The following is a 121896-nucleotide window of genomic DNA, read 5'->3' on the forward strand; positions in this document are numbered from 1 at the left end:
TATCGATGACGGCACTTGCAACTCGGAAACGATTTGCGCGATTGTTAGACCGGTGGGGGCGAGAGACGGTGCGGATCAAGTTGTTCCTACTGCGGCAGTCGTTCTTGATCGCCTTAAAGTGCTGCTCGAAGTTGAGGGACCGGTCAACAAGTACCCCCAGAATACGGACCGTCTTCTTCAGTGGTATGGGCTGGCTTTGAACTTTGATAGGTAGCCCGCTGACACGGTGCCAGGATGGACACACGTGGCACCTGACGCTTTTGGTGGCCGAAAGCTGGAAACCTACCGCGCTGGCCCACCTGGCTACAGCGGAGACTGCTGCCTGGGCCTTGATCCTGTTACGTGCTGCTGTTGGGGTAGTTACGATAAGTACATCGTCAGCAGACACGAAAATGTAGACATTTTTCGGCAGTCCTCCGAAAACCCCGTTCATGGCCACAAGGAAGAGGGTAATGGCGATAACTGAACCGTGTGGGACGCCCGTCTCTTCTCTGAAAAGCGACTGCGACTCTGAAAGAACGATCGGTCAGGAAATTTTTGATTAAGTGGACCATGGGTCCACACAGCCCCCAGTTGACAAGCTGCTCTAAGACGCGGGGCGTCCACGTCCTGTTGAAAGCCTTCGATATATCCAGCGAGACGATCTCGGTGTGGAGACCGCTCTCGTTGGCACTCTTGAGGACCTCCCCTAATGTCGCGAAATAAGTTGACGTTCCGTACCCTTGACGGAAGGCGTGCTGTCGATGATCTAGCAGGTTTTCGTCTTCAAAGAAAATGCTTTAGCCTCCTGTTGACCATTCGCTCCAGGACCTTGGCCGTACAGCATGTCAAGGCTATTGTTAAGAACTTGCGAACTTCACGGGTTGTTTCATTGGTTTTTGGGATAGGAATGACTAAGCTTTCCTTCCACGACGCTGTATACGAGTTGATGAGCCAGAGCTTGTTGAAAAGCTCCAGCAACCATAGCTGGCCTGGCGTTGCTAAGTGATACCAGATTTCGTCGGGACCCGCCAACTTTCCGTTGCTGCAGCGGAGGGCATGCTCAATTCCTGCCAGGAGAATGCCTGGTTGATGTCCGAGTTGCCAGTGTCAGAAGAAACAGTGAAACTTGCGATGGATGACGTCGAAGGCTTAGCTTTCCGCTTGAATTAGTCTTCGTCCGCTACAATTGCAGGGTCAGAAACCGCTTCACCTTCGATATCATGCGCCGTTTCCCACTGAGGGCGTTGACTTGCCTCCATAAGTCGGCCGAAGACTGTGACGAATTCATTCCTTCTAAAAAAGTCCATCGAGCTGATTCGTTTGGCGACGCGGATTTCTTGCCGGCATTGATTGTGCGACTCACGGTAGTGACGGAGAGCGTCCTCGCGGTCGGGATTTCCGATAGGAAAACGCTTTACACGGCGAAGTGCTTTACGCTGGGCTTTAACGGCTTTCCGCGTATCTTCATTCCACCAGCGTAGCGCTTTTCGCCCCGGAACGCTGCTGGTCTTTGGGATGGTTGCTGTTGCCGTCTTCAATGCTGTTCGGATTACGCTGTAGTAACAAGGACTGAAAAGCTTCACCATAGCTATCCCAGTCCACTTGTTCATAGCACCATCGGGGCCTCCGTCTTGCCATCGGGAAGGTGGCGGTCGAAATTGAACTTTGATGGGGTAGTGGTCACTACCATAGAGATCCGTGTTTGTACTCCACTGAGTTTTATCGGCAAAGCAGCGGCTGACAGCAAAGACGCCGATGGCAGAAGTGTGCCGCCCGTTAAAGTACGTGGGCACACCGTCATTCAGAATCACCATGTCTTCCTTCTCGAAAATATCGACCAGGGTAACACCTCGAGGGTCGGAGCGGGGGCAGCCCCAGCTTGGGTGGTGCAGGTTAAGATCCCCAACCAGGATGCGCGGTTCCGATAGTTTAGCTATGACTTCGCTAAGTTGATCGTGCAGGTTTGGCAGCCGTCCGCATGGCAGGTATGCGCATGTGACGGAGATGTTCGCCGGTGCCGCCAGTTGGACACCAAGTATGGGAAGCTCGTCTTCAAAACCCCGATGGCCACGGATCTGACAGTTATGTTTTATTTTGAAGAAACAAAACAACAAGCAGGGGAACCCTATCCCAGATCCTAACTGTCGTGACTCTCGGGTCGTTGCTCCTAAATTCTCTCAGAAAAGAACTACCCTGAAACTAATAAGCAACGGCCCCGGCCACCAAATCGAAGCTTCGAGCGAGAACGTTCTCCGGGGGAGGCACTTCCAATTTCCGACAGGACATTAACTTCTACTGGATTGGAATATGATGAGGACTCGGATGAACCACAGGTGATGGTGGTAAGTAGACAAGGCGAGCGTGCATCAACAGAGGAACCTGGTCCAGATACTCTTCAGATTCTGATGAACGCTTCCGGGAGGAGTTTCTCTCGAAAGACATCGATCTAGTCAAAGATGCGTCACCAGCGTTCTAGTGGGAGTTTCAACCGGAATCAGACTTCGCTGGTGGAGGTGGGGTTTAATATGGCCACACGGTCAGACAGTTCAACGATCGGACAAATGGAGAGAAGTATGATGTCTCTGGCGAAAAGCAGTGCCGACCAGAGAACACCTGTAAAAGCTGGAGGGCTGTCGATGGTAGGAAAGCAAACACCGGGGAAGATTCTACCTCCGAAAATGGTCCGAGTGATCATCGAAAGCGAATTCATCGATGTCAGTTACGATGAGGAACCAATCAAGGAAGTGAATGTCCTTTGGCTGATCAACGAAGTGGTGAAGCGTTACGGAATCAAACATGGTAAACGAACATGGTATGGACACCGATCCCCTTACGACCTTCTGTGCGGCTTGGATTGCATAATCAATTCGTATCTCATAGAGTTCAAAAAGCTGCGTTCGGATCAGGTCTACGAGGATTATTGCAAACATCGCGACGTTGAAATGCTTACCGACTGGGTGTATCCTATGGCTTTTCTTCCCTACTAACATAATTCATAAATTCCCGAGACATTTATGAGGATTCGTAGAGTTCTCTGCATCTCTCTTAAATAAATGTTGGACTAGCATACCTTTCCTATCCCGACCTGTTGCAAGGACGTGGCCAGGACAATCCTTAGCTGTTGGAGAGGGATATTTCTTTATCTGGAACATAGTAATTATTTCCTTCTTACTATCTGTCCAGTAATAGATATGCGTCTTGCTCTTAATAGTTTTGAATTCGTACCACAAGATATTGTGCAACTTGTTCGATGCTAATGCTAACGCTAATGCTAATCTATAACTGACAAAGTTACAAGCGTTCAAAACCTAATACTATTTCGCCACACTTTTTTTCATATTTGCACCCCAATATCGTCCACAAAGACGTAGCTCAACGTCAAAAAGGTTGCCGACTGCGACTTGAACCACGAACGTAGCGATTATCAGACCTGTGCTTTCTCCACTGCTCTCTGCATGCTCCGGAACGTGGATAGGCTAAAAGCGAATAAGAGAATTGGAGAGAATCGAGGCAAGTGTATGCGTCGTTCTACAATGTCATAAATAAAACGAATAACAAATGCTTGCTTGAATACTCGACAGCGTAGGCATTCGCTGCTGAGGATGATAGGAAATGCAACTAACATTCAATGTAATACATTTTTAGTTTGCGTGTAGTAAACAAAAGTTATGGCGTTTTAATGTGCATGCGAAAAACCGTAAAATGATGATTTTTTACGAAATTATAACCTTTTTGCTCATGGGAAGGTGGCATCATGCTACTGACAGCTGACAGTTGTGAGATTGGTGATTCCTCTAATATTTCGTTTTTTTTTTTAACTTCGTGATCTTGGCTGTGTTTCTGAAATAGTCATAGACTTATCACAAATTTATAGAGTTTTCGAAATAAATTCCGGTCCAAATTCTTGGCTCTAGGCTTTTTTCAACGACCAGTATTTTGAAAAATATTTGTAGTCCAGTAGCTTTACTATTCGTCCCAGCCTCGAGGAAAAATTCATGTCGCAAAATCTTGAATTTATTACTTAGTCCATTCAATTGTATTGTATTTTTTGCGGACTTGTACTCCGGTATCAAAAATTTTCTAGGACTATGAAGGCACATTCTATATGTTTAAAATATTCCAGGCCGCACAATTTTCTGAATTAGTTTGTCTTAGAGATCTTGAATTAGTGAGTCACTGCATGGTCTTGAGTCTCTAAAATTTATCTTTGAATTTTACTTTTCATCAATATCGAAATATGAAATCCTAGTTGAGAAACTTTACACTACAAAGGGAATAAATCTGGATCATAGCTCGTCATACTGGCCACAGCTCTCTGTTGATCTCTACCAGTTCCATACAGCATAATGGTTAAAAGGCAAGAGTTAGTTCGACGGATACCGGCAAGCGCTATTAGAGTAACGTAACCCGGTCATTCTGATAAGAATGAGACTGATGAAGAAATTGATCAAAATTGACTCTCGACCCTCGAAATTTACCCAGGTCACCCCGAAATGAAATATTTGCTTCTGGAGACATTCTGGAAATCATCAAATCTTCTGATAGATTTCGAAGATATTCTTTGGAAAATTTAAATAAATTAAGTTCATGTTCAAAATAAAGTGAAAACAGACCCTACTCCCAGAGATTCTACTCAAACTTCGGTTTACCTTATAAACACTAAATTTAAAAATGTTAAGCGAATTATCTAACGTTATTATCATTTCGATAAACAACAATTTTCGTCATTCGCTTTGACCGTGGATCAGGGCAAGCTTCAAGTGATGCTTCGTCTTTGCCGTTGATGATTTCCCGGCAACTTCATCCATACGATGATTTCTCTCGATGAACACGGTCAAATACCCGTTTGCGAAAATGTCTGCATTTAAAATTCCATTACCATCAATTAGCGAGCCCAAATCGCTCATGAAAATTCATCGTCTCTCTCTACGCTCGACTGACCAACTCCAACTATCCCACATCAGCAACGAACGGTCGTCAGAACGACGTCGCGAAGTGGGACCTCACCGAACTGGACCGCTACTCATTTGCCATTCCGAGTGCAGCAGTCACAGACCCGTCTGGGTCTAATTTGCCACAAATCCCGCTCTTCCAACTCGCAGCTCACGCATCCTCCCATCCGGCCCTAATCCATTATTCATCCACTCATGTGCGGCGCAAACCTGGGTCAATTTGTTCAATTTTATTTGCTCAGAAACCTGTCATCGTCGTCGTCGAAGCGCCTGCCTCTCTACTGGGAGTTCGTCTCGCATGCAAATTGGACATTTCTTCGTCACCTTCTGCCGTTCCCAGCACTGAACGGTAGGTTCGGATCATGGAAATTTTTCCCAGTTCTCATTTTCATTGTGCTTTGTTGTACCAGCAGCAGCAGCAGCAGCAGCACGGTTGCAGTTTGTGCAGCTGCACCCTCCACTCGCACAACCGCATCGAAGCATGATGAATTGCTAACGATCGCAATCTCGTTGAATATGAAAAATGACCGCCGTCGACTCGGTCTCCACGGGGTAATGAATAATGAAGACCGAACTTCCTCCCAGGAGTTGCGCGCATTGCCCTTTAGGGAGATTTAATGGTTATTTTCACTTTCGATACGGCAATTTATATTTCTGGCATTGGCGGTGGCTTTTCGGTTTTATCGGATAGGTTGAACTACCGCTCTGGTGCTGGCACAGGAAAGGTTAGGTAAACACCCAATTTGTGCGCAGTTTGAACTTCGTGGCACAACCTGCTAATTTTGAATCATTTCGCCCTGTGAATGGCAGAAAATTATGATGGATGGATTTGGGAAAATAGTTACAATGATGTCGAGAGTCAAACCATGAACTTCGATGGATTCCTGGTGTGGTGATTTTAACCCACAATCACAGACATGGTTTTCTCGGATCACTGATCTGATCGGTAGATTCGAGTCAACTTTATGTAGCCGTGCTGATAAAAATCATTTATTCTACCCTCAACTTAGCTGAAAATGAAGACAACCTTAACAGATTGACCAACTACCTGCATGAATTTGAATTTTGACGTAAAAACATTCTCTTGATCAAGGCAACCTCTGAGTATCGAAATCAACCTTTATTTTTCTTCATTCGTGGCTCGTGTTCATTTTCGCCTGTGTTGTTGTCAATATTAATATTCGCCTTCATCTTGGTGGGAATGATTTTGAGAATCAAATGCAGAAAGATTATTTTCATTTTACACTAATATAGCGCTGAAGAATGTGTCGTCTGGGTTTTTATACGTGGATCGATGGAAAATGATTTCCTCGTGCTGAATTGATGAACATATCGAAGTTTTTAGGTTCTGGGGACGACAATATTCAAAATAATCAGTTTGCCCAAAATTAATTTGATTATTTTGCTTTTGAGGATTGCTTCTGATTTTGACAATTTTGGGATGAATAATCAAGAACTGGTGAATATCAAGAAATGCGTATTCGTTTTTGTATAATGAACTCATTTGTTCTTTTCGCTCGTACGTGACAGGGAAGATTTTCAAAACAAACGCAATTCATCTACACTGGGTTGAAGCGCAAGGCCACGGTCTTGACTTCCCTGGACATGGAGCATCATTGTGTTTAAAGTCTGGTCCACTAAGAATCAGGATACTTTATTCATTCTATAGCAAGTAGTTGGATTTGGAACCTTTTGACAGCGATTTGTTTTGAAAGTATACGTGTTTCAGTGGTGAAAGTTTCGTTTCGATTCGTGCAGTATTAAACAAGATGTCCTAGATGGAAGACGAGAAAAGGAACATGATCCTGCACCTTCACGTCGAAAACCCGACGTGTTCAATTCGAAATTTCGCGAAAAAATTGAAAATTGCCTGCAGGTTCCCGGAGAAAAGTTTTATCTGGCCACGTTTGCTGATGTGTAGAAAACATGGTAAAGCAAAGTTGCAATAGTGTCCAAGATTTGTACTCTAGAAAATTTGAAGTGATTGTGCCATGTGTAGACTCTGTATCGCATCAGTGGAAAAACAGGTCTGACGAAAATAAAACCCCTTGCTTCGGAAGTTCTCTAAACTTCTTTTGACGTAGGATTACGTCTATCGGGGTTTGCGATTTCAAAAAAGCGAAATCGACCGCATTACGAAAAGTGGTCAGGTTTTGAACACATAGAAATCTGTCAATAGTGGATGGATTTTAATTCTAAACAAGCCAATCGACTGGAAACTTTTCTACAAATCTGTTAAAATGGACACTTTATCAATTTTCAATGGGTCACTATTGAAAATTAGACAAATGTCCAACTATTGCAATGGTGATCAAAATTATCACCGATTGCCTGCAAAAAGTGTTTTCCCAAATACAGATTTCAAAATCAAATTCCCTTCGGTCTCACCGAACGGCTCTTATTCAAACACCGTGTGTGGCGGTGTCCAGTCGATCGTCCTCATCATCGGCGCGTGGCGTTGAACATTATTTTCCAGTACACAACGAAAGGCTGCCCGCAAGCCAGCCCACATGACCGTCCATTCGCCGAAGGAGGAAGAAGTCGCACCGCAATCAGTAGCTCTTCGTGAGTCGCTGTTGTTCATCTATGCCAAGCGCGTCACCCTCGTTCCAAACAACATACAGTTCGCCAGCCTCATCCTCACACCGATACCGTAATAGTTCACAAAATGACAAAAATACTGTTCATTTGACAGAATCTCAATCATCTCTATACGGCGGATAAACACTGCTTCCATCTTCTCCAAGAACATAAATTGAGGACTACTATGCCATCATTCTTCACTAAACTGTTCACCGATAGATCCAGGTACAACTATCATCTCCAAGAACATCGAGGAAAAAAAAATCCTCAACATTTGTCTAAACTGGCTTCCAAGCTTCCAACCCATCGGTCTTTTTCAGGACCACAAATGACTGATAAAAGAGTTAACTAAAGAGTTCAAGTAAGAGCTTGTATCCAAGACATATCGTCCGACAGAGCACCTCAAAAACAGAACTCTCAAATTGCTTCTGAATTTCAACTTATCGTACTTCTTCACTGATAACGAGTGAAGAAATCAATTTAATATTTACTATACTTTTGCTGTGACATCAAAACTACCTTTCGTAATCCTACGTCAAATCTTGGATACAACCTCTTACTTTTTCGTTGAAATTTCTTTGATCTTCTCGTTGGAAGTTCAAGGAACATCTCCTTGACAGTTCTGTGAATTCGTCGGAAGTTCTCTAAATTTTTCGACGGAAGTTCTCTGATCCTCTCCTCGAGAGTTCTCAAAGTTTCTCCTCGAAATTTTTCGGAACTTCTCTCTGGAGGATCTCTGAAATTCTAGTAAGAAGTGCTCTGAACTTCTTGTCGGAAGTTATCTGAAATTCTCATAGAAAATTCTTTGAACTTTGAACTTCTGACGAGTTCACGGAAGCTTTTCGAACTTCTCGTTGGAAGTTATCTGAATGTCTCGTCCGAAGTTATCTGAACATCTCGTAATTTCTCTGAACTTTTCATCGGAATTTTTATGAACTTCTCGTTGAAAGTTCACTGAACCTCTTCTTTACAGTTCTCTGAATTCATCGGAAGTTGTCCGAATTTTTCGACGGAAGTTCTCCGATTCTCTCCCTAAAGTTCTGTGATTCTCTCCTCGGAAGTTCTCTGAGTTTCTCCTCGGAAGTTCTCGGAACTTCTTGACGGAAGTTATTTGAACTGCTAGCCGGAAGTTTTCTGAACTTCTCCTCGGAAATTCTTTGCACTTCTCTTCGGAATTTTTCACCCGAAATTCTCCAAACTGCTAGTTGGAAATTCTCTGAATTTCTCGTCAAAAAATTTCTCAACCTACCCTCAGAAGTTTTCTGAACATCTCGTTGGTCTCTGATGTTCTTGACGGAAGTTCTATGATAATGGGATGTTCTCTGAACTTCTCGTCAGAAGTTCTCTGATCTTCAGTAAATTCAGCAACTTCCCACAAGTTCACGGAACTTCGGATAAGTTCACGGAACTTCCGACATGTTCCTACGATAAGTTCACAGAACTTCTGACGAAAAGTTCAAAGAATTTCCAAGAATAGCCCAACAAACATTGTAAGCGGAATAAGAGCTTATTATGGCAAAAATATGCTTCTTCAGGTAAAAATAGCTTATTCAGCTCCTAATCAGCACAAATTGTTTGTTGGGAGGTTCAGAGAACGTTCAACACCTTTTCTGAGATTCTCTTCGGAAGTTCTCTGAATTTTGCTCTCGGATCTTCTCCTCGGCAGTCGTCTGAACTTCTTCTCGGAATTTCTGTGAACTTCTTTTCCGAAGTTGTCTGAAATTCTCTTTGGAAGTTCTTACTAGAAGATCGTTGGACTTCTAATGAGAAGCTCTCCGAACTTCTTGTCGGAAGTTATCTGAACTTCTAGTCATAACTTCTCTGAACGTATCCTCGGGAATTCTTTGAACTTCTCTTCCGACAAGTTCGCGGAACTTCTCGACGGAAGCTATCTGAACTGTTATCTAAACTTTTCATCACATGTTCTCTGAACTTTTCGCCGGAATTTTTTTTTTGAACTTCTCGTTGGAACTTCACTGAAGTTCACCCTGACCGTTTTCTGAATTCATCGGAAGTTGTCTGAATTTGTCGACGGAAGCTCTCTGATCCTCTCCTTGTGAAAACTCTGTAATCCTTTCTTTTGAATTTCTAGTCATACCTTCTCGGAACTTCTGCTCGGAATATCTTTAAACTTCTAGTAAGAAGCTCTCTGAACTTCTTCTCGGAAGTTATCTGAACTTTTAGTCAGAACTTATCCTCGGAAATTCTTTGAACTTCTCATCTGACAAGTTCGCGGAACATCTCGATGGAAGCTATCTGAACTGTTTTCTGAACTTTTCGCCGCAAGTTCTCTGATCATTCGATCGATTTTTTTTTATTTTGTTCTCTGAATTCGTCGGAAGCTGCCTGAAATTCTCGACGGAAATCCTCTCCTCGAAAGTTCTGTAATCCTCTCCTTGGAAGTTCTCTGAAGATCTAGTAAGAAGTTCTCTGAACTTCTTGTCGGAAGTTATCTGAACTTCACATCGGAAAATCTTTGAACTTGTCTTCTGACAAGTTCACGGAAGCTTTTTGAACTTTGCGTTGTAAGTTTCCTGAATTTCTCGTCGGAAATTATATGATCTTCTCACCGAAAATTCTTTGAACTTCTCGTCGTAGTTTTTCTGAACTTTTCGACGGAATTTGTTTGAACTTCTCCAGAAGATCTCTGAACTTCTCCTCGGCAGTCGTCTGAGCTTCTACTCGGAATTTCTTTGAACTTCTCTTGCGAAGTTTTCTGAGATTCTCCTTGGAAGTTATCTGAACTTCTAGTCATAACTTCTCTGAACTTATCCTCGAGAATTCTTTGAACTTATCTTCTGACAAGTTCGCGGAACTTCTCGACGGAAGCTATCTGAACTATCTGAACTTTTCGCCGCAAGTTCTCTGAACTTTTCGTCGGATTTTTTTTTTGAACTTCTCGAAACCTTGACAGCAAGGTTGCAAAGACTCATTTCAGCTGAAACAATGTTTTTCTAAATTATGAAATAATTAGATGCCATGATCAAATTTTGAATTGGTAGGATACAAGAAAAGGTTGCAAAGAATGTGTTTGACATATTAAACCTGTTTATTTCACTTCATGAGAGTCACAATCAGCGATTTTTCACAAACTCACTCACTCACTCACTCACTCACTCAGCGATCAGCAAATCGCTGATTGTGACTCATAGAAAGCAAAATTTACAGGTTTTATGTTTCCAACGCATACTTTGTAACCTCTTCTTGTAAGTTACAAGTAAAACATGCCACCATACCATCTTTTGGTTTTATTATTCCGAAAAACATTATTTTAGCTGAAATGAGTCTTTGCAACCTTGCTTGACAGTTCTCTGAATTCGTCAGAAGTTGTCTGAATTTGTCGACGGAAGCTCTCTGATCCTCTCCTTGTGAAAATTCTGTAATCCTTTCTTTGGAATTTCTCTGAGTTTCTCCTCGGAAGTTCTCGGAACTTCTCCTCGGAATATCTTTGAACTTCTAGTAAGAAGCTCTCTGAACTTCGTGTCGGAAGTTATCTGAACTTCTAGTCAGAACTTATCCTCGGAAATTCTTTGAACTTCTCATCTGACAAGTTCGCGGAACTTCTCGATGGAAGCTATCTGAACTTTTCGCCGCAAGTTCTCTGACCATTCGTCGGATGTGTTTTTTTTTTATTTTGTTCTCTGAATTCGTCGGAAGCTGTCTGAAATTCTCGACGGAAATCCTCTCCTCGAAAGTTCTGTAATCCTCTCCTTGGAAGTTCTCTGAAGATCTAGTAAGAAGTTCTCTGAAATTCTTGTCGGAAGTTATCTGAACTTCACATCGGAAATTCTTTGAACTTGTCTTCTGACAAGTTCACGGAAGCTTTTTGAACTTTGCGTTGTAAGTTCTCTGAATTTCTCGTCGGAAATTATCTGATCTTCTCACCGGAAATTCTTTGAACTTCTCCTCGGCAGTCGTCTGAACTTCTACTCGGAATTTCTCTGAACTTCTCTTCCGAAGTTTTCTGAGATTCTCCTTGGAAGCTATCTGAACTTCTAGTCATAACTTCTCTGAACTTATCCTCGAGAATTCTTTGAACTTATCTTCTGACAAGTTCGCGGAACTTCTCGATGGAAGCTATCTGAACTTTTCGCCGCAAGTTCTCTGAACTTTTCGTCGGATTTTTTTTTTGAACTTCTCGAAACCTTGACAGTTTTCTGAATTCGTCAGAAGTTGTCTGAATTTGTCGACGGAAGCTCTCTGATCCTCTCCATGTGAAAATTCTGTAATCCTTTCTTTGGAATTTCTCTGAGTTTCTCCTCGGAAGTTCTCGGAACTTCTCCTCGGAATATCTTTGAACTTCTAGTAAGAAGCTCTCTGAACTTCTTGTCGGAAGTTATCTGAACTTCTAGTCAGAACTTATCCTCGGAAATTCTTTGAACTTCTCTTCCGACAAGTTCGCGGAACTTCTCGACGGAAGCTATCTGAACTGTTTTCTAAACTTTTCGCCGCAAGTTCTCTGATCTTTCGGCCGGATTTTTTTTTTGAACTTCTCGTTGAAACTTTACTGAACCTTACCTTGACAGTTCTCTGAAGTCGTCGGAAGTTGTGTGAAATTCTCGACGGAAGATCCTCTCCTCGAAAGTTCTGTAATCCTCTCCTTGGAAGTTCTCTGAGTTTCTCTTCAGAAGTTCTGTGAACTTCTTGCTGGAAGTTATCTGAGCTTCACATCGAAAATTCTTTGAACTTGTCTTCTGACATGTTCACGGAAGCTTTTTGAACTTTACGTTGTAAGTTCTCTGAATTTCTCGTCGGAAATTATCTGATCTTCTCATCGGAAATTCTCTGAACTTCTCGTTGTAGTTTTTCTGAACTTTTCGTCGGAATTTCTTGGAACTTCTCGTTGGAAGTTCACTGAACCTTTTCTGTACAGTTCTCTGAACTCGACGGAATTTTTGGACGGAAGTTCTTCGGTCCTGTCCTCGAAAGTTCTGTGATCATCTCCCGAGAAGTTTTCTGAATTTCTCCTCGGAAGTTCTGGGAACTTCTCCCTGAACTTCTAGTCGGAAATTCGGAATGTGTTGTCCAAAGTATCTGAACGTATCTTTGGAAGTTCTCTAAACTTTTCGCCGGTAATTAAATTTTTTCCGAAATTCTTAAAACTTCTAGTCAGAAGTTCTCTGAATTTCTCGTCGGAAAATTTTTGAACCTTTCCTCAGAAGTTCTCTCATCGGTCTCAGCAATTATTGACGGAAGTTCGCTGAACGTCTTGTCGGAAGTTCTATGATTTTATAGAGGGATATTTTCCCAGCTTCTCCTCAGAAGTTCTCTGAGCTTCAGGTAACTTCAGCGAAGTTCACGAAATTTCTGACAAGTACACGGAACTTGGACAAGTTCACGAGAAGTTCAGAGACCTTCCGACGAAAACTTCAAAAAATTTCCAAGAAGAGGCTTAGAGAACTTCCGACAAAATGTTCAGAGACCTTCTCTTCGGAAATTATTTGAACTTTCTCTCGGAACTTCACTTTTTAATATTCAATGAACTTCTTCTTGGAAGATCTCTGAACTTCTCGTCAGAAGTTGTCTGAACCTGTCCTTGGACATTATTTGTACCTTTCGTTGGAAGTTCTCTGAATTGCCTTCCGGAAGTTCTTAGAATTTCTTGCCGGAAGCTCTATGAACTTCTCCTCGGAATTTCTCTGAACTTCCCTCCAGAAGTTCTCTGAGATTCTCCTCGGAAGTTCTTGTCGGCAGTTCTCTGAACGTTTCGTCAGTAATTCACTATGAACACTCTGAATACCTCTCATTGAAATTATCATAACTTATCATCGGAAGTCTTCTGAACTTCACGTCACACTAGCTATATGTTATCTTGATTTTCAAAAGAAGTGCTAATGATGTAGAGAAGAAAAAACATTTGTCAGTTTTTTTTATCTAGTTCGTTTATTTGTAAAGCTCAATCGCGTTAGCTTTACGGAGCCGATAAATCATTGTTCATTGTTTGTACAAAATTAACTACTATGTATAGTAGGAGTTTGCCCGAATACTCGCGGCTTACCCGAGATTAGAAGGGTACATTGTTGAAGGAGAGGATTAGGAGAGGTATCAGGTACATTGCCAAACTGCGTGATTAGTGTCATCGTTACCGTTTCCACACCGACAGATGTTGTTGTCAACGAGGCTTATTCTATGAAGATGCGCATCTCGCTAGAGTAGTGGTTGGACATAAGTCTACTCATCACCCGAATGAAGTCACGACCTAAGCCCAAGCCTTTAAATTCGCTCTCGAAGAAACATTGTAAGAATTGAATGTAACCACCGTCCAAGATTTCGACTGTCTCATCGGTTTGCCAACTCAAAAGGGTACTCTGACACATTTGAGAGTTGGGCACCCATTTTGACTTGTTTATCCATTTCGACCTTTTGTTCATTTGGACCTTTCATCCATTCGAGCTTTTTTTCATTAAAACCATATGTCCATTTCGACCTTTTGTCCACGGCCTATTGTAAATTCGACCTTTTATGCATCAAATTTCAATTCAGCCTTTTGTCCTTCCACCTCATGTTCCATTTCCATTTGTCCAGTTGTCCTTTTGTCCCTCTAAGTTCAATTAAACCTTTTGTTTATTTCGGCTTTTTGTACATTCGACTATTTGTCCATTAAGATCTTTTGTCCATTCGACCTTTTGTCTATTTCAACCTTTAGACCATTCGAAAAATTTCCATTTTGACCTTTTGTCCATGTTGACCTTTTGTACATTTCAACCTTTTATCCACTTCGGCCTTTTGTCCATCAATGATCAATTTGAAGTCTTGTCCCTTCGCCCTTATGGCCATTTTGACCATTTGTACATTCGACCATTTGTCCCTCTATGTTCAATTCGACGTTTCGTCCATTCGACCTTTTGTCCCTTCAGTGAAACTTCTCTGCTTAATTATGGTGGAAAATTAAGGTCAGTTCCAAGAATATCAAATTGGTTGCGGGAGCCTTAGGAAAGCTCCAGGGGGTGCAAAGTAGCTCCTGTACTCCCATTTCCGACCCCAATGTGTTCAATTCATAAGACATTCACTCACCAACCTACTTCGGTTTGCAGGAAATTTTGCATAATTGTCTTTCACATTTTTGCTAAGATTCGGCCGTTTTGAATCTAGCATTTTTTTTTCAATATGGCGTATCCGATTTTTTTAATAAATCGTAGCACGAAAACGTTACTTCTAATCGCAATGCAATCTGAGACAAAGTTGTACACGCTATCTTGAAACTACCCATCAATGAGAAAAAAATAAGTATTTTTAAGAAAAGTGGCTTAACTCATTAATGAGTAAATTTTTTTACCCATTAATCAGTTTTGGTTATAGTTTCTATTTGATTTTCTACTCGAATTTCTATTAAACAAATGAACCGTGTAAATTTTTCCCAGAAAGGCTTTATTTTTCCCTGCAAATTTGTCCCAAGTGTCATTTTGATTTGAATTGATGTTTCCGTGCAACGATTTATTAAAAAATGAAAACGCCATTTTCAAAACATTTAAATGACCCAAAATGGCCTAGTTTTAACTCAAATGAGAATGGTTGCCTATAACAAACAATTATGCAATGTTTCATGCAAACGGGGGAAGGCCGAGTCTCATCGATTCGTAATTTGGCATGGAATTGCTCATATTCCTTAAAACGACATATTGAATTGTTATTCTTCTTCGTGGTTGTTACACTCCAAAGTGCGCGACTCAGTGACACCTGAGGTTGGTGTCACCTCTTAACTGTCAACCATGTTTGTTCACTGCAAAAAAGGTTACTTATCATTTAAACGATGGTATTTAAACACTCTATGCCATTTATCAATACATTAGGAACACATACTCTCTCCTAACAATCACAAAATTGAAATTGCTGAATCATAATTTCCATGAATGTTCAGTTGCGATAAATATACCACAATTATTACATTACATTTAACGATAAATTATCTACATTTTGACGTAGGACTACGTCTGTGATTTCTATATGACGGTACACTTTGTGGAAACCGAAAATGGAACATTTAACAAAATTATGAAAGATTTTGAACGTTAATAACTCAGCTGCCCCTGAACAAATTTCAATAATTTTATCACCAATCGATCAGAAATATTTCTACGCATCTTTTAAATTAAAGACTTAATCATTTTTCAAAATGTCACTATTGAAAATTGCACGAATGTGCAATTGTTGCTATGATAATTAAAATTATCACCGATTGCCTGCGAAAAGCGATTTCCCTAACACAGATTTCAAAGTTGATTTCCATCCGGTCTCTTTAAACGGTGTTTATTCAATCACCGCGTAGTGAGTGGTGTTCTCCAGTACACAACGAAAGGCTGCCTGCAAGCAGCAAGCTGAAGCCCACATGAGTATCCATAGAAGGAGGAAGAAGCCGCAGCCGTGAGTCGCTGTGGGCCATCTATGTCAAGCGCGTCATACTAAAGAGTATAAACAGAGAGAACCCCACTTAAATTCCTATTCCTACACAAAACACAAGCTCCTGCTGCAGTTAACAAATAAGATTTATTATGTAAGACCACGTAGTCCTTCATTGCGTACAACCCCATAGGGCTGTCATTTCATTTCATAGTGTTCATTTAGTTATGCAGGCTTATGAAACTTATAAACGAATGGTTCAAATCCTATAGCATCGATTCAAAGGCAATTTTAGGCATCCATTTAATCTCGAACTGGTTAAACAAATTCTTCGAATCATTTTATATATTGTCATATGTCTCTTCCCGTTCATAAATTACAAATCTAAAATTTCCCTTGTGCAAGACTTAAGGTATTTCTTACAGTTTGAAATTTTTAAAGTCTTCAAAGGCTCAGATTTTTTAAATTAGTTTTGAATCACAAAATCATACAAATCTTAAAATGTGTGGTGTCTAATGGCGAAGACTACAAGTCAAGAAGACTGGCAACTGTTCCCTTCTCCCATACAAATGTCAAACATCACTGATAACAGTGCCTCTGTCAATCAAAGGGGCACGCTATTTCAAAACTACCCAAATTTGGGTAGAATCCACCAAGATCGGTCAAAACTGAACCTACCCAAAAATGAGTAAACTGTGTTTAGAGTGACAAGTTGACAAATGAACACCGTCGATCGAATTCATGTCGATGTTCTTCATTTGTCAACTTGTCACTTCATACACAGTTTACGGATTTTTGGGTAGGTTCAGTTTTGACCGATCTGGGTGTATTCTACCCAAATTTGAGTAGTTTTGAAATGGCGTGTGGAACTTTGAAGCACAAGTTTAGTGAGACTGCTCATTTACAGTGACTGTGTGTGTGATCTAATGTCACCGAAACGAATAATCGGTTCTCGTTTTTGTTTTTGTTTTGCTCTACAAAATTTCACGGCAATTTGAATCCTAATCCCAGCAAGCCGGTGGTTTTCCAACTCCAAACCGAAAAACTTGCCATGGTGGATCAAGTAGAGGATTGAAACTCGGATCGATACCTAGTGAAAGTAACTTTTGCTTGTGAACGAGGAACCGAAATATTGTTTAAATTGCCTGTTGGAAGCAATCAATAATAAGGAATTGGCAGCTACCATCACCATAAAGTAAATTACCGTCATTCGGAAGCTGCTGAAAATTCAAGGATTCAAACAGAAGAAAGATCCGGTACCTACATCACAATCCAACGGAAGGCGTAGCAGGATCTAATGTTGGAAAAAAATGAAAATGAAAAGTTGAAGGACTACAATCCCAAACGGTACGTATTGCTCCAATTTCCTTTTAGATGTTGTAAGAACATGAAACCACCGGATAGTGATCCTCTGTATGCTTTAAAAATTCTTGAAATCAACCGACCCCATCCAGAGAATGATAACAACAGTGTCGGATTGGCCAGTGGCATTCAAATGGTCAGCGAGTACTGTGCCAAGTTGCCGAGCGTCACAACTTAACTCCCCCCGCTGTGGCCAGGTGCCAAAGCCATGCGGAACGGGAATGTATTTTACTAATGCACCATACGAATGCCCATAAATGCATCACTAAAGGGCTTAGGAAAAATGGAAGATAATTCTGAGATAGCAAATTTATGACCGAGTAAGGTTCCACCATCATTGTGAATCGCATCATTTCCATTGTTTTAATTTTCAAAACAAATTTACTTACGCATCTGTTCAATTTCAGCTGGAATTTTACTCGTTGTCAGCATAAAGCAAAGAAAGAAACGTTGCACTTTTTACGACAATCATAACAAAACCAATTATTGACAGCTATTTATTTCCACCCATGTGTGTGAATTCACTCGTGAATTAACACACACCATCATACACAGGTTCCACGTTTGCTCAGAAGAGGCGTTGCTGTTGCTGTCTCCTGACATTTGACAGAGTTGCCAGTCTTCTTGATTTGTAGTTTTCGGTTGAAGCTAATCCCGGTCTTTCGATCCGAGATGTGGCCACAAAGTACAACGACAACTTTCAAACGGTGTGGAACATCCTTGCCAGCGAAGGATACAAGTCGTACAAAGTCTGTAAACATCCGAACAGACACATGAAGCAGAATTCCTTGGCCAAAAAGCGTGCAAGGCTCTTGTACGACCGTGTTTTGCCGAACACAAGGGCTGCATTTTAATCTATGACAAAACATACGTCAAACTCAAGTTAAGCAGCTTCCCGGTCAAAAGTTTTACATCGTGGCTGGGCGTGGGGATGGGCCGGGAAGATTCAAGTTCGTGTTTTCCGATAAGCTCGCGAAGAAGGCCATGATTTGGCAAGCGATTTGCAGTTGTGGCCTGAAAACGGAGCCATTCGTCACATCCTCGACGATGACATCCCAAGTTTACATCGAAGAATGCCTGAAAAAGCGTGTATTGCCGTTCATCCGCAAGCATAGGGGCAAAGTCATCTTTTGGCCGGATTTGATCAGCTGTCACTACTCTAAGGTGGTTCTGGAGTGGTATGCTGCCAACAAGATCGATTTTTTCGCCAAGCGAAATTGCCCGGAATTTCGACCAATCGAAAAATACTGGGCAATTTCAAAGCAGCGACTTCGACGAAGCGGCGGGGCAGTCAAGGACATCCAGCAAGTGCGGGCAAAATGGAAGAAATGCGCTGATTCCGTGTCCGTTTCCACTGTCCGGGCGCTGATGGGCTCCATCAAGAGGAAGGTTCGAGATTTCGTTCGAACTGGAGAAATTTAACCATAAATGCTGCAACTTTGAAGTTATAATAAAAGTACTGTAAAGCAATCATTAATGGACTTTTTAAACTTATTGAATCACGAACTACAGGTCTTTTTGTGCGTCCTAATTTACTAAAATTGATGAAAAATCATAAATAATGGGATGAATCAAAAAATTTATAATTTTTGTCGATAGGAAAATGAATGCTTTTGTTAAATTTCTTTCTCATTTTGAGCTACTAAATTTATTGCTTGGATGGCGGTCTTACCCCGTCTTTCCCTACAGACAAAGATGGAGCAGGTAATCCAGCCCATTGCATTTCAATTAGTTTGAAATAGATTCACATCAGAGAGTTCTCGGCATTCTAAGCTTGTTCACTTTGTTAGCATCATATTTACTTAAATGTACTCATAATGTAATGTTGGCTTTGCTTTCTAAATTTCGCTAAACGTCAATTCTTTGTCTCACTCCTTTCAGGCGCAGCAGTCCCACGATTGAACGATGCGGTTGACACGGTTATTCTACACGACGTTACTAATTGGCATATTGCAGGTGAGTTGTATTTCTCTTTTATCGATCAGCCCAGCTCCCCACACGATCCGACCGATTCACGCAAATCCACCATAATAACGGCGCATAAGCGAAACAGCATAACACAGCATGCAACGGGCGATGTCATCAGAAAAACGCCACACCACACGACACGTGCAAACGACCAAATCGATTAGCGCGCGCAACCGACTCGCAGCCCCCACAAACCGTTGTCGTCGTCGTCGTTGGTCGGTCGGACGGGGTGTGTATATGTAACATGCATGTTTACTGTTCATATCATCCCGAACACGGGATGATGACGACGGATGATCGAGTGGTACAAATTGCGAGACAAATTGATCATTGCCGCCATTGCCGTTGTCTTGTCATCGTCGCCTGACTGTCTGGCGCGCGTTTCCTACGGAGGAACCCACCTCGGATTTTTTTCCCTTGGTGTTCCGATTTCCTTCGCTTTGATCGTTGCGTACCAGGGGAGAATTAAATTGTCATCAGTTATTAGATAAGCTGGTGGAAGTTTATTTGCGAATTGAACAAATGTACATTTCGTAAACATCAGTCAAAACGCTACAATTGTAATCGGCATGTTTTGTCATCTGATGTGAATGCTAACTCAGCACACAATCTTTTCTCTTAGCAGACCACCCGCAAAACACAATTCCTCCGGTGAGAATGTGACATTTCGCATGCTAACAAAAGCCATTATTATTCATTGACAGTTCCGCCAAAAACTGTAAAGATTTCCCGTCTTACGATACGACTTCATCTACACGTATGCAAACACACTTTCAATTAAATTTGCTCGAAGCTCGAGACACAAAACGAGAGAAATTTTCACACCAATTTTCAATCCGTGTGCGGTGACAGTCATGACGACGGCGACAAGCGGCGATAATGACACATGCGACATACTTAGGTTTTGTCACGCCTATCGGATGATATCCTCAACCACAGCGTGGAGATGACAGTCAGCCTACTACGTCCGGGTGTTGGTGGAAAGGTCTCAGCTGGCGTCATTTTTCCGTTTATTTATAGCGTTTATTAGGAGAGATTCCGCCAACATTCGTGACAGGTGGAGGTTTCTTTTACAATGAGAAATCTAAAGAAAAACCCTAGGGAATTTGCCATGTTTCATTATCAAATAGGAAGTGTAAGGAGCGGTGCGTTTGTCGGTTGAACGTGTCAATAGGATGGTTGCTATCCCTTAAGACTTGGAAAGTGTGAAATGGATTGGATACAAGATTGAAGGTTGCTGTTTTCGGTTAGCGTGCGAAATGTTTGGAAATCGTACTAATTTCAACGTGAAATCTGAGCAGTTAGGGCATCTTTAGCGGTGGTCTGATCTAGATCCAAATTTATGTCACATTTGAACCAGCTAAAATGAAAAAGATCAAGCCAAAATAGATCAAATTGTGTGCGTATATTTTTGGCCGTTCTATTTCAAACGTCAAAACCCGAGTCAAAACCAACTCACACCCTGATTTCGTGGTCAAACATTTTTTAATCTCGTGCGCATTCGTACACGGTTTTTATCCGGTAAATACCGTGAAATTGACCTCCGATGGCTGTCTCCGGGATTGATATGCGGCTTTAACAAAAAGCCTTGAACTGCTCGGCCTCCTGCTCCTCGTGCTTCCCAGTGAAATAATAATAAAAAACCTGTATTTATTGAAATTTGTCTGGTATGTTGTTGCGTGTTGGGTTTTGGCTCAAGTCAGAGACTGGACAATTCTCTGGGGGGTTGCCCGGAACATACCAGAATGTGGCCAATGTGGATCTAAGCACTATATTTGACTTAAACTGATCTTGTTTTTCAATGTCTGTGATATTGTATGTGTTAAATCACAGGGTTTGGACCATATCAGAAACTAGTCACTTCCCTAGGGGTTCCTGAAAGATGCCTGGAAGTAAGAAAGGTGGTCCTGGCCACATAATTTGACTTCGATTGATCTTGGTTTTGAAATCGAATGTGATGTGCTATGTGGCGCATGATGGGTTTTGGATTAAATCAGAAACTGGCCATTTCCTTGGAGGTGCCCGGAACATATCCGATAGGGGTCAACATGATTCTGTGCACTATATTTGACTACCATTGATATTGCTTTTGAAATCTAATGTGATTTGATGAGTTTTGGACCAAATTAGAAATTGGCCACTTCCCTGGGAGTTTCCAGAACATGCCCGGAAGTGGCCAAGGTGGTCCTGGGTACTTAATTTAATTACCAATGATTTTGTTTTTGAATTCGCATGTGATTTGATGTGCCGCATGATAGGTTTGCAATCTCCAGAACCGGTAAACGGAATCCAAAAGTATTCAATAGCGTTCAATGGGACAACAGTACCTTTCATTTGGCGCTAGTTGTGTCCCATTCGGTGCAGCGGTTTCTGAGAAGCATGAGCGTATTCTGTTCGTTACTCACATGAACACACACATACATTTTCCGATGTCGTTGAGCTGAGTCGATTGGTATGAAAAACTCGGCCCTCCGAGCCTCGGATCGAAAGTTGGTTTCCCAAGCGGTATATATATACCCTTCAAAAAAGAAAATCGAGGAACTAAATCGGTTTGTTTTGCAGAAAAAACCCCAACAACACAAAATCTCGAGTGCGACAGCTGTCAAACTAGTTTGGAACAGTGCTTGCCAGGGTTGCCAAAAGAAAATCTTTGTTTTTGTTCAAAAAAATCTTTTCATCTTAGTTTTTGTCCGGAAAATCTGTGATGATATCTGTGTTGATAATTTATTAATTGAATCCTTAAAAAATGTCATTTGAAAAGTGATTGAGCAATTTTTCTGACAGAGACAAAAAAATAGATAAAAATATATGTATCATAAATTGGCAAAAAAGAATACCTCTGACAGTTCTCATTCCCCGTTTGCATTCCGCAAAAAAGCATGCATATATATATGTAAAAGTTTGTGATGATAAAACTACACTGAACTGAAAATAATGTGTTGTTATTAAATATCTCAAGTTTAATTTATTAAATGTTTGATCATATTTTAAAAATTCTGTGAAATCTGTTAAAATCATAGAAATCTGTAATCTGTGAACACAGAATCTTGCTTTTAAGAACTCTGAAAAATCTGTAGAAATACAGATTTATCTGTAGTTTTGGTAACCCTGGTGCTTGCCTTGATCCAAATGCAGTTCAAAATAGATCGAGAATTATACTGGTATAAAAAAAATACATTTTAGAACTGGTCTAAAACAAAATGTAGACCACTAGTGCAAGGGCTCGGTCCAAAATTTTAGACCAAACCAACCAATTGGATCGCCGCTACAGATACCCTTTTGCGCCAGTGCAATGTGGGTTGTTTTGATGGTCGGACATTAGGGCGGGTCAACTTTATATGGCAGATCACAACCACTGGCTCCCCACAGCTCTTCCGATTCGTCTTGGGATCCTCAGCAACTGTGCCAAATTGGAATGAATTCGGTTACGATCTGGATTTACAGGAGAGCTTTATAATTTGTATGGGAAAATGTATGGGAAACATTTTGCCTTCTGTGGCCTTTAAATTAGCAAAATAAGCCGATTTTCATACAAACTAGCCAACTTTGGCATGTTGTAACTATGTTTAGTTATGATCGATTGAGCTGAAAATTTGACACAGAACTACAAATATGCTGAATTTTGCGTGTACATTATAACAAATTATTAGAAGCGCTTGCCGGTAATTGACGGGCTGGTTGAAAATGACCAACTAATTAGCACATTCATAGTTCGAAGTATCCGAAGTGTTATAGTTTTAAAATTTCCAACCATATTGCGAATAAACGACAGCATGCTTAAGAATGTTATTTGCGATATGGTCAAAAATTTCCGAAATAATAGAATTTCGAATTAAAATGTGGTAATCAGTTGGCCATTTTCAACCAGCCCGTCAATTACCGACAAACGCTTCCAATAATTTGCTATTTAGCACAATTTAGCATGTTTGTAGTTCTGTGTCAAAATTTCAGCTCAATTGATCATAACAAAACATAGTTGCAACATGCCAAAGTTGGCTAGTTTGTACGAAAATCGGCCTATTGTGCTAATTTAAAGGCCAATGTTGCTTTAAAAGTACATAGTACACATGTTACATTCAAACTTATAGGAACTGACATCCGATTGATGACCTTGACAAGTATCGCGTAACTTTTGAAAAAGACCAGTCTACATTGATCGATTCTCTTCATCGACCCTTTTTTTTCGTTGATAGCTCGGGAAAATTTGTCTACATGGTCTACAATTTTCTAGAATTTGTTCAATGCAGAGTTGTAACAGGTTGTATTGGCTATCAAAAGCAACAGCAAACGCACCGAGAAACGATAATTCTATCGAGTTATTAACACTCCGAATACGGTGGGTAAAAAACTTTACGCCGACTACGAAGCCTCCGAAAAACGTGTAACGGCAAGTTTGCAATGGCACAACTTAGCCATTTCTTAATGAATTTCAAAAATTGTGGTACCTTTAGAATTCCTAGGGTTTCTAGATGATTTTGATTGCAAAAACTTTGAAAATAGAGTCGTCTACTTTTATAAAAAGCGAAAAGTGTTCTTACACGTTTTTTTGAAAGGTGTGTTTGTAGGGTTTTGCAAGTGGCGCAAGATCTGTAATTTAGATTTATGAGCACAAATGTTCACAATTAGCCAGAATACAGTCATGGTTCCTATATATGGATCCTGGAGACAACGGAACGGTCCTCGAAAGATCCGGAACATTCGTAAAAATGGTCAATCCATGATCCTGATCCTAGAGCTCTGCGGTTTTTTTGAAAACATTAGGAACTGTGATATTTATAAACAAATATTTGGGGTCGTGACATAAACATGTACCTGGATGGCCTTGGGACCGTCCTCCGGAAGATCCGGAACATCCGTAAAAGTGATCAATCCATGAAACTGATCCTAGAGCTACGCGTTTTTTTTAACATTAGGATCTGTGATATAAGAATGAATTTGAGTCATGGACCTTGATGGCCATGAGACCGTCCTCCGGAAGATCCGGAACATCCGTAAACGTGGTAAATCCACGATTCTGATCCTAGAGCTCCGCGTTTTTTTAAACATTAGGAACTGTGATGATAGAAATAATTTGGGGTTGTGACATAAACATGAACCTGAACGTCCATAGGACCATCCTCCGGACGATCCGGAACATCCGTGAAAGTGGTCAAGCAATGAAAATAATCCTAGAGCTCCGCAGTTTTTGAAAAAAACACTAAGAACTGAGATGATAGAATGAATTTAAGGGCCGTGACATAAACTTGGACCTTGATGGGTATGGGACCGTCCTCCGAAAGATCCAGAAGATCCGTGAAAGTGGAAAATTCACGAAACTGATCCGAGAGCTCCGTGGTTTTCGTGAAAACGTTAGGACCTGCGATATTAGAATGAATTTGGGATCGTGACATAAACATGGACCCAGATGGCCATTGGAACAAGAAGAAGAGGTGCGCATCGGGCAAGGTGGATCGACCAAGTAGAAGGTGACCTGCGGACCCTTCGCAGACTACGAGGCTGGCAAAGTCTGGCCATGGATCGAGTAGAGTGGACACGACTTCTTCGGACAGCAGAGGACAACAAGGCCTTAGCCCGATTGCAAGCCATAAAATTGATACAAGAACGAAAAACCGTGGAACTGTGATATTAAAATGAATTTGGAGTCTTAACATAAACATGGAACGGAATGACCATGGGACAGTCCTCCGGAAGATCCGTAAAAATAAACCTGGATGGCCATTGGAACGTCCTCCAGAAGATCCTGATCATTTACGGATGGATCATCGATGAAACTGTGAAAAAGCCGTGTTTTTTTTTCTCCAAAACTCTTGGAACTGCGTTTTAAGATAGAATTTAGGGTCGTGACATAAACATGGATCCGGATGGCCATGAGACTGTCCTCCAAAAGATTCGGAACATCCGTAAATTTATCATACTGTGGACGGTCCTATGGCCATCCTGGTCCGTGTTTTTTATCTTTATTAAGGAGACTTTCAGCCCTGGGCTGGTTCGTCTCCGGTACGTGTTTATGTCATGACCCCAAAATATTTCTTATATCGCAGTTCCACATGCTTTCGAAAAAACCTTAGAACTCTAGGATCAGTTTCGAGGGTTGACCATTTTTAAAGATGTTCTAGATCTTGCGGAGGACGGTCCCATGGCCTTCTGGGTACATGTTTATGTCACGACTGCAAATTAATTTATATATGACAGTTCCAAGTGTTTTCGAAAAAAAACCGTGGAGCTCTAGGATCAGTTCCATACATTGACCACTTTTACGGATTTTTCGGATCTTCCGGAAGACGTACCGATGACTATCTGGGTCCATGTTTATGTCACGATCCCAAATTCATTCTAATATCACAGTTCCTAACGTTTTCAAGAACCGTGGTCAGTTCGATCGGATCGGATCAGTTTCGAGAATTTTCCACTTTCACGGATGTTCCGGATCTTCCAGAGGACGGTCTCATGGCCATCAAGGTCCATGTTTAGATCAAGACCCCAAATTCATTCTATCATCTCAGTTCTTAGTGTTTTTTTTTTTCAAAAACTGCGGAATTTTTCGGATCTTCCGGAGGACGTTCCGATGGTCATCTGGGTCCATGTTTATGTCACGATCCCAAAATCATTCTAATATCACAGTTCCTAACGTTTTCAAGAAAACCACGGAGCTCTACGATCAGTTTCGTTAATTTTCCCCTTTCACGAATGTTCCGGATCTTTCGGAGGACGGTCCCATGGACATCCAGGTTCATGTTTATGTCACAAGCCTAAATTCTTTCTATCATCACAGTTCTTAATGTTTTCAAGAAAACCACGGAGCTCTAGGATCAGGATCGTAGATTTACCACTTTTACAGATGTTCCGGGTCTTCCGGAGGACGGTCCTATGGACATCCAGGTTCATGTTTATGTCACAAGCACAAATTCTTTCTATCATCACAGTTCCTAATGTTTATAAAAAAAACGCGGAGCTCTAGGATCAGTTTCATGGATTGTCCACTTTTACGGATGTTCCGGATCTTCCGGAGGACGGTACTATGGACATCTAGGTTCATGTTTATGTCACAAGCCCAAATTCTTTCTATCATCACAGTTCCTAATGTTTTCAAGAAAACAACGGAGCTCTAGGATCAGGATCGTGGATTTACTACTTTTACGGATGTTCCGGATCTCCCGCTGGCCGTCCTATGGCCATCTTGGTCTATGACCCAAATTCATTCTTATATCACAGATCCTAATGTTAATAAAAACGCGTAGCTCTAGGATCTGTTTCATGGATTGATCACTTTTACGGATGTTCCGGATCTTCCAGAGGACGGTCCTATGGACATCCAGGTTCATGTTTATGTCACAAGCCCAAATTCTTTCTATCATTACAGTTCCTAATGTTTATAAAAAAACGCGGAGCTCTAGGATCAGGATCGTGGATTTACTACTTTTACGGATGTTCAGGATCTTCCGGAGGACGGTCCCATGGCCATCTGGGTCCATGACCCAAATTCATTCTTATATCACAGATCCTAATGTTAAAAAAAAACGCGGAGCTCTAGGAGCAGATTCATGGATTGTCCACTTTTACGGATGTTCCGGATCTTCCCGAGGACGGTCCCATGGCCATCCAGGTACATGTTTATGTCACGACCCCAAATATTTGTTTATATCACAGTTCCTAATGTTTTCAAAAAAACCGCAGAGCTCTAGGATCAGGATCATGGATTGACCATTTTTACGGATGTTCCGGATCTTTCGAGGACCGTTCCGTTGTCTCCAGGATCCATATATAGGAACCATGACTGTATTCTGGCTAATTGTGAACATTTGTGCTCATTAATCTAAATTACAGATCTTGCGCCACTTGCAAAACCCTACAAACACACCTTTCAAAAAAAACGTGTAACAACTCTTTTCGCTTTTTAAAAAAGTAGACGACTCTATTTTCAAGGTTTTTGCAATCAAAATCATCTAGAAACCCTAGGAATTCTAAAGGTACCACAATTTTTGAAATTCATTAAGAAATGGCTAAGTTGTGCCATTGCAAACTTGCCGTTACACGTTTTTCGGAGGCATCGTATTCGGAGTGTTAACAAACGAGAAAATCGACGAATAGAATCGATCATCGCGTTTACGCCCTTATGTACATATGCTCACTGTCGAATTGAGGCATTTTTGAGTCATTCAAAACAAGTATTGGGTACCATCACGGAAGAATAAACGTGCTGACTGAGCTACTGACTGAGTGCTCGGCTGTCAGCGACTCGTTTACCTCTCAATCATTCAGACTCTCACGAGGCAGTGAATGATGAGGCAGATGGCAGTTCATATTCATATGAAATCGGCAAAATGACAATCGGGTTGCGATTTCGAGCCAGTTTGCTGTCAAATCCGAGCCAATTGCTGATTGGCAGATTTGACAGTAGCAATCATGGAATAAAAACGGACAGAGAGATCACATCACTCTGGCTGGCAGTGATGAAGGAATCAATGATGACGTCAATGGCGTTGTTAATTGTTTATATTTGCGAAATTAAAGTTGGAAAATAGGGTCCACAGCGTGCTTTAAGCGATGGATATTCTTGTTTGTTAATGGTTGTTTTTATTGTGTTAAGCAAAAATGATGTACAAGGTGCTTAACTGTGGTAGAAACTCAGAATCAAATTAAAATTAAAATGGAAGAATCATCCTGCAATACACTAATTTTCGACGGTGTTTTACACAGATAAGGCTGGCGAGTTGTATAATGTTTGGAAAGGTGACGCGCTTGGCATAGATGGTCCACAGTGGGTCACGACGAGCAACTGTAATCCGATCAGTAGCTGTGCAACTTCTTCCTCCTTCTTCGGTGATTGGACCACTCAGTGGGCTGCAGCTCGCGCTTACGGGCAGCCTTTCTTCGTGTACTGTAGAACAATCTACAACGCCACATACCGAAAGCACTGCTGCTGCTGCTGCTGCTGGTGATGATGACCGTTGATTGAATAAACACCGTTCGGTGAGACCGGAGTAAATTCGATTTTGAAATCTGTGTTAGGGAAAGCGCTTTTCTCAGTCAATCGGTATTAATATTCAATATTATAGCAAAAGTTGCACATTCGTACAAGTTTCAATAGTGACCTTTTGAAAATTGATAAAGTGTAAAATTTAGCAGATTCGTAGATGACATTCCAATCGATTGACTTGTTTAGAATTAATATCCATCTGCTATTGACAGAGTTACAAGTGGTCAAATCCTGAACCCTTTTCGTAACGCGGTCGATTTTGGTTTTTTTTTTAATTGCACCCCCAATATGTTGCCGAAAGACGTAATCCTACGTAAAACATTATTACTTTTTGCACAGAAGTCGAATCGATTTGCGGTTTTGCACGAAGTTGTTTTGTATAGTTTTCTCAATCTAAGACCTAGGTTTGGTTAAAATTGAACAATATTTTAAAAGTTTTGACAAGCAATTGAACGAGTTTGGACCATTTCTCATACATTTTCCCATACAAATTATAAAGCTCTCCCGCATTTCCAGATCGTAACCAGAAAATATACCTTACTACCATACCTATTTTCTCTGAAATGAAGGGGGAGCTTTTCCGCCGATGATCCGTCGAAACCGCTCATAGAAACTACATCCGAATTGGGTTCTTTAGGGGTATTGAGGTAAATACCATATTCGTAATCTGCATTTCAAATGGAACCGAAATCCAAAATTTCACCAATTTTGGAACTATTTTAAATAAGTGTGATTACATTGGATAACAAACCATCATCTTAGTGCCGCTCGGCGGTACTTTGTATGGGAGCGAGCTGTCAATTTGTTCGTTTTGTGTCAAACAGTGAAGTGATTATTTTGCTTTAAATCTTGATTTAAAAATCGAGATGGAAGTAAATGGGATCGAAAATCATATAGTTTTGTTCAGAAAACGCCGTGCTTCCATAATAACGGATGCATTTTCCAAAACTAAAGAACCCAATTCAAATCGCTGTCCAGAGATTGTTCCTGGATTGCGTAGACTATCGATGAAATTCTTGTAACTTTCCTGGTGTTCTTAGAACTTCTTTGAAGTTCGCGAAACGTCTTTGAATTTGGTAAATTTTTCCTGAAATTTGCAGATATTTCTCCAAGTTCACAATACCTTCTTAACTTTAATGGGAACTTCAAGGATGTACCAAGAACTTTAATAAATAACCAAAATGGTCAGAGGATTATCAAAAAACTTCAAGGGAGTTCCTTGGACTACAGCAAAGACCAGAACTTGGGGGAAGTTCAATGAACTTTAAGCATAAATTCCGAACCCTTGAGGGCAGTTCCATAAATTCCAAGAAAATGTTGTGAACTTGATAAAGTTTAGATAACTTCATGACAGTTCCATTAACTTCAAGAATACTTCACGAACTTAACAAGAACTTCGAGAAAACTTCTGGCAAGCTTAGAGATCTTTGGAAAAGGTCAAAGAGGCCGTTCGATTAACTAAAAAACCAGGAACATTACAAATGTTTCAAGAACACCGTCCATAAACTTCGGGGATTTGAAAACTTTGTTAGCTGCATTAATATTAAGAAAACTGCGGGAACCGTCGACAAGTTCTGAGAATTTCCTGTAAATTAAAAAAATATCGAAAACTTCAGGGTAGTTGCTGAGAACATCAAGGATTACGTCTAGAAATACGGGGAAGCTTTAACGGGAAGCTTACCAGCTGATTTAAAAAAATCTGAGCTTCTTTAAAAAAAATTCCAAATTTTTGCCATGATGAGATAATTTTTTTTTTAGAATTGGAGAAAAATTATTTATTTATAATTTTCTGATCTTTCGGAAAATAATATTGTCAGAACAGGAGAATCACGAAAGACATTCGAAAAAGACCAAAAATTACGAACATTTTTAAAATTCATCATTCAAACCGCTACATCTCGAGAACGGTGTGACTTAGTAAAATGATACTCAGTGAGATAGTACGTTTCGTACGTCATATAATTCCTTGCTGATGGCATACCTAAACTCAGGTGTCGATGGCTACTTCTCATAGTAGCTACACTGCCGCTCATCGCAAGTTGGTCCCAATTGCGTTTATGTTAAAACTGAGTTTTCCAATGGAAATAGTAGCTAATCACCTATATTTTCAGAATACTGGGTGAACTCAACAACTTCTGGAACAGATGAAAAAAAAAACACCTAAACAAGTTGTCTCATTGCATAAGAAGCAATGTTACTAAGTAACACTAAAAAACGGGTTTCTCGGCTTGTTGATATTTATGCTATGGGACGGACTGGCCATCAGGGGCAGTACAATCATAGAGGTAACTCTAAGACCAGAAGGTCCCGAAATAACGTGCTCAACTTTTTGGCTCAGCTCTGGTACTCTCTTCGGTCCCAAGCTTATCGATTCACCCCTCGAAAGATAGGAAAAACCAATAACCCCTCATTTTATCTGTCAAACTTTCATAGCAAATCAAAACAAACATTGTGTAGTACTAGAATTTCGACTAGAATGGGATACGTTAATCGTTTGCTTGGGACCAATAGGCTAGTCAAGTAGTGAGCCAATTTAAAATCGTTAGTTTCGTATTGATTGTTGGTACAATAGTACGGGGGATAGGGTAATGGATGTATTTTAGCCCACAGTCATATTTTGGCCCACCTGGCTATATTTTGCACATTTTATCTCATAAAATTAATAAAGTGTTATAATACATATTGTGAAAGTTACATCACAGACAAACAGACATAACACTTACAATCACATTCATCGCAAATAAGTTTTCAGTTGGTAATGTGCTCGCATTTGTTTATGCGCCGATTTAAAAAAAAAAAGCATGCTATATTGTACGTAGCCCCCCCCCCCTGTTATCTAAGGGGCCCCCTATGATTATCTCTTTATACCCCCACACTCGCCCCCACATGCCTAATGTGGTTCCATTTGCTTGATTAGTTCTCGAGTTATGCAGAAATTTCTGTTTCATTTGTATGGGAGACCCCCTTACAGAAGGGGGAGGGGTCTCGAACCATCATAAGAACCTTTCACAGCCCCATAAACCCCTGTATACAAATTTTCACGCCAATCGGTTCAGTAGTTTCCGAGTCTATAAGGGTCAGACAGACAGACAGACAGACAGACAGACAGACAGAAATTCATTTTTATATATATAGATCTGAACACGAACGTTTCTGGTGCGTGACGTTTGTTTTGCTAGCAGGTTCTTTGATGAATTGAGTGTATTTTGCGGCATAGATCACCGGCTGAACAAACTAACATCCCCTAACACCGAAAATTTTGACTGCTTGGGTTGCACTGTCAAAACAATCGAGATAATAAAATCGTTCATCAGAGAGCAAAAGAGTTACTCAGCTTTAATATCTGGATTTATCAGAATTTCTCACTGTCTGCCCCCTCGGCATCCACTTTTACCATCAATGAGTTCATTACATCATCATGAATAACATTGATTGATACATATTATATTTGTTTGCTGTGTACATATTACAGTGATGGGCAGTCGAGGAAAATAGACTTAAGAATTTCATAAGACTCGACTTATGAACGACAAATATGAATTTCATAAGCGCGCCTTATGAAAGATTTTCGTCTAAAATAAGGAAGCTATCATACGCCTTTAGCCATTTTATTTTCTCAAGCGTTGAAAGACGTGTGATCAACACACGAGCTCCGTTATCTAAACGTCCATGGTTCGGTTCCAGTCTGCTCCGATTTATTATTTTTTATCAACATTATTTTTCATAAGGCAAATCAATGAAATTCATACTGATTTCTTGTGGATAAAATTCATATGTGTTTCTTATGGAATGCTTACGTTCTTTTGCCTGCCTGTTAGGGTTGCTTCCACTCACTGCGGACGATTTTTTTTCTGTCTACACCTTTTCACATCATTTGCCTTGAACATGGATTTTGCCAAACAACCAACGTGGCAGTTCTGTAGGCAAGGACGAGAAAAAGAAAGTTTGGGGCTTCAGAGATGATTATAGACCTTTTTGACGTTGAGCTGGTTATTGCAACGCTCCTTGATCCCCGTTTCAAGAAACTGTACCTGGAGTCTTCAGCTCACGCTCGAGCAGTTAAAATTGTGTCTGAGCAGATCTATAGTATCGAAAGAGTATACGATGATATGTACACATCTGTCCCCTCACTAAAACCACTGTGGGATACTCATGACGAAATGGTAAAGAAAATTATTAATCTACATATGTACAAACATTCACTTCTTATGACATATTTCAGGTTCATCAGTCCTCTACTATGTCAGAACTTGATCGCCATGGGGGCATATCGGCAGAATTACAAAATTTCTGGCATCAGCATGTTTTCCCACGTTCTGCCGATCCTTTTCAAGCATGGGAGGAAATTCGTAGTGTAAACCTCATCGCTCATTATCAAGAATGGTAACAAGTGTTCCGTCAGAGAGGCAATTCTTCAAAACTTGTGAAACCACTCAGAATCAATATCGGGTCAATGCAAAACGCATGGCTCAATTAGCTTTTTGGGGACCGTTTCGGGTGAGTTTTGGGATATCTGAATTAAGTAATTTCCGTACTTACCTGCTTTCACACTTCGACCATCTAATTGTTTTGTTTCATATGTTAATCTTTCGTTTTTTAAATCGCTCATTTAATACCAATAAAACGAATATTATAACCTTTCACTAACCTAATCAAGTATCCTGACCAATAACTTCCACATGTCGAATGAAATCCAAATAGTCATTTACTATAATCTCATCATGTATGTATGTTCAACTCACAACTTTTACTGCGTACGTACTACACAATTTATTTCTAAATTATATCAATCATCACACTAAATGACTATTATAAGTGAAATGTTATAACAAGATAGCTTATGTAACGTTATATCAACTTAAAACTGAATTTGCACCAACTTTCCTATGAACGTTATATTTGCAACATTTTTGTGCCATTTTGAAAAAAATTTATCGATTCAAAAAGATCGATTCAAAATGATTGATTAAATCGGCGAATCGAGTATTTTCTAAAAAAATAATTGATTCACTAAGATCGATTCTTGCCTCAAGATCGCCCAATGCTAGTCCCAATCTGTGCCGAGTACTTTATCTGTGCCGAAAGATGTGTCAAGCGTTGTGCCGAACGTGTGGCAAGCAAGGTATCAGTAGCAGTATGCCATGAGTTTGGCAACCCTGTTGTTATGACTTTTGAGACTGTTTGTTTATATCGTCTAGTCAAGAACGGAAAAAGTTGCGAAAGAGCGTAAAACGTACCGTCCCAATGACGCGTTCATCTAAATAAAATTGATAAATAGCAGATTTTTAGCGATGGGCCCAATCTCAGATCCATATTAGAGCCATTTTCCCTACTACAATTTGTTTTGAAAAAACATTCAGGTCTTTGTAACGACCTGATTAACTTAATTATTTATTGTAACCAAATCATAATGTTTTTTTTCGAGAAATTGCAAAATGACTTCCTAAGGCGGTCCAAAATACCACCATTACCCTATACCACGATAGATCAAATAAATCAAGACCAACAACAGAAAAGGCCTCAATTCCATTTTGTAAACAAACCTTGGAAGACCTTTTTTCGCGAACCTACATTCGCAAACCTTAAACACAATCGGGTAGAGGAGAATTTCCTCTACCTGTTCATTTTGTTGGTTTGCGTTGGCGGACTTCGGTTCGCGAGAAAATCACTCCGGTGGCAGAAACGTCATCCACCAACATTTTGCTTGAAGCCAAAGTTTTTGGCTCTTTGGTTCGATTATCTTTCAATCTAAGACAGCTGATGCAAGCATTGAGCAATTAAGCTCCGGTCACATAAATGTTCGATTTGTTGCGCTACAAGATAATATTGAGTTTACCCGAGCAGGAACGAATATCTCGATACCTTAAATTGGTATGGATGAGCCTGACATAAGAGGTAAAGTACCAAAAAATAATACCAAAAAAATGTCCCAACAATACCATACCAAATTATGATAATGCAATACCAAAGCAATACCACACAGGTATTCTTTTGTTATCCAAATATCAATTTTTGTTATTTTCGAAGTATTTTGCATGTATTTTTTTGGTATTATTGTTTGGTATTTAACCTCTTATGTCATGTTGGTCAATACCAAATTTAGATATAAAGGGTGATACGGTCAAAATTTGGTCAAGGGAAAACGCGTGTAAATCGGTGAAATCGTTTATTTAAAAAATCAAATTAAATTTCTTTTTCAAGTTCAATTAGTATAAAATTCAGGAAAAATATTCAGTTAGGCTTCCGCTTTTCCAAATCCGAATTGCCGGGCCTTACGCTTGACCCCTGCCATCACATTTTGTACAGCCACCTTGTCCACCTTCTTCGCCGCAGAAAGCCAGTTTGCCTTGAACTGCTGCTCGCCCTTAGCAGTTTTTTTGGTCTTCTTTAGGTTCCGCTTGACAATAGCCCAGTATTTCTCAATTGGGCGGAGCTCTGGCGTGTTGGGAGGGTTCTTGTCCTTGGGAACCACCTGCACGTTGTTGGCGGCGTACCACTCCATGGCCTTTTTACCGTAATGGCAAGATGCCAAATCCGGCCAAAACAGTACGGAACAACCGTGTTTCTTCAGGAAAGGCAGCAGACGTTTATTCAAACACTCTTTCACGTAAATTTCTTGGTTGACAGTCCCGGAAGCTATGAAAATGCTGCTTTTCAAGCCACAGGTATAAATGGCTTGCCAAACCAGATATTTCTTTGCGAACTTTGACAGTTTCATGTGCTTGAAAACATCTGCTACCTTTCCCCCTCTATTTGCCGTATAAAACTCCTGTCCCGGAAGCTGCTTGTAGTCGGCTTTGACGTAGGTTTCGTCGTCCATTACCACGCAGTCAAACTTCGTCAGCATCGTCGTGTACAGCCTCCGGGATCGCGCTTTGGCCGTCGTATTTTGTTTATCATCGCGATTTGGAGTCACTACCTTCTTGTAAGTCGATAGTCCGGCTCGTTTTTTTGGCTCGATGCACGGTTGTAGACGATACACCCAGCTTATTTGCGGCATCTCGGAGAGAGAGGTTAGGGTTTCGCTTGAAACTACCGGCAACTCTCTTTGTCGTCTCAGCGGCTTCCGGTTTTCGATTTCCCCCCGATCCAGACTTCCTGGCTGTCGACAAACGTTCCCTAAACACTTTAATTACATTTGTAACGGTTGATTTGGCAACTTTTAGCGATTTTGCCAACTTTGCGTGCGAGTAGCTCGGATTTTCGCGATGCACGAGCAAAATTTTGATACGCTGCTCTTCTTGCTTGGACGGCATTTTGACAACTGAAGAGTGAATTCCAAAATCAAAATAGGAGCAACATTCTACACACTTCACCTTCAAAATGAGGGGTGTTCAGGTTTTTTAAATGCAAAATTGAAAGAAATACGTCAAGTTGATATTGACCAAATGTTGACCGTATCACCCTTTAAGATCAGAATTAGGTATTCATTAGTTATTTTCTCCTGCTCGGGTATGTTCATCAGATGTGTGCAATTAGGAATCAAATGTGTATTGTACTATTTTTTTTTAATTCGGCATGATTATCATGAAAAATTCACATTTCATGAATGATAATGCATTCTTCTTCTTATTCTTCTTCGCATTTCAAGCTTATTGCATATCGCATATTAGCTAATTGTGTGCTCTCAACTTAGTGTTCTAGATGCACTTCCACAGTTACCATTTTTGCATTGATATGATTGTGTGGCAAGTCCAATCATACATACTTCTATGCCCAGGGAAGTCGAGAAATTTTCCAACCCGAAAAATTCCTAGACCGAACCGGAAATCGAACCCAGCCACCTCCAGCAGGGTCTTGCTTTGTAGCTGCGCCTTTACCGACTGAGCTAAGGGAGGCCCCACTCTGAGAAACATCCTCCCTTTAAATAAATAAAAAAAAGTAGAAAACGAAACTTTTGAGATTTTTTAAATTTTGACATTGCTCAATGGTGCAAACATTATCATGCATACGGTACAGTGCTGACACCACCAACGGTGGCGGCTTCAGCAACCCTCTCTCTTAGCAGAAGATTGGAGAAAATGGCCTTACAAGGTTTGTTTGCAAATTGTAGTTGAGGCCTTTTCAATTGTTGATCTTGAAATGGTCGCAGTGGTAAAGGAGGGTAGAACAGGGCAAAACGCCTGACGTGGTTTTTCGTTGCTTTCCCATTACTAATAATTCTAGGATTTTTTGTTCAGAAATGCTAGTTTAAGTACTGCACTCGCAATGCTGCTTATCAAATTCATGAATTTAAAACGGGAAAGCTATGAAAAACCGCATCGGGCGTTTTGCCCCAGGCTACATTTTAGGCTGTCTTCTCCGACCCATGAGAAAAAAGGTTCACTGTTTAACGGATCGTTGAAGTCTTTCTCTCTCTCCCTTCGATGAGGCCACGCCCGTTGGTTCATGAAGCCACCGTTGGTCATGGTAATGTTGCTGTAAAAATTATGCCCTTTCCTTCTAACATTTTCATCGAACGATAAGCATAATTCAATAACCATAAATTTTAAAATACACCGGGAAACCCATGATAAGCACCAAGCACTTGATATATTTCCACCAATGTCCATGCCACAACGTTACCATGGCCGTTCAAACAAACGTCTAAACGATGCTGAAACTCGTAATGTTTTCTTCCGCGGTCTATGATTGACGTATAATCGAACCAAAGATCCAAGAAAATCGGCTTCAAGCAAAGTGTACTTGAATGACGTTTTGTGCCACTGGAGTAACGCACTCAAGAATTCAAAGGAGACGCATGGTTCTTTTACACTAGAATTGATTATTGAGTTTATCACGATTTTCAAAAAGTGTGGCAGTGGAAAGCCGAGGAAACTACAGCTTTTGACAGATTGAATTCCATATTTTTTAAGTTAGTATCCAAGGAAAATAATAAGAAAGTTTACACGGAAATACGCCCGTTAGTTGATTGGTTGGTTTTTGATAAGGAGATTTTCAGGCGGACGGAAACGCCCGTTCGTATGAATGCATTGTGCGCCGTAGGCATCAAACTATCAATTAAATATTCGAAAACTACCTGGAGCCTCCTTAGTATTTCAGAAGAAAAACCCAACTTTCTCCGATGTTCTAAGATCCGTTTACCGCAAATTCTTGCAATTATTGCATTTACCAACCCCAACAGTCGTAATATTACGACAAACATTCCCACCGCTTCCCACCGATCACAGATTCTCCATGATGAACGATATTACCACGCAGTAAAACAACACCAAAAACAGAAAACGATCTTGTTCCCAGATGCACCTCACCCTACATTTTGTTCACATATGCGAGAAGGGAAGTGCATCAAACCTTTCGTTGGCACTAATAACACGATAAGAGGGCAATCATCTCCCAGCGGAGAAGACAAAAGAAGAAAGTGAATGAGAGTCGAAAGAGAGGTGCACAAAAAAGAGCAACCAGCAAAACAACAAAACATTCCTCACCCAATTCCCAGCGGCAGAGGCAGAGGCAGAGGCCGAGTCAAGCCAAATTTGAATTTATGACAGGCAGATGGCAGTTTTTTCTTCTTCTTCTTCTTCGAAGCAGCTTTTCCTGTCTGACGGTCGGAGTAGATTTTATTATGTTTAACTTGACCGCCGTCGTTGGTCGTACCATAGTCTACAAATAACAGTGTCGCGATCAAGATGATGATGATGATGACGATGATAAATGTGGCGGCGGTACCAAACCAAAAGAGGTGCTTATGGAGTGTGCAGACCACGGTCTTTGGTCCAACTGGTACCTACAATGAAAGTGTTTATGAATGTGGGCTTGCTGGAGTTTATTGGTTGCCGGATGATAAATGTGATTTCCAAAAAATTGAAATCGTAGTTTAGGGAAAATTTTCAACCAAGTATAGATGATGGAGATTTTTTAGAATTTCAAGATTGACATTAGTAGGATCTTGAGGGTTTGGAATTGGGGAATCTTGACTGTTTAGTTTTCAGTAAACCAAAGCAATTTGCAACTTTTCGTACGATTCAAGGAAGTTCCACTAGTTGTTTTCTCCGCTTGCATATCTTCACTACATCAAGGCACGTAAACATTGTCTCTTCTCTTACAGTTAGCGATGTGTATGATGAGCTACGACTTAAGTAAATTCAGTATAAGTCTAGCCAATTTTCAGGACAAGGCAGACATAAATCCAGATGACCTTCGAGAAGAACTAAGAAGACCATCGAAAAATGTGACCAAGACCAGAAAAATCAATCCTTTAGGGCAAATACAGAGGGCTTGAAAATTATGGTAAGCTTCTAGGGCAAAACCAGATAATTGTGAAAAAGCGGCAATATAACCAGCAGTGCTGCAAAATCTCGACAGTACACGGTGATATTGACAATTCTGCTTTGGTCACTCATTTTAGCTAACAGTCATAGTCAAGGCAAACCATGTCAATTGTCAATGACAATGGTGTCAGTGACGAACATGTGCAGATTTGTTTATTAGCTAAATTTGTAGCAAAATTAAATGACTTGAGCAAAACAATTACATGGATCCATTATAGTGAACAAGTATCTACGCCCTGAGCTACTTGGATAACAATAATGTGACACAGAATGTACTAAATTATACTTTTTGTTACCAGGTGAATCTTTGTCATTGACGAAAAAATGAATGAGATTTTGACAAAGGTTTTTTTGAGGATCAAGTCTGTCAGTGACTATGTGACGAACAATTTTGTCAATATCGCGCGAAAGTCTGTCAATGACAATGACAAATCTCAGCACTGATAACCAGTTTAGACTCTAGAGGATCTCCAAAATATTTAAATCAAGTACAACTTGAGAGCCACCGTCTCCGCTAAGTCCAAATAGTCTTGCTAGTAGGTTCTTTTGGGAGGCACACTTTTCGAGGCAAGTACCGTAAACCGGGGGCAAATTGAACAGGATTTTCAGTAATGTGTGAATATTTTCTTTGTTTGATGATTATAAACGATGAAAGTACTAAATCAATTCAGAACAGCTTGGAAATGTTAATAGTCACTTTACAAAGTACTGAATAACTTCAGAAAAGATCTGAAACAGTTCAGAAAAATTTGAAATCACTGAGGAAATTACTGAATCATTGCGGAAAATTCACTTCGGAAACAATTGGGTCACTTAGGAATTCACTTAATCACTTGAGAAATGTTCGGAATCACTTCGAAAAATACTGAATATCATCAGGAATGTTCGGAATCACTTTGGAAAGGTTCATGATAACTTAGGAAAGTACTGAATAATGTCAGAAAGTACTGAATCACTTCAAAAAGTACTCAATCACTTCAGAATAGTTTGGAATCACTTACCTAATACTGAATAACACTACTGAAAGAGCTGAATAACTCCAGGAAAGTTTGAAATCACTTCAAAAATACTGAATCACTTCATAAAAGCTCGGAATATCTTCGGATAATATAGTTCTTATTTTATAGAGATGAACTAGCCAACGGCTAAAAATCTCTCTAATAAAGTTAAAAAAAAGTTAAGATAATATTAAATCACTTAATATAATTTCTGATTCACATGGGAAAGTACTCAACCCAGAAGATTTATTAAAAAATTCCGCAAGAATGGGATCACTTCGAAAATAATTGAATCAGTTAAAAATGAACTGAATCACTTCAGAAATGTTCGGAATCGCTTCAAAAAATAATCAAAAGAAATTTTTGGAATCACTTCAGAAGTACCGAATTGCTTCAGAATCTTCATAATCAGTTCGGAAAGTACTTAATCATTTCATAAAGTGCTGAATCATTCCAGAAAGGACTGAATCCCTTCAAAAATGTTTGGAATCACTCCGAAAAGGACTGAATCGTTTGCAATCTCTTTCAAAAGTACTGAATCACTAGGGAAAGAACAAAATGACTTTGTAAAAGTTTGAAATCGTTCTCTCATGTTTGCAATCACTTCCTCAAGAACTGTATCACTTTGTAAGCAGCGTAATCCCTACAGAAATGATTGAAATCTCTTCTGACAATATTTAATAACTTCACAAAAATCTAAATCACTTTGGGGAGCACATAATCATTTCATAAAAGTTCAAAATCTCTTATGAGAGTACTGAAACACTTTATAAAATTTCGGAATCAGTTTGAAAAGTACTGAATTACTGCACAAAAGCCGTAGAAAGTGCTGAATCACTTCAGATAGCACCGACATGGTTTAGCATGAGAAAGATTAACCGCTCGCGGTTGCTACTCCGTTGTTACCAGATCACCTGTATTGCGTTGGACTAGCATCTGGAATGTGTAAAAACTGGTGATCTAATACTTTACGATAGGCAATAACAGCGCCGGCCGCGACCAAATGTAGGTCAATTAGGGAATGGATAGGAATGCGATGGCGGGTTTCTCGCTTTGTTGGAAACTAAGAAATCCTCCTCACTTCCACTAGTTTTTCAATAGTTTTTCAATAGGATTAACTTAAGGGAGTATTGATTCTTATCGCTAAGCCATATTAGTACTCAATTATGACACATTGAAGTAGGTCTCGATTTTGGCAACATAGATGAAGTACAGTCAACTTTCCACAACTCGATATCGTGTTATATAACCATAGTAAAAATGTATGTCATGGCTACTGCGATAGCGAATTTGATTGAGATTGTTATTCTATAACTCGATGGTCCCTTCAATAAAGGCCCAAGCGCAATGATAGCGGAAGTGGAACGGCAGCTTATCTTATCATATCTTATCTAATACAAACGCAGCCAGTACGAGAAAGCATCCTGGAAAATGATTAGGTTAGATAAGGAAAGGATTCGAGTTTAAATAAACCGTGGAGGTACCATATTCGAAGCAATTCCTAAATCGACGCAATCAATAATGTTCGACTATTTTCAATAACTATTTTTGAAATGTTACTTCTGCAAATATAAGTTACAGTGCTCTAGGGACGATGGTGTAACAAGGTTTTAACAATTTCTTGTCAAAATCGAAATGCGATCAAAAATATACGAGTGCGTCATCATTAGGAACGTGTCAAATATGGTGCTGACACGGTATATTTAAACAGCGATGCATTTCGTGAATCTTAAGGAGTGGAAGGATGCGTGGACATACCGTACCGAGTTAGGTTAAGAGTGAATGTAAAAGTAATATGTAATGTAATGAATGGTATATACAATATAGTGTTATAGAAGCATCTCACCAAATGCCTCCAATGTTAACCAAATTCCCGATTTATATTTGACGTTTGTCAGCTGTAAGCTTCTGGCACTTGAAACACTTGAATGAAGTCCTTCCTCAGCAACATGATCGCACCGAACGATGGGACGTTGAGGGTTTGGTGTCTTGACAGCGGCTCCAGAAACGAGCTGGGGGATATCGCAGAGACGTAGAGCTTGTAGGTCCTGTGATGATCTTCCGTAACTAATGATTGGCCATTTGTACCAGGAATTGAGCTGCTCGTGCAAATGACATCTTGAATCTCGGCGTTGGTGGCAACCCAAAACCGGGCAATCGAATCCAGGTCCATATATATGGTAGTTGATGACCGGATCAGCACCGATGTATGAATAAAACACGGAACAGCACTATTTCATTAGTGCAAAATGTGCTCCAATTACGGGACAATTATAAATTTTTCCAAATTTTGAAACGCGGCAAAGAAAACAAACTTCACGTCCGTACGTACGCACAGCCTACTCCATGCATCCTTAGGGAAAGCTCAGAGAGTGTCTGGGACAAAAACCACCATGCCAAGCTTAAAAAGCCTTTTGAGCTAGTTCATGAGTTCCTTGGATGGCATTGCAGAACAATCTCAAATTTAATCGTAAATCAAGAGTGACCTACCTCCGCACACCAATCTTGGGTCAACATTTTTCTCATTGTGCCGCAAGTGTACCGCTGGTTTGCCGATTGTGCCGGCAGTGCCGGACATAGAGCAAGCTGTATATCTGACAGCTTGAGTGTTTAGGTTTGCAATCGCAACGGCCCTAAAAATTTCGAATATCGTGCTCGATAAGGATTTCTTTTACCGACGAATAAAACGCCTCTACGCCAGCTGGAAGGAATAAGAGTTTTCCCATGATGATGCGCTGCAGAAGGTGGATTGCATTCTGACGGTGGTTGGCGCAGACGAGGAAATCATCTACAGCAAATCAACCTCGTTGAAGACCTGGCTGCAGAGATACGAGTTGATCGATACAATTACGGGGCTGTGCGAAAAGTCAATCTTTTTCCTGACCAGCAAGAAGAAGGTCGATTTTCTGAAGCAGATCGAGGAGGGCATTCCGTCGGTGAAGCTGTTGGTTCGGGAAAACAACAACAAAGACAAGGCCAATTTTGAAAATCTGCTGGAGGCGATTAAGGGATCCAAGGATGGCAAAACGTTGGGCGTTGAGAGTTTCGACACGGTGGACATCAGCGAACCAATCGCATACATCATGCCCTCCAAGGAGGACTCCGAGGTTATCACCATCACTACCCGCCGATTATCCAGGCGGGTGGCAATTACAGTTTGAAGTTCAGTGCATTCAGCGACAAGAACTATCTGCACTTTGAAATCTATCATCTGTGCTCTGGGTGCGCGTTACAAGTCCAACTACTCCAATGTCGTTCTTTAAGCCAAATCACTAAAATTGTCAATACATGCTTGTAGAGTTTCTGAAAAAGGTCCCAAACGGACCGAAACGTTGGTCAAAAATAAACTAACAGTATTTTAATTTGGCGAGACTGAAAAGCCATTTCCAACGTATAGCTGCCAGCTGACTAGTTAATATACAATTTGGGTTTTATGAGTGCTCTGAATTCCTTGGTTTAGACTTACAAAATGCCTTAAAACCACGATAAAACTTGCAAAGTTACTTGAGTAATGACGCAAAAGTTTTGGAGTGATTATAATAATAAAAAAAAACTACAAGGGACAACTCTATGGGGTTGTACGCAATGGTGAAGTAGGACTACGTGGTTTTATATAAAAATAAAATCTTAATGTTAACTGCAGCAGGAGCTTGTGTTTTGTGCAGGAATAGGAATTTGAGCGGGTTCTCTCTGTTTATACGCTACATTATGACTATGATTGCCCTGAAAAAACCTTTTGATATGCATGTTAGTTGTTCAGAAATTTAACTCTTTTGGAAAATCTTGGTGGCCCTGAGAAGGGCCAATGGTAGTATAGGCTTAAAGCCTTTGGAAGATGATTATGATGTGTAGGCAGCAGGATCAGCAAATCGTACCGGACAATCCCATATTCTTCGATTCAATGATTGGGCAGTCGTACGAGTCTCGGCCCGTCTGCTGCTAGACAGGGGTTGAACTGGTGTCTGGGACAGGATGGAAGGCCACAGCGAAGGAAATCTCAACCATGCTACGATGAATGGGCACTCGGAAGAGTCTCGGTGCGGCTGCTGCTGAACACGGGTTGACTAGGTGGCTGCGACGGGTTGGAAGGACGCAGTGAAGGATACCTCAACGACGAATGGGCACTTGGAAGAGTCTCGGCCCGGCTACTGTTGGACACGGGTTGATCCGGTGGTTGGAAAGGCGCAGCGAAGGATACTTCAACTTACGAGCTACGAGAAATGGGCACTCAGAAGAGTCTCGGTCCAGTTGCTTCAGGATTAGAAGCTTGGTTCCTTTTGCTGATCGTAGCGATGGTTCTACTTCCACACAGGGGTAGTTGCTTTGTTGGTTATGTGACTGTTTAGATGAGTGAAAATGAAAAATACATCAGAGATTTTCCAAAATGTCATTGAGGTTTAATGTTTACCTATGGCTACTTGACGATTAAATAAAAAAAATGCAGAAAGTAGAGCACGGCTTGTTGGTTGTGAAGGTGTTACGACAAATGGGTACTTGGAGAGTCTCGGCCCGGTTGCTGCTGGACACGGGTGCTTCGTAGAGTGCGCTTGCGTCCAAGTTTGGTAACAAGATTACAACTCTGCAGAGCATTTTGTGTGGTCGTTGGAAGCGTGTGGTTCTGAATATAGCGATAAGTGTGCAAAATTTTACGCCATTGCATCCTTCCCATTCGCACACGCCCGAATATCGCAGGCGAATGCCACTTTGACTTGTTTTGTCCAGTAACGACTCTCTGATGATATGGTTGGGGAAACAGCATATGCTACATCGACATATTTCGTCTAGAAACGATTATCTGATGACTGTGTTGGGGAAGGAGCATATGCATGTACGTAATTGGTGGATTTGTTAGTTATTTCGACGCTTTTGGACAATGCTTGAAATTTACCAGTTTTCAATAGATTCTTGTTGAAAATCAAAAGTCGATCAGCTCTCGATGCGTGAAAATATTTCTGATCGGTTGGTGATAAAATTATTGAAGATGGTCCAGGGGCAGCTGAGTTATTAACGTTCAAAATCTTTCATTATTTCGTTACATGTTCCATTTTCGGTTTTCACAAAGTGTACTCCTATATAGAAATCACAGACGTAGTCCGACGTCAAAACAGCTTCCAACCCAAAGGCAATGATTTCTCTACGTAACAGTAAGGTATCAACATTTGATAGGACCATGGTGTCCCATGGTGTCCCATGTCAAATTGCATCACGGAAATAGCCCCGAATTTTTCGATGGGGCTTACTTCCGGTGCGTGCGGGGGGGGGGGAGGGGGTTTCATGACCTTGGGTACGAAAGTGACCCCGTTGGCTTCGTAACACTCCACGACAACATTTGAATAGTGGCACGAAGCTAGATCCAGCCAGAAGATCGTAGGGCCTTCGTGTTGCTTCAACACAGGAAGCAGACGCTTCTATAGACACTCCTTGAGGTAGATCTCTCCGTTTACAGTTCCGGTAGTCACGAACGGCGTACTCCGTTTACCACATGAGCAGATCGCTTGCCAAATCATGTATATCTTGGCAAACTTTGAAAGTTTCTGCTTCCTTACTTCCACCGGAACATCAAACTTGTGCTGGGCGGTGAAGAACAGTAGCCCCGGAAGCTGCCGGAAGTCCGTCTTGACATAAGTCTCATCATCCATGATGAGACAATGAGGCTTCGTTAGCATGTGGGTGTACAGTTTCCGGGACCGTGACTTTCCCACCGTATTTTGCCGTTCGTCACGATTTGGAGCCTTCTGCACTTTGTACGTATGCCGTTCTTCCCGGTCCTTGGCTCTCTGAACGAAGGACTTGGACAGATTAAACTTTTTGGCCACATCCCTGACCGAAGCATTGGAATTCCGCTTAAACGCTTTCACGACACGCTTGTGATCCTGATCACTAATGGAACATCCATTTTGACCACGTTTCTCCTTCCGTTCCATTCTCAGAGTTTCGTAGTAACGTTTAATCACACGACACACCGTTGACTGGACGATTCCAAATTGTTTTCCGATGTCCCGATGAGAGAGTTGAGGATTTTCCAGGTGCATGCGCAAAATCAATTCGAACCGTTGCTTTTTGGGTGACGCCATTTTTTCCAACATTCGAAAAACTGACAGCGATAAAAATACAGTGTAAACACTACACTCTAAACTATTTCTACCCAAATTTTCAAGCGAAAATACCCAATGGGTAATTTTCTATTGCGTTTTTTCCGTGATGCAATTTGATGTGGGACACTCTTCAAGGTGTTGCCGTGAACCGATTTTCAAACTAGATACCGAAGCTCGTCAGAATGCCGATTTTTTTAGATTTTATACATATGCGTTTGCACAAACCATTCCTATTTTAGATGACGCTCAGATGAGCGTATAGACCAGTGCAGTGATATATTTACCATTCCAATTATTAATATCACCAAGTCTACCGACCTTCTGTTCCATTCCTTCAAACGCTTTCTGGTTGACATCTACAAAATTTCCTTAAGTTTTAGAAAATTTACTCAAATTTCAAAGTACCTTGAAATTAAACGATGGTCCAAAATCTTCATCTTCAGGAAGTTCATTGAGATTTTTGAGATCTCTGACAAACTGCTATGAAGTTCCCTAAACTGAAACGAAGATCCCTGAAGTCTTCTATCATTACGAAATTCCCTGAACTTTTTCAAAATGCCCTGTACTTCTATGAAGTTATACGCAGTTCCTCGAATTATTACGCAGTCCACAAAACTTCATGAAAGCTTGCTTCACGTCTACGTTTCTCGTTGATTGTGCGTAAAGTTCGACGCACGAAATTTCCTGAATTTGTGCGGAATTCTCTGAACTATTTTAAGTCCATGAGGTTTCATCAAAGCTCTGAAGTTATAAAAAAGGTTCCTGAATAATAAAGAGGTTCCCTGCAATTAAACAATAAACTTCTACGAAGATACCTAAGCTTGTATAGTTCCCACTTCTACGAAGTTTTCTGAACTTTTCCATGATCTCAGAACTTCAAATAATTTCACTTAATTTAGCTCATGATTCATCTGACATATATTGGTCTTAATGTATAAAACAAAATATAATAATAATACCAAAGAAACATTCAAATTCAGGACAGTGTTCTAGTGAAAACAGTTAACGGAACATTAGAGTCAAACGAAGCATAAGTGTTACTAATAACATTAGCGACAGTATGAATAGCCTCATTCAGCTCATACTGTCAATTACGAGCTGCGAGGTGTATGAAGTGTTGTTGTCTTATAACTTTTTCAGGTATGTAGAAGAAGAGTTACCGAAGCAATTCGATGAAAATCTACGAAGTTCACTGAAGTTCAGTGAGCTTCTACAAAGTTAGCTGAACTTTAGAGAAAAATATGCACTTCAAGAAAGTTCCCTGAAGTACCACGAAGTTTCTTGAAGAACTACAAAATTCCTTGCAACTTGGATAGCAGTTCATACCCTGGTGTAGTGGCTGTAGGTGCATTGTCAGACAGGTAGAGGTGCTGCATGAAGAGGTGGTAATAATGGACGTGCCCTCAGGAGGCCGATAAAGCATGCAAAAACGAACATCAGCATTCTCGGCAGAAAGGGTTTGCGGATCTGTCGTTGCAAAAAAAAAAAAAATATATAGCAAATCGATTTAGATTTCCATTGTAATATTTGTTTAGTCCTTCGGCTCCGCAGAGCTTTCAAAGATATTGAGCCTAATAAATAAACATTTAGGAAAACATGGTTTTCGATTCATATACTGACCGTTGAGTGTGACAAATATGTTGGATTCATCCTAAAATTTACAATCCAGTTTTCTTATTTCTCATCATATTTTCAGGTTGACTACTACTTGGGACGAACACACCATGCTTTTTGTCTAAATATATTTGAACAGTTCTCAAATTTAAGTAGATGTTTGAATTAACTAGTGATGTCGGCTACAGCTTGAAAGTTTTTTTAAAGAGCCCTCCGAACTATTGGTTCTCTGCCAACTGCAAAATACCTATCAATTTGATCCACCAAGATCAATCGGATCCAAATCAGGCTGATCAATATCCCAAAATTTGAGTTAATTTGGTGGCGAACTGATTGTGCACTGGATCTTTGAAGTTTATATGGGAATTACTATAAGGAATGTGTATTTTTGTCCTCATCGTTCTAGCCCTGCACCATAATGATTTACGAAAAAGTTGTCCATCAGAGCCCCCCCCCCCCTATTACTCGAAAATTTCCCAGCTACAACTTTGTTGAATGTCAAGAAAATTTGTTATTAATTAATTTCCAAGTTGATAACTTGCTGGTAGGATTAATCGGCTGTTTTCAGGGCAACACTGCATCTTGCCCTTATGACATAAAAGCCTCGATTTTTTGTCTGCTGAGTAGTAAATGAACCATGTCAGAAGAACATCATCTTCATAATCAATTGAGTCAGTATGAGTTCGCATCTTAATGAGAACAAATTTTGTGAGAATGATCAGGAGCTGATTTGAAATTGTTTGAAATTAGTGAAGCTAAATCATTATTTTGAACCATGAAAATTCCATGCGCATGGATCGGTAACAAATAACCCCGCCGGTAATTGGTTCGTAATCGTTTAACTCATCTTCCGCTTGAAATACTTCTATAAAACCACAATCTCTCAACCCTCAAAAACTGAATACCAACAGATTGAAATCAAATTTTTTTTATCACCAACCAGCCACTTTTAGCATGCACGCAGGACGTAGGTACGCTGCCGATCTCCCTGGAGCTCGCCGAGCTTACCTCATGAGACACAGCACATGTGACACGAATGAGGCACGTAGGAACAAAAAAGACACGCGAAATAATACGTCTCGAAATGTACCAGGCACCTACGATCTTATAGAAAGCGTGCCTCTATCACGCGGGATGGATGCACGTGTACATAAACTCTGCAACTTGTGAGACACTTTTATCTTATTGAATATGTCTAATTTATTGACATGAAGGCTCAACAAAATAATTCATTTTTGAAAACTTCTTATGCAGTATCAAACTATTTCGACTAGTGTTTCCATTTTCTCGAAAAACATCCGATGACGCATCCTGAAGTTTGTTTAATCTTCCTTTGGAAGTTTCTTCCAACTTTACCCTGAAATTTTCTTCTTCCTTACCCCGTAAGTTAACTTCCAAATTCTCCCGAAAAATTATTTCGACCTCCCTCGGAACCTTTATCTGGCTTCGCTTGAAAGGTTCCCCCGGAATATTGCGCTAACTTTCCCTAGAAGGTTCTACCGATTTCCACCGGAAATTTCTTTTAACATCTCCCATCTCGTTATTTTTTCGGAATTGATTTCCCAACTTGCTCTAGAAGCTTCGTTCGACTGACCTGAAGAACCTCTGCCTTCCACCGGAAGAAGCTTCCGACTTTCTTCAGAAAGTTTCTTCCAGTGTCTATAGGAAGAACGTTTAAACTTCCTTCCGAAAGTATCTTTCAAATTCTCCGAGAAGCTTCATTCGTCTTCCATGAACTTCTTTCAATGCATTCAAAGTGTTTTTATGTTACTTCATAGGCGAAGTTTGCGATTTTCAGAGTTGGTTGGAAATGCTAACATGAAGCTTTAGTGTGATAATTTATTAGCTAGAGAGTGGTCTTTAGAAGAGGGTAGGTGGATAGTATGAAAATTGAATAGAAGTTGAAAATGAGCGAAGGGCCATTAATGCGACAGTACAAAGTCAAACGCACACCTTTTTGCCTAACCCGTACGATGTACGCGGGGATTTGAAGTAAGAGAATTAGCTCTATTGTTGCGGTACGTTAGCAGCGTTAGAAGCCTATTGTTGTGTATGGAGGTCTCCGTACACAACAATAGGCTTCTAACGCTGCTAACGTACCGCAACAATAGGGCTTTTTCCCCTATGTCTTCAAATCTACAGGCAAAAAGATGTGCTCCGCCTTTGCTCATTACTGACTAGCGACGTTTCATCACTACCTAAAGCCCACCTACCCTGTTCTAAAGATCATAATCTAGCTAATAAATTATCACACTAAAGCTTCATGTTAGCACTTCTATCCAAGGTTTTTCCGTGTTTCTTATAGCTTCTCCTGGAAATGGCTAGTTTTCATTATTTCGATAATCGTAAAACACCAGTAGAGGAAACGCTCCTATAGTTGCGGTACGTTAGAAGCGTTAGGCTCCTATATTTGTGCATGGAGACTCAATACACAACTATAGGAACCTAACGCTGCTAACGTACAGCAACTATAGGAGCGTTTACCCTAAAATAATTGATTAGGCTTCCAATTTATCAGTTTATTGATCCTCAGTACTCGTTGCCTTGAAAAATCATTGATTACCGATCGAAACATTGTATATCGAAACCCCAAAACTTGTTCATTGTACCAGTTTTGGGATAAATCAACCAGAAAGTGGGTACCAAAAATGAAGCAAAATACTCCCGATTTTTCTAGCTTAGCATAACTTAGACCCTTGAGGTTCTAGAAGATTTTTTTTTCAAAATATTTTTACACGGCATCGCCCCACACGGGCCAAAGCTTGTCACCCGACCAATAGATTCTCCGAGATTGAAAAATCACGTATGTAATTGACCTATTTTATCGTCTATATCTCTCATCTCAACTCAACCTTCTCATCCACGCGTGACTGTGTGGCCGTTACCGACTCAGACACTCTTCTCCACCTTGCTGTTGGTTGCTGTTGTTGTTGTTGTTGTTGTTGTCATCTCGGAGACCAGCCACATTCTCATTCACTTTCTTTCTCCCGCGATGCCGCGGCTTGAGTCGGAGAAGAGACAAGATGAGATGAGGTTGTGACCAACTCTACCCGACCAAGCGACCGATAGACCGACCGACCGATCGGTGTGTGTTCATTACACATAGGTATGCAAGGTACTCGACAGATTTGCTCGGGGTCGTTGCACTCCTGCCCGTTGCCACTCCGGCTGGGGTTCGTCGCTTGTGCCTAGCGGTGGCGGGCTGTGTGGAAGATAAGCGCACTTGATTTCGATTTCGTTTCGTTTCACGTTTTATTTTTCTGGTGATTGTGAAGAACTGACCGTGGGACTAGGCGGCTGGGATTGGAATGCCTTGGATTGGCGGAATGCGGTTCGGGGTTGTTTGCGGAAGGAAGTGCTTGGAGCTGGCGCTCAATCGATAATATGGGTGTGTTGGCTTCAGTTTCGGTTATGCAAATTGCGACTTGACTCTCGTTGGCAAGAGTGGATTAACACTTCCGTCGATGGGTGCTTGTGATGAGTAAATATTGAATTTGAGAGTACATAGGTATAAACACATGTGGGATGCAAATTTGGCATTCAGCATGTTGATGAATCGCGTCCAGTTGTTCAATATTTTACAAATTTGCAAGGTAGACCACATGCTATTTCAAAACTACCCAAATTTGAATAGGATCTCCCCCAGATTGGTCATAATTGAACCGCTCCAAAAATTGGTAAACTAAGTTGGGTGTGACAAGTTGACAAAGTTTACCCATTTTTTGAGTAGGTTTAGTTTTGAAATAGCGCACAAGCCTTATTGAATCGTGCCTTTGTATCAATCGTGTTCGTGATTATTCTGCAGAAAACTAATAAATTTCTTTTGTTTGTTTTATTACAGGTAAATAACGGAACCAGTGAAAGACAAGTATTGCTGATCAATGATCAGCGCCTTAGTAAGTAGTGTTTATGAATATAATTAAGATGTACCACTGGCGCAGCGAAGGCGAGGGGATTTGCACTTTTGCATATGTACAGAATGTGAATCAATTTAATCGTTTAATTTTATTGTTGAAAAATATCCTTTGAAAAAGATCCCCTCATGAAGTCTAAGTTGTATGTTTTTACAATCTAACTCCCACTTTTTGGCAGGGACAGAATGGATAAAATCTGCCTGCAATCATTTTTAATGAATGCAAGATGATTGTTGAAAGGTGACAGTTCTACCGTAGCTCCAACAGCCCATTTCAAGAACGCAAGCATCACGAAGCTATTTTCACAAACGATGAGCTCCGCTTCAATACATTATCGATGCAATTGAGAATGTACACACAAAATCACGGCCTCCCTGTTCGGTAATTTTTTACTGGGTTTTTGAACAGCTGAAAAAGTCAGTAAACTTAAAAAAATTGTAAAAAATTGTATAAAAGTGATTTTTTCTTGAAATTTATACAGACTGTGTTCTTATTACATTTATTTGATGATAAAAATAAAATATGTTAAAATTGTTCGTTGCATTACGTGTGACCGTTATTTTCAGTTTACTGACTTTTTCAGCTGTTTGAAAACCCAGTAAAAAATTACTGACCCCAGTGAAATAATCTCTGTGTGTACTGAAACTCTCAATCAAGCGTAGTAAGCAGTACTGTGGATTATCATAACGGTTATTGTACCTTGACGGTCATCCTTGCATAACCATCACATCTAAAAAATGACGGTCAACTAGCATACCTCTTGGAAACACCTCTACCTCAGAAGACCGTCTTCATAAAAGCCATGCATGACAGTTAGATTAAATGACAAGGAGAGAGTAGTAAAATCATTTGTCTCACTGATCATCTCTGTTCTTGCTAAAAGTTGTTAAGTTCAAAACATACGAAATATTTTGAAGAAAACGTTGGATTTTCATTTTCCTTGTAACCATAATAAATATGTGGGTGCTGTTACGTTACCATATACAAAAATATCCGTTTATCTTCAAAGATTCCGTTTCTTAACTTGCAAATTAAAGCCACTTTCACTTTTTTATGTTCCACCGGCAATAAAGCTGTCCACGAGACAGTTGCGATTAGCTGACTTTTTGTTTGCCAAGAACTTTTGACAGATCACAGTAGAACTGGCAGTTTATTCTCATATGAATTTCTGCTTTGTTTATGTTTACATTCAGCACCATTAACACCAGATCACTCACGCACTCTAGATTTTAAGCTGTCAGTTCCACTGAGAAACGTCTCTTGGATCACCTTATATCAACTCTCTTTTACGTACGCGTCTTGTGCTCGACGCTTAATAAATATCAAAACTGACACATCTCACAATTGACAAGCCCACGATAATTGTTCTGTTAAAACAAATATCTTTTCAACGTGGTAACGTTTCGTGCGAAAAGTGTAGCGAAAAATCTTAAGTTTTTGAATTGCTCGGAAAAATTGCAAGGACCATCATGGAACCAACAGTTGGACCTTCGACAAAATCCGTGCGAAATCGAAATTTTTATCAGTGCGAACCTCAACCTGAGCTGGGTTTTAAAAGCAAACGAACAAACTGACGTTTGTCACAAAACAAGCAGATCAAATTTTGATAACCGATCCAGCGTTGCGAAGTTTAGACTGTCTGATTTCTTGGTCTGATTTTGACCGCCACCATAATAAAAAATCTGATCGATTTAACTTTCGACACACTTTGTATTCACACTGCTTGCACATGTCGAAAGAACTTTCAATTTAGATTTCAATACAAAACTGTATCAGGAATCAAAAGTAAATACTTCCATCATGAATTACCGGAAAATTGCTCTAGCTTCGGTAGGCGTATTTGCTTTTGTTATTTTAAATAAGATGAGAAGGAGAAGGTGAACTTTGTGGAGTAGGAAATGGTTGTCCAGTGGGAAAAGTTCTCTATAGATCTACATGATTCCTTGAGTTCTGAAAATTTCTGTTATGAACTCTTTGAAGACCTTTGGACGTCCCTGCATGCATGGCATACACAGTTTTGGTCACGAACTGCTCTTTTGCTAGTAACTTTGAACACAGTTGACGAAACATAGTTTTTTTTTGAAGCAGTAGATAGAATAGAGTTTAAGCGTATCTATACGTAAAAGATTTTAATTCTAGTGATTAACTCTATTTGTTTCTGCGTTGTAAAAATGAAGTGAGAAATGTTCGCTGCACATCTCGGATTTTAAGTGTTAACATTCATTGGTGTTGATTCAAATACTAAAATTTACCTACTCTTTGCATATCTATACTAAACTATGATCCAAGCCTATCAACTACTTTAAATAAAAACAAACTTCCACAATTGAGTGAAAAGTTATTAACAAATGAGCAGTTCGTGTGTACAAATGTGCATGCCAAGCATGCGTCCCTGAAGTTTTGTGTCTGTTCTCTGCTAAAATATCTTTAAAGATCAACAAACTTTCCTGAAGATCTGCGAATTTCTCGGTAATTCTACAGATTTCTTTGAAGTTTTGTGTGTTCTTCAGAAGTTCTGCAAATTTTCCTAAAAATCTTCAGAGTTCCTGAATTCTGAAAGATTTAAGATCCTTAAATAATAACAATTATCGCTGATGTTCACCAAATTTCTAATAATCTACGAACTTCTCGAAAGTTTTGTAATTTTCTCTGTAGATTTTCATGATTCAATGAATATCTGCAAATATATCTCAACATCTACACAATTCCTTAAATAATTAAAAAAAGCTTTCCGGAAGTATTACTAATTTTTCTGAAGTTGTGCAAATATCGCTAAACATTTACAAGTTTTAAACATGTATCCGAAGATTTACAAATTTCTCTGAAGTTGTGTGAATACTTCTAACGCTTGGCGAACTTTCCCAAAGTTCTGTGAGTTTTACTGAAGTTGTGCCTTTTTTTCTTGAAACGTACGAACTTCTGACGCTTTACAGACTTCTCTTAAGGTCTCTGGAGTTCTTTAGATCTATCTATCTAATTTATCTGAAAATATTTGAGCTTTCTTGAAGTTCTATAAATTTTCCTACAATCTTAAAAATATTTTTTTTTAAATCGATGAATTTTCCTAAAGTAAATCTGCACACTTTCTTGAGGGTCTTCAAACTTATCTTAAGATCTATGACCATTCTTGTGGTTTTTTTTTAGAAGTTCTGTAATTTTTATCAAAGTTCTGTAGCTTTGTTCTGAAGATCTACGAACTTTTCAGATTTTGAATAATTTTTCAGTAGATCTCCAAACATCTGTGAAATACTTTATATTGATCTACAATCTAATCTCTCTTGTGATTTTTTCTTATGAATTTCTGCAAATTTCTTTTGATTTAAAATTTGCTGAAGTTTTGTATTTTTGTTCTCAAGATCTACGAACTACCCTGAAGCTCAACAAATTGCTCAGTAGTATGCTCTTAGTATGCTTCCAGACCTGCTGTCTGGCATGCTTATTCTTATATAATACATGCTTCGTATTATATAAACACTGTTTTGTTGACCATGCCATGATCGAAGCCATAACGGCATCTTTCGGCCAATCACACTGGAAAATAAAAATCAATCAAACCAAAAAAAAAATCAATATTTTCACCTAACTTGCGACTATTTTGCTGGATGAGTCGAATGAAAATTAAACGTAATCCTATTACATTCGACAAATCAAACGTCAAATCTAATTATCCTGTCTAAAAAGTGTGAACGCATCCGAACATTGCATCCGACCAAATTATCGAACAGTCCGCTCGAATCAGACCAACAAATCAGATAGTCTAAACGTACCTTTACGGACTTCAAAGTAACGATTTGAAGGTTTCTTTGTTGCTGGATACCAATGGTTGCTTTGATTGTTGAAACCTCAAGTGAAGAAAACGTGTATTTATACACTCAAAAAATTTATCGCATATCTAATGGATGAAATCCATGTGATTTTCACATAGCTTTCCTATGATCACATTGCAGCAAATCCCACCACAAAATCACATGAATATTATGAGGTCCATGAAATTCATATGAAAAATCATATAAAATTAATGTGATCACATAAATGTTACGTGAAATTCAGATGAATTCCATTAATTTTGATTATGGATGTAAATCATGCGCGTTTCCAATGGAAGCTACATGAAAACTATTTTCGGTGTAATGCACCGTGCAACAATTCAAGACCAACAATTGCAAAGGCCTCAACTCCATTTTGTACAGCGACGCCGGTGGTGTAGTGGTAAGCGTGATTACTTCTCACCCCAGTAGGCCTGGGTTCAATCCCAGTCGGTGCCGCCGGGATGTTCTAATGCATAACATCTCTGATCACGCCTTCCTTCGGAACATGTCGACGGGGCTGGAGAGCTGGGTACTGGACTTCCGTGAGTACAGGAGGTGAACGATGATTACGGAGGCGACCGGGCTGATTGTTGATTGTAGCCTTCCGACGGATATTCATGAACTCCACTCGCTTGGGACATCCGCGATTGGAGGCTTGGTGGTTTCCACCGCAGTTGACACACGTTGGATCGATGTCATCATCTTGCTCACAGGACGCAGTTGAGTGAGTTCCAGCACAGTTGCCGCAGTTTGTCTTCATGGGGCAGTTTTTGGTGCCATGACCATAGGAGAGGCAGTTCATACACTGCGTTACATCACGATGTTGGGGTTTGTAATGCTCCCAACTGATGATGACCTGAAACATGTCCCGGATTTTGGATCTCAGAGCTGGTGTTGTGGTTGGAACGCCGGTTCATCGGGTACACTGCCTCAGGCTTGAGCCCAAGCCGCTCTAGCTCGGATTTCACCGCAGCCGCCTCGAACGCCGGTAATCCACGTAAAACCACCTTCAGTGGCTTGCTCGATGGCAGATCATGCGTGAAGAAGTCCACGTTGTTGTCCTTCAGGAAACATCCTATTTGTTTGTACTCCTCCAGGCTGGAGCACATGATTTTGGTACCGATGCCGCAAAGCTTGAAGCGAGGCAGCAGCTTGTGTTTTGCCAGTTCGACACCCAGCTTGGCAACATCCTTCACCGGCTTCTTGCAATGGGAATGGCGTCACCATTGCCATTTTCTTTCGGGAGTACTGCATACTGATTGGCTTTTAGTACCCGTTTTCCGGCATCATCCTGCGACGCGCTGGGCTTGATTAGCAACTGTCACATTGGCACGTTTACGCACCTTTTGTTTCGTGTTTGCAAGTTCAAGACAACTGAATTCTGCGGATGAGGAACCAGCCAATGGAACATCAGGAAGTATTTCTTCTGGACTCGTTTGTAAGTGATCATCAGCTGCGCTTGATGATGGTGTGCCGGGATATTCTGGGTGATGGTTGATGTGTTTTTTGAAAGGAAAAAGCTTCGAAAATAATTGGTTACATACTGCTATCGTGCATCGCCCTTTCAAATGCTCCAAGCTTTAATCTACTGCAACTAATTTAGGTACAGTAGGTAAATTGCGCTTTGCGTAGCTCCGGTATACGGCTTGTATTTTCGAAAGAGACCGCAAAAATTAACACATCTTCTTGACCTGCCAGAATTGCTGGTTTGAACCTCGAAGCAGCAGAGATCGGAGGCAAAACGGTGTTCAGTGCTCGCAGTATAGTGCAAAGTTTCGTATCTATGAAAAAAACAAAATATAATTAATTGGATCAATAATTAAAACTTTCATTGTACCAGTGCTTGCTCCTTCTACAGATAGCTGCTCAAGAAAAGGCTTTCTTAGAAATAAATTCCGTTATTTCAGGAATTAAATTTTCCACCTTTTTCCATCCATTCGCCGCATTTGGGAATAGCTTTTGAAAATCAATATCAATCAAGAAATAAAAAATTACTTCAGTAAGGTATTTAAAAAAAACATAAAACCTACCAGTTGCTAACCATGCAGACTTTTGTAATGTTGGTACGTCGTTAGAACGAGATGAATAAGAAAGAAAGCAAATCAGGTTTGCGGACATCATGGCTACGTTTCCATTGCTCAAGGACAACTGCCCAAGGATCACAATTCAACATGAGCCATTCTGCAGCACCTTCGGCTTCTGCATTTATCGCCGTTTCTGAATCGACGATGTTTTGCTGTTTTTTTATTTTAAAGAATTATTTTACCTTCCACTCGTGTTTAAACAACGAAGTCACGGCTAACGCATATATTTCAAGGTCCTCGTATGCAACTTACTTTTAGCGTTCAAATGGTACTTCGCGATTATGCCAGCCTTTTCCAATTGCTTAGCTTCAGAAAGCTCTGAGATGTTTGCGTACTTGATGATATCTTTACCTTGTTCGGTGTTTTAGAGCAGTTGCAGTAGTATTCTGGGAGTAAATACGTTAGCAGAAGAACTTTCTGGTGCACTGGATGCTACTTCGGATGAAAGATTAGTGAACAGTAAGCGCTGAGCAGAGTCGGCAAGTCGCAAATGATGGCCTGGTTCCAGCAACGGTAGCGTTTCGTTGTCTTGAGAAGTTGAAGCAACGATGATGTAAGTTTGACCGTCAGCTTGTGTTACAATTTCTGTCTCACTGTCGTCTTTTAACGAAATATCATCCGGGAAATTTTCTTCCTGCACGGATGACTCATTGATTTTCCGGCTACAGTCGTCCTCTAGACCTTTTGGGTGGTTGTCTGGTTCACTACCGCTTGATTCGAGTTGCAAAAATTGTCGTTGTGAAACGAGCGTCAGAGTGCTCCCGAGACATGTGTTGAGATATATTGGCCAACTGCAGAAGTTTCTCCTAAAATTTCTTCCTCTGAAGCCAACACATTCACTTCCGTTGCGGATAACAGATTATCGCAAACTGGAATTCCTTCGCCATCAAGATTTTCGTCGCTGCCTGAACTTCCTTCTGGTTGCTGGTTGCGACTGGCTGTGTCGTACTGTTTCGACAGACGGATCAGGGTAATAAATTTGGCCGGTTAGTCGCAAACGCTGTCCCGGGTCAAGCGACATCAACAAATCGATGATTGCAGATTTCTATCAAAAACAAAACATCGTCAGTTCTCAAGCATTTCATTTTTATAGCATTTTACTTACGTTTCGTGTGCGCCAGGAGGAAATCAGCTCAAATAATACAGAGTACTTCCAATTTATTTTCGTTGGTCGTAAAAACTCTTTCATCTGGCCGGCAGTTATGGTCAATAAGTCAAAAAACTGAACTCCACACTCTGTAAAATGAAATGATAGTAGTTACAGATGTTTATTTATTCAATTAAATCACTATTTACCGTCCAATATCCCCAAAATATGATCAGCATACTGCAAATCAGCTAAGAGTTCTTACACTACGTTATGCACAGTGGCCATGTTGGTTATTTTTTGATATGTGTAGAACACATAGCATGTACGTGAAAGTCGAGCTGTCAAAATGATGATTTCAATGTACTTGATTTTCACGTAAGGGGTATTGGTCAACAAGGTGATTATCAAAAGTGTTCCAACTAAATTTCAGGAACGGGTATCTAAATTTCTCTTGTGTCAGGTGAAGTCTCAAAGTAGATTATGTGTTTGGATCTACGTGATTTTCCACTTAGCTTTGACGTGTAGAATTTTTTGAGTGTAGGAATAGGAATTTGAGTGGGGTTCTCTCTGTTTATACTCTTTAGTATGACGCGCTTGACATAGATGGCCCACAGCGGCTCACGACTGATTCCGATCAATAGCTGTGCGGCTTCTTCCTCCTTCTATGGATGGTCATGTGGGCTGCAGCTCGCTCCTTGCAGGCAGGCTTTCGTTATGAACTGGAGAACACCACCGCTCACCACACGGTGATTGAATAAACGCCGGATGACCGGATGGAACTCAACTTTGAAATCTGTGTAAGGGAAATTGCTTTTCGAAGGCAATCGGTGATTTTAATTATCATAGCAACAATGGTACATGCTTGCAATTTTCAATAGTGACATTTTAAAAAATAATGCGTAGGTATATTTTCGATCGATTGGTGATAAAATTATTGAAATTGGCCCCGGGGCAGCTGAGTTATTAACGTTCAAAATCTTTCATAATCGTGTTACATGTTCCATTTTCGGTTTTCACAAAGTGTACCCCCATATAGAAATCACAGACGTAGTCCTACGTCAAAATGATATTGAGTATTGAGTAGTACCAGCTCGTCTCTCTGTTCTCTCGATATTCATAGCGAGTGGGTACGTCATTTTTTTTGATTATGGCTAAACACTTTGATCAAGTTTCAATAATTAGTCATTAATAGCCAATTAGCATCTTTATACCAAACAAATTATACATTCAACCTGAATAAAATGGTGTAATTAAAATTGAGGAGCATTCACACAAGACCGGCCGTGCGCTCACACGAATGTAAATTGGATTTCGGCCGGAGCACGTTCTTGTAGGTGTAAATTCTGTCAAAATCGATTATCGGTATCTTTGGCGCACGTAGAACGCATCAAAACGATACTCGCTAATCGCGCACTATTACCAACCATACCTCTATGCTATTACACAAGTTTTGCACTTTTGAGGACCGGCCGATTGTTATCACTACATTTTTACGGGTGACTGATAAATTGAACACTTCCTACTGATTGCAATGTTCAAATTCTTCTGATATCGACGGATCACAGTTACTTCGATGAGCTGGATGTTCGACGGAATTTTAGGTACGTGTTTCGCAAAGATAGCCCACGGACTTTGCAGTGCAGCTTTTCCATTTCGCTGGACCGCTTTGCGTCTGCATCTGGTTGTTTGTCATTGGTGTGAGGTGAGTGTATTGAGCTGCTAGGAATGCTACGATGTCCACGCTGCAGCGAACAAGTCCGAGGTCGAACCGTCCAACGTGCAACGTTGAATGATTGTGCGGCTGTGGCTTGTGTCGTTAGGGATCAACTTTCTGATGGCTGTGTTAGGGGTGAGCACCTTGCGGTTAAAAAAAATGTATTATAAATTTGAATATTTCCATATTTCTTCATTGTTAACTATTTAAATATTTATCAATTATTATGTGTGACAAACCACATAAATCTTTTAACACTGGTGAGTCGATCGACACTTAAATCATCAAAATCCATTGATTATTGGCCAAGTTATTAGCATTTAAAGTCTGACCAATTTTCGTTGCATTTCCCTGCATTGGCACCCTTCCCGAAAGACGTAGTCCTACGTCAAAAATGCAAACTTCTGAAACATTGAAAACTTTGGGCACTTTAAAATTTCTCAAAAATTGTAGAACATCATCTTTTGATTCAATTATTCAACTGTGTAACTAACTGTAGGAAGAGTTTACTGTATTAAAGTTTTGACAATTTTTTGGATTATGTATCGCGAAATGTTTCAGAAAGGCCTACGGTTGAATCGTCGGCAACGTAACAAAATACCGTTTCAATGTCAAGTCTAAGAAAACCACACCTAGAATAAAGTTCTCAAAAGTTGATTGGCTCTTTTCTATTGTTAGTCAAGATATGGCTTGTGCATACTCAACGTGGTCTAATAATTCAAAGAATTAACTGACACAGGTAATGTGCAATTCCAGACCAAACGGCCATGCCACCAAAACTGTTATCGGTGAAATGGCCCTCACGATAGCCCTTTCATAGACTTCACATTTTAAGTTAATTAACCACGCTTTGTCTGGTTCTCCCGGTTCTCCGGTCGTGCCTCCTTGCGTGACTGCCGACAATTTGCAACCAGTTGCACGATTTTCGGGGCACTGAAAATCCGCATCGCGATTTCCAAAAAGCCCAAAACAAACCATAAAACCAAACTCACATAAATAATAACCGGGCGCATAATTCCATTCCTCATCCAGTTCATTCGGTTGATCTCGACCGTGATCCGATCCACCAAAAGCCATAAAGCCATCTCGACTCGAGCCAGAGCATCTCTCTTGACCGCCTCGCTTCGCTATACTACCAGCAGGGTTGCTTCCACTCAGTTCGGTATGGAATGTGTTTTTTTTTTTTCGGAATATTGGAATTGTAGTTTATTGAAGGCTCAATCGTGTTAGCTTACGGAGCCGATAGTTTATTAACAAAATTCACCTTCTTCTATGTCTAGTAGGGGTTGGGCCGAATACTCGCGGCATACCAGAGGTTAGAGGGGTACATTGTCGAAGGATAGGATGAGGGGAGGAGCTTGGGATGTCTCATCAGAGCGTTGTCGCCAGTATGAACGGTAATGCGGTTCTTGATTCGTCTGGAGTTTGATCGACTATGGTGACACGTGGGCGACGAGCGAGATCGCGTGTTGCCAACACGTCTCAGATAGGGATATAGGGTTGTCTTCCTTGGGCCTTGAGGGTATTCAAAAGTCGCCTCTGGCGACGTAATTATCCGTATAATGTCAAACTGCGCGATCGATGTCATCGTAGTCGTTTACACACCGACACATGTTGCTGGTCACGAGTTTTATTCTATGGAGATGCGCATCTAGTAAGTAGTGGTTGGACATAAATCTACATATCACGCGAATGAAGTCACGACTAAACCACGCTCTCGGACAAGAAAATTTAGAAAAGTATGTGTTTGACACATAAGATCTTTCAATTTCTCTATCAGAGAAGCACAATATGCGATTTTTTGATTAGTGAGCGTTCAAGAATCATACGATCGATGATTGTGACTCTTTGAAAGTGAAATCGACAGGATTTCTGTGTCAAATACACACTTTACAACCTCTACTTATAACTTACAAGTACAACATATAATTACAGTAATATCCAGATTTTGTCAGCTATGTATTTGAAAATCTCTTCTCATGTTCTACGACACTCATGCGTTTTTTTCAGTGGTTTTATTGCATCAAAGTATACCTAAAACAGACGTCTTGAAGATGAATGAGAAAGATTTGGAATTTCGGCTATGTGAAATTATTTATAGATAAAAGTCCGACGCGATGAGGGGCTGATAAAACTGGGTAATTACTGTATAACATCTAATGATTTCATAAATCCAAAAAACAACAAGGGACAGCCCTACGGGGTTGTACGCAATGGTGACGTAGGACTACGGGGTCTTATATAATAAATCTTATTTGTTAACTGCAGCAGGAGTTTGTGTTTTGTGTAGGAAAAGGAATTTGACGCGCTTGACATACATGGCACACAGCGACTCACGAAGAGCTACTGATTCCGATCAATAGCGGTGCGGCTTCTTCCACCTTCTATGGATCCTCATGTGAGCTGCAGCTCGCTGCTGCAGGCAACCTTTCGTTGTGTACTGGAGAACAATGTTCAACGCCACGCGCCGAAAGCACTGCTGCTGCTGATGATGATGATGATGATGCCGACGACCGGACACCACCACACACGGTGATTTGAGCTGAATCCGATCAGCAGTTGACACCAGCCTTGATAGCTCGCTGCTTGCAGGCAGCCTTTCGTTGTGTACTGGAAAACATCACCACTCACCACGCGGTGATTGAATAAACACCGTTTGGTGAGACCGGATGAAATTCATCTTTTAAATCTGTGTTAGGGAAATCGCTTTTCCCAGGCAACCGGTGGTAATTTTAATTATCATAGCAATCAATATTGAAATTTTGAAAAATGATAAAGTCTTAAATTTGACAGATGTATAGGAATATTTCTGGTCGGTTGGTGATAAAATTATTGAAATTGGTCCAGTGGCAGCTGAGTTATTAACGTTCAAAATCTTTCATAATGTTTGGTTTTCACAAAGTGTACCCCCCTACTGAAATTACAGACGTAGTCCTACGTCAAAAACGCTTTTAACAGCGAAGCGAGTAGAAGCAACCCTGACTACTACTACTACTACTGCTAGTCGTCGTGGTCGTCATAACTACCGTAGCAATTCGTGCTGCGGCACAGTCCCAGCTTAATTATTCCTTTTCTTAGGGGCCTTGGTTAGAGGTCCAAATGAGGCGGGAGGAGAAGTCGAAAAGCAAAATAAAAGTTTATTGGTTGCTAATGAAAGTCCACACGTGGAGAGATTCCGATTTTCGCAGGATGGGAAAAGAAGAAAGTGACTCCGAGAGACACACAGAGTGAGAGAGAGAGATGATCAACGCGCGCGGTCATTCGTTTGAGACTTTGTGCCCCCAGGCTAGAACTCGTTCTATATAAATTCAAGGGGGGTTCGGTTTTCACTTTCGCCAAAAATTAAACGAACTGTGTGACCGAATGTTGAAATGGTCTCTTGAGGACCACACGATCGAAGTTTGGCGTGATGGAATCCGGTGGGGAGTTTCACTTTTTACTGCCAGCTTCAACTGGGAGTGGCGCTTGAATTGGCAGATTTAGGACTGATGAATGAACAACGAAAACCCGTTTGAACACACACACACATGATACTGTTTGATTCTTTTTCTCTTCTTCTGTTTTGTCGCAAAATTCTTCCGAAAAATTGTACGATTAAAATTTTGCGCAAACTATTCTTCCAGATAAGCCACCCTCCCAAGACTTTAGTTCAGTGTGAAAGATCGTCCCGGATTAAGTGTAGGAAGGCGCTGGAGGTAAGCTCTCACTCCCATACACCGCAACGGAATTTCGTACAATCTTCAGTATTGTAGTAGCTTCCCCGTAGATTTCTTTTCAAATTCCCTCAAATTCTCTCTACAACCAAACTGTTCTTGTATGTGTACAGCTCTACCTCCAGTTGCCTTTCTTCTCTGTAGATCCCGACGGTTCCCGAAGCGGACGATCATCTTTGCTCGGACAAAGTAGCTTCTTTCAGTAGATCTATATAAATATTCTACTTCTTCTACTTTCTGTTTTTTAGAGTGGCCCTCTCTGCTAGATAGTAAATTTAATCAGACAAGTTCGAACTGTTATGTAGATATGAAAAATGTTTTCGATTTCTAGTCTCCCAAAAATACCCACTGCCGTTTGTATTCATAGTGCCCCTTTCAGTAGCAGCTGTTCACTAACTACTACCTGCGATTCCAGTAAGTCCCTAGGAATACACATTATCTGTATAAGTACTAAAACTGATTTATAATTTATCGTTAAAATAGATAATCACAAATCTTCCGAGAAATTGCATGAGGTATTAATCGGAATAGAAATTTCAATTTGTATGTGAAAATAAAACCTGTTTGCTTCAGGAGACACGAGTCTACTTTTGAAATATATTCGGCAGCTTTGAAGGGATTTCAGTTGTTCTTGTTATGTTTAAAAACGGTATTAATTTTCACTCAAAATAACTACTAGGGTAACGGAGGTATTTTGGACCGCTTTAGGAAGTCGCTATACAATTTCTTGGAAAAAGTATGATTTTGTTACAATAAATGGTTAATTAATGAGCTGTGTGTATGTCAAAACAAATCGTTGTAAAACGCAATTTGACAAACAACTAAACAGAAGATGTCACCAATACTGAAGAAGCTTTTAATTGCATTTTGGATCGCTAAATTTTATTTTGGACCATCAACAAAACATACTTTGGCCCAACTTTTCTACTTCGGGCTGCTTGTGAAAACGTATTTTGGACCACATGAATGTGCTCATAATTTTAATTTATTATTGAGTTACTATATCAGTCTTTGCTTTAAAATAAAAAAAAAACTTCAAGGGACAGCCCTATGGAATTGTACGCAATGGTGACGTATTTGTTAACTGCAGTAGGAGCTTGTGTTTTGTGTAGGAATAGGAATTTGAGTGGGATTCTCTCTGTTTATACTCTATGGTATGACGCGCTTGACATAGATGGCCCACAGCGACTCACGAAGAGCTATCGATTCCGATCAATATCGGTGCGGCTTCTTCCTCCTATGGATGCTCATTTGGGCTGCAGCTCACTGCTTTCAGGCAGCCTTTCGTTGTGTACTGGAGAACATCATCACTCACCACGCGGTGATTGAATAAACATCGTTTGGTGAGACGGGATGGAATTCAACTTTGAAATCTGTGTTAGGGAAATCTATTTTCGCAGGCAATCAGTGATAATTTTATTTATCATAGCAACAGTTGCACATTGGTGCCATTTTCAATAGTTTCTGATTATTTGATTTCATTGCTTGTTTGCTCTCATCTCGTTATTTAGCCTTTTGTTGCTTTTCCTCAGCTCCTATCTTCTTCAATCTTTGTTCCTGCTTGGATTTCACGGTTTTTTGGCCTTCGATTTCTGTGCTTGTTTTTTGTTTTTCGCTCTTCAGCCTTCTTTTGCTTTTCTTCAGCTTCTCTTTTCTTCTTGTGGTGCAGTAATCTACGACGTGAAGTGAGAACTGGTGGACTTTTACGTTTATATCTCATATTCCCTTTTCTGTGTGGCGTTTCTGGTGATTCCAAAAATTCCGAAAGCAAGCTGCGGTGCAATTTAGAATCATCCTTTGGCGGCTCTAGTACATCATCTCCCGGTGGGTCATTGTCAATTTGCGAACTGACTTGATTTTCCGTAACCAGTGCTGTCTCGTTTTCGGATGCTTCAAGGTTGATTTCCAAAATGTAGTGGCACTCAAATGCATAATCCGGCTGGTCTATCAAATATTCTGCTAATATTTCTTCAGCATTGTAACATCGTTCGATCTTCGATTTGCTCTTGGTTTCCTAAAATAGAATTTAGAGGTTCAAGCAGCTTGAAAACCCGTGCGAGAATCATTTCGTCCAGCGAATCATAATCGCCCATATCACGGGTCCTATATCTCTCAGAGCAGCGATGGTCTGCGAGATCATCAGTGAAAACGTATTTTAGGAGTTGGACATCATATAGGCGGCAATCTGGGTACTCATCTGGCAATTGTTCGACTTGCTGTCTCAGAGTATTATACCAAAGAGCACCTGAACGGCCATTACACCTCTCGGTAGGGCATCAGGCACTACATTGTCCTTGCCACGACGATGGACAATGGTCATATCGTACATCTGAAACTTCAAGCTCCACCGACTGAGGCGGGCCGACGTTCTCCGCTTAGACCAAATCGTTGCGCGTTGTTTGTGTACTTCGGATGCTGCTGATGTGGTGCGCCTTGTTCCGAAGGGCAAAGATACCATCAACTTGACGTTTGTATCTTACAAAATCGGATTGGACCCTAACCTCAAGGAACTGGCGTTGGAACCCTCGTCCTGGCCCGTTGATATCAGTTTGCGGGAAGTTGTCAATTTTTCAAAAAAAAACTGATGCTTTCTGTTGGTTCTACTGGATCAACGATCGACCACCGCAAATTTCCGGAAAAATCAGCTGACAACGAAACACGACGATTGACGAACGGAGCAAGCCATGATGGACTAAGGACCCCACGGCGCATGTTAGATAGCACTTTGGAGGCCTCTTCTCAGCCCGACAAAGTCCCGTCTCTTGCTGCCAGCGATCGTCTTAGTCGTCGCAGTCCTGTTGTCGAGTCTGCAGTTGAGGTCCTCCAGCTTGCTCTTCCAGGCAAGTACGTTCAATATCATATGCTTTCACTACCTGATAGACATTCCGTTACCAGCGTGTGTCTCGTCGAGGACACTATTGGCTACAATATACCGACACTTAGTCCTCCACCACTTTTCTACGCTTCGTCTTCACACCATTCTCCAACGCAACCAAGATCACCGCCATCGAACCCGGGACGCTTGACACAAAGCAGTACGGAAGCCCCTGACCCGCCTAGCTCAGTCGCGCCTCCAGCCATCATCGAAAACCTGTCGCAGTTCTCTCGTTCCTACCATCCAAGTCGTCCCGGCCCTGAGTCTAGCGCTGGCGATGAGGTCTTCCAAGCTGCCTATCATGGCAAGTATCCTATTAGTAACGGCAATCCCCGCTCCGATGAATCTTCAATCCCTCGAACTGCGCCTCTAGCAAGTAATGCTGCACCTGCTTCTTCGAATGTCCTGATGTACTACCAAAATGTTGGTGGGATCAACAGCTCTCTCGCCGAGTACCAATTGGCCTTCAGCGACGGTTCCTATGATGTTTACGCACTTTCCGAAATCTGGCTCAACGGACATACCCTAAACGAATCAGTTGTTAGGCGAATCATATTCCGTTTATCGACAAGACCGGTCGCCTTCGATTAGCAACAAAAGCACTGGAGGTGGTGTTTTGCTGGCTGTTCGCTCGAGTTTTAAATCCCGTACGCTCGACCCTCCTGATGGCTCGGCGGTTGAGCAAATATGGATCGCGATTGCCACTGTCGATGCAACACTCTACCCTGATCGAGTAAACGATGAATCTTTGATCGAAAAGCATATCGATTCACTTAACTGGGTGGTTTCGCAGTTAGGACCAAGAGACGACGTTATCATCCTAGGCGATTTCAACTTGAGCTCGATCTCTTGGCAGCGTAGTCCACATGGTTCCCTGTACCCGATTACATCACGATCCACGATTAGCCTGGCATCACGGAAGCTGCTTGATGCGTATAGCACCGCTGGACTCAGACAAATGAGTGGAATTGCAAATGAAAACAATCGTACGCTTGATCTATGCTTCGTCAGTGAGGAACTTTGCGAGCACAGCACAGTTATGCAAGCTCCATCACCGCTCGTTAAAATCTGCAGGCATTATCCTCCTGTACTGATGGAATTCAATATAAGTCCACAGCAACGCTTCCAAGATACCTCTGAAAGCATTGCCTATGATTTCAGAAAGGCTGACTTCAACAGCATGAACGAGTTCCTCGCACATGTCGATTGGGACGAGGTGCTTCAAAATTGTGATGCCAACCTCGCTGCGTCGACCATATCTGGTATCCTGTGGTATGCCATCGATCAGTCCGTTCCCGTGAAGTCTAGACACGAGCCGGCTAAGCCAGCCTGGTCAAATGCTGACCTCAAGCATCTTAAGACTGTGAAGCGGGCAGCTCTCAGACGACATAGCAAGTATCGCACGGACTCCACGAGAACGAGATATATGGCGGCGAGCACTGAATACAACCAACTTAATAATCATTTGTACAACGCATATCAGGACCATCTGCAAAGGCGCTTCTAGACAAATCCCAGAAGTTTTTGGCGTTACGTCAATGATCAACGGATGGAATCCGGACTGCCCTCTACGATGACCAACGGATTGTTCGAAGCTGATTCCACCACTGACATCGCCGACCTGTTCCGTTCTCAATTCAGCAATGTTTTCACTAATGAACACATCGACCCGCAGGATGTAGCCGTCGCCACCAGAAATGTTCCTCGACTTTCGGCCTCTGGGCTACAGTTCGTGATCACGAACGATATGGTTATATCGGCCGGAAAGGATTTAAAATCCTCTACGGGATGTGGTCCGGATGAGATTCCATCGCTTGTCCTCAAATGCTACGCGGATACACTTGCAACACCACTAGCAAGAGTATTCAACCTATCTGGGTGTATTCCCAAACTGCTGGAAGCAGTCGTATGTTTTCCCAGTTTTCAAGAAAGGCTGCAAGCGGATTGTTTCGCACTATCGGGGCATAGCTGCGTTGAGCGCCACTTCTAAGCTGTTTGAGGTGATCGTTCTGCATAAGCTGGTTCAGAACTACGCACACTACATTTCGGTTGATCAGCACGGATTTATGCCTAACCGTTCGACGACAACTAATTTGACTTGTTTCACTTCGTTCGTGATCCGCCAAATAGAAAATGGTGAACAAGTAGACGCTATTTACACAGACTTATCCACGGCGTTTGATAAAATGAATCATCAAATCGCAGTTGCTAAATTCGACAAGCTGGGAATGAACAGTAACTTGCTTTCCTGGCTTCGATCCTACCTAACCGGTCGTCTAGTATGTCCGTCAAAATTGGAGACCACGTTTCGCTCTCCTTTCCGGTTTGGTCCGGTGTTCCCCAAGGAAGTCACTTGGGGCCGTTTCTATTCTTACTGTATATGAACGATGTCAATTTCATCTTGAAATGCCTAAAACTCTCGTATGCCGATGATCTGAAGCTTTTCTACATAATTAAGCAACCACAAGACGCGTTTTTTTTTTTTTTTTCTTTTTTTTTTTTTTTTTTGAACGGTGCCGGTGGTGTAGTGGTAAGCGTGATTACCTCTCACCCCAGCAGGCCTGGGTTCAATCCCAGTCGGCGCCACCGGGATGTTCTGAGGCATAACATTTCTGATCACGCCTTCCTTCGGATGGGAAGTAAAGCCGTTGGTCCCCGGTTCATGAGTTGATGGGTCGATAGGTAGGGTCCAGGTGTGGGAGCTGCCTTCCAGCCACGTCGGTAGCATTGGTGCTCAGCACGGAAAACAAGATCGACGGAAAAAACAAACCAAAGGAAAAAAAAAAACGCGTTTTTTCTGCAACAACAACTAGAAGCCTTCGCTGAATGGTGTCTTATTAATCGAATGTCGCTGAACGTGTCCAAATGTTGGCCGCAAGCAATCACTCTTCCATTTTAGCTATGCTTTGGGAGGCGTGAATCTACAACGTGATTCGACAGTCAAGGACCTGGGGATTCTGGTTGATACAAAATTAACCTTCAAGGATCACGTCACGTACGTTGTGTCTAAAGCCTCATCGCAACTAGGATTTTTATTTCACTTTGCAAAAAAGTTCAAGGACGATTACTGCCTAAAAGCTTTATACTGCTCAATTGTGCGCCCAATCTTGAAGTATTCGTCTATCGTCTGGTCTCCTTATTACCTGAATGAAATTCAACGCATCGAGGCTGTTCAGCGAAAATGCGTCCGGTTCGCTCTACGTCATCTAAGGTGGAGAGATCCATTCAACCTGCCCAGTTATGAAAGCCGTTGTCTACTTATAAATCTGGAATTACTAGAAGCAAGACGCAACGTGGCAAAAGCGTGCTTTGTTGGGGATCTTCTGCAAGGCAACATTGACAGTCCTACGCTTCTTAGTCTCTTGGACATCAACACACGTCGTCGCAATCTTCGGTCGCACTCGTTTATCACCATCCCTCCGGCATGAACTAATTATGGCTTACACAAACCTTTGCGAAGCATGTCCCGTGTAACCAGTGTTATTATGTGTACGATTTCAACGTGTCACGAGAAACAAATAAGCGTAGTTTTAAACGAGTTTTATATTAATCTATGTTATTCGTTAGTTTTGTATTTAGTTGTAGAACAAGTGTCATTGGGGTAAACATTTTACCTGTTGACTGATAAACAATAAATAAATAAATAATAAACGTCATAGCTGAAGCTATGGAAAGAAGGGCGACAAGGCCTTCTTTCTCGATTGCATGGTAGGAGCGTTCGGGAGTGGTTAATTTTTTTGAATAGTATTCCACAACCCTCCCCGCTATGGCACAATCGCTGGCATCCGTGTGAACCAAAAACTCATGATCAAAATCTGGACTGGTCAAAATGGGAGCAATAAAAGAGAAGCTGATTATCTCTTTTATTGCTTGGAATGCCTCCTCGGCGTCAGGGGTCCATTTCAAAATTTTAGACTTCGTTTTCAGAAGTTCTGAAAGGGCTGAGGTAATCTGACTATAATCGGCCATAAACCGCCGATAATAATTAGACATCCCCAAAAACCGTTGAAGTTTAGTGATATTGGATTTTTCGAGTTTTGATGGTGCGGAAGGGGGTTCTCTCGTTTAGTTTGCGAGCGTCGAGACAAAGTCGAATCGCCTCTGATGGTTTTTTGATCGGGACTATGTTGAGTGACCAGTCCGAATTGGACTCTTCAATAATCCCTCGGTCTAACCGAAACAGTTTTAAATGGAAACAAGCCGAAACATTCAAACCCTTTCCTTATCACATCCGCATCTACCGCATCCATTGCTTTCACGAGGAGCGCGCAAAGTTTTCAGTTTTCAAGTACTACATATTTGAGGAAATAGAACGTCATCATCCATCCAGAGTCAGTTTTCCCTCTGTCCCAATCTGCAGGCACACTCCGAGTAACTTCAGACGGAATTTTCTTGTACGCCAAAACAACCATTGGTGGGTACATTTTCCCATCGGCCGAGCAGGTAAACATAACCGTTATGTTTTTCTTCGCAGGACCACGATCAACTTTGTAGACAGACACACTTTGCAGTTCGAAGAATTTCTACAAGATCCTCTTCCAGCAGCCCTGAAAATCTCCTTAATAAAGACAACCAACCAACCAACCTCTTCCAGCAAAATGCCATAAACTTCCCGGAACCACTTCCTCATGTATTGCTCAACAACATTGGCACTCGCATTTGTGACACCTTCCGGCTCGAACTACCTACAAAGCAATGTAATTAATGAGATTTATTAAACTTAGATACTAGATGGTTAGATTGAAATTTTCATACTTGGCTTGCCGGTTCTGGAGCAACCTCTTTCGGGATTCTTCTCAATAAAGCTCATTATGGTGTTTAGCACACGGTAGCCGGGAACCCTTTCCGGGACATTTTTTTATCCTATTTACCAGTTCCTTTTCCTCCGCACCTTCAAGGGCAGTGGGTGGCCCGGTTCTTCCCTGGTTCTTGCACTTTTTTCCTAAACGGAATTTGATCGTAGAACGAGGAACCCTGTTGCGGAAGCAAGCTCTGCGGACGGACATTCATTGCTGAATTTCACGCAAACATCTGCTTACGTCGGCCTCTGAATGCGGCTTCTGCCGTGGAGTTTTCGAAACTTTCGTCCTCTGGAAGTAAAGTTTACAGTTTTATGAAGGTTTTGTTAGCATTTTCGTAGAGTTTTCACTAGCTTATTAGTCCAAATTATTAATGAAAATATTACCTGTAATTTATTCAGCACTGCTGCCCTGCTTGGGGAGGAGTAGACGAATGATAAACAAAGAGCTGTCAGAATTGTTTAGCGGGTACGGCGCAAATATGTTTTCTCTAGATAATGCCGAACATATTTTCGCCATGCCTTAGATCACAATTTTAACACATTTTATCGCTTGAGCTTTAATTGACGCAATAATCACATTCACATGTTCAAAATATATACATTTAAAAAATAATAACTCTTACAAGTTGGGTTCAATTATGCCGCCTCATATTGATTGTGGATCAATTCTTTTCAATTTACTATTTTCTACTATTACTAGATGGATTCTGCGGTCCGAGTTACATGCACTATTCTTTCTATTCTACGCAGCCTGCTGACCAAATATTTAAAATTTTGCCGTGGCTGCATTCATTACTGCAACGGAAACTTGTATATTCGGCCACTAAATACTACGCTCAAGATTCCTACTACACAGATGTGATCTTGCCAGATTCGCATAGTATAACCTGTTCGTCAGTGGCGTCGCGTAACCTCACTTTTTACCTGTCCAACAACTTTGAAAAGATTATTTAGGGTCATCTTTACATTCTAATCAGTTTCAAAATGCATAGGGTCTTCTAGCACCGACAAACCGACATGAATGACCATAGCCAAATCAAAAAAATGTCTGACCAAAGCACACTACTGACATCTGGCTCCGTGTTCGCAGGAAATATTTAGCTCAGTCATGAACCCGCATGAAAAAGTTATGAATTGGTTCGTTCGGATCGCTGCACATTTAAATCAGCCGTTTACGATTTTCGGGCATAAGTCAAAATTAAGTGTCATGTCGGTTTGTCGATGCTTCTAGTTTCCCTGATTTGTTTCCATTGGAACCAATATTGTTTTGTTTGTTTACGTTTTGAGAGTGGTTGAACCTAAGAGAAGAGGTGACAATACGGGGGCGAAAAAAAACCACTTTTCTGTCAAACGCGAACCACTTCCTGATTGGTCGATTTCATGTGCGTAAGATAGAGATAGAGATAGATAAAGATAGAGATAGAGATAGAAATAAAAGAGGAAGAAGCCAATTGTCACCTCTTCCTCTTAGGGTTGAACAGGTAGGATGAGGTTAGGGCGACACCACTGCTTTTAGTAGAGGAAAAGAATGTAGCACGGGCGAGAATGCTGCAGCACCGCACTAGATTGAATGTGGAGCGATACAGACAAGCGCGAAACCGACAAAACTCGCGTTTTTCGAAGACCGAGGTCGCGCCGATCGGTGCAAGGACTTGGACGGTAACCTTCTCATGACCGAGTGTGAGGTGGTTGAGAAGTGGAAGCAGTACTATGACGAGCACATCAACAGTGATGCAGCAGAAAACGAAGGTGGCACAGCAACAGACCTTAGAGCACGTGCAGAAGACGACATGCTACCACCACCTGATCTTCAAGAAGTTGAGGAGGAGATCAGTCGACTGAAGAACAACAAAGCAACTTTTGTAGATCAACTACCAAGCGAGCTATTAAAATGCACTGGGTTATTGCCATGATTTGCCAATCTGCAAAAAGGGCGAGAAGTTGGATTGCTGAGCGCCTTCTACAAGGTACTCTCCCAAATTCTAGGCGCCGCCTGTCACCATTTGCAAGAGAGTTCGCCCTTAGGTTCTCAGATCTTTTCTAATGTTCTCAGAGCTCTCTGCGTTTCTTGAAGCTCCTGGAACTTCTTAAAAGTTCTCGAAATTTTCCAGAAATTAATGGATCTGTATTGAATTTATCGGAGCTTACACTCACGGCGAATGAAAATGAGCCAAATTTGAGTTTGGTTTACTCATAAATCACATAAATTGCAAGAACTCAGCGATGAGTAAATTTGCTTTATGTTTTTCCAGGTTTTTCCTGGTTGTCCCAGGCTTGTCCAGGAAAAAAATCGTGAATATGAGAAAAATAAAGATTGGATTCATTAAGTCTACTGGTACCACTCCTAGGCTGAGTTAAATTTTCGTCAATTTTCCTCATTTTCCGGCAGATTTTTGACTTTTGACGATTATGAGCGATCTAAACTCAAATTTAGGTTGTTATCACTGGCCGTGCTTACAGCTCCAGACTTTCTTGAAAACATTAGAATCAACCTTAAGATCTCTGAAAATCTCGTAAAATCTCTAGACCAAGCTTCTCTGAAGGCTTTGGAGCTTCTTTTAAGGTTCAACAACTTTCCTCAAGTTTTCTCTACACCTCTGAAATTCTCTAGACTTTCCTCAAATCATCTGGATATCCATGTGGTTCATAAAACTTCTTAAAAACTCCTGCAGTTTTTCTGATGCTAATAGAACCCCCTTGAAGCTCATGAAGCTTCCCTGAAGTTCTCAAAATGTTCTAACTTCTTTAAAGTTGCTCAATATTTGGTGTGGAATTAAAGGGGCTGCCCTGAAAATCTGTGATCAAGATCTGAATTTCTCGCTTTTCTGCTGATCGTGTACCTGCAACTGCCTGAAGATCTCATAAACTTCCTTGAAGTTATCTGTACTTCCGTGAAGTTCATGGATCTCCTGTGAAGTTTTCGAAATGCTCCTCAAGTTTCCTAAGCTTCACTGAAGTTCGTTGCACTATCCTTAAATTTTAGGAAATTTCCTGGAATTAATAGAACAGCCTCAAGAATCTTGGAGCTCCCCTGAAAATCCAGAAATTTTCCTGATAGTCATGGAGTCCTGAAGTTATCGGAATTTCACTGTTGTTCTAAACGTTCTTGATTTTGTGATTTATAGCGCTTTGCACAAGGGGCAAGTCACTCAGCACATTGTACCGAAAATAGATTCGGTACAGCTTGGGCATATCCATCGGTACACCATCGCGACACCTTCGGTACAATTTCGTGTGCATTAGGTTGTTGTAAATTAAATGGGAGCACTGCTGGATAACTTTCATTGAAGTTGTTCATAACATTACGTGCTGTTTGACTGTATATTCAAGAACATCTTCTGATTGAATATGCCAGAGATACTCAGACCAGCAGTTCACTTATAGATCTAAATATGAAATGTAGGTTCTAGAGTGGACTCAAGAGAAAGAGGCAGTTGTTCAGACCCCATTAGCACCTTTAATTCAAATAATGATGCAACTCACACAAAACAAACTACCGAGGTCTATTCGTTATCCTCTATAGTCGGTCTCCAACAATGTTCCCTGCCGGTTCCATCTCTTTCCGGCCACTGATAGACCGTTGTTTTTCACAGCACAATAGGCTAGATTTCTGGTCTGCCTTTGAGGGCATTAAAAAACCCTAAACATAGGACTTTTATCATCCTTTGAACATAAAACACCAACACCCGCCTATTCCCGCGTCATCTTCATTCCGATTTATCCTTGGGATTTCCAATCAAAACATTCAAGTTGTCAGAAATACCGGGTTGCCGGGATGGGTATTTTACAAACAATCGCAGCTTGCTCTATGACCAGCACAATCGGCACACCTGCGGCACACTGACAAAAAAAAATGACCCAAGATTGGTGTGCGGAGTGACCTTGACTTTGCAAGATTTTCAAATTTGAAAATGTTTTCTTCAAAATTGTTGGTTTGAACTTGATTTTTTCCTAGCAAAAGCTCTGTGTTAGGTGTGCTTACACTAGGAAAAAGTTGGAACTAACTTGGTTGTTGATCAAAATAGATTGGAAATACAGTTATCTATATATATATAAATGAATTTCTGTCTGTCTGTCTGACCCTTATAGACTCGGAAACTACTGAACCGATCGGCGTGAAAATTTGTACGCAGGGGTTTTTGGGGTCGAGAAAGGTTCTTGTGATGGTTCGAGATCACTCCCCCCTTTGTAAGAGGGGGTTCCCATACAAATTAAACAGAAATTTCTGCATTACTCGAGAACTAACTAATTTTTTTAAATCGGCGCATAAGCTCAAGCTAACATTGAATCCCGAGCAAGACCGGGCACACTCAGCTAGTTTGTCTATAAATCCGGAGAACTTTGAGATTTGGGCACAGACAAACAGACGTAACTCTTCATTGTGTATCTTTGTTCACGTATTTAACGGTTGATTTGAATATTATCAGCTACGCGAACTAGTCGCCACAGCGCTGGCATCGGATCATTTTGACGTTTCTATACATTCTATAGAACTTTTATGCAATATTGTTTGCGAGTTAGCGAGCAAGCTTGTTTTCCGCGAGAAAGCCGAGAGATGTCGTTACTGAGGTCCTATGTTTTGAGATACTATGTTTTCAAGAAAACTTTTTCAAAGAGTTACGTCTGTTTGTCTGTGATTTGGGCGTCATTGCTTTTGTAAACAAACACGTCTATCGCCGATTTCTCGTAAATTGAAACTTAATCTCGCGAACAAACCATACCAAATTATAGAGGAATCATTTCCCTACCCGTTGTCGTGTTTGTTTACAAAAGCATTTACGCCCTAATCTCAAAGTTCTCCGGAAATATTTTCTGAATTCCACATAAGTCGAAAACAGTAGGTTGTGGAATTTCGACGTCAGAGTAAAAAGTTATATTTTGGAGCCATCTATGCAGTTGAGTATCAAACCACCGAAAAACTGGCATGACACTTAATTCTGACTTATGCCCGCAAATCGTAAACGGCCGGTTTAAAATGTGCAGTGATCCGAACTGTCAAAACCATAGGATTGTTTGATCTAGATAAAAAAAAAACACGAACCAATTCATAACTTCTGCATGCGGGTTCATGGCTTAGCTAAATATTTCCCGCGAACACGGTGCCAGATGTCGGTAGTGTGCTTTGGTCAGAATTATTTTGTTTTTGCTATGGTCATTCATGTCGGTTTGTCGGTGATCAAACTATCGGCTAATGTCAATAGATGGTCCTAATTACTGCGATAAACTTTGATGGAGACACCAAATCACACCATGTCTGTCAAAGGTATAAAAGAAATTCCCGGAATTGTATGAAAATAACATGATGGATACTTTAGGTAAGTCCAGAGAAGCTCAGGGAAGTTAAGAGGTTTTGAATTTTAGGGCAGTGCAATTAATTTCAGGAAAAAAATAATTTCTAGAAATTTAAAATCGTCTTGAAAACTTAATTAAAGTTCAGAAATCTTAAAAACAGATCCAATATATTCAGAGAAGCTTCGAAAACTTTAAAATTGTCTAGATTTTCGCGGCAGTTTAAGAACCTCGACATATTAAACATTTTGATTCGAGTTTTAAGTCTTCGAGGAAAAGTGCTGATTACAGTTTTTATCATCGTCAACGTTTAGATTTGGAGAAGAAAAAAACGTCTTCCAGAATTTCAAACGTCACAAAAATTAAGACGTATCTTCAAAATTCAATAGCTCTGAAACTGTTAAACGGAATGTCCGTATCATTATAAATTGGAATTACCGTGGAATTCCACGTTGGCTTTCTGTATGAATGCATGGCCAAAATAAACTAAGAGTTTCCAACTGGAATCTCATTGAATTTCTTTGGAATACGTCTTAACCAGAATTCTTCTGGAATTTCAACCAAAAATAGTGTGGAATTTTGAATTGAAATTCTTCTGGAATTCCAAACCGAAGTTCCTGTACCAAGAAGTTCCCAGCTAAAATTTTCAGCCGGAATCTCTTGGAGTTCTTATTCCGACTTCGCCTGGAGTTCCTAATTGAAATGTGCCTGGAATTTCTAACCGGAATTCCACTGAAAATGCTTTCCGGAATTCTGGTAACAGGAATTATCTTGGAATTACTAACCATAATTTTCAGCTGAAATTTCCAAAGAGCTCCTTGCCGGAATACTCTCGAGATTAATTGTTGGAATATATCTAGAATTCCTAACCTTAATTCTTATGACACGCGTAGCCACAGGAATTCTTATTTGTTAGTTTCTTGGAATTTCTAGCTGTAATTTCTCAAGAGTAAACAGTTGGAGTTCTTTTGGAATTTCCAGCCCGAATCCCTTAGAATTTCAAACAGAGATTCATCTGGCATTCTTAACGTTTCTTAATTTCTCCGGATTTCCAAACCATAATTCCACGGAAATTCTTTGCAAAAATGGGTTCCTTAAATTATATTATTTTGGAATCCATGTCTTGTGCAGTAGAAGAATTGGACAAGGTGAGACAAAGGCCACACAAACAGGGAACAAAGTAACGAAATGGTTTCTGTGGACGCTGGTGCCTTTGAAAAGGAAGTCCAAGCCAGAGTTGCCAGCTGCAATTTTCTTAGAATTTGCAGCCGAAATTCTTCAGGAAATCCAACCGGAATTCTCTTGGAATTTCCGTGTTAGAGTTGGATGATAACATGGTTCAACACTTATTTTGAATTAGGATTGAATTATGATGGGCAATGCTTACGAGAAAGCTAGGAGGAATTCCTTGTTTTTATCACCGTCAACGTTTCGATCCGGAGAAAATAAAAACGTCTTCCAGAATTTCAAATGTCACAAAAATTAAGACGTATCTTTAAAATTCAGTTGCTTTAAAACTGTTAAGCGGAATGTCCGGATCATTATAAATTGGAATTACCGTGGAATTCCATGTTGGCTTTCCGTATGAATACATGGTCAAAATAAACTAGGAGTTCCCAACCGGAATCTCATGGAATTTCTTTGGAATGTGCCTTAACCAGAATTCTTCTGGAATTCCAAACCAAAGTTCCTGTACCAAAAAGCTCCCAGCTAAAATTTTCAGCCAGAATCTCTTGGAGTTCCTATTCCTACTTCATCTGGAGTTTCTAAGCGAAATGTATTTGGAATTTCTAAGCCGAGTGCATTCTGAACTCCAGTGAATCCATTTTTTGGCAAAATTGAGTCGACTCGGCTCAATTTTTAACCCGATCTGATCGACCGTGTCTCCTACTGTCAATGGTTCACGTTTTGTAAATTCCAACCACTCGTCGAAGCTTTAAACCGTCACGAACCTGGTAGTGAAAGATGATCGAAATAGATTGGACCCGGGCAGCACGCAGAGACCTTCACCACTTCCAAGATCGCGACTATAGGTACGATCATCCTCGGTGCGAGAGGTGAATGACAGCGGGTCGAATTTTTTCGCCGTTTTTGTTTTGGTCTCTCGAGTCGGAACTTTCGATTTTTTGGCAACCAACCGGGCCAATGACCGCCCGGCTGCCCCCTCGAATGTATTACCGCACACAAGCCGTAGCAATGCGATCCATCGATCGATCGGACGGAGCACCGTTCAAAGTGCTATTATTGTAATTACGCCCGGAACACACAACCGAGGCAACAGTGTTGTTGTTGTTGTTATTGCTGCTGCTGCTCTTACGACGGGGACGAGGACCCACAACTACTCCAGGGGCTCTTTTGTTGCCCCGCGCGCGGTTCGGTTGGAGGACGGAAGGAGAGAAACTAACTAACTTACCATTCGATTGGAAGTCAATTTTTCTGTTGGCTTAATTGTTGATGTTGATGTTTTCACCGTGTGCCATTATTCACACCGAACTTGGGCAAGGTGAAGATTTGGACACGTCGCTGGCGCAGGTCGCCGTTTGTTGTCGATGGCCGACGGAAAGGACTGTTATTATCGGTTGATTAGATTTTGATGCCTCGTTCGGAGTGTGTAGTAGGCTGTGTGTAGGCTTTCTGGACGGTGCGGAGTTTTGACATTTTGGACAATGACCCCGGGGGAAGATTGGTGCGTGAAATTGGTATTAGCTCCGGGGTTGAAGAGAGGTGGCCTCCGCGATTGACTGGCAATTATCGTTTAGGGCTTTTGAAAGCGGGATCCTTGAAGGTATTGTTGGCAGTTTGAAGAAATTATTTCGATAAAAATCAACTGTTCCCATTCAGTTAGCCTGATTGGTTGAACGTTTGCGAAGCTCCGAGGTTCCGAATGAAATCAAAAATACTGTATTCTGCCGGGGTCGATTTCCGAAATCTACTTGCAAAGGGCAGGTTTGCACATGGATCATGTCATGACACATCACAAAACAGAGTTGATGCAGATAATCGTGATGGAGGGATCGACGGACATGGGTGGACATTATTTTATAGGTCTTGGACTGAACACAAATAAGGAATACAACATGTTAAGAAGAGGCCAAAATATCCTGAATGTAGAGTTGATGAAATTCAGGTAAACTGATGTTCCTTAAAAATTTCAAACGCAAATTCAGATTACTTCGGGAGCATATCATGGTCCTTGCAGTAAGTCCAGATAATCCCGAGGTCAAATCAACTGAACATCGTTGGAGAGTGTAGAGAAAATTCAGAACACAATCTGAGTTTTCATAGGAAGCTCAAATGCTATTTTATTGCCTATTGAGAAAACTAGAGAGGTTGGTTGGTTGGTTGTCTTTATTAAGGAGATGTTCAGCCAGACGCTGGTTCATCTCCGGGAACCCCTGAAGAGGTTTCCCCAAATTACAGAATTATAAAATTGAAAAAAGTGTCCGGAGGGGGCACTTCTGAAAGATGGGGGAATCCTTCAGAAGGGAGTCCCTTTAATATGGAATACTTATGTGATACAGAGTGATATCTAAGATACGGTTATTGTCTTTTGATGCTGACTCATTTTACGTTGGGAGGTAGAGGGTTTCCTGGGATGGCTGGCGGAGAGGAAGTCCTTGTTCTTAGCTGTGGTGTGTTCGGGCTGGTCGTGGTGTGATGTACAGGTAGTTGTCCTCATGGTCGGAGTTGAGGGTATGACAGCATGCATCATTGAGGGGTCCGCTTTCGGAGGTAATGTCTCGGTCGGCTGTAGTCATATTCGAGAGAACAGGCCTGCCTCGCGGAGGAAAGCCAGTAGTGCCGCTGAGCGGCAAGGATCTTCACTGAGGGCGTCTCGGATGCTGCCGGGGATGTCGAACAGGTTTCTAGCTCCTTGGTATTGCGGGCAGTGGCATATAAAGTGTTCCACCGAATGGTGGATCTGGCACAGTGGACAGGGTCGGTGGAATTCGCCATTTCCCGTTATGTTGTGTGAGATACTGGTGTGTCCTGACCTAAGCCTGGAGATCACCACTTGAGAGCGGTGGTCAGGTAGGTCCTCCCAGCGGCGTGTCTCATCTTTAATTCGTGAGTCCAGCCAGTCCTGCCTCCAAGACTCCCATGTAATTTCGGAAAGCCAGGTTTTCAGATCCGGGCCTGGAACTTTTCTTGTTAATTCGCTCATTTGTCGACCTGAAGATGCGAGGTGGTCAGCTTCGACGTTACCCTGGATCCCACAGTGACCGGGTATCCAGGCGACGGTGGTGTTTGGTGGAGCAGACCGGATGATGGCTTGGATCCCCGGGTGTGTGGGGTGCTCGGCGTCAAGGGCGGCTACCACGCTGGCGGAATCCGTGAACAGGACGATGGGTTTGCTAGAAGGGAACGTAGGAGGCGACTGCCTCTCGGGGAGAAAATGTTACGTTGGTCAGGGAGACGGTGGCACACACTTACATCGGGGCCGGATATCCCAATTCCAGCTCTCCCTTGTGCAATCGAGCCGTCGGAATAGCGGATCGTATGGTTGTTGTAGCGACGGTATACTAGGTCCCTGTGTACTTGGGTAACGGCGAGAGGGTTAGAGCCTGCCTTAAAGGTATGCTTGATAGTTGGGACTATGGAGATTTTGGGCAGGTTCCAACCCCTGGCTCCAACCCAGTGGACCGTGGACACTGGGGGGAGCGCCTGGTCAGCAATCCTAGCGAGGAGCTGGTTTGTTTCCTCTAGGAGGAAGACTCCGTCGCTCGATCCAGTAGTAGGAAGCAGACGGCTCGGTGGCAGATGGTGAGGGCGATGATGCTGCCAAACCCGGAGTTGACGGAAGTAGACCGGAGGTAGTTCGGATGGCCCTTTGATACACAGGAGTGAGTTTCTCGATGAGAGCTGTTCTGGCCATGCAGGTTAACTCGATCCCGTAGGTGAGCCGCGTGTTGATGATCGCTTTGGCAATTCGGGTCCGGAGATGCCGATTGCTATCTGGGTGGCGTCTGGCGATCGAGCGAATAAGTGAAGTAATGAAATTGGGTTGTTAGCGGAATGCTAAATAAAACAGCAAAAGGGTTTATCTTCCATTTAATTCCACTTAATTATTTTTTGTATCCATGACAGATACGTATTTCGACTACAATGTGCAGTCTTCATCAGTGTCATTCCCACTAAAGAACTTATCAAAATCTAACCCCCTTAAGTACTCATCCCCTAGGTAAAAAAGTCAAGATCATAGGTATAAAAATGAAACTACAATGTGTTGAATCGGAACCTACCTAACTAATAAAAACCAAAGATTTAAGTAAGCTAAAGGAGAAAAATCTATACAAATCTCTAATAAGGAAAAACCCCCAAAGGCTTGGTAGCCATCATAATGAAGTAATGAAATTGGGTTGTTAGCGGAATGCTAAATAAAACAGCAAAAGGGTTTATCTTCCATTTAATTCCACTTAATTATTTTTTGTATCCATGACAGATACGTATTTCGACTACAATGTGCAGTCTTCATCAGTGTCATTCCCACTAAAGAACTTATCAAAATCTAACCCCCTTAAGTACTCATCCCCTAGGTAAAAAAGTCAAGATCATAGGTATAAAAATGAAACTACAATGTGTTGAATCGGAACCTACCTAACTAATAAAAACCAAAGATTTAAGTAAGCTAAAGGAGAAAAATCTATACAAATCTCTAATAAGGAAAAACCCCCAAAGGCTTGGTAGCCATCATAATGAAGTAATGAAATTGGGTTGTTAGCGGAATGCTAAATAAAACAGCAAAAGGGTTTATCTTCCATTTAATTCCACTTAATTATTTTTTGTATCCATGACAGATACGTATTTCGACTACAATGTGCAGTCTTCATCAGTGTCATTCCCACTAAAGAACTTATCAAAATCTAACCCCCTTAAGTACTCATCCCCTAGGTAAAAAAGTCAAGATCATAGGTATAAAAATGAAACTACAATGTGTTGAATCGGAACCTACCTAACTAATAAAAACCAAAGATTTAAGTAAGCTAAAGGAGAAAAATCTATACAAATCTCTAATAAGGAAAAACCCCCAAAGGCTTGGTAGCCATCATAATGAAGTAATGAAATTGGGTTGTTAGCGGAATGCTAAATAAAACAGCAAAAGGGTTTATCTTCCATTTAATTCCACTTAATTATTTTTTGTATCCATGACAGATACGTATTTCGACTACAATGTGCAGTCTTCATCAGTGTCATTCCCACTAAAGAACTTATCAAAATCTAACCCCCTTAAGTACTCATCCCCTAGGTAAAAAAGTCAAGATCATAGGTATAAAAATGAAACTACAATGTGTTGAATCGGAACCTACCTAACTAATAAAAACCAAAGATTTAAGTAAGCTAAAGGAGAAAAATCTATACAAATCTCTAATAAGGAAAATCCCCAAAGGCTTGGTAGCCATCATAATGAAGTAATGAAATTGGGTTGTTAGCGGAATGCTAAATAAAACAGCAAAAGGGTTTATCTTCCATTTAATTCCACTTAATTATTTTTTGTATCCATGACAGATACGTATTTCGACTACAATGTGCAGTCTTCATCAGTGTCATTCCCACTAAAGACTTTTTTACCTAGGGGATGAGTACTTAAGGGGGTTAGATTTTGATAAGTTCTTTAGTGGGAATGACACTGATGAAGACTGCACATTGTAGTCGAAATACGTATCTGTCATGGATACAAAAAATAATTAAGTGGAATTAAATGGAAGATAAACCCTTTTGCTGTTTTATTTAGCATTCCGCTAACAACCCAATTTCATTACTTCATTATGATGGCTACCAAGCCTTTGGGGATTTTCCTTATTAGAGATTTGTATAGATTTTTCTCCTTTAGCTTACTTAAATCTTTGGTTTTTATTAGTTAGGTAGGTTCCGATTCAACACATTGTAGTTTCATTTTTATACCTATGATCTTGACTTTTTTACCTAGGGGATGAGTACTTAAGGGGGTTAGATTTTGATAAGTTCTTTAGTGGGAATGACACTGATGAAGACTGCACATTGTAGTCGAAATACGTATCTGTCATGGATACAAAAAATAATTAAGTGGAATTAAATGGAAGATAAACCCTTTTGCTGAGCGAATAAGGTTCAACCTTGACCGGCAGATAGATTTCACCTCATCGATGTGCGGTACGAACGAAAGGCTGCGGTCAATTCGAACTCCCTTAATCTTGATGGTTTTATGCTGCGGGATGGCCTGAGATCCGATGGTGACCAGTGACGTCAGGGATCGGTGGCTATGGGTACAGATGGGCACACCCGTCTCCTCGCGGAATGTGTTCGAACGGTGGTTGTGCCGATAATGACTTGGAAGGTTCGGTGGTGCAGAAAGTTTTTGATGAATTGGAGAATGTGACCTTTTAGCCCCCAGTTGGCTAGTTGTTGGATGACCTCCAGCATCCAGGCCTGGTTGTACGCCTTTGAAATGTCCAACGCTGCTAACTCTACGTGCTGGTTATCTTTCATTGCGTCGTGGAGGGCCTGACCGAGCGTCCCGAAGTACGTATTAGCACCGTGCCCTGGACGGAACGCGTGTTGACGCTGGTCGAGAAGATTGTGTTCGTTCAGGAAGCCCATGAGTCGACGGTGAATCATCCGCTCCATGATATTGGAACTGCAGCAAGTGACTGAGATTGGGCGGAAATCCCCCGGCAATCTGCCGCATTTGCCGATTTTCTTGATGGGAACAACCAGGTTGTGATTCCACTGCTCCGGGAGGGAGTTGTCTAGCCACTCCTTGTTGAGGAGTTCCAATAGTTTGATCTTCCCTACTGCGGATAGGTTTTTTAGGATCGGGTAGCCTACTTAATCCGGACCTGCGGAGCTTCCTTTGGCTGTGTATGGTCGAAGGGTTGTTTAATGGTGGATTCCGTGTCGTCGTCGGGGATGGTGATGTTGGAGATGGAGTCACTGGTCACGTTGTGTTTACGGCGAAATTCCGCAGAATAGCCGTCTATTGCTGACAGAGAGTGGAAGTGCGTGCCAAGCTGGTCGGTGACGATGACGGGGTCGGTCGTTGTGGTTCCGTCGATCTCTAGGGCTATCCCTTGATATCTCTTCTTTCCGCTGAGGGAGTTGACCGTCCCCCGGAGGCTGATTGGTTGGAGTTGATACTGTTTAGGAACTCAGTCCAGCTGGTAACCTTGGCGGCACGGATGACGTCTCGGCATTCGTTTCGATTGCGCCGGTAGTGCCGGAAGGCCTTCTCCCGGTCTGGATGATCGGGGGATAGTCTCTTTGCCGCTCGAAGGGCCTTGACGGCTGTTTTTGTTTGGGGTGACCATCAGTGAAGAGCTTTTCTGCCGGGGTTGGAACTGGTCTTGGGAATCGACGTCGTGGCAACTCCTACGATAGCTGCCATGAGCTCATCGATGGATGATGGTCCTGTCTCTTCACATAACGTTTCGATTGCGCCTTGGAAAGCCGTCCAGTCGACCTGCTTGTAAAGCCATCGTGGTCTGCGGGTTGAGAGGATCTAGTATCAGACCAGAAGGTCCCGAAGAAACGTGCTCAACTTTTTGGCTCAGCTCTGGTACTCTCTTCGGTCCCAAGCTAATCGATTCACCCATCGAAACATAGGAAAATCCACGAACCCCTCATTTTATCTGTCAAACTTTCATAGCGAATCAAAACAAACATTGTGTAGTACTAGAACTTCGACTGCAATGGGGTACTTTAATCGATTTGCTTGGGACCTATTGGCTAGTGAAGTAGTGAGCCAATTTAAAATCGTTAGTTTCCACCGTTTGGTATAACCCAATAGTACTGAATATTTCGCTTATCGGTTTGTCTAAAACTAACAAACATTGTACATATTATTTCCATGTAAAAAGCTTGCCCGCCAGGCGCTAGATGGCACTACTGTTCGTGAAAGCAGGAAGATCCAAGGGGGAATCAACTCTGCACACCTCAATCTGTGCCGAAAGCTATGCCAAATGCTTAGCCGAAGCGTGTCAATCAAATATCCCATGAGTTTGGCAACCCTGAAGATTTAATGACTTTTATGATTGGGCAAGAAAACGAAGCGTGATAAAAATAAATTGATGTATGCAGCCTAAATTCACTGCTGCAGCACGGAAATTTTACCAGAACAAGCAAACCAAACCAAATCTGTTCCTAGAAGACTGATTGTAGCGCTGGGCATGCACCAGCTACAGCTATACCAAGCGGTGGAAACTAACGATTTTAATTTGGCTTACTACTTGACTAGCCTATTGGTCCCAAGCAAATCGATTAACCTACCCCATTCTAGTAAAAATCTAGTACTACACTATGTTTGTTTTGATTCGCCATGAAAGTTTGACAGATAAAATGAGGGGTTCGTGGATTTTCCTATGTTTCAAGGGGTGCATCGTTTAGCTTGGGACCGAAGAGAGTACCAGAGCTGAACCAAAAAGTTGAGCACGTTTCTTCGGGACCTACTAGTCTTAGAGTTACCTCTATGGCTATACCATAGAGGTAACTCTAAGACTAGAAGGTCCCGAAATAACGTGCTCAACTTTTTGGCTCAGCTCTGGTACTATCTTCGGTCCCAAGCTAATCGATTCACCCCTCGAAACATAGGAAAAACAAATCACCCCTCATTTTATCTGTCAAACTTTCATAGCGAATCAAAACAAACATTGCGTAGTACTAGAATTTTGACTAGAATGGGATACGTTAATCGTTTGCTTGGGACCAATAGGCTAGTCAAGTAGTGAGCCAATTTTAAATCGTTAGTTTCGTATTGATTGTTGGCTATACTCCGTGGGATGGATGCAGGAAAACTAGATGTGGTTCTTCACGTTGGTTGCAAAAGTGGATGACCCTGAGGGTGATCTACACAGCAAAAAATAATTTTGATATCACAAAGTGGATGGACTTCAATCGTGTCAAAAATATGAAGTAATATTACTTGCCAAAAAGGACAAAAGTATCATTGATACAGTGCATGAACTGACATTACGCTGCGTTTATTGCATTTGTTTATTTCTGTGGCCATACAAATGACATGAGATTTCTGACATGATTGAAGTGCATCCCCTTGGATGTAATATTAAAATTTATTTGTTGCTGTGTAGTTATTGCTATTTATCTCCACATTTTAACAACTTTTGCAGGGAATTAGACGAAGTATTGGCTGCAGGAGAGATCCGAGCAAAGTCCTATTGGTTTAACTTCTAATCCGGGATACGATCGTCTAGTCCGATGGATTTATTAAATTCATCCTGAAACGAAGATCAGCGACTGTCAACAAAGTGCGAAACCTTAGCAACTATTGGAAAATCATAGCATAAAGCAGTGATGCCGTTTTAAAATATATTCTGTGCCATTTTCGTCAATTTGTGCCCTAGCGTGCCGAGCAGTGTGCCGTGATGTGTTTTGGCACAGTGTGCAGAGTGGATTACCTCTTGGGAAGGAAATGTTTTCGTACACGAGACCCCCTTATTTTCTTTAATCTAGGGCCATCCTTAAAGGCCACGGTATTTCTAGAGTCAATCTAAGGATCGTTCCAGAATAAATTTAAGATTCGTACGTCTGGAGATCTTCAAAGAACGTTCACAGGACTTCATAGGATATTCAAGAGGTCCATCCAGACAAGACATCCATGTTATGTGAAAAGTTCTTCAAGGGCAAAGGCAAATTCAAGGAACATAATCAATCATCTAAGTAGCCAAGTGTAAAAGTCTTCAAAACTGTATCCAGACAAGTCTAGATAGAGCTGGAATAAGGGTGTAACAGCTTTTGTAAACAATGACTTCTCTCAATGATTTCTGGGACTTCAAGGCACACCCACCCAAACCAACATAACCATCGGGTAATGGAAGTCTTCCCCTACCCGATGGTGCTGTTGATTTACGTGGGCGTGCCTTGACTTCCTAGAAATCCTGGAGATAATACATTTTTTACAAAAGCTGTGTCACCCAAATTCCAGCTCTAGTCAATTCAAAGCAAGTCCAAAGTTATTCAAGAATATGGTCATAGCACTATAAGAGAAGTTTACAACCCTAAAAAGGCAGGTACATAGGATTTTAAGACCAGTCAAAGCTTCTGGCACAAATTAAATGGGTTTAATGGATTGTTCGCAGCAAAGTATAAAATGATCCAAATACCGGTCGAAATTTCACATCCAAAGCATGATCAGAGTCCTACGAGGAAATGTTCCTACTGCAATATCATTCCCCACGAAATTAAAGAAACAATTCGTCATTCCGACTGTTAAACCCTCTGAACAAGCAAACCACGGTTGGAACTTCCAAACCTCCCTCGCTCGGCGCAGTTCGAGTGAAATTGTCGATCGATCGATTCCGCGGCCAACATTAGCCACGGCTAATTTGACGGCTGCCATAAATCTCTGCAATGTAGCCGAGTCATACCGACTAGGCGATCCAATCGCGATCGATCCGACTGATCGCGTCCAATTGGATCGATCCACATTGGAAAGGTCTTGTGTCTGGTATGTAGATCTAAACCAAAAAAAAAAAAAAAACGCTGCAGACAGACAGCCAAGCGATCATTTGTCTTTCTTCGACGACATGACAGCGCGCTCTCTAACCGAGACCTATTCGATTGACGTTGAAGGTTTTCACTTCTAGGCTTCCGACTCCTACATTGGTGCTGCTGCTGCTGCTGCTGATTGGTATCGGTTCGTTGACAGCTGAGGGCAAACGGCAAGCACCGGCAGACCCGGATTATTTGCGTTTTGATGAATGGAAGCCAATTGGATTTTTCGGCATACGACGAACAAAGACGGAGGATAAATGAATAGCTGCGTTGTTACTTTTGTTGTACTGATGCTTTCTTTCAAATCATAGTAATTTGGCTGCCATTGTCATGTGAATGAGTTGATTGGATTGGGTCGGGGTTTGGCGTTGATAAAGATTGTATCGGGTGATGTTTCTCCTTTTTTTTGGCCGACGCTGTCGATGCGGTGATTGTTGGTGCGAAACTTCCTGTTTGTTGAGACGGGTTTGGTTACTTTTTAAGCAACTTTCTGATGATGCAAGTAAAATTTCACGCTGCACGCGGAACTACACATTCCATATCAATGGATTGTCAGCGTCGTGGATTGTGGTCCAAAAAGTGTTAAAGCTAATCCAGATGGCCAAATAAATCAGATTTCTATAAAAAAAACTAAGATGTCAGTTGGAATGGCCTGCAAATCCCATTTAGAAGTTGATCAAATGGTATATTTAGGTGGTTTTTAAATTTGCATTAATTGCGACATACTTTGAGAAATTCCATAATCTCGCGACTGAATGACCATGAGCATTGATAGACGTGCTATTTGTAGATGCTACTCCACGATGGACAAGATCCAGGGCTTTACTACAGGTGTCGCTACACGGTGATAAGGAAGTGATACTCAGAATAAGAGCCGTGATTGCCGTACAATTCACCGTGACGAGAAGTGATAAGTTTTCACCGTGAAGTGACATCCGTAATAAGCCCCAAAGTAAAATTTTCTAAGGACCCAAAAGTAAGCGGCGAAACAGTACTTTCAAGAACAAAGAAGAGGATAGCTTGTTAGTTCGAAATCCATTGTTACTAGAGACCGAGAACACCTCTGCATCTCGTCGTTGCCACGGGAAGGACGTTTTTGTTAGTAAAATTGAATGCGATGCAATCTTTTAGATGCTAAAAAGCAAATAATATCTTCTACTCAGTTAGCAAAAACGGTCACCACTAGACCATCGAACCTGTACATCACAGCAAACTTCTGCAAATGTCTAAAATTAATGGATCTATAAACCTCGTAAATATTGAGATTTGTAATCTATAAATTGCTAAGTGTGATAAGAAAAAGAACTCTTCGAGAAAACAACTTAAAGTCCGTTAACTCCTTTTTCATTACCCTTAATTACATTTTCAGTACCGTCGTCCAGGGGCACATTGATCACTGAATAATGTCAAAATATAAATAAATTTCTACTCTAATCTAAATTACCAAACTAAAAGAATTAAAACCAGTAGCTATGAGATCTCTATCCTTCTGCTATCAAATAGAGAGTTTTTTATGTCATTTTCGAAATCTCAAATTTGAACATATTGATCAATGGCTGATTGATTATCAATGGTCCTTATTACCGATGTCACTTCACGGTAAAGTGACAACTTATCACTCACGGGGGAGTGATCCCCATTTGATTAATATGGCAATCACTTCACCGTGAGTGACGACTGGTCACTTCACTTCGTTTTCACCGTAATAAGGCCCAACGACTTTTGAGTAAATTTCTAGAAACCGTTTTTAAATTTAGGTTCCTTGAATCCAAACCAAATGCTAGAATCCTTGTGTGAGGTGTATTCAGAGTTGCGACCTATCACAATCACGATCGTCAAACAGCTGATGGTAGTAACGCTTGGTATATTCCTATCAATGTGCTTGTCGAAGCACTCTTCATCCATCAAGTTGACGAAAGAAGTAAAAAGCAACTGGCGAATGTCGTCTTCGGTGGTGATCAATCACCGATCTAGTCATTCCCGACATTCACGACACTCATCTGTGCTCGTTTTGAAGTAGTTGCTTGCTTATGTGAGTGTGTTGGTGAGTCAACAGCAGCAGCTTCCGTTTAATTTTGCCAGCTTTGTTTGTAACTCACACAGTTGCACGTGCCGAGACGAACTTGGAATGCGTAGTCATTTTCTTCTGTCGTTTCGCTTTTTCTCATCATCGTACTGCAGAAGTCTTCACTGTTTTCGCTGTGCTTTACATCATCAGCAGCGAGTGTTTGTCTGTGAGCAGCGACCATTACTGGTGATTGTTGGCTCTACCTCTCACTGCGTGACAAAACGTTCTGTCAGCGATAATCGGGTGATGCGTTGACGAGTGTCATGGTATTTTGCATCACTGGGTGTATTTTCAGCAGAAATCACATTAAAAAATAGAAAAAATGCATAATTGCGGCTACATGTAGGCAGTTTATTTAAAAATCACTGTAAATTTAATAGAAAACCCAAGGGGTGGTCACTCAACACACTTGTTTTGCGCCATCTATGTGCCATCAGTGTACCTCAGTGTGCCACAGCTGGCACGGCAGTGCCGAGAAGTAATTGAACTGACTTTTGTTTGCTTGTGAATAATGAATTGTTTGGCAACCCGGTATTTTAACAACTCTTGATTTTGTTTTGTTATTTGAAACCTGAGAACTCAATTGACGACGATGATTTTGGGCGGCCGGAGCCGGACAGCGACAGCGGTCAAGAAACTGGTGGACGCTTCGGAATCGAAAGGTGCTAAGCGCAAAGCCATTCCAAGCGACGAACACCAACACACCAACGGAATCAGCTGTACAAACCGCCGACGGTAGTGCGGTTCAAGGTGTTGCACGGAGCCCCATCTTGTTGAAATACAACATTTGGCTTCGTACCGTACTGTTCTTTGATCCACGGAAGAACATACTTACTTAAAATCCCGATGTAGACCTCCGTGTTGACCTTGTCGCCTTCTGGAATGAACACCCGGTCCATTTTTTTGCCATCGGAAGCCACCAATCCAAACACCATAACGCTAGCAGGATGCTTGGTCAGATACACGTTCTTGTGCTCGTCGGCCACGTCTTTTACCGAAAGAGAACTAATATACCGGTCGATTCTGGAATTTGATACGGGATCGACGGTAAACATGTTCTCGTCGGTGAACAGGATTACCGGATTTTTTCGCTTAAGGAAGTTCAAGATTTTCATGTGAGTTTTTTTTTCCGTGCCCTCGACTTTGCCCGCCATCTTCCTTTACGATCTTCCATGCCGTAAAGTCACTGATCCCGTGTTCCTTTGCCATTTTCCTTATTGAACGCACTTGATTAAGCCGAATCTTCCTTTTGATAGCAGCGGTAACCCTCGGAACCCGAGTTGACCTCGGACGACCTGTGGCCACCTTCGCGGATAGTTGTCCTTTCTTTTCTCGGTCTAAAACCCTTTTGACGGTCCACCGGGACACTCCCACGGCGATTGAAATGCGCGTGGGACAAATCACGAATACGCATGGTGCAACTGTCAAACTAAGTAAATCATTTTCTTTTATACACAGCCTACTACGGTATGAGCTATAGGTTACGTGCATGCAAAGAAAACCAAGGCATTGTATGCATAGGTGACACGGGAACCTTATTTGTACGATGGTGCAAACATTATCACGCATACGGTAGTGTCGTTTGACCTTGTGTTTGACCCAGATGTTACCAGCACCGGACTGTCAGAAAACGAAGTTATTCGGTCGGAACAGCTGTCCAAATGGTCCCGCTCGGACCAAATCCATGGTACCCGGCTCAAGGTTGATCAGAACCGCTCGTGGGACGTACTTTTCTCCGGTCACGGGAGTCTGAGTAACGACTTTAGTAACGGAGCTGGAGCCGGTCATGTTGAGATTGATTGAGTGGTGTTGCTATGCAAGCGATTGCCCTGATTTTTTCGTGTACCTACTTCTTCGGACAGGCAATAGGATGGATTGGATTGTACTAATAACAAATCATCAATAACAAATTTTGACACCTGCTCACTGCGCTGGCGCATAAACAGTTCAGTGTTGTCAGTAACTTTAAAATCATAAAAAAATGATGACTGCGCCCGGGTGTGCCCAAGTTTGATTTTGGCACACTGTGTAGAGTGACCAACCCCTTGAGAAAACCATTGATTTCTCAATATTGAAAATCTTTAACCATATGTTTTTCTAATAATTCAGATTTATTGTCACCTAGCTGAAGTTAATGACAACAATCGTAGCAACCCTATGACCGTTTGGTTGAATGCTGATTTTAAATGCTATTGAACGTAAGTTAAATAAAATTGACATTTCTGTCAGAAAATCTAGTTTGTTGTTATGAGAAACCCGTCAAAGCGATCATTGGAGCCTCATGATGAAATGCTGTCAAGATTTCTCTTATTCTCTATCACCGAAAATTTTCTTTGTGACAACTAAAAACGGAACCCATCATGATCAATTTGCCCCCGGATTACGATACTTTTAATTGCAACATTCAATACTACTTTGCAACGTATTAATTACATCCAGTTCTTTTGCTTTCTCGCACGGGTCCGATTCTGACGACTCTGACGCACGGGTCCTGTGTATTGTGTGCCTTTTAAAACAAATCCGAGAACTTCAGAGATGTTTCAAAAATTTAAAGAAAGTATTGCTGAGTCTTAAAGCAACTTCCATGAATATCAGGGGGAAAAATTAGAACGTTAGATTAATTCCGAGAACTTCTTGAAAATTTAGAGAACTTTATAAGGAACGATAACTTTACCCAACTCCATAAAAGTTTAGGGAAGTTTAAGGAAGTTTCTAAAATTTTAAACAAATTGCTTCAAAGCAGTTCAATTTACTTCAAGAAAATTTTGGAACTTTTTAAAAGTTTTTGAGAAATGCAGTGAAGTCTAGAGAACTCCATTTCACAGCTGAAATCATGAATAATCATCATGATCAGCACTGATATGAAAACAGTCACTGGGTGAAATATCTAAAAATCCCGGCCATCTAGAAAGTTGCTGTCTGCGGCAAATCAAAACCTTTCGAATGCTGGTCACATTAGTTGAAAATTCTGCCACCATGCAGCGCTAGTGTGCATGTGAACGTTTAGTATATGCTTTATCTCTAAATCTTGACTAGCTGGCTGGATGCTGTTTTCGAAAAAGTTGTTGAGATAGCCAGTCTTTCGATTGGTGAGAAGATGAGCTAATTTTTATTTCCCGGAAAAAATTCTCCGGAAAGAGATGTCCCGGGTAGGATACACAAGTCGAGACTTCATTCGTCTCATGTCCAATCAGTATTCGCTAAGCGCTCACTTGTTCCGTGTTGGGCTGGAGGACAGCAATCTCTGTGGAGGTGGGCAATGTTACCAGGACGCAGGTCACATTATTTGGTCTTGTGCTGAACATCGTGGAGTCAGATACAAGCATTATGATTCCCTTCATGCTCGAGTAGACAACCTAATGATCCTGTTCGGGATATTTTGGCTAGACGCCATCTGAAGTTTATGCAACTCGTATATGTTTTCTAGAAGCATGTTAACCTTGGATTGTAGAGTTGGTTGGAAATGCTATCAAACATTAAGCTTTAGTGTGATAATTTATTAGCTAGAGAATGATCTTAGAAGAGGGTAGGTGGATAGTTCCGTTAGAGTACGGCAGTATGAAAATTGAATAGAAGTTGAAAGTGAGCGAAGGGCCATTAATGCGACAGTACAAAGACAAACGCACACCTTTTGCCTAACCCGTACGATGTACGCGGAGATTTGAAGTATGTCTTCAAATGTACAGGCAAAAAAGTGTGCGCCCGCCTTTGCTCATTACTGTCTACGGCTGTGGACTTTGTACTGTCGCATTAATGCCCCATCGCTCATTTTCAACTTCTATTCAATTTTCATACTGCCGTACTCTAACGGAACTATCCACCTACTCTCTTCTAAAAAGATTATTCTCTAGCTAATAAATTATCACACTAAAGCTTCATATTAGATAGCATTTCCAAAAAACTCTGAAAATCGCTAACTTCGCGTATGAAGTAACATAAAAACACTTTGAATGCTTGGATTGTAGTTTTATTGATTCTGTGTTGAGTGTGTGTTCTTGATGTCAACTACGTCTTACGCGAAGGCACAGGGGGTAAATCGAAAATCAAAAATATAGACCGTCATGAAAAGGTGTTAGGTTTTGAACGCTAATAACTTTGTCATTTATAGATAAAATTGAAATCCAAATACACCAATCGACAGGAAATAACTCTACAAATCTACTTGACTACTTTTCCAATTCTTGATAAAAATATTGAAAAATGTACAAATAAAAAGTGATAATTTTGTCACTATTTTCATGAAATTAACGTTTTCCCCAAACCCAGTCGTCATAATCGAGTACCACTTGGCTGCACATCATTCTGCTTGAACCTGAAAAGTTATAAATGAGCGCTGCTGTCGTGCAGTGGACGGCGTGATGAGTGAATCATCTAGACAACCAGCGGTGGGCTGGAAGGAGATTCACCACTTCAACGAGCGGATTTTGCATTAAGCTCAATCTGCACCTACCCGATATCATCCGATCCGTCTGTCAGTTTTCTATATATATCACGTACTCTCATTTCAAGCTAAACAACATTGCATTAGGTCCTATGTAACATTAATGCATACCTAGAGTGTCCCACTCACCACGCCGTCCGATGTGAGAATGAGCGGAGGCGTAATAGTAGTAGTAGTAGTGGTAGTAGTGGTAGCATTTCAATTAATTAGCCTGAAGGGTTCTTCATCTTGGTTTGATTTGCTATTCTAATTTAAGTGTTTACGTTTTTCAACTAGTTCACTGTTTACAGTTTACTAGTTTACTAGTGATCTCAGATAGAAGTCGTTTAAACTTTCGATGATGAGCGTACTCCGCTCCTCAAATATCTGAAGACCAACCAGGTGGTGGATCCCAGGATTTCGAATCCGCGGGGGACTGTTTAGGACTACCCTAAAAATCTTGTTCAGGATCCTTTGGAGTTTGAGGTGATGGCACTTAGCACAGTTGTTCTCCCGGATTGACATTCCGTACTCAATGGCGGGGAGGAAGAGTTGCTTGTGTGCAAGTGGATAGAGCTTCCTAATCACACATGTTCCGTTCAGTAACTTGCTATCAAGCGTAAGACCAAGGTAGACGACTTCAGTCGACCATTCACTGGGAGTATTATCAAGGTGGACATTCAAGCTAGCAAGCACGACAAGCCGAGGTTAATTGGAGTGTGGAAATAGTATGGTCTGTGTTTTAGCTGCATTGATACAAATCTTCATCAAAAGGTGAATTGTTCAAGAAGACCTGGAATGATCTGCCCGACAAGTAGTTTTTGATGATCTCAAGACGGAAGACTTGGAAAGTTGTATCGATGCAGCTTGTACACAAGGCCATCATGCCAGACATGGTCGAACGCCTTCTCAACGTCCAACAACGCCATAGCAGATGTCTTGGAAACGGAGTTGCGAGTTGGTGAATGGTAGAGTGGCCTTTCCTAAACCAGATTTGTTCGTCGAGAAAGATGTTATTTCCATTAAAGAACAATAGCAAATAACTTAGTATCAACTTTTCAAATAGCTTCGTGACGAAGGGCAAGAGGCTTATGCGGCGATAGCTTTTGGCACTGGAAGGGTCTTTGCCCGGTTTGTGGAGTAGAATGACTTTGGCTAACTTCCAGCATGCATGGAAGTAGCCAAGCACCAAACACTTATTGAAGACCGCTGCAAGGTGCTCGAAGAAGTCACTCCATCGACGCCAGCGGCCTTCATGTTATTGGTTGCTATCACCCGATATTCTACTTTCGCCAGCGACAACTACGGGGGTGGAGGGGACTCTAGACATTGCCTCCGATACTGCAGGCTCTTGGAGACTCACCATGGCTTGGCCAAGGCTATGTGAATACACAGACTTGACTTTAAATATCAACTCGATCTATCAGAAAGGATGCATCCAAATTCTGATTAAGAGGGGAAAAGGAAAGGGATGGGCCTCGGCTTACTTTTTAAATCTTTTCCATTTTCTAGAACGGCTTAGCACAATCTGGGAGCGAGCGAATATTGTTTGCAAAATTGTTATTACTGAGATCCACCATCCTGGCGTGGATTGTTCAAACGATTGCAATTGGTCTTCAGGTGAGGCAGACCAGTACACTGGTGCTGCCTACGAATGGTGTTGCGGAGTTTTTAGTGGGCCTGTCAAGGTTAAGAGTATTACTCACCTGTCCGGATACTGGCACATGTTGCTCCCTGGAGCGGGAAATCGCTTCATCGATGGAACGCAGACACCGGTCGATGTCGTCTGTCGTTTCCGGCTGGGACGTCATAGATGATACTGGTGTCAACGAAACGTTGGAGCTGCGCCCAGTCAGTGCAGGGGTGGTGATAGTTGCGACGGGAAGCTTATAATCGGTTCACGGAGGAACCCATTCCGGCCACCACCGGATAATGATTCGAGCTGAGTTCTTAGTAAACCACAGGTTGCGAGATGTCGATGGGGGCGTGGGCACCGGATCTACTCAACCAAGTGGGAGTGTCCGGACTCAATATGTTGTACTGCGTTTCCTGCAGGTCTTTGTACAGGATGGTGCCGTTTTTATGCCCCAAGCTTGGCGGTCAGCGATGATGAAGTTTTTCCGTCGTCGTGTTAACTCGACAAGCTGGAAATCGAGAAAGAACCCTTTAATCTCGGGCTTCAATTTCGTTTCGGTGATGCTGGCGATATGGATGTTTCGTCCGTTGAGCAGCGCTATTTTATAACTTTTCAGGTTCAAGCAGAACGATGTGCAACCAACTTTGTTTTACTCGGCTGGATCAAGAAAAACGTTAATTTCATGAAAAAAATGATAACATTATCACTCTCTATTTGTACATTTTGCAAAAATTTATCCATGAGAAACTGGAAAAGTATTTATTTCATCAGATTTGTAGAGTTATTTCCTATCGCGTGGTGTATTCGGATTTTAATTTCATCTACAAATGACAAAATTAAAGTCGTTCAAAACCTAACACCTTTTCGTGACGGTTGCAATTTTAGATTTTCGATTCTACGTCAAAAAGAGGCTATATGGCATCTTCTACTTCAACATCTTCCTCTTATCATATCGCTTTGAATGACATTAATTAAGAATACTACCATCGCATTATGCCGTCCTCAAAACGAGGTCACTGGGCACATGCAAATATGCGCTTTTTTCGACCCGTACCGAAATTGCCCTTCCTCGGGACATTCATCCTGGAAGCTTTGCCCGTTTTGGTTTCCACCAACAGCGAAATCGCAAAAAGGGGCCAATAATTATCGCGGCATCGCTTAACAACGTCGGCTCTTATTATCGACTTTTCGAATCCTCCGGTCCACTCCTCCGACTCACCCGTTCCGTCTGCGGGTGTGGTACAGAAATAATATTTACTTCTTCAAGCTCAGCCCCCTCCGGCGCAGCAGCGGGTTCTGGAAGACGACCACTTGCCGCAGCCACCTTGCAATCCCTCTGCATGATAACCGATACGATCTGACCGGCAGTCCGAGTGCCGTCCCGGTGTAATAATCGAACGTTAATAATATTCCGCTCTCGCATTATCAACCAACCACAAAACCACAAGCTGTGCAACGATGCTCAGTCTTATCGGTTTTCCCTTTTCACAGTTGGTTTTACCGACGACGACGACGACGACCGCCGCCGTTCCGCCCGAAATGAAAGGGCGCAAAGACGTTGATCGTTTCCACATACTTTTTTGTTGTTGTTGTTTACTTTTTCTGCCTTGCTTGCCTCGGAAAGGCTCGTTACCAAAAAAAAGGGTCTTCCAATAATTTGCCAAATTAAATACACACCCCGCGCGCGGTTTGAAAAATGAGGTCCTGGGGAGAAAATTTTTCGGACGGCAAATTTGGCGCCGCCGCCGCCTCCGAGATTGGGTGAGGGTTGGATGGGGAGGAGTGGGAAGGCAATTTTCGAAAGTAAGACATCTTTCTCCGCGGGTCCTGGGGAGGTTCTCATGTTTGAGATTTTCACGGAGGTTCGTTTCGCTTGGCAGGGAGAGCGTTGAAGTCTTTCGGTGAAATTTTAGCCAATTTTCGAAGGTTCGTTTGCGGGGATGGCTTTGAACATCGGTTCGTAGGATATCAGCCAAGTGGATTTCCTAGCGAACTGTAGGAATCGTCAGATTCACGTGTAGGGATATTATAGGATCAGTGAAGACGTGTTCAGAAGACAGTCTACATGAAGTCGTGAGGCAGCTCAGAGAATTTCTCGGGTAAGTCACGAATATTCATGCGAAAAGACTCTAAGGATTAGTAAAGAAGAACAAAAGCATCCAAAGTTAATTCTGAAAGGTCGTATCAGTATGGCAATAAATACTAAGTAACAAGCAGAAGTTTCAGCTGCGTGCTTTCACAAAAATAACAATATTTTGATTTGTCAAAAAGCGAAGTGCAATGAGAAAAATGACGCTACAAGGATTCAGCGGTAGTGCTTTATTCAGCACGCTAGTGAATAAGCAAAATGGGTTGCACAATTCCGCACCTATTTCTAGAGAAATTTCTCAATTGATCGCGAATATCTTACGATCAAAACATTGTGGCAAAATTAACTTTCGGTACACTTTTTATTTACCGATTAAGCAAAACAAATTAACTGAACATTGCTTCTTTAAGATTTCGTGCGTTTTGAAAACGGGGCGTTCACTGATTATTTTCGAAACTACCCTGAAGCTCTTATAATTCTCTTGAAGATTGTGGTACTGTTGTAAAAGTTCCCAAAATATGTTTGAAGTTTTCTTAACTTCTAAAGAGTTCTGAACTTCGATTAAATTGAACAACTTAAGTTTAATCAGTTTGATGATTTGAGCTACCGTTCGCCCAATAAGGTTGGTATTCTTTTTATAATTTCGACTATGTTCCTAAGAGGAGGTCAAAATTAGAAACAGGCGATCTTGAGTACCCTAATTCATGAATTTCAACAAATTTCCTTATCTAGAAACGAAACTCCATCATTATATCGAAGAATAGAAAATTTTATATTCTTGGGTGAGGTTGGCCTCTGAGAGGGCCGATTTGAAATAACCCGGACCGTTTTCATCCGATTTTTGACCCAAGTACACAATTCATTGCGTAATTAGCTTTGCTAGCGACGCTCTTAATACGTCAAGTGGTCAGTAGTATTCTCAAGGTTCGATGGGCCACCACGTCAGAGGTACTAGCTTCAGAACGATAAAAGCTTGTGTAGCCACAGAGCTATATGAACCACGCATAGACAGTAGCGAGCCTTCGCCTTAGTTGTTCGGTACCTACTATGCACATGCAGCTAGCAGATGTCCTGGACACGTCCTTTCCCAGTCAGGTATGATATGGTTTATGAAACCAACACCTTTCTATTTACTTATTTATTCGTCAATCAATCAAATCGTAGACTACATAATAACATTAGGACTGATGTTCTATGACTTCGCAGGGTTCTGAAATATATTTTTAATTCTGTTGAGGGCATATTTAGATCAATCATTTCACAATGATGATTATAAACAGTCATCATCTGGTTTACCGGTCCAAATTTAGCGTAATTGGTCCGATGGCGATCTACTGCGAACAAGTGTTGATTGCGTAGTTTTTTTTAGCTGACCAAATTCCACTAGGTTGTAAGATAACACTACGAAGAAATTTAGATCTACGCCTGTGTAATGCACCACAACTGCAGAGCAGATTTCCATAGTGTCCAGGAAGTCAATATAAGTTTACTGAGTTCTGTTTGCACAGCTGTCGTAACAAGAGAATACATTCCCAGACAATCTTTGATGTACATTTGTAAGCACGTAGCGCTTTTAGTGCTGCTTGACTGTCAGAAAAAATACAAACATTTGCACATCTGTATTTCCTCCTTAGGCAAACACTTACACATTCAAGTATGGGCACGATTCCCGCTTGAAACACTGTTGGACAATGTCCAATCGGTACTGAAATATTTGTCCCAGGGCCAAAGACTCCTACACCTGTCTGTGTTCCAATTTTTGAGCCAACTGTGAAAAATATGATTGAGCCTTGACGAACGCTAGGACCACCGACTTCTAAATCCGAACGCAACATTTCACATACGTTGAAGGGAGTGTCATAATTGTCCTCTGGTTTCATCCAGTCTCCATTCATACTCATCACTGGTCCTCTTTGGAAGTATTGTAAAATGCTTAGAGCACTTCTTTTCGCTTCTAGTTGCACGTATTCATACAAGGGCAGTAGATTGAGAATCGCATCTAACGCTTTTTCTGGGGTGCTGAGCATCGCACCCGTTATAGCAATACATGCTAGACGTTGTAGTTTTGCCAGCTTCCTCTGTGCGGTAGCCTCTTTCGGTTTTGGCCACCACACTAACGAAGCATAAGTTACTTTTCGACGGATTACTGATGTGTAAATCCACATTGTCATTGTTGGTTTCAAACCCCATTTTCTACGAACAGTTTTGGAGCATAACCACAGGGCACTGGTTGCTTTGTTGATCACAGAATCAATCTGAGCATTCCAATTCAACTTGGCATCCAATATAACTCCTAGGTATTCGACCTGTTCACTAAGATGGATCTGTTCTCCACCAAGCTTGAACTCCTTTAGGTTGAACTTCCTCTTTCTAGTAAAAGGAACGATTACTACTTTTGACGGATTAAAGCTTAGGCCCTCCTTAATACACCAAGATTGGGTAAACTTTAGAGCCTGTTGCATTCTTTCTGAAATGATAGCGTCAAACTTTCCTCTAACTACGATGAGCCCACACCTTCGAAACCTTTCGCCTCTAGGCTTCTTAGAAGATCATCTACAACTAAAGACCACATTAGTGGTGAGAGGACTCCTCCTTGAGGACAGCCTTTCGTTGCCTTTACTGTTATAGATGAGCTTCCCAGCCCAGAAGTGACTTTTCTTTTTGCAAGCATAGTATGAATCCAGTTGACGATGTGCGTGTCGAAGTTCCTTTTCTTCATGGCGTCAACCATAGAATAATAGGATGCGTTGTCAAAAGCTCCTTCAATATCCAAGAAAGAATCAAGTGCGATTTCTTTAACTGAAAAGGATTTTTCGATTTTAGTCACCAAAGTATGAAGAGCAGTAACTGTTGATTTTCCAGATTGATACGCAAACTGAAAATTAGATATTGGATGCGTTAACATGTAAGTTGAATTGATGAAGTCATTCAATACCTTTTCCATAGTCTTCAGTAAAATTGATGAGAGACTAATGGGCCTAAATGCTTTTGGCTGCGTTTTATCACGCCTCCCGTTTTTCGGTATGAATATAACTCTTACCAATCGCCATTTTGATGGAATGTAGTTCAATCTTAAACTCGCCTTATAAATCTTAGTTAGAGACGGAATCAGCATTGCTTCACCGTTTTGAAAATGCCATCCACACCCGCAGATTTAAAAGGCTGAAAAGTTCTCACAGCATTCTCCACTCTGGCAATTGTGAAAATTTCATCAGCTATATCTGGTATGGTGTTTTCTGTTCTCTGAGACACTGGCAAGGTCTCTATAGAACACATTTCACCAACAGAATCAGAATTATCTGATTCCACACACAATACCGAACCTGAAAAATGTGTTTCCATTTTCCTAAATTGAGCAATGTCAAAATTAAAAAAAAATTCTCAAAAATTTCGTTTTCGAATTTTTTTTATTTATTTAAAGGGGGGATGTTTCTCAGAGTCTTAAACTATGTTAATCATCGATCGAGTTTCCACTTGCTGGATGGCAGCCACATATCCTTGGTCCAGAACGGAAGATGTTCCTGCAACCACTTCTGAGTGCGGTTCGAGGTGTGGCACGGAGCCCCATCTTGTTGAAATACAACATTTGGCTGCGGACCGTACTGTTCTTTGATCCACGGAAGAACATACTTACTTTAAATCCCGGTGTAGACCTCCGTGTTGACCTTGTCGCCTTCTGGAATGAACACCCGGTCCACTTTTTTGCCATCGGAAGCCACCAATCCAAACACCATAACGCTAGCAGGATGCTTGGTCAGATACACGTTCTTGTGCTCGTCGGCCATGTCTTTTACTGGAAGAGAACTAATATACCGGTCGGTTCTGGAATTTGATACGGGATCGACGGTAAACATGCTCTCGTCGGTGAACAGAATTACCGGATTTTTTCGCTTAAGGAAGTTCGAGATTTTCTTGCATCGTTCGACTCGTAGCTCCCGGATGCGGTTGGTAATCATGTGAGTTTTTTTCCCGTGCCCTCGATTTCGCCCGCAATCTTCCTTTACGATCTTCCGTGCCGTAAAGTCACTGATCCCATGTTCCTTTGCCATTTTCCTTATTGAACGCACTGGATTCACCCGAATCTTCCTTCTGATAGCAGACGTCCTGTGGCCACCGTCGCGGATAGTTGTCCTTTCTTTTCTCGGTCTAAAACCCTTTTGACGGTCCACCGGGACACTCCCACGGCGATTGAAATGTCTTTTTGCGACATTCGCGCGTGAGACAAATCACGAATACGCTGCCACTTCGTCATGGCGCAACTGTCAAACTAAGTAAATCATTTTCTTTTATACACAGCCTACTATGGTATAGGTTACGTGCATGCAAAGAAAACCAAGGTATTGTATGCACAGGTGAAACGGGAACCTAATTTGAACGATGGTGCAAACATTATCACGCATTACCGTATTATAAAGTTTCAGAGGGAGATATGGCAAAACCTCCATCATGACAATTAAGATTACCAAATTCAATCGTATGGCTTTCGCAAGAGTTTTCTGTAATCTCGCGACTATAGGAGTACTGTTTATATTTTCACACATTTGAATCCAAGACCGCCTCTTAGATTTCCGTATTTCATTATTAGTGAGATAATTTATTAGCTAGAGAAAGTTCTGAAGAGGATAGGTTGATAGTTCCGCTAGAGTACGGCAGTGTGAAAATTGTCCCATCATCTATTATAGTATGAGCTAGGTAAAGGAGTGTGCGTTTGACTAGTACTGTCGCAGTAATGGCCCTTTGTTCAATTTCAACTTCTATAGAGATTAATGACGTTTAACGCACGCACACTAGCAAGTGTATCACCGTGTAAAAGTTGTTTATCATTTTCCTTCGATTAACCTCAAAATTATATTTGATATCATCAGTCAATAACTGATGTTGCAGAGTAACTCTTCACATACAAATACTTTTATAAGTACCAATTTTAAAATTGTTGTAAACTGTGTTGTTCGTGAATGTGCGTAGGAGAACGGACGAAAAATCGCGTAAATCAATCCAAGTCTTCACATGTCGAATGTTCACACTCCAACTCAGCACCAGGAACTCCAGGAAGACGTACCCAGCTGGAAAGACAGCTCAAATGTTGCGTTTGAATTGTCGCAACCTTCGACCGCAAACCTGTTGTCGAACTTTGTTATCGCTGGAGGGAGTGGAGAAAATTTGCTCGTTTTCAAACAGCATGATGATGTGATTAAAAGGTAATTTAACTTATCCAAAATTGATCGTCAAAGGATTAACTTTTTTTTTAGCTTTGAAACAACAGAAGCTGGAAACAATATCGTCGGTGATAATACCACAAATAACGACAGCGGATACCTGACCAACAATGACGTGCTCGATAGTACGGGAGTAAGTGAAGGAATCTTTGGAGGTGAAAAGATTGATTCAAGCTTGACTGACCTTGCGTTCGTAAAAATTTGACATTTGACTTCAATGACAATAGTTCCATGGCAACTTCAACGAAAAATGGCACCAGGTGAAACTCCAAGACACGGTTCTGCATCAGATATCACCAGACCAGATTTTTCATTGATGATATTGCTGTGCAAGTCAACTTTTGAACGATACAGAGCGTTAACTGCAACCTCTTCATATTTTTTTTTTCATAAGAAGGAAATTCTACGGAGTATTGTTATTGATGGTTTTGAAATAGGAGTATAACAGACTTCTTTAAAAATTGATGCGGTGATACGGCCAGTGCGGAAAGTTAACCACCATTTGCTATCAACTTTGGTCCTGTGTAATGGTTTCAATTATATTCAGCATCTCTGGGTCCCTGTTCATATTTTTGTAGACGTTTTCAGCCAGACCTCTGAGTTGTTGGAGATTGTACATAGAGTTCTGAGGGTTGTATAGCAGTCGCAGGTTGTGCACCTCTAGGCCCAAACGAATTTCTTTGTATTTGGAACACGCCAAGCATTTACAATTTAAACCAGCATCCCCACAAAATTTTATTACTGCGGCAACGTTCAACTCATCGTGTTGGATAGCTTCTAGAAGAGCAACTTAACGAGTTCCATCTGAAGCATCAGGACATCTGTACGGATATGTTCGTAATACTTTCCGACGAAAATCTATATTCCCGTATCCCGTATAAGTCTGTAGTAATTGTCTGTAGTAGATCTGTCACAGAGAGCTGCAGAAAGCAAAAATAAACGTATGAGTTTTATAGCAAGTGCACAAGATGTGGATGAGTTAGATTACTACATAGATAGCGATGAAATGTAAGCTCCAACGTGGCTACAAGCTTCGAGAATTCCAATTAACCACTTTGTCAAGCAGTTTTGGCGTGACTTTCTACCAGCGATTTCACAAAACTGGACCAACTAATTTCTATTTTTTATAAAACGCACAAATTTTGGCTACTTTTCTCGAGGCTCTAGAAGAAAAAAATCTCAAAATAATGTTTTAGTGCAAAGATCGAGTGGTAGTAAACGTCATTTTCACTGCTCGAATGAAGTGGTTAATTGTACAATCACAGTGTGCAGCTAAGATGCATCCGTCTTCCTTCACTATAACCCACGGTTGAAGTGGCATTTCATTTAACGAGAATGAATGATGTACTCTTCCGTGAACTACGCCCGGAAACATTTTTCACCCACCCATTTAAAAAAAAAAAACGGCACGGCATCCATTCCTTCAGAACAGTCCTTCGGCATCCTCGTAAATGGGTTTTCATCCAGCACCAAGAATTGATAGATTCGGGCGAATGTTATATTTAGGGGAACCTCCTTCTGATTTGTTTTCACGGAATATGGATCGACTCTGCAAAGCTGAATTTTTTACTGGTAACGATTGGCAGCTTCTTTAGAGTCCTGTAATGAAAGTTTTGCTTGATAAAAGTTGTTCAGCAACTCGTAATTATTATTTTTCCAAATTTTTTTTTTTCACTTCTGAACAGCTTACCATACTTTGACAGCAATCTCTAATGAACAAAAACAAAATTTGTTGGCTTCGAAACTCAGAGGTTGCCTTGATCAAGAGAATATTTTTACGTCAAAATTCAAATTCATGCAGGTAGTTGGTCTATCTGTTTAGGTTGTCTTCATTTACAGCAAAGTTGAGTGTAGATGGAATGATTTTTATCAGCACTGCTCTTCAGAACTTTCTCTAGCTAAAAAATTAAGGCACTAAAGTTTCATGTTGATATGAGTATAGCATTTCCTCCCAACTCTGAAACCAAAAAACGCTTTGAAAATACGTAAAATTTCATTTATGTTTTGCCTTAAATGAATCTGAAGCATGTTTGTTTTTGTTTATGATCGGTTATAAACGTCATGCTCTATCACACCAGCGCAGTTTGAATACCTCCACTTGATATCGATATCATCTCGCTGTATCACATGATATATAGCGTAATGAGAACGGGATAAAAGGGTCTCTGATCTTGCCTGATGTTTTCGAAACTTCTGTACAGGTCTTTAAATTCTCCTAAAGCTCTTGATAGTGCTAAGCTTAATATAAATCCCAAGCTTCATCGAAAACAAATGAACTTCGGTAGAGCTCGGAAGCTACACAAAATTTGCCGCTATTTACATGTTCTTTGAAGTTACCCCAACTCTAGAGACTGTCATGAAGCTTACGGATCTTCTTTTCAAATATTCCCACATTTTCTTGATGTTCATGAAACTTTCTTGAAGCTGTTTCCCTGATGTTCTTTAAACTTCTGTGAAACTCCCAAAGATTTCTTAAAAAATCATAACTTCCCAGGAGTTCTTTGAACTTCTCTGAAATTTACGTAACTTCTTTAAGGTTCCCTCAAATTGAAAATAAAACGAAATTCAGTTCTAACATTTTCAATAGAATCCTCAAAAATTTTCCTGAAGGTAATGGTACTGCCGGTAAATTTATCGAAACTACTTCTTCAATGTCTTAAAACTGTGCCACAAGTCTAGACTTTCCTGATGTTTAACGTGTTTGCCTGATGTTATTCAAACTGCCCGAAAGAGCTCTGAGCTTATGTAAAGTTCTCATTTTATAAAAGTTCCCATTACTCTTCTGAACAGTGATGGAAAAGAACGCAATAACTCACTTTTCCTTTGGTGCTTCTTCTTGTGCTTTAGCAGATTAGCTTATTGCGTGCTCTCAACTGAGTGTTCTAGATGCACTTCCACAGTTATTAATTGAAAACTTTCGATGCCATTTTGCCATTAGTATAATTGTGTGGCAAGTACAATCATACTCTATGCCCAGGGAAGCAGGTAAATTTTCCACTACGCAAAATTCCTAGACCGGACTGGGAATTGAACCCAGTCACCTCCAACTAGGTCTTGCTCTGTAGCTGCGGATCTTTGATGAGTTTCGTGAAATATCACGAACTTTCCCAACACTGCTTCTGAAGTTAATTAAATGGCTATGAAGTTCCTAGAAGTTCCCATAATTTTCCAAATGTTTCAAAAACTTCTTTGAAGCTCGGGTAACTTTTTCCTAATCTCCCGAACTACTATGGAATTTCCTGTAGTTCCCTAAATATACACACTTAAACATTGCTACCGACTTCCGTAATTTATTACCGAACTATAAACAGCTTTTGGTATAACTTTTACTCTTATTTCAACATTTATTTAATTAAATTTCCATTTCAAACCAATATCAGGTTTGATTATTCAAGTCTGGCCAGCGTGTTGTTCAGAATAAATAAAAAGCCTGAATATTTCAGAACATTCCTAAACTTCTCGGAATATTTCATAATTCCTTTGGACTCCTTGGAAGTTGCAATCTACCTGAAGTTAATGCTCTAAAAGTTCTTCGGACGTTTCCGGAGATTCATGGAGCTGTCTTGTGTTTATTGGTACTTACCATTATGCGTCTATAAACTTCTCAAAATATCTGGACTTTCCTAAAGCGCTATTAGGACTGCCCATGAGATCTCTGATCTTTTCTGAAGATCTAAAGCCGTAGCTTCTCTGCGGTTCTTGGAATTTGTTTAAAGTTTTCACAGTTTTCCTAAAGTCCTGCCATTTCTCTTAAGCTCATGGAACGGCCTTGAAGCTCTGGAAGCGTCTCTGAAGTGCCCAAAAATTCTAAAGATCTTATCAACCCTCTGTCCTCGGAACATCTTTTAATAAAAAATTGTTTTGCCCTTCCTTGATTTTTCGGAGTTTCTGTGACGTTTCCCATTTTTTATGAAGTTCTCTAAGTTTCCTCCATGCTATCTGGACTATCTCTCCTAGAACGTTCTCGCTGTTTTCCTGAATTTAATGGAACTGCCTTAAAATTCCAGAAATTTACGTGAAGCACTCGGAACTTCCCGGAAGTTCCTGCAATTTTCCTGATTTTTTTACGGAACTAGCCTTAAGTTCTGTCGTCTTTATTCATTTTTCACGAACAGCTATCAGAAAATCGCTTATCGTGACTCATTGACAAAAGGCCGTAAAAATATTCGAGCCCTTTAACCCATCAACGCCTGGTGATCAGTAATTATTGTCGAGAAACTTGAGCTCAATAGCAGTACATGTCTTCACTAATATTGCTCTATGGACCAATCTCTTGAAAATGGTAAACAATTTAGTTCAAAAATGACTCACTAGGTGGTGTTAGTGTTTGTAGAAAACTTCGTTTTATCAACTTTTGTAGAATAAAGTTCTCGTGATATGTGTTGGATAGAAGGATGCGGTCTTCAGCAATTTTGTTAAGATTACAAAGAACAACACTACAGTGCACAGTGATATGATATGGATATGATATGGAACTACCACTCACTGTAGCTAGACAACTGTCGGTAATCTGTGGACTATCCTCGCTGTTCAACTTGATCAAGTTTAATAATCTCTAATTATACTCAACCTGCCTTTGTATGAAGGCCTAAAACAGTTTGCCGTGAGCAACATCGCCCACCTGCATCCATGGTATAAATGAGTATCGTCTTCCAACCGGTCAAAAAACAGACCGTCCAACAGCAGGGTGTCCCAATGAGCGGGGCGAAGAGCCCACCCTCTTTTCACGAAATGTTAAAAACAGGGAGTTGGCATTTCCACTGTCCCCATCCATTTTGCTTCAATCGGGTGCCTTGGTGGACACTCCCGTACCCAGCATTAAATGTTTCACATAATAATGGAATGAAAGTTAAGAGAAAAATAAAGGAAAGATCTCACCCGATATGTTGCAAAGGAATCAATGACATCACGATGATTTCGAAGAGCTCCCATAGATGTGCTGCTGCTACCTCCGGTGTTAAAAACAGCACTCTCGCCTTTCATTCCTGACATAGCAGCGTCAATCCCCATCAACCACGAAACACAATCTAGCTGCTCCAACTAGAGGGATCTCAGCAGAGAAAAAAGGACTGCGTCCACTTACCATCACCAATCACTCACGACGCAACGGCTTCAGTTCACCAGTACAAAGTCTGTAAGGCCGAGTCAACTCGCGACCAACACCAAAATCAGAAGCGACAACTCCAACGAAAACAAACGCGTCTAATAGCAGCCACGGCACACTTCGATTGCATTTTTGAAACACAACCTCAAAGCACAAACACAACGACGACAACATTCGACAAGCACCTTTCACCCGGGAGGCGGAACGCCAGAATAGAAAAAAAAATGCACACACAGAGCACGGCACGAGCTTAACTGCTAAGAGCACCGTCATGGGAGTCCACATACGAGTCCCTATGTCTATTTCCGAGCCCCATATAGCAACTTTTTCTTCCGACTGTTTCATCTTAGTATTGTTCTTTGATGATACTGCTTGTTGTCAGACTAAGGCCGCGGTCAGGGTAGACGCGACACGCGACGCGACGCGATGCGACTCACGCAAGGAATAATAATAAATAATAAGATTCTTTTGAATTGGTCGCGTCGCGTCTACCCTGGCCGTACCCTAAGGTGGCGGCCAGGGTAGACGCACAACGCGATGCGACGCTATACTACTCACGCAAGAAATAATAATAAAAAATAAGTTTCTTTTTTTATGAATTGATTTATTTATACAGGCTTAATCGAATAAACTTTACAGAGCCAAGTTATCATTTTCGTTAAACATACTTAATACTAATCTTAAAACTAGAGTTACAGGGATTGAACCGTATACTCGCGGTCAAGATTCTTTTGAATTGGTCCACCCTGGCCACCACCTACGACAAAGAAAATGGCTACAAATTATTATCACCATAAAATATCCGCCATTATATGTACTTACAACACGAAATTGTCTCACGAAAATAGACAACAGCACATTGCAATGCTACCATATTATGCACCATTATGAGTGAGGTACTCATCTATATTTTCAATGTTAAAATCACTTAGGGTTTACGTGAAATGCATATAGAATCTGTTTATGGCCAAATCACGTACGTTTGATTAAAAAAACCTAGTGGCTTTAAAGGGAATTCCCATTTATATGTACATAAGTGGTATCACGTAGACTCTACTTGTGTCATGTAAATTTGACATAAATAAGTGAAAAGAGAGACTCCACGTGATTTTTTACGTAACAATAACGTGTCTATTATTTTGAGTGTAGAGTTCTGGTGGACGCACCTAGGCACAAAAGAATTGGTAAATTCCATCCGGCGTCAACTTGAGGGTTAAGCTTCTTGTTAACGATTGAAAATTTCTCAAATATTGTTTCTTGTGTCCTTCCATCTAAATTTTTAAATCAAGCCCGCTCCCCTATAAAGTAACACCTAAGGGGAGACATCTGCAAATGTAATCGCACTTATATATAATAGTTCCAGTGCTCCAAAATTGCCGAAATTTTAAATGTGGGTTCCATTTAATTCGTAGCTTGAAGCAAATACCAAAATTTCAAGCAATTCTGAAACCACTACAATCATTGTTGCTATACTTTTCTTTTTTTTCTCAATAGAAAATAAATACGGTTTAACTGTGGTTACAACGCCCCAGCAGAAAATAGGCAATCAATTCCTGGTAATGTGATCGACATAATGCCATGAATGCCTCACATGCATTCGCGCTAAGCGATCGCAATCCGGTACATCACAAACGGATGCACTTGATGCCAGCAGCAGCTTCCCCCATTTGGTCGATCAAAAGCGATCACTTTCACACATCATTCCTCACCTGCCGACGCCGAAAAGCCCTCTTCTTACCCCCCACAAGCACCGGTTATAACAACCAATCCAAACATCATCAACTACCTACCTTCTACAAGATAACCAATGACCCTAACAACTCACAGAGTCCTCAGCACGGTAGTGTCCACTTTCGGTTTCTTCCCTTGGTGTTGTTGTTGTTGTTGTTGTACACCAGCCCTTCACAATCAAGTGTGCGCGGTTCGCATTGCTTTGAAGTGACACATCTCCCAGGTGATGGTGGTGGTGGTGGTGGTGGGTCGCAGGGCGATAACAGATGTCGACGGTGCGTTGTTTATGGGATAAAGAAAACGAAAACCGGGGCCACCACTTGCCGAGAAGTTGGGAAAAAATGGCAAAAATTGGAAAGCGCATCTCGCAAACATCGACCGCGCGCGCACGGAGATGTCATTCACTTGACTACTTAGCCTTAGCGGTAGCCCGAGCAGCTGCAAACAAGAATGCCAGTCGACCAGTCTATCACCATTTTTATAGAAAATTAGAAAACCGATCGCGCCCGGATGTGGGGATTGTGCGATTTTCCTCGGAAAAATGTCTCAACCTCATCCCATCGATCGAAAGTGACATAATTTCACTTTTCCGTCCATCTGTCCGTCTCCGCTGCGGAGTTGGTTGATTGACAAGTTTACTAATCGTGTGTCTTTTTCTTTCTTTTCTGCGAACCAGATAACGGTGGCCGACGATCAGGTGGAGGTGGTCAAAGCCATCAGTCCCGGCGATGAGGTGGAGAAGCGGGAGAACGATTCGGACCAGGTGGCACTGGAGTCGGTCGATTCGGACCACCAGGGATCGTCGTCGGTGCATTCGTTTCCGCAGCACATCCCGCTGTCGATAGGGCACGGGCCGGGACCGCAGCCGCATGGACCGGGCCCGGCTGGCCAGCACGGACCGATCCATGGCCATGGACCGAGTAGGGGTAAGTTCATTAAAGCAACATGCTTTTTCAAAATGTCGTGAGAGTCTCCATATCCAATCATGAAGCAGAAGGACTTTAAACTATGCCGGAAGTTTTGTTCCAATTGAATCCGGAAAGCGTCAACGAAAAGATGCTACTGATTATGAGATTATTGTACCGTATTTTGGGATCTTGGAAATAGAGAAGACAACCACGAATACTTTTTAAAACTTATATTGTTATCGGTTATCATAGTCGAACCGACTAAAACGAATAAAACGATTACCGATAAAAAAAAACGATACCATATACATACATTTGATAACTGAATGGCAGTGATGCCAGAAAGTATTTTGATCGAGCGTAAATAGTTTTACATACACATCATTTCTTCCCTCCTTTCGGAATGAATCGTCTACGGAGAGTACTTGCGGGGAGGGTGGCGTTCTCTTGTTGAACGACGCACGATGAATGGAGAAGAAGAACCGGGCTACCAGATGGCGTATGGAACTCTGGATAAGCTGGTTCAGCAGGAAACCCTCTAGGGTTCACGGGAGTTGATGGTACTCTAGGAACTGCAACACCGTTGTCGTCGTGGTACGTCCGGCTGACTTGACTCGTCCGCTTCGGATGCTTCGACCATTCGGTGATCGTTCGTACCGAGCCTCGAACGAATTTGATCGACGTGACACTTGAACCGTTTTCCAACGTAGTCGATTTCGTAGTGGAGATCTCCAAGTCGAGCTGCAATCACACCAGGAATCCACTTGTCCACACGGGAATTACCGGAGAGGAAATAGATCTGTTGTCCCGAAAGGATCGGTCAAAATTGGCTTGTTGCTTTGTCGTGACTCGCAGGTGAACGGTTTCAGGCTTGAGGAGATCTAAACGTGTTCTGAGTTTCCGTCCAAGGAACAATTTGGACGGCAATTCTCCGGTGGTTGCATGTGGAGCTAAGCGATACTGCTGCAAGAAATCATTCAGGTTTGAATGCAACGTCGACACTGTGATTCCCGTTGCCTTCAATGCATCCTTCGTCGTCTGAACGTACCGTTCGGCTTGGCCGTTCGTTGCAGGATGGTAGGGTGCCGATAGCTTATGGTACTTGACTCCACTTTTCTGCCAAAAACACTTTGAACTCCGCAGCCGTGAATTGCGGACCGTCCAGCGAGTCCTTTCATTTTCACAATACCAATGTGTGCTCCGTGGATATCCTCTGATACTGACGTACGGAGAACGAACGGTACAACCATAGAGGTAACTCTAAGACCAGAAGGTCCCAAAGAAACCTGCTCAACTTTATGGCTCAGCTCTGGTACTCGTTTCGGTCCCAAGCTAATCGATGCACTCCTCGAAACATAGGAAAATCTACGAATCCTTCATTTTATCTGTCGAACATTCATAGCGAATCAAAACAAACATAGTGTAGTACTAGAATTTTGACAAGAATGGGGTACGTTAATAAATTTGCTTGGGACCAATAGGCTAGTCAAGTAGTGAGCCAATTTTAAATCGTCATTTTCCAACCGGTGGTATAACCACTCGATGCTCAAATAGTAAACAGTTTGCAGCAAGCGAGTATTTTGCCTCCGGTGCTTTGTAGCCAGATCGTGACAGATAGGTGCCGGCTTCCAACAGTTGAACGATCTTGCCAAGACTAGGATCCTTGCGCTTGCGTTTCACGAAAAGACAGTTTGTTTACTACGCTGCTCGCTGGTGTTCGTGTGATTCGAGAGCAGTAGTCTGCATTGACGTTTTCTTTCGTTGATTTCGCTTGCGTTCGTGGCCAAAATCAAAGGAAGTTCTGGATCCTACTGCATCAGCACCTGCGGAGAGATGAGGGCTGATTTGATGTCTCTTCGTAAGCGCAGGTTTCCACTCAAAAGGTTCCCCTAGCAACATGTCACGCAGACAGCGAGATCGTGTGGAGATATTGGGAATGAAAGCGTTGTAGCGTTGGCTTCGATGTGTTGGTCCGATTTGTTCAACCCGTTTGTATCGATTTTATGACCCAGGCATTCAAGTACCGGGGTGGCGAAGACACTTTCGAGCGATTTAGACGTAAACCGTGGTGCTTCATTCTGTTGAATACTGCTGTGAGGACTACCAGCACTGTTTTCATTCGACGCTGCCAGATCGCAGGGATGTTTGCTGCTCCGTAGACCGCTCTAGTCGGACAAACCAACCCATGTGTTGGTGTGTTAAGCGTGAGAACTTGTAGAAACTCTATGTCGATTGGGAAGTGGGTGTAACCATCCGTCAGCTCCAGGTGACAGAAGATACTGACTCCTTTCATTTGGTGGAAGATGGACTCGATATTGGGAATCGAGTGTTCGTCGATGATCATCCGGGGATTTACCGTTGGCTTGTAACTACCGGAGATGCGTAGCTTTCCATTCTTCTTCACAACGATGTGGGTGGGGGACGCCCATTCGGAGTAGTCGATTCTCTCGTACACACCTGCTGCAAGCTTCTTGCTGATTTCTTGGGCATACTGGCTCTTCAATGCCAGTGGTACGTCTCGAGCTTTGGCGAAAACTGGAACTGCTCCCGGCTTCAGATGCACGGATGCGGGTGGACCAACTAGCATACCAGGAGTGTCACTAAAAACGTGTCACCGGACACGACGTACAAATCAGGTTTGCGAGTAGTCGTCACTGGAAGATGACCCAAACATTGAATGCGATGCCCAGTGTAACTGGAGAATTGTCAGTCTGTTCGCAGCAGTGCAAACGATGGTTTGATCGCACGTAATTTGGCTTCAATGATTATTCCACACGGTGCTCCGGTGGCCACTTCCATTTCCAACCCATGTCCGTCGATGGTTACTGTGTGGCATATATAAGCGCTAGTGTAAGCAGGTCTTAACTTGATGCTTATGAGTCAGCAAGCCGTGTACCATCCGTTGTAAGCGCAACAGTTCAATGCCGGTAAACGGAGGTTTCTATGGAAACGCTTCATCACATTCGGGCAATTCTCCACACACTTTCGGACCAGCTCTTCACAAAGTAAGCCGCACAGTTACGTTGATGACTCGCTTTCCAGACGTGATGACGGAATAAATTTTGCTCAGAGACTGAACGATATCTACTTGCGAAGCTGGTTGCTCTTCCGATTGCACTTCGGAGGTGGATTGGTCCTGGGATTTCTGCCTTCCGGATTTGCAGACTTTGGAGATGTGGCCCTTGCTTTCGCCACCACATCCACTACACACACTCTGCTCATGTGTTTGTTTGTTTTACACTTTTGTTTGTGTTGCCTTTGTTGATGTAACGAGGAGAAGCTGCTAGGGTTGACTCTTCGCGTCTTCGGCCGCCTCTGGAATCAACGATGCTCTTGCCGTTCACACCTCCTTGGCCGTGTTGCGGGTGGTTTCGAGTGTATGTGATAATCTCGTTACACATCAGCATCCTATCGAGGAATTCTCCATATTCGCAATATGTAGCACCTTGTTTGAGCCGGAGAACAAAACTGGAAACTGATTCGCCCTTCTGCTGCACTATTTCCCGGAACTTGATGCTCTCAACGTACTTGTCCCTTGCCTGGTCAAAGTGGCCCACTAATGCAGTACGGAGCTCCACGTACGGGATATCTGCCGGATCACGGGGACTCACCAGGAACTTGATGGCGTTGTTCAGCTCCGTACACATATGCCCATTCAAATCGGTTGAAATAATCCGAGACAGATGTGCTTTCCGAAGAACGAGACTCGGAGACGAAAAACGAGGGTTTCTTAACGGATGGCGCTGCCGGGGTTTCAGTTGGTTACAGTGCCTTCAACTGTTTCTGCCTCCATGGTAATTGGTACAGGTAGAACACAGATTTTCGACACCGATCGCTTACAGAAACCGCTAGCCGTCCCCGGGGTGACGGCCGTCCGATCCTGGATGAGTTTCCTCAATGCGTCCCATCCTCCATCGAATAGGGGGGTGTTGTCGGCTCGGATAACAACCAAGCTGCCGACAGTGACGTCGGCAGGTGGCTGCCACCATTTAGTGCGGACCTGAAGCTGAGTAAGGTATTCAGACCTCCACCTTTTCCAAAAATCTTGAAGTCGTCGTTGGGTGGCCTCCAGATCTTGCAATTTCCCGCACGATACCTGGGTAAAATCTTCATCCGGTAGCGCTTGTAAGGCAGAGCCTACCAAAAAATGTCCTGGGGTCAATGGTTGTAGGTCCCCGGGATCGTCGGATAGCTGTGTCAAAGGCCTGGAATTAAGGCAGCACTTCACTTGAGTTAGAAGCGTTACCATATCCTCGTAGGAAACCACTGTATCTCCAAGCACACGTAACAGATGTACCTTCGCCGATCGCACCGCGGCTTCCCACAACCCACCAAAGTGAGGCCCGCCGGGAGGGATAACCTTCTTCAACGCCAGTCCCTTGCTATGGCTTCGTGATGTACCTTGGTTTTCAATTTCCGTATAAGCTTCATCATCTGGTTCTTTGCACCAACGAAGTTGGTGCCAATATCCGAATAGAGGCTGGTACACCTCCCACGTCGCAACACAAACCTCCGTAATGCCTGCATAAATCGCGCCGTCGACAAATCGGTAACCAGTTCTAAGTGTACCGCCTTTGTCGAAAAACACACGAAGACTGACACGTAGGCCTTTACCGCTCGCTGCCGATAGCCCATCCGTACATATACTGGACCGAAGTAGTCCACACCTGTTGTTGCAAACGGCCTTGTTGGTGATACTCTAGTTACGGGTAGCTCCGCCATGAACTGTCGAATAGCCTTTGGCTTCGTGCGATAGCATCGCACACACTGATGGTAAACCGCTCTCGCTAAATTTCAACCTCCGTTGAATCCGGATCCAAATGGATTCCATCCGCCGTTTGTATTGCTCGACTTTCGTCAAGTAGGTCTTCCAAGACTGGTTCACAATTTGAGGCAAACTTCCGCAGTTCAAATCCACCTCTCCGCAACATCTCCTGCATCTGGATCCTTAGCTCTTTGGTGGTAGCCGGGTCAGCCGCTCCCGTAACGGCATCGTCCACATAAAAGTCTTCCTTTACGGCTTTAGCGGCTAATGGGAATCTGTCAGCTTCATCAGTTGCAAGTTGTAGTAACGTCCTGGTAGCCAGGAAAGGAGCAGGTTTTGTACCATAGGTTACGGTACATAGTTCGTATGTAGCAATGGGTTTGTCTGAGCTTGGCCTAAACAATAGGGCAGACACCGACTAACATAATTTGACAAGTGAGGCTTCGCAATATAATGGAACGAATTTCATCCTGAATAACGGGACCTGCGAGCAGCCCATCGTTGAGGGAAAATCCTGACGTCGTTTGTGCTCAAGCATCAAACACTTTTGCAACTGCAACAAATGCCGTGAACACGTTTTCATAGACGTAATTTTGTTTTTGAGCGAATAAACTGCTTTTGATTTTTTGATAGTTAATTACGTCTTTTCACCGAACTTTTTTAAACTTCCACGATCCCATATTGGAATAAGAAATCAAGATTTTAGACTTTGAGAAACTGTCAAAGGTTTAAAGACTTGGATGAACCTACAGGAAGAATTGCATAGAGAAATTCAATTTAAAATCGAATAATACCGAGGGTATCCTGAACAGAGTTTTTAGGCAGTTCTGGAAAGTATTCCTAAGATCGCAGTAGGCTGCGCTTGAAAACTGACGTGTCTTTCTTTTGCTGTGTATTTTTCGTCAGTGAATCAAACATGTTTTGCTTCAATTTGTTAATTTGTGTGCTGAAAATTAGTTTCAAGTGTTCATAAAGTTTTCATTTAGTGATATATCTTGTTTGCCTGTGTTTGCTTTTAATCTAACCTCCAAAATCTACGACGCAGCATCAGTTTCATTGTTCGTTGTCGATTTTCATTGCCTCCCGGGAGCTCTAAGTTCTTCGTCACCATGGGCGAGTTTGAACCCGGTCCGGTTGGTTAATAAGCCCGGGAACGTGCTGATAACGTGTCCGTCGCGAGTTTTGGTGGTGATTCGGTGGCTGACGTTGCCGTTAATCAGTAAGTTTTTTGCTTTCAAAAGTGCAAGGCTGCTGGTCTCTCGCCGGTGTCGGAGATTGCGTGCAATATGAAAGATGCCTGACTGGATACGCCCAAGACTGGACGGGTGGTAGCTGGTGGACGCGAAAGGTTCCTGGGGAAAGCACTAGACGTGAACCCATGGCCATGGCAATGCAAGACAATTTGTGTTCGTTGAAGTAATTATTACGACAAAGGTGAATCACGAAATGAGATGCAAAACAAGGATCAAATTAACATGGTGAGACCAGTCCAAATACTTTTTATAATTAAAAAAAAAAAACAAAAAACTAAAGTGCCAGGATTCAACAGAACATTATGAAACTGGAAGTGTGGGCGTAATACTAATATCCAATTTATAGAGGTAATGCATACATGCGGGGCTTATTGTAAGTGAAAGTAACCTCGGAATGGGCGTGACTCTCCAGACATTCTAAAATGGGTTGCTGGATCTGCAATAGAGCTATCACTTCCTAACTCCCGGACTAAAGCTGTCTACAATTACCTTAAATGCGACATTGTAGAGAAAGTTCTTCCATAATAACACTGCCGACCAGTGGGGTAAGAGGGAATACACACACACACTTCTAGAAAGCATACCTAAGAAATTTATAGAAGAATTCCAGGGTAATTCTGAAAATAATTCCAAGGGCAACTTCTGGTAAATCCAATGGAAAGTTATGAGGTAGCTATGAGCAGAATTCATGGTCAAAAGGAAATGCCCTGAAGAATTTTAACCAAATTCCAAAGAATGCATTCATTGAGAATGCAAAGGAACGCTGTGGAGAGTTCAAAATAAATTTTAATAGAATTCCAAGGGAAACTGGATCCAAAACTATTTCCAACATTATTATAGGAAGAATTTTAGTTATTCAGTAAACTACAAGGGGCAGATTACTTGGGAAATGCTGAGCTGAATTTATTGGGAGTAGTGGTTAGTAGTTTTGAGTAGAATTCCATGGTAGTTCCGAACTCCTGAGGAGAGTTTCAATGAAATTCTGACAACAACACCAAAGTAATCCTAACAATAATCGCAAGAGAATTCTGATTAAGTAGTTAAAGGAAATCGGAATATCATGCTATGTCCAAAGCATTTCCAATTCTGATCATATTTTCTAGGGAATTCAATGAAGAATAGCCTTGAACTTCTTAAAACATTCAAGGAGTATGTGGGGAGAATGTTTAATGATTGCAGAGGAGAAATCTTAGGCAATTTACAGGAGAACTCCGAAGACATCCAAGGTAATTTTAAGAAAAAATCCAATGCATGGTTATCCATCTGCTGAGTATTATTCCAAGGGAATATTACAGCGGATTATGGAGAAAAGTTAAGTATTGGTCAATTTTCAATTGGCCAATTTTTAAGCAGTCAATTTGTAATTCATCAATTCACATTCATTTATATCCAATTGGTGAACCAATGGAATTCAATTGGTAAATTTTCAATGAGTCAATTTTCAATTGGTCACTTTTCAGTTTGGTTAATTTTGAATTGGTCGAATTTTCAATTGGTCGATTTTCAATTGGCCGATTTTCAATTGGTCGATTTTCAATTGGTCGATTTTCAATTGGTCGATTTTCAATTGGTCGATTTTCAATTGGCCAATTTTTAATTGGTCCATTTTCAATTGGTCAATTTCCAATTGGTCAATTTTCAATTGGTCATTTTTCAATTGGTCAATTTTAATTTGGTCAATTTCAAATCTGTCCTATTTTCTATAGGTCCATTTTCAATTGATCAATTTTCAATTGGTCAATTTTCAATTGGTCAATTTTCAATTGGTCAATTTTCAATTCGTCAATTTTCAATTGGTCAATTTTCTGTTGGTCAATTTTCTATTGGTCAATTTTCAATTGGTCAATTTTCAATTGGTCAATTTTCAATTGGTCAATTTTCAATTGGTCAATTTTCAATTGGTCAATTTTCAATTGGTCGGTTTTCAATTGGTCGGTTTTCAATTGGTCATTTTCAATTGGTCAATTTTCAATTGGTCAATTTTCAATTGGTCAATTTTCAATACGTCAATTTTCAATACGTCAATTTTCGATACGTCAATTTTCAGTACGTCAATTTTCAATTGGTCAATTTTCAATTGGTCAATGTTCAATTGGTCAATTTACAATTGGTCAATTTTCAATTGGTCAATTTTCAATTGGTCAATTTTGAAATGGTCAATTTTCAATTGGTCAATTCTCAGTTGGTCAATTCTCAATTGGTCAATTTTCAATTGGCCAATTTTCAATTGGTCAATTTTCAATTGGTCAATTTTCAATTGGTCAATTTTCAATTGGTCAATTTTCAATTCGTCAATTTTCAATTGGTCAATTTTCAATTGGTCAATTTTCAATTGGTCAATTTTCAATTCGCAAATTTTCGATTGGTCAATTTTAAATTGGTTGATTTTCTTTTGGTCGATTTTCAATTTGTCAATTTTCGATTGGTCAATTTTCAAAAGGTCAATTTTCAAAAGGTCAATTTTCAATTGGTTAATACTAAAATGATCAATTTTCAATTAGGTAAATTTTCTAACGGTCAATTTTGAACTGGTCAATTTTCAATTGGTCAACTTTTAAATAGTCATCCACCTTCATTCAATCACAATCTAACCGCTCTTTTCCTCCCCTCCACCCCACAGGTTCCCCTCACGGTCACGGTCAACTGTACGGTCCTCCACCACCTCAACAGCAGCTGCCGGCGGCTCACGCCTACCACGGGCCACCACCTCCGCTGCCTCCGCAACAGAAGCTGCAGCAGAACGATCTGGGTCCGGAGAAGCTCTACGGTGCTCCCCTCGGCGGGAACGACCTGTGGTCTTCACCGCTCCAGGACATGCCCAAGATCGTTTCACTGGACGTGAAATGTGAAAAGCAGGGCATGAAAGTGTTCGTCCAGTTCGATAAACCATTCTTCGGAATCATCTTCTCCAAGGGGCATTACAGCAATATCAATTGCGTTCACTTGCCAGCAGGGCTGGGCAAGAGTTCGGCTACTTTCGATATCGGAATACACGCGTGTGGAACGGCTGGCAACACGGATCAGGCGTTGTACAACGGGTACTCGGGAACGGAATCGGGATCGGGATCTTACTTTGAGAATATAATTGTGCTACAGTACGATCCTCAGGTGCAGGAAGTTTGGGATCAGGCCAGAAAGCTGCGCTGTACGTGGCACGATCAGTACGAGAAGAGCGTGACGTTCCGGCCGTTCCCCGTGGATATGTTGGACGTGATTCGGGCGGACTTTGCCGGAGATAATGTGGGCTGCTGGATGCAGATTCAGGTCGGAAAGGGACCATGGGCTTCGGAGGTCTCCGGATTGGTGAAGATCGGACAGACAATGACGATGGTGCTGGCGATCAAGGACGATGATAGCAAGTTCGACATGCTGGTGAGGAACTGTATGGCTCACGATGGTAAGCGTGCTCCGATTCAGTTGGTGGATCAACGAGGCTGCGTCACCCGACCGAAGTTGATGTCTCGGTTTACAAAGATCAAGAACTTCGGAGCAAGCGCTTCGGTGCTGTCGTATGCTCACTTCCAAGCATTTAAGTTCCCCGATTCGATGGAGGTTCACTTCCAATGCACGATTCAGATCTGTCGCTACCAGTGTCCGGAGCAGTGTACCGATCCTGGTATTCTGGATGTTCATCACTTGTCCGGAGGACCGGAACATCAGCAGTACGGACCGCCACCACCACCACAGTCGCTGGATGCCCATGTGTTCGCCAACCGGAAGCGGGACGATCGTCGCATCCGTCGAACTCGTGCCGCTGGCGATCAGGAAGAGAAGGAAGATGTCGGAATGAAGCGTATCATCCGGGTTGTGTCACCGGGAGATTTGACATTCCCGATCGGTAGCCAGAACAGTACCAACGACTCCACCATGATATTCCCGGCTCGCGAAGAGGGTCTGATCTGCATGACGACTCCGGGATTCACGGTAACGATCGTTATCCTGCTGTCGATCCTACTGGCCTCGTGTGTGACGTCCGCGTTCCTGTGCATACGGCTGAAGCCGTTTTCGTTCTCATCGAGGAAAGAACGAGCGGTTTCGTTCACCAATCCACACCTGAGCCCGTCGACGGCCTCGATCGTATCCAGCGGACCCAGCTCGATGGTCAGCGGTACGCTCAAGTCCACCAAGTCAGTCAAATCGAGGAATTTCTACTCGTAGAAGACTGATCGCATGGTACATCTACGTAAGCACACACTCACAAGCACACAGAAACACAATAGTTGACATATGAAGCTAACACATACACGTATACAAACACAGTAATGCACATAACTCTAATCTGTAAGTACAAGGTTCTCAGTGTTGAACGCAACTCCTCCATCTAATCACAAGTCACAAGGAAAAATAGACAAGACAAAAACAAACAAACAATAAACTCTGAACGAATGTCGGTGCTTTTAGGTTGTTAATATGAAATTCTGGAGCTGAGCTGGTAGAAGTTATTAACAAATACAAGCTAGAGAAAACAAAACGAAATGTTAGTAGACAATCAGTACTTTACTCTATTTATTCTAGATAGAAAATTTAGTCAATGCCAGCCGGAACGCGCAAGTGACAGTTGTTTTCGTTAAGTTTCTGTTTTGACGCAACGTGCTTCGTTGAATGTTGTAGTGTTGTTATTGTTGATGTTTGAAAAAGAAAAAGAAGAAAAAACACGCAAAGAACGCTAGTAAGAACAAAGTTCATCCAGGCGCAGGCGAAACGAGAAATCCAGTAGTAGGCTAGGGGTTAAGTTTGCTAAGCGAATGTCTGACAGGCGGGAGGCTTTCTTTCTGTCATTCGCGGTCGCTTGAC

At 41.5% G+C, this 121896-nt stretch overlaps 1 protein-coding gene across 1 annotated transcript; it reads left to right on the plus strand.

The window, feature by feature from the left end:
* Nucleotides 1-19094: 19094 nt before the first annotated feature.
* Nucleotides 19095-121473, plus strand: dy (dusky). Its single transcript, XM_065230009.1, has 3 exons — nucleotides 19095-19172; nucleotides 110853-111102; nucleotides 119723-121473. The coding sequence occupies exons 1-3, from the start codon at nucleotides 19122-19124 to the stop codon at nucleotides 121258-121260; spliced, it is 1839 nt and encodes a 612-aa protein (XP_065086081.1). The 5' UTR covers nucleotides 19095-19121; the 3' UTR covers nucleotides 121261-121473.
* Nucleotides 121474-121896: the final 423 nt, after the last annotated feature.

The sequence above is a fragment of the Ochlerotatus camptorhynchus genome, unplaced genomic scaffold (genome assembly GCF_037179485.1).
Source record: "Ochlerotatus camptorhynchus isolate MF236.1 unplaced genomic scaffold, CSIRO-AGI_Acam_v1.1 ptg000325l, whole genome shotgun sequence".
Lineage (NCBI taxonomy): Eukaryota > Metazoa > Arthropoda > Insecta > Diptera > Culicidae > Ochlerotatus > Ochlerotatus camptorhynchus.

Excerpts from the sequence above, each read along its gene's own strand:
- dy (XM_065230009.1), top strand. The coding sequence starts at position 19,122 with ATGCGGTTGACACGGTTATTCTACACGACGTTACTAATTGGCATATTG. Across the intron at positions 19,173-110,852 it reads TACTAATTGGCATATTGCAG|ATAACGGTGGCCGACGATCA; the intron begins GTGAGTTGTATT and ends TCTGCGAACCAG. Across the intron at positions 111,103-119,722 it reads TGGCCATGGACCGAGTAGGG|GTTCCCCTCACGGTCACGGT; the intron begins GTAAGTTCATTA and ends TCCACCCCACAG.